Consider the following 144179-nt stretch of genomic DNA (forward strand, 5'->3'; position numbering starts at 1 on the left):
CAGGACAATTAGGAGAACAGAACAAGTGGTGCCCAGCCAGTTCACACAGACCAGGCCACACCATACAAACACACCAAGGTTGATCTAGTGGGGAGGAAATTGAGTTATCAGGGCGTAATGCAGCTCCTTGTGTGTGTAATCAGAGCAGGCTTACAATATAGGACCATTGTAAGGTGGATCCCAGCAAGCTAGCGAACACTTGGGGAAGCTGCCCCTCTCACTAGATTAATGCTGGGGAGAATGCGTGTGTGTGTGTGTGTGGGGGGGGGGGGGGGTTGTGTGTGTCTGTGTGGGTGGTGGTGAGACTTGCGTGGGAGTCGTGGCTGACGGATTGTGGTGGGAATGTGTGCGTGAATATGACAGGAATTTCTTGTTGGTTTTTAAAACTTCATTAGCCTTTAATTGTTGGAGTTTATTGACACAAGTATCAAGAAATATGAAAGACTTGATCATAACAACTTCCACTCCTCGAGGACCTTCTATAAGATTTTGGAGTGTTCCTGTCGGAATTTCTGCACATTCATTCAGACCAACATTAGCGTTATCAGAATACTGCTTGTATTCCTTCACTTTTCTTGCCTTATTTATTGGGACGCACGGATCAAGTAGGCCTAGTCTGCAAAAAAAAAAAGGATTCAAGTATTTTAAAAGAGTACAAGTCATCCAATTTTCTCAATCTTTATTAATAACAGTTCAGGACACTAACAGTTCTTCAGAACGGGAACTAAATTTGGCGATCCGGTCCTCTCTCGCATCTCTCACAAAAAGTCCTCCTGTTTTTCTTAAACTGGCTTTTCGCATCACCGAACCTTTCTCTCCTCGACAATTTTTGAAAAGACATGACTTGGGATTTGCTGACAAGATATATTTTAACTCCCACTTGTGTCACTGCAGAATTACGCTTTGCTAAAAGCTGTCATGAGCCTGAGCTATGCTCGGCAATTAATTATTTTTTAAAAAAACAACAACAACAACACAATACTCCCATGGCAACAACACAACAAAAAGCTTTGAGCCACACTACTATTAAATTTGATGTCAAGTAGAGACCGCAAAATATCATGTGGGCCCCAAATGGCCCCTGGTCCGCATATTTGAGAACGATCTTCTATAACGTGCTATCATCTTTTTTTTTTAAATTTTTTTCCAATTCTTGTCTCTTCGCCTCTACCTCAACACACATGCCAGTCAGACACACACGGTCTTGGCTCGACTCAACTCCTCCCTCCCTTTTTTGCACTTGAGAGAATCACAAGAAGTCAGTGATATGACACAACATCTGTCTGTGTGTACATGTGTGTTTGCGTGTATGTGTGTGTGTGTGTGTGTGAGTGAGTGTGTGTGTGAGAGAGAGAGAGCGAGAGAGAAAGTGAGAGAGTCCACAAGTCCACTCTGAGGGGTTAACCTCATTCTCTTTTCTCTCGCTCTACCTCAATTTCTCCCTCCCTCTGATTGCCTTTTTGTTGCAGCCCCTCACTTTCTCAACATTCGGACCGGGAGAACTGTTGCCGTGCATGCGTGTGCATATATCTACTGTATGCATGCGTGTGGACGCAATAGTTTGGGTGTCCCCTCTCAATGCTGTGGAGCTCCCTGGACTGAACTGTACGAGAATATGGACAGATGGGACCTTCCCGTTGAATGACCGCACCGCACACTGGTAAGGCAACTGGACAAGTGATTCACGTCGAGAGTGTTTAGGGTGTCGACAATTTTAATGCAACAGGCCGCGTAGTGCTTAATGCTCGGTGTCTTCCACTTGGCAGAGCTCAACTGACATCTTTGTTTGGTGAAAGGCGCCTGTGTACACCCATGGCATCTTTCACCCGTCTTCTGCCCCCACCCCCACCCCCCGACCCCCCATTCCTGTCTTGCCTCTCAGCCATCACCTCACCCCACCCCACACTCTCTCCCCGGTCAAAGTTACTCAAGTTACCGGTTTCCTCCTGTTGTTTTGAGCCCTGTGGTTTATGCGCAGTACTCTGAGGGCGCTCCCACGCTCTCCAAAAGAAAAAGAAAGCAAAGGAAAGAACAGTAACTATTTGAGAGCCTCAAAAGTAGTGAGAGAAGAAAAAAAACGGCTCGCCACATGCTCACGTTTAGTACTTCATACCTGGTTTGTCACTTTTTTGTTTATTGTACAAATTGCTTTTTTTCCCTTCTTCTTCTTCTTCTAAAGAGGTATTAGGGTGGCTGAGGTGGTGAGAAAATTGGAAACAGAGCCACCCACAGTGGAAGTGAGTCAGCTCGATATTTAGTGATGTGTTTACTTTGGAAATGGCAGAAATTAGGCGAGCAACGTGGGGGAGGGGAGAAGGGGTTAAAGGGGTCCTAAAATATGTCAGAAGTGAAGAGGAAAACAATGAATTTGCACTAGCATTTGTTCGAAGCAGTGCAAAAATGTTTTGTGTGTGTTTTCCTGGAAGTGTTGCTTACAGTTGGGGATGAAAAAGTGGGAAACGTGTCGAAAAATGATGAGCGGCTCAAGGCTGTTTACAAAGGGAGGGAGCGGATTGTGTCCATCTGGGACAATCCCAGCTCAAAGCTTCTCCACCCTTAGCCCAAAAAAATCTGTCCCCCCCCCTTCTCCCTCACTCTCTTTTTCTCCCTCCCTCGAATCCAGCGTCTCTTCATCAGGTGCAACTGCAAACATTTGGATTGCATCCTGCAAACCTTCACGGACCTCTGCATCAGCACCTGTTGCAAAAAAAAAAAAAAAAAAAAAAAAGCAATAAAATTGATCAGGAAGCGATTGGAACTTTTTTTTTGGCCATTAGACTCACAATGGAAGCATCTCCCCCTGCTCCAGAATTTTAAATAGAAAAAAAAATCCCTAATGTCTCCTTCAACAACAAAGATATGGACAAACTTGAGCAAAGAGTTTAACCGTGACCATCCAGATATCATTTAGCGTCTTATCATCCATTGGTGGGTGCCATACTATTGGCAAATTTTCCTTTATCTAGGCTGCTTGGCTACCTTTCCTCCCTCTCGTCTTCCTCCCTATGTTTTGGCTCTGTCACTGGTGATAAGAGGACAGCGATGGTAGCACTTCCTCTCGCCGCAGGAAGCAGGAAGTGTAGATTTCTACTGCGGCCTATCTGAGCAAACTCTGCGCTGTGTCCACTGGGATCATTATCGCTTGCCCATATGTATGCACACTGAATACCTACACACACACACACACACACACACACACACACACACACACACACATGCACACACAAGGATACCGATGGGAACGTGTGCGTTCTGTGGGTGTTTGCGTCACCTGTCCGCATACAAAAACACGACTATATTACTTACTTTGCTAAGCTGCCGGATGGTAAGCCACCTGGGAACCAGCGAACCCCGTGTCACTTTGACCTCGGGGTTAGCTAGCAGGTCAGAGGATGATTGGCTAATTGTTCCCCTCATCACGGCAACGTTTGGTTATCTCCTGCTATGAGCACGTAGGTCGGGGTTGGCGCTGTTGAGCTTAAAAAAATACAAACAACCATTCATCACGTAATGAATTCCAGTAACACCCCAGGGTGGGAGAGAGGGACAGCAGAGGTCGACAAGATGATGATGTGGGAGAGAGACAAAGGGTGTCTGGGACTTTCTTTTGGTGCACTTCTTGTTCTGTCCACAATTTAGGCTGTAGGGTGAGTAGATTTAAGCAAAGAGGCAAGGCTCACGAAAACTAATGAATAAATACAACTCGAAACACTTTTGTGAAGGGCATTAAAAATAAATAAACAAAGAGCGCTTTTCAATCTCTGATATCTTACCGGGACTACATTTTTTATCATTACACAAATCAACTAATAATTATAATGAAAATGTCCTTTATTTTCCTCTTTGTCAATTATTTTCATACATGAGCTTACAAGGTTTAAACTATTTATTTCAATGTCAGGCCATACGAAAACTAAAATTAAGACTAAAACTAATAAACACTAAACTAAACCAAAGTATTTTTGGGGGAAAAAAAACGTTTAACCATTCAAAACAAAAGAAAAAAATAATTTAAAAATGGATTAAAATGGAAAATATAAAACTATTATAACAAAAAAAGGTTCTCATTACTTTTTGGTGAAATTTTACAAAGTCATGATGAGAATTTAAAAAAAGTCTTTTTATAATGGGCATCACCTAAAATCCGGTTCAAACACGTCTGGTATCTTGCCTCACCAAAATACATATATTTTTCAGCTCAAATAAAAATTTTCAGCAACAGCGGTCGGGAGGACGGCGGGGCGGGGCGGGGGGGGGGGGGGGGGTTGGTTCGCTGTGGGTTCCCCCTTCAGGTGGATGCCCCCTCACCCCCTCTCCTTTTGAAGAGGAGTTATGACAAAATGTATTCAAACATGTCCCTGGGTGCTCTTGTTATAAGTGTTATTTTTGTAGTCTGTGTAATTACCGACACTTGCAGTTGGGGGATCAATCATGATGTGAGTTTTTGATTGGATTACGCTGCTCATTGCCACAAGTGCTGGCTGCTAAAAGCTGAAAGTGATTTAGTGACAATGGTAAAAGGCTGGAGGTTGCATGTTCTTTTTTTTTTTTTTGAGACATTTTGAGAATGTAGAGTCTCATCACTTACTGTATGTACCCACATTCATTCCAACCTATTTACACGTCTGATGTTTTAATCAGCATTTTGAAGCGCATGATTTCACCAGACTTTTATTGACGAGTGAGTGTGGCTTACGACGTCATTTCCTTCGCTTCAACACTAGTTTTTGGTAATGGTGAATTGGAAATGATGAAAATAGCACCGCGGATACAAAGAGAAGGAAGACATACACAAAAGCAAAGCAGACAAACACACCGGTGAGTAAACGAAGCCAAAATAATAAGCTCAAAGGGCTGTCGCTGAATCGCAAGAAAATGAAGAGATTTGAGGCGATTGGGAATCATTGAAGATGTGAGTGCAAACCATGAGCGGGTCATGGGTCAAGAGGGGTGAGGAGGTCAGAGTGGGCTCAGCAGCTCTACTTAGAACAGGATATCCTGCGAGGAAAACCCATCTGTCTCCCTCTTACGCACTCTCGTTCTGCCTCTTAATGTCGCACGGAGGGCACTGCAAAGAGGCGAGGTGTAACCTTTCACTGCCAGCACCAAAGAAAACACAAGCTGAGAAACTCTGCTTTCATCAATCATCGATGACAGAAACCGATAGAAGTGATGTGCGCCCGGTGTCACTTTCTGCAGCGGGTCGAGGTGGCCGTGCCGTACTTCTATCGTGTCCAGCGCTGCGGCTCGTAACAGAAAATCACTTGAGCGGCCAAGATAAATTTCCTCGCTGAGACAACAAAGTGACCGTATCTTATCTTGGTCAGGCAGACTGTGTGCTCACTCTGTCGCATCCCACTTGTGGTGGAAAATTACAATCATCCGGTTGTGCTTTTCGAACAAGAAAGTTTCCATTACATTACATAAAATACAAAACATCAATAATACTCTTTGCATTAGTCTCAGAAAGTTCGTTAATCAGGACTACATATTTTAGTTTATTTAAAATGATTAGTGATTCAACTGTGGAATGAAATAACCCCCCCCCCCCCCCCCCCCCCCCCCCCGGCCACTCACTGCAGTTATTGATTCAAACAGTCTCATGGACTTACATTTTCTGTACACAAATTATTTTCACTGCTGTATGAGGCAGGTGGGTTTAGGCCCGATAAATTCTGCTTAGCAACAAGTGACAAGTGATGTGATGTGGTAAAAAGAAAATTTGAGCAATTTGGTCCATTTATGTTAAATAATTAAGTTAAATAATGCATGAAAGAGTTGTTGTCTCTACACTTACAATTAAAAAAATATGAAGATGTCAGACAGCAAGACAGACGCAATGAAACAATAAATTAATAACAAAAACAAAAGAAAGCATCAAAACAGTAAAACTAAAAATCAAGTCTCATGCTGACTCAAAATCCAAAGAATAAAAATTAATTTCAAGACGAGTTTGAAAGATGGGCAGCGAGGAGGCCTGGTGAATGTTCAGTGGGAGGTCATTCCAGAGAGAGGGACCAGCAAGGGAACAGGCTCGATCCCCTCGACTTAGTTCTGGGTACCTCTAATGATGTCTGGTCCACAGACCTGTGGCACGGGCAAGGTACGTCGGGGCGGAAGAGCTCAGAGGGGTAAGGTGGGACGAAGCCATTTAAGTAGTAGGACAGAAAAAAATTCAGCACAATTCAGAGTAGGAATTTTGTGCTCCCTGTTACGAGTACCAGTCAAGAGGCGAGCAGCGGCATTCTGGACCAAATAGAGATGCTCTATGGAGGATTGGCTGACTCCAAAGTACAAGGCATTGCAATAATCCAGCCGGGATGTGACAAAGGCATGAATTACTGTTTTAAAGTGCTCCTGGGGAAGGAGAGTCTTTACTTTAGCCAGCTAAGATGCATTTAACAACAGGACCAATTTGCCAGTCCAATTTAAAATCACTGTGCCGGTTTAAAACGCAAGTTCGAGACTGTTGGCTTAAAATAAAGAGCCAGGAGGCCAAAGTCCGCAGAATTGGATGTCCAAGGGCCACTGGGATCAAACACCATTGCTTCTGTTTTCTTTTAATTGAAATTCAAGAATTTTAGTGCCATTCAGGTCTTGATTTCCACCAGACAGGATAAAAGTGGCCTCAATGAGAAAGTGTCTTATTTGCAGAGATCTGACAGTCATCCGCATCAGCCTTGTAGTCTCCTTGAGTAGGTGATGGTTGCCGATGAAAACGTGCTTTACTGTTGGGTTTTTTTTCCAGCTGATTGTTTACAGGAATGCAAAGAGAGCGATGAACTGGCGGTGAGGGATGGCCGACAAGAGTGGAGAGTTATATTTGGCCTGCATGGGTTTTTATTATACACAGACATACTCAAGACATACAGACCTTTTTCGGCTTGTGCATTGACACTGTGAGACTTCCAACTTGTTTTGTGTGTGTGTGCGTGTCTGCGTGTGTGTTTGTGCTTGTGCGAGCGCTTGATATCCTCGGGATAGTTTTGTGGTCGCTATGGTTTGTGAACAACTTGCCCGCAACTCCAAACATCCTGAGGTTGTTGTGGGTCGTTCGCCTGTCATGACGCTTGGTTGACCTCACTTACTCTCAGATTAAAGAGGTTGTAAATCATTCACCCCCCCACCTCCCTCCCCTCCTATACCTCGTTAGGTGTTGCCCCGTTTTCGCTTCTGTGGAATTTGCATGTTGTGTTCCAGTGTGGCTTGTGTCCGGGTGCCTCCTCTCACACACCAAAATGAATGTCAATTGTCGCCTTGAGTTGAAATGAATCAATGCTTGTCCATAGGGGTGTTCACATGGCACACATTTGCATCGGTGCTGCACCGACGTATTTTGTTGAGATATACTGTATCGTACACCAGTGTAAATTTTGGGGGAGCGTTCACATGTAAAAAGCCGCTGACTAACGAGAAGCGTGTTAACCCCGGTGCAGCCCCACTTGCGTTCACTCAGCAGTTTCTGCGGCTGTGCAATACGAAAAATAAATAAAACTTGCAAACATTCGTAAACTGACAGTGAAACTCCCCTACAACAAAATCATGTTTGCAGCAAGACATTTTTCACAACAGGGGATTCTTCACTGTAGCAAATTTGATCTCAGATGTAAACACACACACATGCACACACAAACGTATGTGTACTCTTTATTTTTATTCCAATAGTGCATAAGTATGAGCATACACTTATTTGACACTTCATATAGTCAGTGTAGAAAGAAAAAAGGGAACGAAGCAGAGGATGTCGTTATTGGATTAGACTTGTATTAGATTGTAGTGAATCTCATCGCGAGGAAAGAGCAGAGAAAAAGATTTCGTATAATGCAACAGGGTTTTTTGTTGTTGTATGGGGGGCAGGAAAGTAGGAATGGTGTTAATGCATGAAGATCTTTTCACACTAGTTTTATTTTCGCCCATGTAGGTTTTGTTGTAGTGGAGTTTCACTGTACTTCCTTTTGCCCACTTTGTTTGTGACATATGGAAAAACCATGGTTTATACTTCTCCAGACAAATCAATGCTGTGGTCTATCAGACACCGTAAAAGGATGAGAGAGAGAAAGGAAAGATACCCGTATGTAATCAGCTCTTCTCACACCGTCACGAGTCTACCCCTATAGCGTTCACAAGTCCCATTTTATATCAGCGCTGCCCCGCAAACTAGCATTTACGCCGGAATAAATTTTTAAACCACCTCCTGATTTGCTCCGGTTTAAGCTTTTTTCAGGGGCTACACCGGTATGACTTTATACATGTGAACGCTCCACGGGGGGCAGCCCAGGTACTAAACCGGAGTAAAAGTTGCCGTGTGAACACTCTTCATGTCTGTGTGGACAGAGGTTAGTGAAGATTTGAAACGGTTGAGCTACGGTGGAACCTGTCGAGAACACGATCTGCTCCGGGATGAATTTCTTCTTTGGATTGGTTTGCTAAATTCACACTTTTTCTGTGAGCAATTATGGTTGCCATCTGTCCTTTTTTATGTCTTACTAAGACGCCACAAAGAAAGGAAGAAGAAACTGCAAAATAGTTTATCCCGTCGATGCCCTCAAACACTTGTGAGATGAGGCATATTTTACAATGATAAAATTCCAACTGGGATGGCTGTAGTGGCATTTGATTTAAGCCGTTCCACATTATTCATCATCATATCTGTTTCAAGTTTTAGGAATTCGGGTAACGCAAAAAATATGGATGACATCTGCTTATCATGTGACATCCTGCTGTCTGCTCAGTGTCTTCCCTTTAACGGCTTTCCCGTTAAATGGAGCATGAAGGAGTTTTTGTTGGGTATTGCAGGTGTGATGTTTTCAGCGCACCATAAAACAAGAATGGAGAAAACTGTTCAGGGTGCTTCAAGATGTTCTGACCACACCCTCATAAATGCCTTGTCGTAGCACAAAACGAAACAGATTTTCAGACATCTGATAGCCTCGTTGTTTCTTGTCTTCTCTATCAACGACAACAAAAATATCTCCGGACTTCCTTCTTCTCATCTTATTTCCACCTTCCTCCTCTTTGTTTCTTTTGTATTATCTTGCCCTGCATGCACTCTTTCTCTCCCCCTCCATTCGGTCTTTTACTTTTTCTTCTCATGCAGCATTCTTTACATTCCTGTTGGCTTCTTAAGGGGAAGGACCCCGCTGGCAGGCCAAGGCCAAACATTATTATAGTGCTCTCAACAGCCCTCTGCCCCCCCCCCCCACTCTTCATTTCTTTCTTCCACCCTCTAACCCTACACTCATCGGTACATATCAATGCTTCGACTATCTCTGTCTCCACTTTACAATCTCGCCCCTACGCAACAGGCATTGTAATTGTATTTCGCGGATAGAGGCAGTTTTGGTACAAAAGGCTTACTTTGTTTCGTGAAACAAAAAATGGAAATTAGACTCATCCGCTTTACTTTGCCTGCTGCATGAAACTAGATATGAACCTCATTAGGTTATTGGCTTTATTTAAAAAAAAAAAAAAAAAAAAGGAACACTGATAGGTTCTTGCGGGGGCTCGTCACAAGGGATTGCACCTGTCATCTAATCTCATTATACACATATGAGTGTACATCTCTGTAATTGGCCTGAAGTTGTTTCAAGGCTCACTTCTTCAATAAAAGGTTTGTTGGAATAGGTTGGAGTGTCAAAAAAGTCTTAATAGTGACTATTAAGTGAAAAGATGACAACGTCCTGCCCCAAAGTGGGCCAATAGAATGATCAGTGCTGGTTCACTTAAATATTAAATCAATGCATGTGCATGGGGAACGAAAGACGAATTTTGACACTTACTCCTTACTCTGTGACTTCAGCCAGATTCTGCCAAATGTTTACAGTCTGTACATGAATGTTTAACTCCCAGCTCCATGCCGAGGTTTTTAATCATACTTAAGAAAGTGCTTCGTCTGTAAAGCACATTAATAAAATAGATGTTTGCGGAAAATATTAACTTCGTTGCAGTGTGTGTACATGTGCACTTGTGTGTGTGTGTGTGTGTGTGTGTGTGTGTATATCCCGCTCTCCCTGTGGGCGGTTGCTTGCTGCACTACTTTTCTGTCACCATGTGGTTTTGTTATTTTCAGCATGAAACCGGATGTGATTCAGACTTCATGGCAGATTGTGTAATTGAATGGACCCAGCGTGCACACATGCACACTTACGTACATTGCGACACACACCCACGCAGGGATGTGTTCTGAGAAACGTTCTTTGGATTCCCCCACTGATGCACAGTGACACCCGAAGGCAGGGTGAGCGGGATGCCCCCCCCCCCTCGTGAGGTAGACATAGGCACGCCACTTGGTTTCAATGTTGCTCGGCTCCGTCGCTTGATGACCTGGATAGCCTACGCTCAGGTCGGAAAATCACATGCCATAACTTTGTGGAGACAAACAACAGTTTAAAGTGTGTGTGTGGGGGGGCGGGGGGGGGGGGGGCATTGAGAAGTGTGCGTGAAACTCACAAAAATTGCACCGACTGACTGAAAAACAAAAACTGTGAATTCTGACATGATGAAAGGAGGAAAAAAACAAGCGATGACGATACAAAAAATATATTATTAAGACGATAAAATGTCTGTATATTTTTAAAAAGAAGAAAAGTGCTCACGCAGTCGGGACCAGCTGAGAACCCAGACTTGACCGTCAACACAAAAAGCTTTAAGTACAAGCTGCCAAGGGGAACCGACTTCCTCTTTTCTTCAGTTTGAGGTGTAGTGGTCTGAGCCCGGTCCATACGTGGCACAGACGCGGTCTTCCGGCACATCACGTGTGAGCGAGCCACATTTCCATCCCAGAACCTTTTCACCGGGAGACAGTAAAGTGCATTAACCCATGCACAAATCATGATAACCTACATCAGGATTTTTTTTTTGTTCATTAGTCTTTAGGTATGAAAAAAATAATAATCCCCTTAGAAGGCCGTGGATAGCAACACACATAAGGGCCCATTGTAGTGGTTGATAAACAACAGTGACGTTAAGATTAATTAATACAAAAGAGAACAACATTTGCATAGTTGTCCACTCTAGTAACCACTGTCCCTGAAAGGGGTAAACGCTTCTGTTCAGTTACAAACTGGAAAAAGACCAGTCATAAACGTGCCTCCATATAGGCAAAATGACAATAATGATGCAAATTTCACTAGTATGTTGCAACACGTTTCCCCGTTCCTCCCAAACAGTTCGGTCTAATCCAGGTGCTGCGATCCAATTGTTTTCACTGGAATCAGCCGGCATCAACAGAGAATGTCTGCAAAAAGAAACCCCAACATAGCCCTTGGATTAGGATCTAAAGACAATGCAGACTGTTATTGATATCCACGCAAATGGGATGAGAAGAACGCATAAGGCGCCATTTTCCCAGACAAAGCTTGCCTTCTTTTTACATGCCAAGAAGAAAGGCCAAAGAATGTGCTCTATTGTTGTCATTTGTTTAATGGGTAGCCTTGCTCTTATTATTGAACGTACAAGCCAATTACATTGTGTCACGCTAATAGGATGTTACTCATATGTAGCTGACACAGCCGTCCCGCATTCACACCATCTAGGAAGGTTTCTCAACGGTTTTGGGCCCTGAGAAAATTCTTAGAAAATGTATGTATGGATGTGACTTCTGAAGCAGAAAACACGCATGGTCACACGTGATCTAAATGACCGGATATGTTGCGCTGATGGTTCCCAAGAGATCGGAGTAGCTTGTGTGTATAATGGCAACATGGAAAAACAAACAAACAAAGATTTGGTTTGGAAAATACTTTTGGCATATGTGGAACTCACTTTTATACAAAATAACAACACTGGTTGGATGTTTGTTTTTATTTACGGTCACTTCCTTGACTTGAGAGTGGTTGGTTTTCGCCACACAGAGGCAAAATCTATACAAAAACATCCTGATTATCTTTATGTGTTTGATTTTGTCAATTCTTGACCATGGACATCAAAAGGCTTGTCAATTTTAGGAGATAATCCTCTAAAATTATACCGTATTTTCTGCTTTTTGGATTATAAAACCCTTAGGATTATTAAGCGCACCTTCCATGAATGGCCTATTTTTAAACTGTTTTCATAGATAAGGCGCACCACTTTATAAGGCGCATAGAATAGAAGCTAAAATAGTGGCTGCAGTTGCGCTATGCATCCACTAGATGGTAATACTCTAAAGGAATACAATATAATACAGCTTTGTATAGAGCCTTCACAACCGCTGCAAGCACTAACAAACCTATGAGAACTGGTCACAAACATGGACATAAAAATGCAAGCGGCAATACGAAACAAGAAATGAGAGACAAAGGTTATGAAGAGAATTGATTCAACAAAAAAGTACACAAAGCATGTTGGCTCACAACTACAAGGGACTAGATATCCTTCGAAGTCTTGCTTGTCTCCTTCTTCCTTCGTTTAGTCAGTGGTTAACTATGCTGTTGGTATTGGTACATCGTCATCTTACAACACTCCCGCCTCAGGTCCCCTTCCGAAACACTCAGCAAGCATTGGCGCGGACCTGAATGTTCCTGCTCGTCTTCACGTTCGTGAGATCGTTTGTGATCATACCTGAGCTTTGACTTAGAGGGCTGGATTCTAGCCCGGGGTGTATTAGAATCTGTCTTGTGATAATCATAGCAGACCACACGACCAAAACTGTTTTACATTTTTTAAAATAATCTTTATGTGTGCATTCTGTCACAGACAAAAGAAGCTTTAAGAAATTTATGTGTATCAGACCTCAGATAACCAAACACCACATAGATAAATGCGGCATATAAAGTTTGTCCCATCTACATTTTCAACAACTGTCACAAAGTATCCTGTATCAGATTATCTCTCAGCATTACGAACCATTGCAAAAAAAGCTGCTTTATTAGGTGACATATAAAGTTTGTTCCCGCATAAATCATGGTGAAACATTGCAGTCATGGCTTGTGCAATAGCGATGACTGGAAGCGGTTGTCAAGTTTATTGCCTATCCTAAAGCGAGCAACTATGAGAAATGCCAACGTTGATTCAAGCTATGTGGAAGATCGGATGGCCAGCAAAATCTGTCAGCCTTGCTCACTAGAATTTGCTGCTACTTTGGACAATGTTTGTCTAGAGCAGGCATGACCAGCTCCGGTTCTTAAGGGCCACTGCCCTGCCTGTTTTCTCTCTCTACCTCTTGCAACACACCCAATTCAAATGATCAACTCATCAGCAAGCTCTGAAGAGGCTTTACAAGGAACCGAAACACACTTGCACCCATTAATACATCTGTGTATATGAAATGCATTTATGTTTGGTGTTAATGTGATGTGATTACAGACAAATGTTAATTCTGAACTGCTCCAGATGAATTACATGGCACAATTTTGGGCCGCTACACTGCATTTGTGTATTGCAGAGGTGTCAGACTATTTTTTGCTGTGGGCCACATTTTAGTTAGTGTTTCCCTTGTGACTGACAGCTTATAAAAAAGTCAATAATAACGGTTTATTCAACGATTGATTAAGTTACTGTAATGAGGGGTTTGGTCACAAGAAAATGCTTACAATATGTGTCCAATTTATTAAATATGAGAATAAAATTTTTTTGGCAGAGCTTTTAGCAAGCATCATGGAATTGGACATTTCTGATTTGCTTTCGCGGGCCACATAAAATGATGTGCTGAACCAGATCTGGCCGCGGGCCTTGAGTTTGACACACTGTATTGTATGCATGCTTTCTATGATGGTGGTCGCGTCATAAGGTAGATTAAATCGTAAAAGTCTCACCGGATGCATGGTACGAAACGCACGGGCCAATTACAGTTTGGGATTTGGAGGTTGATAAGCAGCCCAAATAGAGGTGCTGTTTTCACTGAACGCAATTTCCCACAATACCTTGAGAATGTAAATGAGTCGCTTTCATCCGGCTCCGTTCAAACAAGTGCAACACTGCCGGGTGTGAATTTGACTGGCAGTAGATGGAGCCACAGAGTAGGTTCCATTGATCAACTCAAGCGCTCACTTTGGCCTCGATTTATGTTCATAATGATGATGACAAAAGTAATGAGAAAATGCAGATATGATGTCGCGTGCATCCCATGGGAATGTGTCGTGGGTGAAATCAATGATCCAGGTCCGAGTGAAATCGAGGCTATTTTTGGGAGGGCCCGCCTTGCTCGCTTGCTATTTCTGTCAGCAGAAAGAGCCACGGAGGAGGAGGAGGAGAAGGAGGAGGGGGCGGACTTTCTTTTCACAACTTCGCCGCGACAACTCTTTTCTTCCTCCTCCTTAGCGCCGCCGGAGAGACTGCCGACAAAAGCGCCGCCACCTCCGGTTCACGGTCGCCGCGGCTCACGGATGTACCGACGTTAGCTGGATATTCTTCCCCGAGTTTTGGATACGCGCACGGGTCGACTCTTGTCTTCCAAGGTCTGATGTAAAAACAGCTGGAACTTTGTTCGCCTTCTTTTTTCTTTTGCTTGACGTCGTTGTAGTTTTGGAGTTGCGAACTGTTTTAAAAGCGAGGAGGTGGCACAGGTGTTTTTTTCCTTTGTGAGTGCGTTTCACCCGCAACCGTTTTTAATGAACCGCGTGACACGTTGGTGTATTTGTCGATTTTCAATGATTAGAATTTTTATGTAGTAAAACATACAAAGTCACTTGCCACTTAAAACAACGATGTTTCCAAAAACACAGCATACGAATTTGCTCCGAGAGATGGATTGTTGTTTTGTACACAGCATCAACGTTTCAGAAGTCTACGCTGAAATGTCCTCCGCGTTTTGCCTCCCCATCAGTGGTTAGTTTTGTGTTTTGTGTCCACGTGAGGTACCTTTCCTTCTCTTGGCCAAGCCATACCTGCACAGGCATTGTGTCATTCATTCACACAAATCTGGGGTTTAATATTTGACTTGCATTGGCTACATGCGGATGCATCCACCAAGGTGCATAATGCGGAGTACAATAACACCTCATAAAACTTTTTATCTTCATTTCCTGGCTGCCTGACCGCATTGAAACAACCACAAGCGGCAGGAGTCCAGGGTTACTTTCGCGCAGCACAGAAGGGGGATTCACTGACATTTGAGATAGTTTATCTTCTCGTAGTATTTGCATGTGATTTGCACTTCAATTTGTGTTCTGTGTTTTTTGTTCCCCACAGATGGAATCAGCACCCGAAACGAGCAATCTAAAGATATAAAAAGGGGCAGTCCAGCAAATTTCATTCAGCACCAGGTAGGTTTATGACTGACTGTGATGTTTCACTTGAACTCATTAAAAATGGGCCACACTTGTCAACATTGAAACATCCATGTGGGAAAATGCCACCAATCCGCAATAAGCTCCCTCAGGATGACATTTAAATTTTTTTTTGGAAACATCTCACACATTGGCTACAGTGTTTCTACACGGCTGTGCTGACAGCAATTTTTTTCCAGTATGTCTAATGATGTTCGCAAGTGAGGGAACAGCAGTAAAAACATAGAACAGGTGTTGGCCTATTTGAAAAGATGAATTTCACCTTGTTGTGGTTTTCAGTTGTACGCATTCAGTCTTGTCTGCTATCTGTTGTGAGCGCAATAACATGCGTCAAGCTTAACTGCAAGGTGCAAGATGTTTTTTTTTTAACATGATGCACATCTGTTCCACAACTAACTCTATATAATGTTTTATGTAACCTTTTACAGTTCTTGTCACAAAAGGGTGAAGAGAAGTTAGCGACTATAGTGTAATAAAAGTATCCATCCATACATTATCTGAATCACTGATGAAACAAAAACTACAACTACCACAGACTACACCCTGGAGTAGTAACCGGTCACTCGAAAGGCAAATATAAAACAAAAATAAAGTAAAATTTCTCACCTTTACTCAAATTGCATATAAAATTATACATGATATTTTAATTAATATGTTGTAATGCTCAAAGTGTACAGAGTAGGATCCAGACCCCTTTCTTGTGTCACAGTTCCTTGAGCAGTTTTGTTATTGTTACTTTTCCTCCTTGCAATTACTGGTTATCCTCTGTGGCGCCATCATGTACAATACCATAAGAAAGCCGATCATTTAGATGATTAATGAATTATCATATGATTTGCTGGTGACTGGGGATGGTGTGAAAGTATCGTTTGGCTTCAAACATGCAGTAAGTGACGAGATGGACCCTTGATTGTAATTAAGTAAAAATACAAGTGATATCACCTGATATATGTCAGCTAGGTTAGACTGATAAAAAGGCTGCATTGGTTAGATATTTGTCACTATTAATGTTTACTGCATGGAGAGATTTGTTTTTTCAATTTAAGTTTGAAATATACGACTGTATTTGAAAGCACCTCTAGTCTCGCTAGCTTGACAGATGTCAATGTTTGACCATATCTGTTTGAACTACAAAAAAGGAATGTATTGTAAACGCTAATAGAAATATTTAATCGCAAACATCTGCCTGCTACACACATCTGCCTGCACCGGTGATCCAAGTGATCAGCCGACAACACACACAATACAGCAGTTACCGAGTTTTAAGCTAGCAAGCGTTTGATAGTTGGAGACCCAACCGGCCGCATATCGTGTTTTACCACAGTGGGTACCTAACAGTATTTATAATTCAACACGGAACGCTGGATGACAAACGAGCAGTCTCCGTTGCCTAAAGAGCGTCTCAGTGAATGGGAGCCAGCTGAATGGGAAGCCATTCTTTATCAAGCAAATAGTACTAGTTTAGTTCGGTTGCCATACACGTGGCAAAATACACGTCCAGATTTGGAGAGTTATTATTTATTTCTTTTATACAGGAAGGATTTAACCTGACGCGCATCCCAGATGGATTTATCCGCCTTGTGTGCGCAATCTGACATATGACACATCGGCCCTCCAAGCTCCTTTGCTGTATTTCCCCCCTAAATTACCAGCCGGGATAGTAAATCATGCACTCATGCTAGTGTGACCGGATGACATTTTAACCACCACATACTGTAAAAGTTGGCATCATTTGCGAGAATACTGTATTGGTCGCAGTGTCGAGCCCTTGCTAAAACTTGGTTGAAGACATCTTGCTGACTTGGGTTTCTGTCGCATGTCTCAGGTTAAAATGTTTGGCTGCGCCCCATTGTAAACCAGTTAGCCAGCTGTTTCTTTGTGTATTCTACTCCAAGAGGCACATACATGCCTGTGTGATTGCACTGTGTAAGATCACAATGGACGTCTGGGCTCACAATAGGGGTTGGCTCGTTCTGTGCCAGTCTACGACGACGGCGCTGCATTTGCTGCGCGTGCGTGTGCATGTGTACTCCTGTGGAAAAAGGTGAAGTCATGGCAATGGGTTTACAGCATCTGGTTACATGTGTGCAATCCACACAGTGGAATTGACCCTGGCTCCTTCACCATTGTCTCACAGTTCAATTAATTTTCCTTACAGAGTCCGTTGTTTGAATAGTTAAAAGTCATGAGGTAGCAACAATCTAATCGCATGCAAAAAATGTGACACATCCTTTTATTATGGATCGGCAGTTTAATTCTACATAACGTCCTAAATGTTGGCAAGCAATACACTGTACAGGAGAGTGTTTATTCACATTAAAGAAAGTAATAATAAAGCAATTAAATGTTCAATTTAATGCTTTATTTTTATTTTTTCATTAAATTGAACATTTCATACTTTATTGCTGATGTAACGTTAGCCTTCTTTTAACTGCAATCTAATAAATAAATCAACAGTTCCTCAAGAATTGCACAATCGCATGGCACACATGGGCAAACAACCATTCACAGTCGCATTAGCACCTAGGGACAATTTCGAGCATTCAAACAACCTATCATGCAGGTTTTTTTTGAATGCAGCGGGGGAGGGGACGGACCAGAATACCCGGAGAAAGCCCACAGGAAGAACATGCAAATTCTACATAGGAAGTCCGCAGCTCGGATTCAAACGCATGACTGCTGTACTGTGAGGCGGACGTGCTAGCCAATCACCAAGTCCCCCTCTGAGGACCCCCCCAAACATATATATATATATATTTTTTTTTTTACTCGCACTCTGATTTACAGTACATTTATGCTGCACATCACACAGAGAATCAGAGCACACGCAAGCATGCAAAAAGAGATGTCAGAGTCAAAGGGGTGCACACACTCAACTCAACTGTATTTATTGAGCACTTTGAAACAGCCATCGCTGCATACAAAGTGTTGTACATGGAGCAACTATCATATATACAACAAAAAAGCAAGAGGGACCCCAGAGTAGAAGTTATGTGCTCCCTCTTACGAGTGCCAGTCAAAGGCGAGCAGCAGCATTCTGGACCAGCTGGAGACGCTTAATGGAGGATTGGCTGACTCCAAAGTAAAGTGCATTGCAGTAATCGGGGTGGTATGTGACGAAGGCATGAATTACTGTGGTGTCAGTTCCTTGTTCAAGGGCACCTCGGCAAGAGACAGGAAGCAGACTAGTATGCCAACAGGTAGTTGGCATTTTTCTCCTTCTGTTCACAGTAGGACTCAAACTGCACCATCACGTTCATAAGCCCGAGTCATTATAAGATACGGCTTAGCATTATGATTGCTTGATAGTCTTGAATCCATTCCACACCATTAAGATGTTTACTATACCTGTTCCTCTTATCTATTGTGTTTGATAAATACACATCCGTATTCACTCTAAGACCTGTCAAGTAGCGAGCACGAATCATGACAAAGACAATTATCACGATGATAATGATTATTGTTGTCATTGTTGTTATTATATGACATCCACGTTTAGTAACTCCAACTGTCGATGGGTTAACATGGCTGGTTTCTTTCCCAAATGCATATCCATCCATCCATTTTCCGATCCGCTTTATCCTCACAAGGGTCGCGGGGGGTGCTGGAGCCCATCCCAGCCGTCTTCGGGCAGTAGGTGGGGGACACCCTGAACCGGTTGCCAGCCAATCGCAGTGTTTGAAATGCATATATTGTTGATCAATGCACTGTATATTCTCATACAATTCCCTAGTAAGATTGAACATGCTTTGCAGTCGTATCGGTCCATTCCAGCTAGTGATGCGCAACGTGATAAGCAGTGTCTCATCTGTGTATGCACAAAGGGGATGGCATTGTTCATCTCCCTTTTTGTGAATCTGAGTTTTTCAAATTTCCACTAAGGCAGTTAGCAAAATGTTCCAAAAAAATACGACTTTATGATGGACAATGATGTAAGATCATAATGGTTGACGAATGAGGGCATTCATATTTGGACGTGTTCATTACGCAACATAGTCATGCAAATGTCAAAAAATGGATTTGCAACAAACATTTTCGGAGTTTCAGAACAACCTAATTATGTTCATGTCTTAACTAGCTTTTACATATTCCCACTAAATCTGTCCATCCATCTATCCTTCCACCCATCCTCATTTATCGTAAATTGCACCTTATTTTGTTTCTTATTTCCATTTATTGAGGACCCATTTTCTATTCGACACCCTCATGTACGATTTCCATCCCAAAAGCCCTATGGTAACGGAAATCCGTGAAGTACTCATCTTAATATATATATACATATATTTTTTATATGTATGTATGTATATATATATATATATATATATATATATATATATATATATATATATATATATATTATTACGTGTATAATACAATACTGTATTGAATGAAACCAATGAGTAAACCGTTTTTCAAGCCCAAGCATTAAACCCCCCCCGAAAATATAAATATTTTCTTACAAACAACTGACAGTTTTTAGAAATACCGCATAGAACATTTTGTCGACATTTAGGGTTTTGTAATGGTGAAAATTTTGGCCAGCTTTGCAGCGATGAGGCGCGGAGACTGCTGATGTTAGTCGACAGTCCCTTAGCCAATCAGGAGGCAGAACACAATTGCTGTTAAAAAAAAAACATGAAACGGCAACACTGTGAAAGATGAACCGTGTTGTAGCGACGGATTACCGACCACCACACTTGTGTCAAAGAAAATGCCAAAGTCATTCTATATGTGTGGTCGATTTAATTTTCACCTCGTACACAAAGCATATATGGTACACTCTACGTGCGTACTCGCGTGCAGATGCAACACAATCAGATTTATGTAAGAACCAGTCAGTCCTGTCCCCTGTAATTCCCACAAAGAGACTTAAAATTCTTGCTCCAATCTTGTAACAAAGGAAAATATGACTTAAATCAGTTTACATAATGTGGGCAAATGCGGGTGCTCTTTCTTTCCACGTTTATCTCGCCACTTGTGGATGCGTGTGTTTGCTTCTGGGGCAACCGATAACAACAGGCACAATTGATGAAGCTGTGGTGGTGCTCATGTTTCGTTTTTTTTTTTCACCAGTCTTGGTTTTCAAGCACTTGTGGGGTCAGCTGACAAGTGTATTGTCATCTGAGAATGACTACCACTGAACCAAATGAACTTTTGGACAGTTTTGCTCGGTCTGAGGTTATTTTATCCACGTTTTGTTGATTTCTGCTTTTTGAAGTCATTAAACCTGTTACAGACTTTTTTTTGCCACTTTTGTTGTGATCACAGGGACTTGTTAACCTTTGCTGATCATTTGGCGCCACTTACTCCCTTGGGCCTTGTGTGCACAAAAATCATGTACGACTCGGTCTAGTAATGGCTGTAACACTAGACGGCTATTTTTGACCCACTGAACAAACGGCTCAATTGTGCTGCCCCAAGGTGCATGACATCACTTGATATGCCAGGGGTAATGTGTATTATACTCCCCGAGGGGCCACCGATTCTTGAGTGCGCCAGCATCACATTTGAGTACAGCATTTGGAGCCTGCACGGAATTTCTTAGGTTGGTGCGTCGATCATCCCTCTCATGTGATATGGCTGAATCGTTTTCTATTTGGTTTTGTTAAATCATTGAACTGTGCCAAATAATCAACCGTCATGCGCTTGCTAAACATTGATCAGAAAAAAACCCATGATGCTAATCATTTTTTAATGCAAAATCCATTTTTTAAATCTAAGTCTTCGATTAATTAATGGAATAATCAATAGAATAATCGACTCAAAAACATTTTGATCGTGACAAGCTAATCCATTTCCATTTATTTAAATCGGGTCACCTTACGTTAGCCTTATGAGCTCAATGCTTCCTGCTGTGGTCAGCTGGGTAAACCTTCTGGTTTGTCCTCCGGTTGTACAGACACACAGTGCATGCCAATGACTTTTATGAACCGGACTGTTTTTGATCGCTTTATTTTGACATTGTCTGAGCCTCTGGCAACCACAACAAACATTCATGGACGTCTCACGTCACTGATTGGCTAGTCTTGGAATGGTATTGCTTCATATAGGCGGACTCGTGCGTGCGTGAGATGAATGGTGCCCATGTGATGTTTATGGCTTCAGATGACTTTAAAAAGTGCAGTGTTGTAAGGGAGGGGAGAAACACGATGTTTCGTTCAAGTATGACTGTTTGCATCTGCTTGTTAGTGAGTGAACACGTCAGTTTTTGTCATTGTCTGTGTGTATTCCCACGAATGTCTTGTTTAAATGTCCTGGCAAAATGTTGCATTGTGATGTATGGTGCCAAATGGAATGGCCGGAACATCGTACTCATTCCTGATCACAAATTTCTTAGCCCACCACACTATTAAGGCACAGCACCATACTAACTTTTGGACTGGAACCCCACGTGGAACCAAATCTTTTCAGGTCGTTGCACCAGCACAGGTTTTGTGGGTATCGGTCGGGGGGGGGGGGGGTGCATGAACATATTTGCTGATGTAAAGGTGTCTTAATAGGCATGCTGTTGTTTAATATGGTGTGACGTGTGACAATGACTGGAGAAAAATGTCTACATGAAATATATCAATACTTAATATTTTACTCTAACAAGAAGTTTGTCTGCAACAAAGATTGCATATTTTATATAATTTTAAAAGAAGGCACAAAAATAAACAAAGGCTTTGTTTTTGGGTGAATGTTATTTTCTTCAACTTTTAGTGGTCTGCTCTTCTTGTATGGGGAGGGATTTGTCTCAAACGTATTCACACTAATATATTCACAATTTTCACGTTTTTCAGATTCATAATTATAGCAGTAATTTGCCCTTTTTTTTAATTAATCTTGCGTGTGCATTTATTATGACTTATTTGTAATTGCCGTATTTTCTGCATGGCGTATTTTAAAACTGTTTTCATGTATAGAGGGCCCACCGCATTAAAAGGCACATAGAATAGAAGCTACAATAGTAGCTGTGGTTGCATTATGCATCCAGTAGATGGAGCAATGCTAAACGTACGACAATAGATACAGCTTTATTTGTATAGAGCTTTCACAACCTCTGCAGCTGTAACAAAACATCTTACAGAACATTTAAAATTCTACGTCCAAGAAATCTGAATATTGATCCTTATAGAAGGTGCGTGGGATTGTAAGGCGCACTGTCGGCTTTTGAGGAAATTGAATTCTTTTAGATGCGGAAAATATGGACCGTTAAAATAACCGTTAAAGGTGGAATTCATTTATACTCCAGTTTTAAAACCGAGGCCAGTTTCGTACCGGGGTTCAGTACCGATCCCTATTTATCAGTAATATAATAAAAAATTGTGGAAATGTGAGTAGTTACTTTGTAAGTCCATTTACAATGTGTGCCCATATATTTACTCTTTGCAGCCCTAAAACTTCAGGTTTGGGTTCCTGGTTTAAAAAAACAAAAACAAAAAATAGTTCATCTGGATCCTGTTGAGTTTCACAGAGAGGCGGATAAAAGACAAGCTTGACACGAATCAATAGAACGACCAGAGACAGATGTGCTGATAGATGCATCGAGATATATCCTGTGATCATGCCAAGAGGGCCTACAGACATCATTCAGCACATAACCACATCACTTCATCAAATCAGAACTACTAAGTGGATAATGTGGATGTTTATTGAATTTCAAACAATTTACAAACATTTCCTCACGTTCCAGTATTTATTTTCGTATATATTGGCAGTCTACCTAACAAGTTCAAGGCCTCTGCCCATTGTCCTTTTGAATGCATTATTTGTTTTTTGTTTTTGTCTTTTCTTCAGCAAGAATTACTCTTTCTGTTGCTGAGAAAATTGCTCACCAGAAACAACTGCTGACATTCAGAAGAAGGCTTTACTGAGTTGGTTTGTGAAAGGACCGGTTGAGAACAAAAATCTACCGAGGCAGTTTATGAAAATATAGGTGAACCAAACGGTTTGAATTACCTTTTAAGACTTGGACTCATTGTCTAAGCATTTCATTCAGTGACTAAGATGAATCACTGGATTATTTCCGTGATGCCCTCCCACAGAGTGAAAGCCTTTAATAACCCTTGTGGTGTGCTCCATTCAAGGCCCGTTTTTAAGATGGATGTCAGAAACTGTGCAAAAGAGCTCGTTAACACTAAGTCTCAGCAGAGGAGTCTCCACAAATTCACCGGACTTTGTTAAATATGAGTGCTTTTACATTATTGGTGATTTGAAATATGTTGTTTTACAAATGTTATGGCACAACAGTGTACCATTTCAGTGAACATGTCAATTTTTAATTAGTGGTGGGCGAGTATCTATACCAGAGATGTGTATCGGGCCGATAGCAGCCTTGTAACCATGACAGGCTCAAAAAAATAAAATAAAATATATAAAAAGGGTTATCGCCTAGTTTGAATTATTTTAGATGTTAGATCAGGGAACCCCAGCCATTTACCGTTTTATAGCTCGTATTCTTATCTCTCTTTTGTGCACACTCTCCTAAAGTATTTCCCGAGCTGCAAGCCAATATTACAAAATGCTAAGCAACAGAAAATCAACTGTGATTAGACCAAGGCCTAAAATAGACAAAGGACGACCATAAATGTCAACGCAAGCACAAGTAATATGGAGGGACAACTCATGACATGGAATAACAGCGCTCACATCTCTGCCATCTCTAAGTTGCTGAGAAACTACAGCTAATGCCAACATTGACTCAGACCATCACTGAAATTGGACGTAACGTGTTCACAAATCATGCTAATATCATTCAAATTCAAAGGCTAATGACTTAATTTTCACTCTCTTTTGACCTGCAATAGCACCTGTTTTACTGTGAGTAAATATGTATCGTTGATCATCAGCGCAAAAAGAAATGTGTTGTAAATGTCATCGATCATATAAATCTAATTATCATGCAGTGTACTTTTCCGTTAAACAGCAATGGTCTATTGACTTGAGTGCACCATCTTTAGCACGGCTAGCTTCTAGCGCTAAACACTGGCAACAGGCCCCGTACAATACAGTGTCGGTGTAATTATCTTTTTTAGCACCCTTAATTAGTGATTAAGGACGCTAAGGTCATGGTATTTTCTATTCATTACCACTATATCCGATGTTAAGGGTTGACTCGAGTTAAATCAAACCGGGCCAAGTATGAAGACCAGCCGAATAGCTAACCAGATAAGTCAATTTATACCATTGTGTTTATCAGCTGAAAAGCTGATAGCAATTCTTTGTAGGTACCCATCTCTTCACCACCACCACCTCAAGCTGTCAAAGCATCAGTCACCTTGTCGCCACTTTTTCATGACTTGCCCATTCTAACGCCGCTGACCAGATCAATCATCCTTCCATCCCTCACCCAAAGTGCTTGTCCTGTGTTTGGTTGGAGCATACATTGGAAATGAGGTTTATTTACACCCTGGACGCATGATTGAAATGAATGATATTGGCGACAACATTCCAGTGATAAGACATTTTATTTATAAGCATTTGAATCACGGTTATTAAACATAACATTTGTTTCTTGGACATGTGTACTTTAAGTTGGGCGTGATAAAGGTTGACCATCTGTGCGCTGTCTGTGATTGTGTCCAAAGATAAAGTGGAGTTGTCCTTAGAGTTAGCTGCTGTGTCCAGTGGCTTTATCTGTATTGTGTAATGTGGAGAATGTGTTTGATGTGAAGGAGATCGGCAGAACTGAAGATAGATGAAGTCCAAGAGAAAGATTTGTGGGTAAGATTAAGGCTGCTTTAGTCGGGATTGCTTGGTTGATGCACAGACAAAAAAATAATTTGCAGTTAATAATTAACGGTCACCTGGTTTTCATTTTTAGATAAACAAGATATTATACTTATGTTGAAACTGTGCATAGCACATACTGTAGATAAATCTCTCCCCATAAATGTTGGTCTATGAGACTAAGTGATGTCAGAATCACAGTAGTGACTTTTCTAGTTAAAATAACACACTTGAGTAAACCGTTTTTTGGGGCTTTTTTTTTTTAAATGAGCAGTAGCAACGCAAACTATATCAGGCTGTAAGTTTCGAAGTCACAGTCATTTAGATCTATTAACTTGAGTGCTGCCATCCCTCGTGCTGCTAGCGTCTCGCGCTAAACACTGGCAACAGGCGTCGTACAATACAGTGTCAGCGTAATTGTCTTTTTTAGCGCCCTTAATTAGTTATTGAACATTTCGGGAAAATGTGTCCACATCGGTAGCAACAGTTTGTGATGGTAATAAACAACCCCACCGAACACAGTCACAGAAGATGAGTCAAATCAGGCGTTATGCCGCGACACACTGCTGGGAACAACTGGGAAAAATAAGAGTACTGAGGCATTGATGCCTCTTATATGATTTTATTTTGACGTTTGCTTTTTTACTAAGTTGGCGTTATGTTGCTGTCATGCATAGCATGAACAATTGTTGCTGCGGTCAGCTTGACTTCTTCTTCCTGACACCGTACACTCATATAAGCGGGTACTCGAGACCTAAAAAAATGACTTAAGCAGTTTTTTTTTAAACTAAGGTACTGAAATCCTCCATTTCTGCCCTACTATGTGTTAATATATACAGTTTTGTTACGTGTCATTGGTCTTTGGATTTCTGCTGAAATACAAACAGCAGCCGTGAAAATGTCAGGTCATCAGTGCAATGTGTTGTGTTTCAGACAACAAGCAGAGATGAGGATGTCACCAAGATTGTGAGTGGACCTCTTAGCTGTGTGTGATGTCTAAACAGAAGATAGAGTGTGGGGTGGGGGGGTCATTTGTCAATCGTTGTTACACACCTGGTGGCTCTGACAGAAGCATGCAGTGAGTGTGGTTGTGTACGTGCGTGGTCGCGTCTGGCTTCAGGCAAATTGGCCCATTGAGTCAGGTGGAAGTTGACAGCGACCCGTGGAATGTTTATAGACTGTTGTTATGACGTGTCTTTGTAAAACAGTTGTTGTTACTCATATTAGCATAAGGGACTTTGTGCTCCAGAGTCAAGTGTTGATATTTACGGTATATCAGCTCTTTGTTATTTTGTGTTGTTTCATATTACGGTCTGAAAAAAAATCATCCAGTGAAACAGTTTGTTTAGTTTGTGTAAGCACTATGATTTATTTGGAATGGTAATTTTCGTGTTCATGCTAATGCTAACTCAACACGAGAGGTGTCTAGGTTGGTTCACCAATATTGCATAGGCACCGTAAGGAAATAACAGTTGGCTCTTCTCCTTTTTACAAGATACCACCCAACTAAACATAATCACATCAGCCTACTGGTCGACATCAGATTTGTTTGAATTATCTCCTATAGGAAATAATAGAAATACAAATAGTGAGTTCTACGGTCAAACTTACGCAGCTCCACTTACGCAAATCAAATATTTGGCAACTCTTGTGAAGTCTTTTTTTTTTCTTGGAACTGAGTGCCCCAGCTTAAAGAGCATGTGACCTTCACTTCCACTACGAGACTATTCATAGAGATCCTGTGTTGCACAAGACTTGTTAAGCAACTATGTGTGTGACTATGGGTTTTTTTCAGCTCTTTGCACTTTTTCAGTAAATACTCTGAGCTCTGACTGTATTCATCTTTTGCCTTGGTAGACAGATGACGCTTGAGGGAAAACATGTTTTGGTCAGTCAAGGGAAAAGGGAGCATTGTGAATTATGTCTTTCTTTATTTTAAAGCATGAGCGCCTACTGCGGTTCGGTGTAGACATTTTTGATAATTGATCAACAGGTGGTCTTTGGTAAAGCATCTGCCTGCAAATTTTAAAAGGTGCACATATAACATTGCAAAACCAGCAGCTGTCAGGTAAAATAACCCACCTTGGGTGTCTTCTTTCTGATTCTTACATGGGCTCTTAGGAATGTTGCCAACCTAAACCTATTTATTGAAGCTCAGTTCTGCAAGCAGTTCTCGCCACAATTGAGGTTTCTGTTGCTTTGTGGAATTGTTGAAAATACTTGTGTTTTGGGATATGGGTTGCAATCATTCTGGGTCACTTATTAAATACTTTAATCTTTGTAATAAAGGCACTGATATTTTATGAATCCTTTATGTTGTCCCACCAATTTGTAACAATGGCAATCAAAGTAAAGTATCGTGCCCACATAACTCACAATGCCATCAAGGCATCCGTTTTCCTTTTTCTTTGAAATCATTTTATTAGTCTGTAACTCCAAATGTGGCTACCCAATTTTGACCTTAATTCATTACTCCGATTAGGTTCACTGAAATTACACATCCATTGTCAATCAGATCTTCAATAACATCCGTTCATTATTTGGGACTTTGCATTGTTAAAATTAACTGCATAAAGGCCAAGGCCTCCATATAAAATGGAAGTTTGTCTTTTTTTTAAACATATTTCCTCTCCCTCTGCTATGACATACCAGAACTGGGTTCATTTTTACCATCTCAAACAGGGATGAAATATAATGGGGAAAATAAGGTGAATGAGTGACCCAATTACAAATTTAAAAAAAAAATAGGTAGGATTAGGAGCCGTAGCTCAGAATATTATTTTGTAATAATAATAATGTAGCCCTGCGATTGGCTGGCAACCGATTCAGGGTGTCCCCCGCCTACTGCCCGGAGACGGCTGGGATAGGCTCCAGCACCCCCCGCGACCCTAGTGAGGATCAAGCGGTTAGGAAGATGAATAATAATGTATTTATTTTCACCTTTATTTGCCAGCAAAAATGTCTGATACAAGCACTCGTTGTTGGCAGCAAACTCAACTCACTGCGTGACAAGCACCAGTTTGGCACCAATTTTCTTCAGAAGTTAAACTTCAAGCTATTCATTGACTCTGACAGTTTGTTGTCATATTTGCATAACCGCGAGCACAAGGCTAACGCACAATGTAAAATGCCAGAGATGGGCTAACAAGTGTATGTGGTGACAAATGAATATTTGAATACACACACATTTTTTATCAGATGACTATCACTGCAGCTTACTGAAGCGCTTAGTGGTGAAACTCTTCTTTATTCTTGTCTCAATGACTATATTAAACTTTCCCCTGGGAGGCCAAGGCGTGCACATCAGATGCTCAAGGGCACAGTGGCAGCAACATGACAACACCAGCTGGGGCATAGAAAGGGGAGGAAATGTGCATCTAAACTCAGCTCTCAAACAGGAAGCCGCCCGGGTGCTCTCATTGTTGTGTTTTTATAGACTTGACTTCCTGCTCGCCCCCTCCCCCCACCGCCCCGTTACCGTGGTTGCCATGCCAGTTGTTAATGGGATGGATTGTAAAGATTATGGAGCGTGCATAGCCTGATCTGTGTTTACTGACCAAAGTATGACACATGAGGTTATCATCAAATAATTATCTTGCTTCTCTCGACATTTATAGTTTTCGTTTTGATGCCCAAATCTCTCTCTCTCTCTCTCTCTCTCTTTCCACTTAAATTTTGAATGGCATTTGAAGGCGATAAGCTGTCACGATATTGTGATGATGAAACATTTTTTGAGCAAGACGAAGGAAGAGAAGGAGTTAAGAAAAAAGAGGATGTGGCAGTCTGTAAAAGATGACTAAAGGGGAGTGTGGAGTGTAATTTTAGAGTCAGCTGTGAGTATGACACCCATGCTGCTGTTACTTTACTAGACAAACACACTGTGACTTTATTACAGGGGTCCTCGAAATTCTGGAATATGCATGAATTTAAACTCTTGAAAAATACGGCCGAACCCCAAAAGTTATTATCACACAATTTTGAAATCAACCACAATTTTGGGGGAAAAAATATGCCTCCGAAGTTGCACGAACACATGACATTCTTGCTGAAGTGTATTTTACACAATTAAAAGTATTTACTTTTATTAAAATAATTTAATTTAATTATTTACCAATATTAAACCTTGTTTAAGAAACATGATGCCGAATGAATGAAAAATGCCGACTACAAACTGAAAAATAAACCTTACTGCCAAATTGGAAGCTGTACGTATTTATGTTCCGACTGCTTTGTGAGACACAAGATTGACCATGATGAGTCAAAGCTGCCAATGTGGCTAAGACCAGCTGCACACCAAGTGAAGTGATTGACCTACCGGTACTCCCAATCCCAAACTCGTTGCAACAACAAAAAATATCGTGACTCTCGGTGTTCTGATCCAAAACAATATTTTGAAGTGCCACCGAGGGAAAAATCGGAAATCCCGACTCTGAGAAGATGTGACAATATTTCCAATGTATGATGGAATGTATGTGCGCATTACCATGGACGCACCGTGCCCATTTGGTTGTGTTCGATCGCATCATTCTGTGTTCAGTTGGCATAAAGGGACCACAGGACTAATGAATGCTCACGAATCTGACGTGTAAAATCTTTGGGTCTAGTTACTGACATTTGTGCCGCATGTCAGTCAGTTGTCTTTTCAGAAGCTTGAATGGAAAATCCAGACTCCCGTCATGTCTGAAATATCGTATATATTGTGCACATATATTGGGTTTTACAACAATACTTAATTAACAATAATGACGTTTTTTTTAAGTGTTTGAATTTCATCTTGTCAATATATGTAGTCAATTCTAGTATATTCATGTGTGCTTGTGCACTGCTGTCGGTCTCCTGGCATTTAGAGAAGCTTCCCTGCATTGTCAGGATGTCCCATTTTGATGACCCCGCCCCCCTCCGTTTCTTTTATGACATAATTACAAAAAAAAATAGATTTAATACTAATTGATCAAACCTGGTTGAAACGAATTTTCCAAGCCTTTGGTTATATTGGCCAATATTACCATATTGTAAACGATTACACCAATTGGTTTATTTCACCACACAGTTTTATTATCTGCCTGGTTGTTTATTGACTTGGTAGAGAATGGATATCTGTCATACAGTTTGCGATATTGTGCCTTTTTCAGTGTGTGCTCATAGACAAGATCGGCAAACCCGAAGCTTGTCACATTTCTTGTCTTTTGACAGGTTGTCCTGTCACTTTACCTTTTGTCTTTCTTGTCTTTCCATTTTGTTGTGTTTATTTCTCAATTGTGCTGTGAGAGAGGCCGTGCATTGTCCTTGTCTTACCTGTTGAACCAGTCAAAAACATTACACACCACAAGTTTATGGCAAAAGGCTTGGGACGAAACTGAGCCAGAATGCTGGGTAGTCATTGCATAATGAGCACGTACGCAGACAGTGCTGTAATATATCATGAATGAATGCTGTCTGATTCAGTTTCCATTAAAAAAATCCATAAAAAAAGATGTCAAATTATATTCTTAATTGTCCTTAATTTTCAGGGAAAGCTTCTAAAATCAATAAAAATCCTTAAACATGTATTTTTATTTGAAAATACATTAACGTTTTATATTTTCTAAATTTAATTTTTTCTTAGTGTACTTTATTTAAGAATGCAAGTTTTTTTTCGTTTTCCTACCTGTAAGGTAGAAAAATTAAAATTTGTCATACAGTATATCAAATAAAGGTTTAGCTGATTGCACCTAAAAAAAGTGCCCTTCCTTTGGCAGCAAGGATTTGAACACCAGCTCAGTGATATGTGGCTTTCTGTTCAGCCCGCATATTGCTGAGAGGGCATTAAATCTACTGTGAATCCCCTGTTGAATGGAGAAAATGTCCTTAAAAAAGGGCAAAATTAGCCCTCACAAGTCCTTAAAAGGTCCATAAATAAAAAGCAAGTGGAAGAGTGCGAACCCTGTAATTGCATTCATTCCCAGCAAATACCTGCACACCATATTTATCACCCCCCCCCCCCCCCCCCTTTGGTTTCTTGACGGGCATCAACTGGGGCACATTCAACCATCAACATTTCAAAATAATTTGTTTTTGTTTTGTTTTTTCTAAGTCGGCAAAATATACTTGGGGAAATGACAGAAAGATTGCGTCACAATCTTTTTAGATTTATATTCATGGACTTCCACTAAGGTTAAAAAAAAAGGGTGACAAACAATCCGTCAAGATTTGTATTCTACTCTTTAATTATGCAGTAATGGCAACCTGAGCACTGCACCCTTTTTGACACATTTGAGCTGCTTTGCTGCATTTTTTGGAAAAGTACTGGTCCGTGAAAATGATGGTAGTGAGTCATTTGCCAGCAAAAAAATTTTTATTCGGTATTGGAAGCGGTAGTTGGGTCAAACAAGTGTTCCTATCGCTTGCTAAAATCTAATGTTAGCTTATCTGTCTCTTGGTTTTGTGAGGACCAATGAAGTTAGAAATTGTATGCATCCCGTGGGGTCCAAACTATGCTGTATGCCATTCTATTTTTGTCAACATCATCAACAAAATAATCCATTAATTCAGTTTAATAATCCTTGTAGTTGCTGCCACACTGGTGGTGTTTATGTCACCACGAAATTACGCTGTTGTCAGGCACTCTTTTTTATTTTTTTTTATTTTTCCTTTCTTCTAAAAAGGCCAACTGGGTCAAAATCCAGGCTTCAAACTAAAATCAAGACGAATTGTCAAATGATGTAGTTCAAATCTAAATCAAGTCAAGTCATTCTCGATTTTGGCAAGCAAATCGAGTCCCAACTCGAGTCGAATCCCCATCTATGGGTCGCAAACAGTTTTGAGAACATTAATATTGTTGTCTTTGCGGCCTTGAACGAACCTTGAAGAAAAAAAAAGAACATTCGCCACAGGCACACACATTTGCGAACCTTCGCCGCACAGTGAGATCCAGCCTTAAGCAAGTTGCCAGACCATTTTAGCAGCCATTTCTGATGTTATAAAAGTGGTATTTGACAGTTGAGCAGGGTGTGGTTTTAGCGCGCTCAGTCGACTCACCCACTGCATTTGAGAACGGACACGATGGTATTGTTCTTCATGTTCTTGAAACCACATTTGACATACTTAATTCTTATTTTTGTTGGCAACACTCTGCGGTGTGTCAAATGTGCAACACATTTGTGTGCTTCACAAGGACTTTTTTCTTTTTCTTTTCTTTTTTTTTTTTTTTAAGAAAAACAGTCAAATTGACTGAACTGTCTTGATTTTGTGGACAATCACAACCACTCTGCCAACTCCATGGAATAATTTGTGGCTATTTGTTTCATTTTGTTTCGTTACCCTCCCAAAGTTGAAGGCTTTGTAGAGGTCATCCTTCCTTGCTGACACAACACGTTCTATTGTCAGGATTACAATGCTATTTAAATGCAATCAACACAATAGACTGTAAGCGAATATCATCTTTAAGCAGATATCCAAACATTTTAGCTTCAAATGCCTGGTTGAGAAAATGACAGTGGGGAATAATAAGTGTGGTTGCACAGGGTCACTGACAGAATAATTACACAGTTTTTTCGAGGCTTAAAGTACTGTTTCCTGCATGGGGAAGTATGTTATTATCAGTTATTTTACAAGCCAAAGGACATTGTGTATCCACTCACTGGGAAGCCTGGCTGCCAAGTGGTTAAAAAGACTATTTCTCCACTTGAGGATCCAGTGCATGTATTGAGTGCGGTTTTGGTTCATAGTAACTGAAGGACCTTCTATTAGAAATTACAGTACGATAATGGACCAAATCCTATTGTAAAGTCTTAAAGATCACTTTTTTTCTTTAAAACAATTTCCAAGTGTCAAATAACTTTCACATCTGTGAAATGCGTTGTAAAATACACCATATGTATTGTATTGCTGAAAGTACCGTATTTTTCGCACTATAAGGCACTTTGGAGTATAAGGTGCACCGGCCTATTTTAAAACTGTTTTCAGATATAGGGTGCACCGCATTTGTAACGTGCATAGATGCTACAGGCTTCAGTTGCTACTGGCTGCAGTTGCATTATGCATTCACTAGATGGAGCTACGCTAAAGGAATACAATACAATACCATACAGTTTTATTTATATAGCACTTTCACAACTGCTGCAGCTGTAACAAAGCACTTTATAGAACATTTAAAATACAATGTCCAGAAATCAGAATATTGATCCATTTATTAGGCGCATCGGATTATAAGGCGCACTGGCGGCTTTTGAGAAAATGGAATACTTTTAGGTGTGCCTTAGGGTGCGGAAAATACGGCAGTCTGTTTTAGGGAACGTTGCCTCCACTCCACATCCGAGAGGTGAACAACCTTTTCATACCCCATTATTGCACCCACCTGTTCCCAGGTGTGCCTGTTCTTCTGTGGGATGTGCCAAGCAGGGGACATTAGTCACTTTGCATCGCTGCCCTCGTTCCATTCCGTGTTCCTGCTGCCGTAGATATGAATCTACTTGACAATTGGAATATCTGATGATAGCGACATGAGGCTAACCCCAATTCATGCCATTTTTTGATTTTGAGAGACTTTTCCTACTGATGTGTGCCAATCACATTTTCTTTTCGCATCATCCCTACATCCTGTACTCGCCAGTGTTGTTCCGGTGGTAAGTCTTTCGATCTGAAGTGTGGAGCAGATGTGTGTCAGCAACAAAAATACACAAAGAAAACAAAATACAACAAAAAACAAATAAACTGTATATTCATTACCCTTCACAAATGTGCAAGTGAAAAATTTACTTTGAATGAGTCTTAGTTCTGGTTGCTTCCATCTCATGTGAGAATTTATCCGGCATGACAAATCTCCAATAATCGTTATACAAATACAAAAAACAGTCACACTCTCAGAAACCGCAAAGTTGATGTGTCTTCTCAGGATTTATCTGTTGTGAGTCTTCTTGCGTGTGTAGGCACGTTTTGTTTTGTTTTTCCTTGCAGACACAAAAGATCAACTGTTAGTAAATGTTAGACCGGGGTGTATTTATAACCACTGGGAGTCAGGGAGAAATACTGGTATTCCCACTTGTAACGCTGTGTTCTTTTTCATCTAAGCCTATTCTCCTCCTTCCCAGTGATGATAACTGCCCTATTTCTCATTAGGCATTACCATGAGGTGTGTGTGTGTGTGTGTAAGACAAACAGTCTTTCATTCCAATCCTGGCCTGTATTCAGGCTGTGTACCTTGACACCTCCTCTGATGAAGGATTGACACTGCAGCACTCACTGTGTCACATGACTGCAAAGCGCTACTTTAGATTCTGTTCTAATCTACCATGGCAATGAGTGGTATTTACTTCACACACTGCAGGTTGACATTTCACGACCAACCGCAGCAGCACATCGATGATGTCACAATGAATTTCTTCAAGGCGTGTGTGTATGTGTCTTTGCGCAACCCCCACCCCCATCCAGTATTTTCCCAAGCTGTTCCCTTCCTGGATCCTGTTTTCAGTGCCAGCCAAATGAGGCAATCGTTCCCATTGACTCAACCCTGTAATGCAAATATGCCCAACAGCATGCAAAGAACATGGAAATATGTGTGAGTCGACGTCAGGGCCAGACAGCCAAAGGAGTGAAAAAGGGTTTTAGAAATGACACCGATGAGACGTTGCACTCTTTAAAGTCAGCAGACATTTTAAATTACAGTGCCTCGCAGAGTCAGTCTTTTGATTTTCTAAATTTAAGTCTAGCGTGTAATGCTATGTTTTGGCAGCGGTTTTGTGCAATTAAAGTTGTGCTTTCAGGGAATTTTGAATGGGACTGTGAAGCTTTATATTTGACGCAGATGGTGCTCGAAAAAACTAATGTTTGCATAAATAACTTTTTGTTGCCACGAGGATTGATATTCAAATGACAGTGGTTTTATTATCCGATCCGAAGTCGTATGTTTTGTACAAATGTGGTAGGGGCATCTTCTCATCTCAGCAAAATTAAAGGCTTAAAAACTGGGCTCAGATAATATACACAATGTGTAATAATGTCCTGTTTTTACCGCCATCTGTTTGTTTCTTTGCTTTGTTTGTGAGTGAATTCAATTAATTTACTGGTAACTTGGTGGAGCAGTGGAAACAACAGTTCTGTTGCCAATGTGATTGATGTCATTGTTGTTAAGGTCCACTTAAGGATGGAGCGAACAAAGTGTGAAAGATACTATGAATTGTTGCGTCTCCTTTCCTGCCTTGCAGATTCCTGTGTGTTGTGCGTCACTTTGTTTCCCATGGATCTCAGGGTGGGAGAGCGGGGGATGCGCCCTGGCTCCGACACGGCACTCCTTACGCCACTGCACCCGCCGTTGCTTCTCAGCCCTTTTCCCCAACAGTCCCGCACGTCCTTCTCCCAACAGCAGCTTCAACAGCACATACGGGTACAAAGAATCAATGCTTTCTTTCATACCTATTGTAAAACTTTTTTGGGGGTGGGGGGTGAATTTATACCAAATTTCCGTAAATAGCGGCCCCTTCTCGAATGGGCGCTGTGTGTCAATTACTCCAGATATAAATTCATTTGCTATGTTAATCAAAAGTATGGAGTAATCTGCACACTCTAAGGGAGGATGATAAAATGATGAAACTTAAGTCCTATAAACGTGTTTGTAGTAGGCGTTTAACCGATGAATTGATGAGTCGACTATTCGAAAGCTACATTTAAAGCTTGAGATATCATCATGGTTTGTGCATCTTGTCTTTGAAATCAACTTTCAACCCGCCTGTTTGCCACCATTGCCCGACCTCGGAGTTTGATACGTCTGAGTGTTCCATACATCTGCGCGGATTCATGAAACCAAAAATAGGCCGGTTGTGAGTGAGCATTGTGGTTTGTCGCGCCAGCTAGGATGATCGTTTCCTCGCTTTTCGATCTTTCCTCCACCGGGATTGGTGATGAGGAACGGTAGTCAGAGCCCATCTTTGTCGCCTAAATGGTTTGTCCACGAGAACTTTATTCCGATTACAACACAGCACGCTTTACAACACTGTGTTATAACAGTTTTCACAGTACTACAACTGTCGTGGACAACAAAAAGTCTTTGTTAACACCTAGTTTACACAAATACAGGCCTCGCTCCCGATAGAAACTCCGCAAAATCTATGGTTGAATGAATAAAAATCCACTTGTAAGGAAATATGGTATTGTCATTTTAAAATGTTGTATTCTATCTTTATTTCAGTTCATTGAAATATTTTGGAAATTATTTATTTCATTCCAAAACAGCACCATGTTTATTTTAAAAGTAAAATGCAAATGTTTGAACGTTTAGTTTAATATGGAGCAGCGCAGACGTGAACAGGAACACCACGAGAAGCAACAAGAATTGCAGCAGCTCAAAAACAAGGACAAGAGTCAACAAAGTGAGTCTGTTCAAAAGCTATACACAAGCAGACACTCACACACATTTTATCGAACCATTTTCCTCTTTTTCACAAGGCTGTTTGCTTTTAGTTAAATATAACCTGACTGGTGGAGCTACAACAGCGGAGTTAAATATAGCTTTGAATATTGGCACAAGTCATTGGGTCAATATTGACTTAAACACCTTCTGTCACCTCTTTGTACACACATGCACCAATATACACACACAACACTAGTGTGACCTAAGCATGCATCAGACTTTGGGGCAACATATTCACGAAAAGTTGATACAGAATTATTAGGAGCCATTTTACATATTTAACTAATAACCATTTCTAAGGAATATTATGAAGCATCTTCTGTTTTGTTTCATGAAAATGTCTGACTTTTTTTTTCTGATGCATTTTTGTTTGGTTGAACGAACAGGTGCAGTGGCCAGTTCACTGGTTAAACAAAAACTCCAGGAAGTCATCTTGAAGAAGCAGAAGCAAGCGGCACTGGAAAGAACAAATTCCAACACTTTGACTTCTACGCCAGTGACATACAGGTGACTCAAGATACATACACAAGTTGGCAGTGCAGTATCTGCGTAATGCATTTACTCTATACAGTATATTCAAATTCATGATTATTATTATTATTTTTTTGCTTTGGCTTTGCTGCAAATCAAACTGATCTACAGATATTTAAAATAATCCTCATTTATAATTGGAGACATGCTAGGAACGTTATGTCTTAGGGCTGTCACTAAATGAATCTTTTTGGAATTGATTATCCGATCCTATTATTCCATTGATTATCACCACATTGAGTGATAAAACACTTCAGTTTGCCAAGCCGATGTATATTAAGACTATACTCACTTAAAAATAAACAATATTTTCTTATAAATGGCCAAGTGCCCCTCGCTGCCATTTCGGCTGCGCCAATGGCCAGCTGGCAGTGGACATTAAGAAAACCTTTATTAGTCTCGCAATGGAGAAATTCCAGATTCACAGCAGCAAAGTTATGAAAGGAAGAGTAGAACAACAAAAAAATGAAGACTTAAATAAATTTAAAATGAAATATCCTCCCGTGAATGTCACACTGGCCTGTTCTTTATTTTTCCTTAACTGTTCCCAAAATAATCACCTTACACTCGCACTCGATCACTGCTTAGCGGTGTATTGGTAGAACAAGCTATGCTAAGCTAGCTTGAGAAACTAAAACATGCAATGTGACAAGTTTAACCGGTCACAATAATTAAGCGGAAGGCGCTTTGCTCCCATTAACTAGTGATGGGACGTGCTGTGACGAGACTTGTTCAATACTAGTTTGCTTTCAAATCATCAAAGCTGAGTTTTTATTCCCTCTAGTTAGTTGGCGCCTGCCTTGTCATCACATGTAAATGTTCCCGTTTTCAAGCACCAATGGCGCTTTGTAGCAGTTACATACAACTACATTTTGTTCATTTTTAATTTAAAACGGCCTCAAACCTTGGGCATCTTTTAAATTTTGGAGTATTGCTCAGTGGGACCGTCCATCTGCAACAAACATTCGTGCGTGGTCAAATGTTGGTTCCTGGTGTCATAAATGGGTTTTAAAATAAGCAATTATAGTTTTCAGTCATTTCTGTGTCGGGCAATTTTTGCGGTCGATTTAGCCAAATTAGTCGGGGGGGGTGGTGTTTGCTTCTCTTTCTCCCAGCCCTAGTATCTCTTTTAGCAGTAGATCTTCATCAAAAAAAATTGTGTACTGTTTTTTTATGTCCCTAAATTGTAAAAATCACGACTTATTCTGGACCGCATAACACAAACACAAACTCATTGTCAGTTTGTCACATTTTGTCGACTTCCATTACGGATAACCCACCTCAAGGTCAAATGGTTTAATTTGGATTTGTGCTGTGTGTTCTCAGTAAACTGGGTCCGGACCAGAATGTTTCCTCCCACCCCCCGGTTTTATCTCCTTCGCTGCCTTCTCCAGAGGGTTCAGAAGGGACACGTCTACGCAGGGCAGGTAAAATACACAGTAACTCAGGATGTTGTTATCATGTCAGTGGATTCTGAAGGTTTGATATATAAAATCTATCAATTGGAACGAAGGGCAGCACAGATGACTTGTGCTTGCCATCTGCCTCCCAGTTCTGAGGTTTGAGGTTGAAATTTCAGCTAAGGCCTTCATGTGTGGGGTTTGTATTTTCACACTCTGCTTGAATGGCTTTTCTTCCGGGTAGTCCAGCTTCTTCCCACACTCCAACAATATGCATCTGAGGTCATTCCAAGACTGTAAATTGTCCATAGATGTGAATGTGAGTGTGAGTGGTCGCTTTCCAATGCAGTATGAGCCCTACAGTTGACTGGTAATCATTCCAGCGTGTACCCTGCCTAATGCGCAAAGTCAGCTGGAATAGATTCAGGCTTCCCTGCGACAACAATGAGGACATGCGTTACAAAAAATGAATGGATATTTAAAGTAAACTTGACTCAGTAACTATATTGACAAGGGAGTGAAAGTAAATGGACCTTATTAAAAAACAAATACGACTGCCAGAAAGTTATGAAAATCACTCTATCAGCAAGTGATTTTCTACTCGTTGCACCATTTTGTAGAAATGCTCAATAAATTATTTTGGAAAAGAAGCCAGCGATCTGTGATTGGATTGTGTTTGTGTCGCATCAGTGCAGCATCTTTATGTGACACGACTGTATCAATGAATGACCTCAAGTAAATCTCATCACTTATTTATTTATTTATTTATTATTAAGCATCTGAGCCCAATTTAAAAGTGAAACACAAGCTGAAGAAACATCTCAACACCCGCCAGAGCCCGCTCACCCGCAAAGAGAGCGCACCGCCCACCATCAGACACCGAGTACCTGATACACTGGGTAAATCCTCGATTTGACATCAAAACAAACTTTTCCAATGCCATGATTCCAAATGAGTCTGACTTTTTTTTTCTCCCCATGTGGGGTCTCGGCAGACTCATCTCCCAGCAGCAGCAGCACTCCAGTCTCTGGCTGTAGCTCCCCCAATGACAGTCTTCCCAGTGAAAATGGGATAGTGCCATCTGCAGGTGGCCTCTCGCATGAGGTGAACAAATGGACACAGACAGATATTATAGACACACAGTTAAGGAGACAGAGAGCTCATTATTCTTACATCATTTGTAAATCAACTCGAAAACAGCGTATGTTATTTACTTGGGATGCCCCGGTCAAATCACGTGATTGGGAATCGGGGCCAATGTCCTGATTTTCGCCGGATACGTATTGGATGAAAATGATCCGTTGTATTAATTTTCTGAACATTTAAAGGCCACAAAGCTACAAAATAAGTAATATTTTGCCAACTTGAATCATAATAGTTTATTTTTAACAACGTTACCTTTTTTTTTAAGTAGTTGTATAGTGGCAGGCCTGTGCATGAGTGTTTAGTGCATTGACCTCACAGTGGAGACGTCGTGGGTTCGATCCTGGCTCCTCCCTCCCTGTGTGGAGTTTGCATGTTCTCCCCATGCCTGTGTGGGTTTTCTACGGGTACTGCGGTTTCCTCCCACATTCCAAAAATATGCTAAATTGTTCGTCTGCGTGTGCACTGCAATCGGCTGGTCCACCGGGGTGGCTCCAGCACCACCCTGCGACCCTCTTGAGGATGAAGCGGATCAGAAAATGGGTGGATGGATGGATAGTTGTGTCGTTAGTGGCGCGCGCGCGCACGTACACACACACACACACACACACACACACACACACACACACAGAGCTGTCCTGCAGGCAGACACAGAGTGGTGGGTTTTTCTTCAAAGATTATTATTATGTATTTATTTATTTTTGGGAGGAAAGGCAAGTTAAAGGCACTGCTAAATAAGTCTGTCTTGCCTGAGAAAAAGAAGCCTCCTCACTCTACGCCTTTGTCAAAGAGTCTCGAGAGCGACAGACAGGTTGGCAGTTGTGACACATGCAAGGGAAGTCACTTCAAACACAAGTTCAAATAGGAGTGTAAATATACGAGCGTAAATATCTGGTTGTTCCCCACTGGTTTGTTTTAATGAGGTCATAAATCAATCGTGCTGTTTCTAGATTAGGGAGATCACACATGTACCCAACAACTGAAGTGTGCTCTTCATTTTAGCCAAATGATGTCAATGTGTTGTTTACCACAGAACAAATCAAATGCAGTCATACTAAGAATTCCCTCATTCTGTGTTAAAGTTCAACCAAATTGATGCCATATGTGTCCCGTCGCAATAACATGAAAATATTTTTTGTAGATACGGCAGATAAATAGAGTATTGTGTTTAACGTTAACATTCAGTTAGTGTCAATGTCATGGTTTCTGTTTTTGCTCATTTTATGCTCACAAGCAACAAAGAGTTTTTGTGTAACTGAGATGGCCCAATACGCATTTTCAGTATCATCAAATTTAGTGCTGAAAAAATGTAGAACTTTTGAGTTGCTTTTGAGAGTTGGTCTGAGAGGAATGGTCCATTTAATATAAATATATCTAACCTATATACACTTGGATGTTTATGCAATGTTTATATGCATATTTCTATGTTAATTTGAGAAAAATTGGATGCATGCTCTTTTTTTTTCATAACACACATTGGGGCTCTCGATCGACAGAAAAAAACCTAAAACTCGGATGCCAAAAAAACATGACTGCGATATCCCAATTATTAAAACTGTATTTTATTTTTAATGGGATGCAGTCCCTTTCTTCTTCAATTCTTGTGAGAACGGGCCAACTGAAAAGCCCTATAATGCCTTATTTTGGAAAGTGGTTCACTAAACCACTACATCAATGCCTGATGAATCGATCACACTTTTGACCTCCTCCGGAAAGTGTAATTTGTCTTATGTCATGGAAAACTACGCAGGTTTCAAATAAGCAGACGTATTATAAGAAAAGTCAACCCCTGTGCTTCAAGTGTGGCCAGACACTGAGTAATGACATGATTGATGCAGAGGCACAAAAGCCTGCTGGAGTGCCGTGTGTGTCAGCTGTTTATACATAATTGATTTAATCACAGAAAAGTCAAAAACATTGCAACCGGTGTCACACCTGCTGCGTTTGTGTGATTCATGCAATTTAATGTGTTTAATTATGTCCTTACATTGCTCGAAAGCTACACTTTACGAAGGGCAATTTACAACAAAAAATTGTGAGTTACATTCACGACTATTTGAGTTCTGTTTCCCTAACTGTCATTTTCTGCTTTAAATGTTGGCATTTATGTTCCTTTGCATGTGTGTTGTTGTTTTTTCGGGGGGGGGGGGGAGAAGAGAGAATAACCCACCATATTTGGCATTTACAGGCACAGAAGCTGCTGCTCAGAGATGGCACTCTGGCAAACTTTACTATCCAGAGTCCTTCCACTCTGCCCACCATTACGCTGGGACTACCAGCCAATGCCAGGGTAAGCTTGGCACTCAAACAAATAATATTTATCACATCTCCGATACCGGAAGGCCACAAATGTATTGGCAAATGGATCTTGTCGTTATTTCTTCAGCACACATCGTCTTTCATTGTACTTCAAAAATCTAGAAACTATAGCACTCTATTTTTATGACACTTCGTCATCATTGATTGTATTTAAATTCTGGAGAATTGTAGAAGAGGTATCAGTTGTCAATTTTATACATTCAGTAGGACTGCAAAAGTCAAGTGCCATCATCAGATTTGTTTGTTTGTTTGTTTATGTGTTGTGTTTATTGTTTTACTTCATGTTAACTGTTTTGTTAAGCGCTTTATAAATCAGGATGTATGTATGTGTCTAAATCTACGTGTAAGAAATTAACATAACGCAACACATATTTCGATTATACAGGTTGAAGGTGATTTGTCCTCCCTGAAGTTTGCTCGAGGGCCCTTGGTCACAGCCGGGGCCCCGCAGGTCTTGTTGCCGCTGAGTAGAGAGGATCAAGCGGGGCAGCTGAGCTCACAACTTCCCGTGATCATCCTGGAGCCGTCTGGACTAATGCACGCTCCCCTGGTCACTGGTAAGACACACAGAGTTACCGTATTTATTACCGTACTATAAGGTGTAACTAAAAGCATTCAATTTTCCCAAAAGCCGACAGTGCGCCCAATAATCCGATGCGCCTTGTGTATGGCGTTACACAGTCTCTTTGTATTCCCCAATGAGTTGTTTTCCTGTCAGTGTTTCTCTGCCATCTAGTGGTGATTATTAGCAGGAACCAATTCTAACCTAAAAGGGTTTTTGCCCGAAATTGACATGTGCATTCGCCAACACACACTCCAACAGACAACTACTTTGTGAGCTCTGCGCAGCCATTATGAAACAAAGATAAACCAAGAGCAGAGTTAACTACTGAATAAATGACGGAAGGAGACAAGCAAGACGTTTAAGGATATTTAGCCCCTTGTGCATGTGAGCCCATAAGGTTTGTGTGTTTGTCTGCCCTTTTGTTGAATAAATTGTCTTCATAACTTTTGCCTTTCATTGTTTTGTTATGCCATTTGTATTTATTTATTTCGTGTCCGTGTATGTGAGCAGTTGTCATGGCTTTATTAGTTGTGAAGGCTCCATATAAATAAAGCTGTGTTGTATTGTATTGTATTCCCTTTGGCGTAGCTCCATCTAGTGGATGCATAGCACAACCGCAGCCATTATTGTGGCTTCAAAATCAAAACATTTCTCCTCCCGTAATACATAGTGACACCCCTTGCCGTCTGTCTCAAACCAGTTCCAGGACTCGACTCGGTCCCGCTGCAGTTTTCCTCCCACTTGGATCAGCTGTCTCTGGGTGGCGCACAGGCCCACAAGCCCCTGAGTAGAACACGTTCAGAACCTCTCCCGCAGAGCCCCAGGATGCTTCACTCACAACTCCTTCAACAGCACCACAACACGCAACTACTAGAGCGATTAAAACAGCAGACTCACCTTGGCAAGGTAGGCAGGCTCTTGACACTTTTTGGAACTGTCGCTGTATTGAACATTGATCCCAAATAGTGGAATCACATTAAAGGTAGTTTACGTGAAGCGTTGTAGGTCAGTTTAGTCTTTCGTCAACAAACTAAGAACATGAAATCGGTATAGTCAACCAAAATGGGGGGCATCCAATATGTGATTATTACAAATGGCACTGCTTGCTTGAGAAAATGTAGCCTTTTTCTCTTCTTCTTCCGTTCCCAAAGGTGATGATTGTCTTGGCAACAATGTGTTTAGCGTCACCCAATGGCCGATAGGTATTTGAGACAAGGGTGCCAAATAACGGCTTCAAACATAGCATAACAAACTTTACGGAACCAAACCTCAGCTAGTTTGACGGTGCAACTTTGGAGAAGTGAATTAATTGTGGTTTGAAGAAAGCTGATCTATGTTGCAATGGTAGGAGCCGCCGCGTTAATTCATAAACGTGTCGGGGCACCTGCATTTATTGCCAAATGTCCATCTTGGATCCCAATTGAATTATGGTTGCGTGCGAAATCTCCTTTTAGCTGTCACATTCCAACCATGAGCACAATGAATTTGAACCCACACTTATATTTAACAACTCCTTAACTATTTGAACCTGTTCAATGATGCACTCAGTTAATGTGCTGCCAAATTCACAATCATGTGATTCAACACTAAATCATATGACACTTTTTTTTCTTCATGATTTCCATTTACAAACAAAAGATAACTAATTTCACTAGTTTGTTTCAGTTTATTGTGCGTGTGTGTGTGGATACAAAGCTCATGTCCAAGTCCAGTGAGAAGCCCAGACTGCATCAGATCCCTTCAGAGGACATGGACTCAGAGGACGGCGGGGGAACGTCGCCATCAGAGCCAGCCTACCAGAGCAGACTGAGGTCAGATTCTCTGAGGGAGGCTGAGCCAGCAACATCCAGTAGTCAAGAACAGATCAACCTACAGCATGCACTCATACTCAACCAGGTAGGCGTGCTGAATTTCTCATATCACAAGTTAGGAAACAGGACAAATAAAATACACCGCGGCTACTCCGAAGCAGCTATTCAGCCGACTACTGTCCTCTAGATGGCATGATTAGCCACCTCCGGATGGTTTAGATTCACCAGTGTCAGTGGAACTGGGTTTAATTTGGAACCAATATTAATTATAATAATTTTAAAAGGTTGATGTCATCTTTCAAAGCAACAATTTAAGTCAGTACATTTGATTGAATCAACCATGACAGTCAGGAGTCGAACTTTTACCATTTTAAAACTTTTGAAGAAATCACTGTTAATCTTTGGAAGTCAAGTACAGTTTGTTTGTGAACGCTAAAGTCGCTGTATGAAAACTTAAAAGCAATATAACTGTAAGGTACGATAAGTCACATTTCGTTACATTTTGGCAAATCCATTTTAGATTGATCATTGTCATCACCCTTTGTTTTGGTCTTATCGTCATGGATACCCTTGTGAAAAGGAGAGCACTCAACAAAACAAAACTCAAAAGTACAAGCTGAGCGGCTCAGGAAGTCTCAAATTGCTTTGTCGAAATCTTGTTTTGTTTGCATTCTTGCTTTTTATCTGACTTCTAGACGATCTTTTTTTTTAACTACTCTTATTTGTGAACAGTTAAAGAGTTCCAATGGTCCCCAGTATTCCTGATTTTCTTCTTTTTGTCCTTCTCATCTCCGATATATCTTGTCATGGCTTGACCTCTTTTCTGTTTTCTAGTCATTACTGTGGGAACAGCAGAAGCAGCTGCAGCAGTTGCATCGACAGATGGAGACCCTGGCGGTCCCGATGCTACGTAACGGTGGAGGCAGCGCGATCTGCGGCCCGTTGGGTGTGCATCGGCCCCTCTCTCGTGCGCAGTCCTCCCCGGCCTCCACATCTCTTGCTTTGTCCGAAAAACCTCTGAGCCTGAGCGGGCAGGAGACCAGCAGCAAATCACGATTCACCACTGGTCAGTGCCACATTTGGGCTTCCCTTTGTGCGAGTGTGCCTGCTCTTTAACTTGAGTTTCAACCAAAGCCTCATTGAACATTGGAAACTAATGAGAGAGATTCGCTGATCACTGCGACGGTCTTTTGGGAAATCATCTGAGGTTATTTTGCCTGTGCAGGCCTGGTGTATGATTCTCAGATGCTGAAGCACCAGTGTGCCTGTGGAGACAACAGCAGTCACCCAGAGCATGCTGGGAGAATACAGAGCATCTGGTCCCGACTACAGGAGAGGGGCCTGAGGGGGCAGTGTGAGGTACGACACAAGACGCACACAATTGGTCCTTTTTTTTTTTTTTAGGTTCTACACTAAAGGCTGTCAGATTGACAATCAACCAGTTTGTTTTCCCCCAGAGATTGAGTAATATATCAAAGCATGCACGTGTCCAAGTCCAGTTATTATTCTACAGAGCCTCTCAAATAGTTCAAGCACCAAATTAGCTTTCTTAAATCCGATGAGCCACCCTCCTTTTGTTGTCGCAGAGCATTCGTGGTCGTAAGGCAACTTTGGAAGAGCTGCAGTCCGTCCATACAGAGCGCCATGTTTTGCTCTACGGCACCAACCCGCTCAACAGGCTCAAACTGGACAACCGCAAACTGGCAGGTGCGTTACAACTTACACATATGTCTCGTGCTTTTCTGCACTACTTTTCTTCATTAAAACTCATTCAGTACCAGCCAATTCTAGACCAAGTCTGAAAAGACGTTTAAAAACGTCTTTGGGAGTGAATGAGTTAATGTTGGAGGAGAGCTGTTGTCGCATTGCAGTCGATTTTGGGTGAGAGCAACACCCCGAACTGGTCGGCAACCAATTTGCCGGACTCGGATAGATGAACAACCTTTCACACTCACACTGCCGGAAAATTGAGAGTCTTCAGTTAATCTAAGAAACATGTTTCCGGAATACTGTATGGGAGTTTACCCCTAGAAAACACACAGAAGCATGGAGAGAACATCCGCAACATCTGCAATTTCTTACTGCATATACCTAAAAAATGGATGATAACATTTGACTGATGTAAAGTGTTTGTTCTTTAGGAATTCTCTCTCAAAGGATGTTTGTCATGTTACCATGTGGAGGTGTCGGGGTAAGTTTCAAACACAGTTGCACTCAAATTGGACGTTCTCTGCGTTCATACAAAAAACAAAACATTCTGTTACCAAAAGGCTGCTTTTTAGGACTGGAACAAATGTTTGCTTGGCAACCCCTGATCGCTACGAAACAAAGTAACATATCTCAGACTCAGGAATGAGCAAGTACAGATTGTTTCTAATCTTCAGCCAGGTGGACAGTAATGCTATTTTTTCATGAAAGACCAAACAAATGAATCTTGCCTTGAAATAAAATACAAATAGTTGCTTTCAATGGGGTCCTTTCAAGGGCAACAAATGATGACCTCCGATTTTGAACGGTAGGTAGTCAGGTCGAAACTTTTGTAAAGTGATCTCCATTTCAGGAACGATTCACCTCTTCAGCCACTTGGTACTGTCGACAGCCGACTGTCTCTACGAAACTTATAGGCACATTTTCATCTGTTTTCAAGGATGGCGCTTGACCTCCAAGGTTCCACTCTCCAGTCTTTATTCTGACAGAATAATTTGCTCCTTAAGAAAAAAATTCGAGAAATAAAGGGTGTAAAGAAGCCTGATGGATAGTCATGCATGAGCATTTGTTATGTTCTTGTCATTCGTGCTCCAGGTTGACAACGACACCATCTGGAATGAGTCGCACACGTCCACGGCGTCACGCATGGCCGCCGGCAGTGTTGTCGAGCTGGCTGTAAGAGTGGCCAAGGGTGAGCTCAAGGTGAGAATGTGTTTTTTGTTGTTGTTATTATAATTATTATGCAAAGGAGCTGAATTTATAGAGTGCATTTCACACACAAGGGAACCCACCACGCTTCACATTTTACAATTCAACATTTCAAAGCATTTTCAAACAAAAGAGTTGAAAACATCTTCAAAACAAATATGTTTGGAGGATGCGGCAATGTTTTCATGACTTATTAGTTTATTTTATGACTCCAATGTCAAGATTTCATTCCATTTCAGTGCTCTCATGATGTAAATGCAGCCAAGGGCCAGAAAGAATGCGATCATCAAAAACTTTTTGTAGGTTTTATCAGTGGAAGCCAGTTTTCTCCACAAGGGGGAGAAAAGTGTGGCATATAAAAGTAAAAAAACTGTCTTGCACAACATATTGAGAAGCATGTGCTGTTTGTATGTTTTTAAGAATTCACTTAACAATTATTGTACTCATAGTAAGCGGAGGGTTGGGGGGGCACTGCAATTTATCATCATATTCAAGCCCCTCTTATTTTGCTATGTAATATAAATAATATATCTCCATGAGCGGCAAAGGCTTGGGAGCGTTTGTTTCTTCATCAGCATTCATTCAAGGATGCCAACACTTATGGCAGACATTTTCAAACAGTTAGTTAAACATGGAAAGATGTATTGTACATTGGGATGTTGTGTCGAAAGTTTTATATGATTGATGTAAAGATACTCCGAAGTACTGAGATATATTAAAAATGAAATAAATATACATGGGGTAGGAAGTAAGCAAGCAAGCAAATGTCTCATTCAGAAAATACCTTTTTCAATTCCGAATGGAAAATAATTTTGGAAGAAAGAATTTATAAACACTTATGACATACATTACCTTATACTCTTTTTTTTGAGTGACAAGCTGATTCATACTTTCTTTTCCAAACAGAATGGATTTGCCGTTGTCAGACCACCGGGTCACCATGCAGACCCCTCCAACCCAATGTGAGTTTGTGTGTCTTTTAATTCCTTGTTGTTCAGACAAACATCATAAAGAGCTTTTCCATTCTGTTGTCCTCAACGTAACCAAAGCCGTCAATCGGTCTTTGCAGGGGTTTCTGCTACTTTAATTCAGTGGCGATTGCTGCCAAACAACTTCAACAGAAGCTCAGTGTCAGCAAAATCCTCATTGTTGATTGGGTAAGGCTTGCTTTATTGACCACTTCCTGGATTAATAGTAATGTTAAACATCTTCTATATTGCCAGGATGTTCACCACGGTAATGGGACCCAGGAAATTTTCTACAGTGACCCAAGCGTCCTCTACATATCGCTTCATCGCTATGATCATGGTAACTTCTTTCCTGGCAGCGGATCACCCACTGAGGTAGATGTCATATCTTGGCTGAATGTACAAGAATGCTTTCAATTCTGACGATATATATATATATATATATATATATATTTTTGCTTCAGGTCGGCTTAGGTGCTGGGGAGGGCTTCAATGTGAATGTGGCATGGACAGGAGGACTGGACCCTCCCATGGGGGATGCAGAGTACCTTGCAGCATTCAGGTAGAATACCGACTGTGGCTTCTCTCGAAGACGACAATACATACGTACACCAGAAAAGAGATTGGGATTATAAGGCGCACCTTGAATGATGAATGGCCTATTTTAAAACTTTTCATATATATGGCACACGGCATTATAAGGCGCATAGAATAGAAGCTTCAATTGTGGTTGCGGTTGCATTATGCAGCCCCTCATCAGCGGTGTCAAACATGCGGCCCGGGGGATCATTTAAAAGTGAAAAAATGCATTAAAGACACAGAATTAATATTTTAAATAAAATGCAATTCGTGGATTATCCGCTAGGTGGCACACTGTTTTGGTCACAGCAGAAGACAACATTGGTTTGATCAGGGAAGAAAACAGCAGTCTCAGTCTGTCACTGAGATAAACCCAATGCAGCAAATGATGTGAAAGCTCCAATCAATGCTTCTTGATTGGTGATTCATAGCACAGTATGCTATAATGTTAATGGTTCGGCCCACTTGACATCTACAGAGTCCGTATGTTGCCCACAATGTGAAATGAGTTTGACACCCCTGCACTAGATGGAGTGACGCTACAGTGCACTCCGCTTAATAGAACACCGGTTAATAGAGTAATCTGCTTAATAGAGCACAAGGCTCTGGAACGGATTTGCCTAATGCAATTTCCTATAAAGATACTCCGCTTAGTAGAACAGATCTCCGCTTAATAGAACAGGCCGTAAGCAATGAACATTGTAAACTAGTGGTTTTCGAAGTGTAGCTATCGCGATACTGTACCACTATCGCGAGAAAACGCGGCAGTTCTAGCCGTATACAGTAACAGGTAGCACGCGTCACTCCACACATAGACACACGCACGTCACAATGGCTTCAACTTCATTCAAGAGACGAGGGCTATAAGAAGGACATACTCAGACGATACGATGCATTGCCGGATTCTCAGAAGGTACGCCCGCGGTTTCCAGGACTTCCCTCTTATCCAGCGCATTGAGAGGGAAGTCAACCGCAAAATTACGGACTCCTGTTTCCAGACAAAAGTAACGAAATTTTTCTCGTGATTTGAGATGTTTGACTGAAGTTGATTAAAGTTGTTGTTTTGTTGTTTGATTAAAGATATGGACGTCCACAGTCGAAATATCTCTTCTAACTCGTCAGCAGGGTTTTTCTGCGTGCATAACTTGGTCGTCGACGTGTCTGAAGGTGTACCTAATAAAGTGTCTCCGGTTAATAGAAATTCCGCTTAGTAGAACAGAAGCGCTTCGGCCCAATGGTGTTCTATTAAGCGGAGTGCACTGTATAGGGAATACAATACAATACAGCTTTATTTCTAAAGAGCCTTCACAAAGTGCTGCAGCTGTAACAAAGTGCTTTGCAGAACATTTGAAATAGTTCGTTAAAAAATCTGAATATTGATCCATATAGAAGGTGCATCAGATTTTAGATTGAGAAAATTGAGGCTTTTAGGTGCGCCTAATAGTGCGGAAAATACGGTACTTGCTCAGAACAAAATGGTCAAACTAAATCAAAATGCACACACACTGACTGTTAGAACATAAAGCATCTACAACAGCCTTGTTTTTGTTAGCATGTCAACTCTGAAGGGATAGAGATATAGTGATCAGTCTCCATCTCACACTATTCACTTTCCAGGAAGCAAACATGCTTTTAAGGACTGAACGCTCACTTTCACAATACTCTGACGTACTGTGTGCATATATTGATAATCCTTGTCATTTGCACAGAATGCCTCAGCCACTTCCTTTCTCTAATAACTTTCTGGCACGAAATGTTCCCCCAGGTTGTGTGGGCTCTTACTTCCTGCTGGTTGGCTGGATAATTGTCATTTGTGGGTGGTTGGCAATAAACTTAAACTAGGAGGTTTTTCTGGTGGTCTGATGCACCAAACCTCAAGGAAGCCTAGCTAGCTGGCTTCTTTCCTCCACTATTTCAATCCTTCTTGTCTCTCGCTCTCTCTCTCTCACACACACATACACACACAGTATATCAGGGTCTAGTTATGTACTTTGCTGAACTGGGTTCCTCAATCACCCCCATTCACCGAAGCGGGCACTCAGTACTGTCTCGAACCATCAAGCGATCACACGTTGAAATACCGGAAGTGTATCAATTGTGTGTGTGAATGCCAAAAAGAAGTATTCTTGCCATGCAATAGGCAGACAGAAACTCCATCGATGCATGAAACCTGAATAACTACACATATCTTTTCGAGACAATGTCAGCTTTCAATCAATCTATAAAAACTGACATATATCAAGAAGAATGATTGTGGTGATATCACTCGTCTGTTTTACATAATTACAATCAACAGTCCATCTGGTCATTTACGTTGCCTAATTAAATAACTAGCCTTCCATCCGCCATTTTAGTGGTACGAATAATCAGTGAGATTTTATACAGCTGGAGGGCTTGAAAAATTAGCAACAAATGTTCTGGTGCCCTCGGGCTTTTGTACAGTGCCGCCTATGCAGGTTTGTCAAATTATTATCCTGTTAAAAATGGTAAAAGTTTTCTTTTGTTGTTCGGAAGTATTTAAAAATGTTCTTATTTTTTATTTGATCAAAATTATTCTACTTAGTGTGTTTGTTTTTGTTGGGTTTTTTTTTATTAGAGAATGGGAAAACACTATCTCTGGGTGCTCTCAATTTAGGCTATGAGCTCATGTTGACCATCTGCATGCAGTCATGACAGCAGCATGTGTGTGTGCGCACGCGCGCGTGCGCGTGTGCGTATACATATAAAGAAGATGAGGTGGGGGGGAGTCTCCAACGTCCCGGGGCAGAATAATGAAGGTAAATGGATCCCAGATGGACTGTTTTCCTCTCTTTCTCCACGTTGTCAATGACGTGAGGAGAGTGACAGGCTTCTAATAGGAAACAGACTCGCTCGTTCCGGCTTTGAACTTTGCCGACGGCGCTGAGCTCAAGTCGTGTCTCGCCAACAGCCTTCCACTCTTCCCAAAATGTTCAGTACAATGGAAACCTTCAACAAGGGCCTCCTGTATTTACTTCTTGGTAATCATGGACCTGTTGATTCAGTGATATCAATATATCGATGCGATCACAAGTATCAACTGGGAAACGACTCATAAAGATACTGTGTTCAGAAATTAACTCCTCCCAAGTGCGCTTTGCTGCACTTATATTGTTTTGAAACTCACAATGTTGTTGGAATGTCCTGTTGTTAAGTTGTTTTGATTGCACCACTACGGAGTGCAGGGTCTGGCCACTTTGACTTTATAGCATCAAGCAGGAAAAATGGAGGTTGTACAAGCAAGATGTGAGGGTTGTAGGCTGGCATCCAACTGGCATCCAACTGTGAATCTGCCGCTCTTCCTGAACACCAACCTAGCACTGTAATGGTGAAAAACATCCAATTATCCATTTTCCGATCCGCTTATCCTCACTAGGGTCGCGAAGGGTGCTGGAGCCTATCCCAGCTGTCGTTGAGCAGTAGGCGGGGGACACCCTGAATTGGTTGCCAGCCAATCGCAGAGCACACATTGACAAACAACCATTCACACAAGGGACAATTTAGAGTGCTAACCAGCCACCGAAGTAAAAACATACTTCCATCCATCCATTTTCAACACCGCATACCCTGAACTTGCTCATATGCAAAGAGCTTGTATAGACACAGAGCCTTTTTCACATGTTGCTGCATAATAGTGCCTTGACTTGAGACAATGTAATATTTTGCCTCAAGATTTGTGTAATGGCGGACTGGTGGTCCAGTGGTTAGCGCGTCGACCTCACAGTGCAGAGGTACAGGGTGCAGCCTCCCTGTGTGGATTTTTTATGTTCTCCCCGGGCCTGCGTGAGTTTTCTCCGGGTACTCCGGTTTCCTCCCACATTCCAAAAACATGCATGGCAGGCTGATTGAAAACTCAAAATTGTCCCTAGGTGTCAGTGTGAGCCCGGATGGTTGTTGGTCTCTGTGTGCCCTGCGATTGGCTGGCAACCCATTCAGAGTGTCCACCGCCTACTGCCCAAAGACAGCTGGGATAGGCTCCAGCATCCCCGCAACCCTTGTGAGGATAAAGCGGATCAGAAAATGGATGGATGGATGGATGGATGGATTTGTGTCATGCGCTGCTCAACTGTACGATAGCTAATCGACTCTCAACTGCTGACAAACGGACTTTGCGTGACTTTTTCAACTGCAGGACTGTGTTGATGCCCATCGCCCAAGAGTTTGCCCCAGATGTCGTTCTCGTCTCCGCCGGGTTTGATGCTGCCGAGGGCAACCCCGCACCTCTTGGGGGGTACAAGGTGTCTGCCAAATGTAAGCAAAGCCTCTCAACACGTGCTCAGTCCTTTTTTTTTTCTTTTTTTTTTCAAGCAACACTATTTTCTGAACAACCAGTAACTTTCATTCCTGGCCCCTTGCATACTTTGAGAGATTTTAATAGATTAATATGCCTCCTGTCAAGTTCAGCCTTAAAAGCATCTCTGATGTGACCATAATTACAGTGACTGCTTTTGGCGTCGCGCAGCGGGGAGGTCAAAATATATACTTGTCTTAAATAAATGTTGGGAAGTGTAGTCAAGCTTACGTCAAGACATCGAGGCAAACGTCACTTCGGTTTGGTCACTGTGTCTCATCGTTATTTTGCGTGTGCTGCGTCTGCCAGGTTTCAGCTTCCTGACTCGCCAGCTGATGTCCCTAGCAGGGGGCCGTCTGGTTTTGTCCCTCGAGGGAGGTCATGACCTCACAGCCATCTGCGATGCATCTGAAGCCTGTGTCGGTGCCCTTCTTGGTGCACAGGTGAGGCATGCTGGGTAATGGTGTTCTTTTTTTTTTTTTTTTTTTTGAAAAATATCTCCCCCCCCCCTCCATCATACGACCGCTTTACCCTTAAACTGAAATGTCCATGACGTTTGTGTCTAAACTGGATTCATAAATGTGCGTCTAAACAGGTTCCTGATGTGTTTGTTCTTCATTCGTGTCCTCTTTGTTCTGTAGGACCAACTATCCGAAGAGGTCCTGCTCCAGAAACCAAATGCTAACGCCATCTGCTCCCTGCAGACGGTCATACAAATTCAAAGTGAGAAATCCTATTTAATCCTATTTAAAATGACACATTGTGTATTCAACCAAACCATACCTTACAAAATCTTGCTAGCAAAATGTCTACACGCAATGCGCAATGCCACAGACGCTTCTGAATAGCATGTTTTGCGGTGTTACATAGTTAAGGAAAGGATATTTGACCACAAGCTTGTGTGTCATCAGACAATTCTACAATTCTCTGAGTCATATATTCTTTATCCTCTGCACCCCCGACAATCCTTACTGAGTCACCCAGTTGTGAAACACTTCTTTGTTTATTAAAAATGTCTTTTGTACACTTCCCTTTGGTGGTCAAGACGTGTACCACTGTAATCATGTCCGTTTCAGTCAGCATCCACTGCATGATTTCTTCATTTCTGTGTGTGTGTGTTAGGTCAGTACTGGCAGAGTGTGAAGGCATCCAGTAGCTCTTTGGGTCTGTCTTACCTGGCTGCTCAGAGACGAGACTGCGAGGAATCGGATGCTGTCACTGCTCTGGCCTCCCTTTCTGTGGGAGTTCTTTCCAACAAGAGGTATTGGGCTCACAACTTCTCAACATCTCGCAACCATCTTTCAGGCAGTACATGTCAAACATGTACACCACACACTTAACTGCTTTGGGAAGGAACTAACACAGTGAGAAAAAAGAACCGAGACGCCGATTTACAAGATGCACACTGATAAACAAGAGATTCTCAGTTACTTAACTTTTTTTTTTTAACTGCCCCGATGTAAGCGAGGATAAGAGCATAGTTGTGTGCAAACCATGACTTGGCTCATCACCGAAGCACATCAAGCCTCTGCTATCACCATCATGCAAACATGTTGCAAGGAGCAGACAACCGGCTCACCTTACGGTCAACCATTGTGGTACGAGCAAGACCGGTGACTGCATTTTCAATAGCTGGCTGGAAGAGGAGGCCAAATTCTCTTGCAAAGAGAGTTGTGTGTCTGTTTCAACACGTTTTCGGCACAGATAATGGGAAACACAGTGAAGAGAAACGCATTGCTTTGATGCTAGCATTGTTTAAAATGACATCTTCATGTGTGTCAGCAGCGATCGTGTTTTGGACAACTGCAGGATTTACCATAAATGGCAATGATGGCTGTTTAAGTTCACCTACTTTGTCTGTTCGTCACACACTAAATTCAAATGGGACATTTTTTAAAAACCGATTTTATTTAAATTAAAAATGGATTCCCACCACTTCTGGTTCTCATATAGCACTGCTATTGTTCACCCATGTGGAGAACAAACAGGCCATCCTTTTTTTTTAATTGTCCTTTGACACCGTTGACTAATTGCACTGTATAAAAGTGGCACACCACATACTAGAAACAAATAGCCGGTGCATATGTGTGTTAAAGAGGAAAAACCTGCTCATCGTCTCTGTAGGAGCCTAGTTGTAGGACACAGAAGATGAGGGTTATCAGTTATTCCTACGCTGGCCAGATTTTCAGGTCAAGTGAATTTGTAGTTTCTTCAGTTGTGAATTTTCAGTGGTACCTTGACTTACAAGTGCAGCAACGTAAGACTTTTCCAAGTCTAATGTTTTGTAAAGTGTGGTACGAGTGCCACGAGCGGTACATAGGCTCCTTCTAGTGATACGCAAAACAACAACATGTCCAAGCTAACAAAGTAGCTTTTTTTTAAGTCCAATTAAATACACTTGTTAAGTATTTTTCATTTATATTGAACTTCTAAGGAAAATACATACCGCATGCGTTTGATCCTTTGCGTTTACAGTATTTAGTTAACATCTGTGTGCAGTGTCGAATGTGGAGAATGAATGTCAGCAAGCCTCAGCTATATCTCCACTAGAAGGCAGCAGAGAACAACACAACCGTCTAATGTCACGTCTTACTCATTTGGAATACGGATAAAATGAGCTACAAGCTCAGTCACAGAATAAATTTATTTCATAAGTCAGTGTACCAATTTAGTTTAGTTCGACTATAAACATCCACAATTGTCCCAAACAAAAAAATCAATTCTGCTTGAAATGAATACAAAAGTGTGGTTGGAATGCCCACTTCAACCTGAGTAGTAACACCATGAATGTTGAAAATTAGATGATGGCGGGAGGCTCTATCTTTGAAATCTGGTTAAAAAAAATGGCTAAAAAAATAAAAGGAAAAAAAAACGCCGTGAAATTATAATAAAACGGTATGACCCGATTATTTCTCAAAATATCTCCTAGACCATTTCTCTTGGTCAGCTTTCTTGCTTCACACAGCCAAATTGGGTTGACCTTATCAACTTCCGATGGTCAAGAATAAGAATCGGAATAGGAAAACCTTTATTCGTCTCACATTTGAGACATTCCCAATTTACAGCAGCAAAGTTATGAAAGGAAGAAAGTAGAAGAACCAAAAGTATAGGAGGTGCTGTAAAGGCAGCCACTCTCGCGGCGCCATCTTGAAGTCATAATAACATATCAAAATAATACAACACAACACATAAAACGCAGACAGTCATTCAATCTTAACCACTTTTCTGCATACTGTTTGTTGTTTGAAGCAGTTCTAGATGAAATGGCTTTTGAGTCTTCTAAGCGAGCAGTTGTCTTCCTCTGCAGATGTTTTTTTATGTGAATCATGAGTTATTCACACACGCACACACAAACACAAAACTCCTTCATATATGCCACATAAAGACAGTTTACAGCGAGTGAAAAGGGAATTTCCAAGGATGAAGAATAGTCATTTGGATCAGCACCACATCTGACACATTTACAGATACCCAACTCCTTGTCATGAAAACTCGAGGGATGATTCACTGATAAATTTAAGACACTGTCAAAAAAATACAATTTGCAGTATATATGTCAGGAAGTGAGGGGGCGGGGGGAATACTGGATCCACACCTTTGCATCTCTCCCAGCAAATGGCTTCTTTCATTTGTTCTTGCTTGACGTAGCTCACAAAGTAACGGGAAAGGCCTCCTTGGCAGGCCTCGTCAGTCAGAGTTTAAGCGGGGTGCGGGGGGAAAAAAAAAAAGGCTGACCTCCAGTTTTTTGTCTTTCTCGCAGCCTTCCAGATGAGCCAATGGAACATGACACCGACTCCATGTGACCAAATCTTCTCACTCAACTCACCTTCAGGAACTAGGCTGGCCCCACTTGTGTAGCACTGGATCTCCAGCACCGCTCATGAGCATGACAGTGAGCGGGGGCGGGGGGTGTCAAATGACCATCCATCCATCCATCCATTCATCCGTTTTGCCTAATAGCCACGCAGACGCACAAACGTGGTAAAAGCACCTCAATGCTGAGAACCCACTCGGCGGTAACCTCATGAGACCTCACCAAAGAGCAATACAAGATGTTTTTTATGAACTTGACTGACAATGAATTGTGCCTTTTTGTACAGCACAACAGCTCTGTGAACACACACGCACCCATACGCAGCATTCACGTTTCTCCTTCAAAGCACTATGTCAAAGACGCGACGTGCCTCAAGTTTGCCTTAACGTTCAGACCGAGGGCTGCATCCATCGGAGGACTTTGCATTCCTCCCTCTTTGTGCCACTTCAACACCCCCCAAAATGCTTTTTTTGTGAAGCGCACGGCGAAAGCATTGAATGACTAACATCGGGGGCCATTGCGTGTACACGCGCGAAAGAACGACGACAGAAGAGAAAAAAAAATAATTGGGAAATGTTGAGTTTTAATCATGTCGTGACAGCAGGTTAACCACTATGAGATCATGATTTTGTCGAAAGAAAAAGGGCAAAAAGTCCTTGTCGCTTGATTGCACTGTTCATTCCTTAATGTGAAGTGTAAGAAATTTCACCGCCTGGGTAAAAACAATGCGCCAACTCTCTAAAAAGATGTTTTGAAATGCTACGTGCATTTATCTTTCACTCGCAACGTCTTATGACCTCCGATTATCGCCCACGGACCCAAATACTGTTGAACTCAAAATCCCATGAAGTCAAGCAGTATTTGCTTTGATTCAATGTAGCACTGTTTTGATTTTTATTTTTGAAGAGCGTTTCTCATTCCACTGTGCCACCAGAAGTGGACCATTTGAATCAGTCATCAATAATCTTGCACGTGACACCCAAGTAGAACTGCGTGAACGCTTTTGGAAAGAAGTGTGTCATAGGAACGACAATAGGGACCAGAATGTATAGGAGCGATGGGTATTTTTTGGGGGGGCTACATTTCCCATGGTGAGAATTAAGTATTTATTAAATGTTATTTTTATTGGCTAACAACCCTCTGTTCATTTCTATTGCCATTGTTTTTTTGGGCAGATGAACGCTCACCCGAGGGAGTTCCCGTAGTTCACCGGTGCATCTGCCGGTTGCAATTTTTTCACTCAATTTTCACCTCGTCTATGTTCGGATCTGGTGATTTCACAATGACAGAATAGTGAACAACCTCTTTGTTAATTTTGCCCCGTCCACTTTTTCCTTTCGAAGCCTGTGGATATGGTGAGGTAGATGTACCTGGTAGACTGATGTCCACATTTATATTTAAATCTTGATTTCAGAAAATAACACCATATAGTCCTTTCAAGTATTCTAACTCGTTTTGTCCGATGTAGCTCAGTTCAAGCTCAGAACAGAAGGTAGTCGTGTTGTGTACAAAAAAAAAAGCAATGCACTGTATAAATCGGACATTATTTTTTTGAATGCATGTTTTGAAAATCTCTAACCTCTTAACGAGCGTAACCACTCCGGCCATCATTATGACAAAGTGTTGTCTTTTGTGGAGAGATTGGCATCTTTGCAAAATACAGTGTGGAAAGTAAGTACATTAGAAAAACCCCTGGTAGTATTCTCTTTTTTTTTTCTTCTTCATGGAAGATATCAATCACTTCTAAACTTGACAAACATCTGTACGTTGCTAATGTACATATATTTTGTCTTCATTTATTTACATATTTATTCAGTGCCGAGATATCGGATCAGGACTATGGAGCGGCAGATCCTCAAAATCAGGTGACTCAGACTCTGGTGCAAATTTTTATATATATATATATATATATATATATATATATATATATATATATATATATATATATATATATATATATAAAAGTATGAATGATCGAGACATCCCGTGTGTGTGTGTATTATAGACACTCTCTCTGCAAAAATCAGCACCAAATAGTGACAACACAAGTGAACAACAAAACAAACAATTATTATCCAATATCAAGATATCCAATTCTATGCATATTTCAAAAATTGTGTCACACAAATCATGCAGTGTGAATCCAGACCGAGTCAGGGCTCGGGGAGCCATTTTCCTACCAGGGCTCATTTCAGTCTGCCGAATTAATGGGAAAAAAACATGTTTATTATTCTTATACGGTATATTATGAGCATTTGTTGGTTCAGTTCATCTGAGGTTTTATTTGTTTTTACAGTTCGACTTTGGGATAAAATGCTCTCACGGGCTCTAAATTCCACAGCCCTGCTTTAAACCAATGACTGTTTGTGTACCTATTCCACAGCATGTGGTGTCCTTGAAGTAAATGTGTGTGTGTGTGTGTACTGTAATTGCAGTACTGTTGTGTGATCTGTTATAAAAGTCCCAGTGGCTGTTTAGTTGTCTTATGCAGAGGTCAAAATAGCCCCCCCCCTTCTTAACTGCCTCTTTTGCTGATGTCATGTGTACCCTTCTTTTTAAGAAATACACTGTAAATAGAATCTTCAAGACCAAAATACACATCATCTGTGTGCCTTGTTGCATTCAGTAGGTATATGCGTATTGGTAACTCTTAACTAACTGGACTTGCAGTAATACTGTCGAAATGGATTTTATGCTCTTCTTTCCTAATGACTTATACTGTATGTGTCGTGTTTTTCATCCGATTTCTTACCATTTGTATGTATAGAAAGATTTTCTATTTTATACTTTTGTCTTTTCCTCTTGATTAAAAAGAAATACTTTTGGAAAACAAATTTATCATATCTGCTTTTGTTCACAGAAGATGGAGCTGCATCAAAAAATTATCAAGTGATATGAAACACAACCCGCCCCTCCCACCTCTGTTTTCGGCCATAATCCATTCCAGAAGGCTGTTCGAAAACCAATTTGTCCGAAAACCGAAACCACGCTCTTAAAAAAAATCTTTATTGAACACGTCTGCTCACAATGGAACGCTACACGAGGAAGCGTCACTTGCTCGTGTACCCGAGGAAGCGTCACTTACTTGTGTAAGGAAGCCGAGAAGAGTCAAGTGGTGCATTCAAGTGCGCTCAGTTTGGTCGAGAACCGATTTTCAGTCGTAATCCGAGGCATAGAAAATACAAAATTTTGGGTTGAAAACCAATTTGGTCGAGAACAGAGACGTTCGAAAACCGAGGTTTGACTGTATTTGCCAAATTACCTATTAGGTAGTTGCTGTGTGTTAGATTGTTTCATTCTCAAGGGGTTTTAGCCAGTCATTTGTAGTTTTGTGGGAGAAAGTCAAATAACGCGCAAGCACGGGGACAAGATGCAAACCCCACATGGGAAGGATTCAAACCGAAACCTCAGAACTGTGAAGCCACATGCTAGTCCACCTCCAGCTGACCCCTATGCAAAAATTATTTCTAATGCCAATTAGAGGTAGGTTGTTTTTCACCTTAACCAGCGAGCATTTGATAAATCATTCAAAGATATCAATTCTGCTGACTTAGTTTTGGCCATATAGAGCCCGTGAAAGTTACAGAGTGCCCGGGTGTCTTTTAAGTCTCCAAACGGGCTGTAAATACCCCCATCGCTTTTAATTGCGCTTTAAAACGCGCTCTTTTGGCAGCATGAAGTGTTCCTGACTGACCAAGCGGAGGAAGGCGTGCAGACCTCATTAAACGGAAAGGGGAGAGACTGTGAGACAGCGTTTAACAAGAAGCTGGAGACAAAGAGGGTGGGGTGCCTGAATTAAAGGCGAGTTGCAACATCATCACGGCGGGAACAAAATAAGCCAAGGACATTTTTAGATCAACTTTATTGTCAGGACACTTGGATTTTGAATTCCGTCCAGTACGTGCTGATGTGCCAGCATGAAGCAAAATTTCTCGTTAACCCTTTCATGCACCCTGTAACCCGATAACACGCGAAGCTGTCCACTATACTAACCGCTGTCCCTGAAAGGGTTGGAAATCTAGATTTAGCTGCACGTTCTCCAGTTTTTTGTAGGGTCCATGTTTGCGATAATAATCAGCCAGTCACCTCATCCTTGAAATTGGCAATCCGAAGTCCACATGACAAGCATGGTAGACGTGGTGCGGCAACAAACGATTCCTTTTGTGAGCAGCTGGAATGACAGAAAGGCAACTCGGGTTAATGCTTTAAACACCCCTTTTCATTAAATCAGTAATAATTGAAATGTTTGAAATTTTAAACAGACAAAAAAAATCTGGGAAAAAAAAAAATTCTGTGAAGCTTAAAAAAATAATCATAATTTTCATTAGAATGTCAAACTATAATGCAGCCATGAGTGAGATAAGAAGCAAATCTGTGCAGGGATAAAAAATAATATTGTATTTGCTTTATTCCTGGGCTCCCCTACAGGTGGAAAATAGAAATGCAAAGACATCTGCAAAATGTTTTTTTTTTTTTAATTTGAAAAAGTGCAAATTAGGATAAATAGTTGAGCAGGGGTCTAAACTCGAGACAATGGTACAAAGAGGCTTTCTGTTAAGTGGTCCTAAATTTTATGATGCTTTCTTTGACGTGAACATTGTGAGATCATCGATGTGAGCCAATATTAAGAAGTATTATGGCTGGTTCATCTAGAAAGATTGATGATCACTGGTCAAGAACCTGCAGTTTTTAAACTGACTTTTTGTTATACTTTTGTGCATTTTTCACAAGGAAAATCAGGAAAATCCACATTTGGGACATTGGGATGTGCGCATTGAGAAAAGTGGAAGGTGAGGCTGGTGAGGGGTTGGGGGGGGGGTTACACCTATGTACGTGTGCTACATAAATCAGCTCTCACCTCCTCCATCACTCCCATTGGGCTTTAGGAGCCCAGCAGGAGAACCCCCGCATGGGCTTTGATGGCACCACATATGATTCATCCCTTTTTCTAAAGCCGTTTGTTTTCATTAGTCTTCGCCGTCAGCTCGCCGCGACTCTATCGCACTTTTTTTTTTTGTGCAACGCAAGCACATTGAGGGCCAAACGAGGGGAAAGAATTTCTGAGTGGTTGCGAGGGTTTCTTTGGCACAAGAACAAACGAAGGAGGTCGGTTTGAGAAGAAACCGAAAACTGGCAGGCAGCAATGGGTGTTTTTTTTTCTACTTGTTGATAATAAGCAAAAAAAAAAATAAAAAAGGGACATGAAGCCTTTATACTAACTTTAGTTGCATGTCTTTGCCTGTCTGACTGACAGGTGAGCAGTCCGGGCTTCAGCCCAAGTCATTCGGGAACTCTGAACAGGATCAACTTTAAAAAAAGGAAATAAAGGACGGCCATTTAACCCCGTTGCGCAAAACATAAGGATGCATACCTACGTGGATGTTGGTGGCGATTGTTGTGATGCTCAGGATGATGCTGAAGATGTAGAATATGGGAGGCAACTTCAGTTCGGTGCTCAGGGTTAGTCATGAGGAGACATTATTTCGAGGTTGACCTTGTTTAAAAAATACGTGGTCACGTTCTCAGAAAGATTGGAATTTGAGATCCTCGTTTCAAGGCAACAACAAAAGCAAAAGTCCCCGAGAGACGACTCACTGGCTGAAAAACGAACAAATGAGTTTGTAGCTTTGAAAGCCAGATGTTCCAAGGAAATGTTCTCCTTAAGAGTCACAGTTTTTGCCTCATCAGTGAGCCAAACCAACGATGTAACCTGAGACTCGTGCGTCAAAACGGGCGACTCATTCTCAATCAAGTGAGAACATAGTTTTGTTAAAGACGAGGCTAGTGACTGGCAGACATGGTGGACCAGGCCCCCTCCATCCTCCAGACAGAAAAAGCATAACTTAGCCTCTCGTGGGCCAGGTAGTTACAGCCGCTCAGCTTTGAATCGATCTCGTCGCTCTGCAGAACCTGGCACAGGAAGTCGATGTAGCGGGACGCCAGTTTCAGGGTCTGAATTTTGCTCAGTTTGTCCGAAGGGAGCGTTGGGATTATTTTACGTAACGATGCGAAGGCTTCGTTCAGGGATTGCGTCCGCTGGCGCTCTCGGATGTTGGCGATCACGCGCTGGCCATGTGGATCCTCGAGGGGCGACAACCCTCCAGGACTTGGACCAGAAATCGGAGAAAGGGACGGCCCTGAAGAAGAAGGCAAATGTTCAGGACTCCTTTTGAGCTTTTTCAGTCCATTCGGAGAATCGATCCGGACGTCGTCTCCGAGCTTGTCGTCGATTGATGTGACTGTGGTGGCGTCGCCCGTCTCGGGTGAACCTCTGTGGCGTTTCCGCCTGCGGAATCCAGGTGTTGCTACGAGGACTGGACAGGCGTTTGAAGGTGGTTTTCCGATGTTCTCCTCACTGGAAAACTCCGCACCCACCGGATGATCTGCGCTGGTCTGTTCCTCGTCTCTCATACTTAACGGTTCCTTCCTTTTGGGATGGTTCCAAGTCCTGTTGCTTTCGTCTATTCTTCTCAGATCGATCTTCAGGAACTGCTGAGTCGTCTTCGTCACAAAAGGGAGAAAACTCCAGCCTTCAACTAGGCTTTACCGCCATGCTTCTTCATCCACACAACTGCGAGGCAGCCAGTAATCACCACATTGGTCATCATGTCCCGCTGCTCCTCGAGCTGCATGTGATTCAGAACAGAAACTTGAATCGGACTTAAAAGGGAGGGGACCTCGAAAGCGTTCGGCGGTCCGCCCATCTGAATCACTGATTGGTGCGCAAGTCTATTTTTTTTTTTTTAAACGCGCGGTACATCAGGAACCCTAAACTATGGGGGCACGGTGATCAAAGGAACAAGGTGTCACGTACAGCCAACCAAATCAAACCTCAATGACGTTTGCTCCTCGCCACGGAAGCTTCCCCAAGTATATTGGTTCCAGATTTCCTCCTAAACATGTCGTCGTCACACCACTATCCCCTCTCGCCCCCCAACCCCCCCCGCCCCCACCACATACTTGCTTTCCCCCCTCCCCTGCTTCAACACCGGATAGGTCATTCTATTTTTCTATCAAGTATACCCGTTCTATGATGTTTTTGTACATGTAACATTCCAGGAGGATGGAGTAACGGTAGTAAATAAGTCTTGAGCGTGCTTGGTAGAAGCAACAAGGCAAACACAATGGTGTGTTTTATTCTAGTTGGCTCTCGTTTCTAATCGTAGGCCTGGAGGGAGGAAGGAGTTGGCGTTCGCCCCGCACCGCACCACCGAGGTCCAATCAGACACTTAAGAAAAGAAAGACCTTGTGTTGCTTTCATCCAGAACCGGCCTGTGAAACCTGTCCAACATGAACTTTGCTGTCCAAAACTCTGGGTGACGGGCGTACGCAACCCACCGAACACACCCCCACAAAAGAAAAGTCCGATTGGATTTTTCGCACATCATCACCAGGAAAGCTTGTTCCCCGCAATGAAAGCACTTTGCTTTTGGATGCGCACGCTTCTCGTGACTAAATGGAAAAACTCCTATCGAAGATCCCTCCTCAGTGTGAGTCAAGCCCAAAATGGCGCGAGTCCACCACAAGAGAAGAAGCCGCTTTTGTCAGACCACAGATGTCACGCAAATAGCTTCTTTTTTTTTTTTGTCAGTAAAGGACTTATCTTGAATCTAAATCTAATATGTCTAATATGAAATATAGTCATAGAAGTACAAAAGAGTGTATTTGTCAAATATTCATTAATAGAAGAAACTGACCAAAAGTACAAAAAAATATATATGTTTACTTATAATTTTGTATGATCAGTTCTTGGTTAGTTTGCATGGTGGCGGATAGCGCATCCGCCTCACGATTGAAGGATTATGGGGTTCAATCCAATTACAATCACCTGGGTTGGAATGGATGGCTATGGTCGTAGAATATCCATCCATCCATTTTCTGAACCGCTTTCTCTTCACAAAGGTCGTGGGACATGCTGGAGCCTATCCCAGCTGTCTTCAGGTAGTAGGCACGGGGACACCTTGAATCGGTTGCCAGCTAATCGCAGGGCACACAGAGACCAACAACCATCCACGCCCATACACACACCTAGTGAATTTACCAAATTGTCACTAGGTGTGCTAAATTGAATTTAGAGTGTTCAATCAGCCTGCTATGCATGTTTTTGGAATGTGGGGGGAAACTGGAGTACCCGGAGAAAACCCACGAAGGCACATGCAAACTCCACACAGGGAGGCCGGAGCCGGGATTGAACCGGAGAGAGAACGACGCGGTAACCAAAACGTGACCTCCACTTTGAATGATATTTTTTTTCTGCCCATGTAGGTTTACCTGCTTTTAGATTTATGTACTGTGCTATTGTTTTTAGGCGGCCCGGTAGTCCAGTGGTTAGCACGTCGGCTTCACAGTGCAGAGGTACCGGGTTCAATTCCAGCTCCGGCCTCCCTGTGTGGAGTTTGCATGTTCTCCCCGGGCCTGCGTGGGTTTTCTCCGGGTGCTCCGGTTTCCTCCCACATTCCAAAAACATGTGTGGCGGCTGATTGAACACTCTAAATTGTCCCTAGGTGGGAGTGTGAGTGCGAAAGGTTGTTCGTTTCTGTGTGCCCTGCGATTGGCTGGCAACCGATTCAGGGTGTCCCCCGCCTACTGCCCGAAGACAGCTGGGATAGGCTCCAGCACCCCCCGCGACCCTAGTGAGGATCAAGTGGCTCGGAAAATGAATGAATGAATATTGTTTTTATGTTGTTATATATTAGTTGCCAATACCCGACCTCACATTTTAAACTAACTAACTTCGAGCGTATATCTTTCATCACAAACCAAAAAGCCGAACTAAGTTTTGTCTAACTTGTCTAAAATGCTGCTGTCGACAACAAAGAGCACATTGTTGGTTTTAACTTTACTGCACTTTGCTCCTTGTGAAATTTACAACTGAATTGCAAATCATTGTGACTGATTGATGCCCCCTCACGTGTGCTATGCAGCAGAAATGGTCGGCACATGCATGGAAACAATTTGAGAAATCCCACCTATTTGCAGCAGCTCGCTAGTCACAAACCCAAAAATAACCAACTGAAGTTTTTGTGTGTGTGTGTGTGTGTGTGTGTGTGTGTGTGTGTGTGTGTGTGTGTGTATGTGTGTGCGCGTGCGTGTGCGTACGTACTTTTACTATAACACTCTAAGATCTCATAAGATGGTGACAAAGCCCAAGCTAATTCGACCATATCCGTCAGTGTCAAGGAAGTACATTGAAGCGATACATTTTGGTCGACAAATTGAAAATACAAACAAATACCTCAATATGTGTTCAACGTGAAATGAATATTTTCATGTAATATATTTTCATATCACTAAAGGCCCGAGGATTAGCACCTCAAATTCGAGAGGGCAGTAAGTATTGGACATATCGGTTCTCTATTGATGCCTTCTGGTTGTCATATTTTGGACAATGATGAGCTTAGCTCAAGAAGAATGTACTCAGGCATAAATGAACTCATTTAGGTCAATGGTTGACAGTTTTGAAATTCAGGGGAAGTGAAGCCAAATTCGAGTTCAGATTCATGCTTGCTAGATTCACCCTGCCCTCCCAGGTTCTACTAGGCAAACAATCTTGGCCTGGCACCACTCTTTATAATCTATAATCTATAATCTTTCCATCCGCTGAATCATCACTATCGCCATCTGTGTGGTTAAAAAAAAACAAAAAAAAACAACCATCCAAAGACAAAGAAAAGGCTGCTTGACTCATCGGAATCAAATTCTAAGTGTTGTGAAACACGCCATGATATAAGCACAATGCATCGGGAAATGCATTGACGCAAAATTTTGAGGAAGCAGTGAAGCCAGGTTGAACGTGTCCCGCATTTTCCGCTTTCAATTTTCTCAAAAGCCGACAGTGAGCCTTATAATCCGATGCACCTTCTATATGGATCAATCTTCTGATTTCTTGGATGTAGTATTTTAAATGTTCTGTAAAGCGCTTTGTTACAGCTGCAGCTAAATCAGGGGTGATCAACCTTTAACGGTGGCCCATGATCTGCATCACCAAAAGTTGTTAGAGGTCAGCAGTCTGCAGTTTCAGCTTGCGAGCACAGCTGTTGCACTCTATCTTTTATTGTTATTATTATTCTCATTCAGAGTTAGTTTTGTGTCCAATTCGCCGAGGGTACTGTCAAAGAATGGGAACCTGGAGGGCCGAGAGAAGCAAACGGTACAAGTGAGCTACGATAGTTAACACGCTGCAAAAGTGCGTCCCATGCCTCCACGTCAGGTCTCAACGAATGTTTGCAGTGATTTTATTTTCACAAACTCATAAACTCTTGTGTCTACTTTATTTTTCAGTTTCGTTCATTTTAGAGGCCATAATGGCTGTTGCTCATTATGGCATGCACGTGTAACTACGTGTGTAAGTACGTGCGTATGCATGCGTGAGCAGTAACGGGTCGATCGTGGGAGGTTGGTTGATTGAAAAGTAGATCTTGGGCACTCCTGATCTAAATAAAGCTGTATTGTATTGTATTACCGGTATATTGTATTGTATTGTGGGCGGCCCGGTAGTCCAGTGGTTAGCACGTCGGCTTCACAGTGCAGAGGTACCGGGTTCGACTCCAGCTCCGGCCTCCCTGTGTGGAGTTTGCATATTCTTCCCGGGCCTGCGTGGGTTTTCTCCGGGTGCTCCGGTTTCCTCCCACATTCCAAAAATATGCATGGCAGGCTGATTGAACACCCTAAATTGTCCCTATGTGTGAGTGTGAGCGTGGATGGTTGTTCGTCTATGTGTGCCCTGTGATTGGCTGGCAACCGATTCAGGGTGTCCCCCGCCTACTGCCCGGAGACGGCTGGGATAGGCTCCAGCACCCCCCGCGACCCTAGTGAGGATCAAGCGGTACGGAAGATGAATGAATGAATGAATGAATGTATTGTATTGTATTCCCTTTAGCGTAGCTCCATCTAGTGGATGCGTAGCACAACCACAGCCATTAGTGTAGCTTCTATTCATTGAAGGTTTCCCCTTATACTCTGAAGCCCCTTGTAGTGAGGAAAATACGATTTTAGCAAATTCTGCAAACCAAGTTTTTTTGTTCGTTTTTTTATTTTTCTTCTTTCATTTTCTTAATTTTGAAATGCACTGATTTGAGTGTGGAAACGTTACGTTTGATTCTACTCAATTTCATTGTGTGCTTGATTGGGTAATTGTTTATGTTTTGTCACCTCGGTTCAGGAGTGGTTCAACAATATGCAGATCCAAGGATCTAAAGGTTTTATTTTTATTTTTTCTTGCGTAAGATCGATTTGATCATGTGATAAACTGGAATTCAAAACTAGAATGTCAACATTCTGCATTGTCACCTGTCTCGTCTGTGACCAAGATGCTTACCTCAACTGTGCGTTTGTGTCTTATGTAACACTTGCCAGTCTGCTGTTTTTTTCACATTTCATTTTTATTTAATACAAAGTAGCCTAGGTGTGGGAGAATATAGCCCACTGGCCTTCAATTGAGCCCACCGAGCATTTACATGAGCAAAGTCTAATTAGCATCAATTTAGCCATTTGGTTTTACTCTTTTTTTATCAATCTATTTCCTGATGTGATTTCATTTCAAGTCTTTCATCTTGAATGATTAAAATAAAGGTGATGATATTATTTCACGATTAAAGCAACTCATTTTAAATACTGTTACCAGATATACACAGCTGCCCATTAAAAATAATAATAATCCTGCCTTGGAGCATAAAACCTTGCCCACATTCGCTGTATGTATTTTTTGGGTGGTTAAGTGCATGGGATTCCATGTTTATTTTTGGTTTTGGATTAAAATGTGTGTCTCACACAATAAGATTTGAACTCTATGATGGAACTATAATGTTGTTTTTAATGCCCCCATTACAGTTCTTACTTTTTAGATAGATTCATGTAGGAATATGAATTGTTTACCAACCATGTGTGTTCGGTTCATCAATAACTCTTTTTGTTAATCTTCTGATTGACAGTTAATCTCACGATGGTGCGCACTGCGTCTTGCCCAACGGCAACAGGATAGGATGAACTCCAGATCACCCGTGACTCTCATGAGGACAAACGCGATAGCCATGAGTCGGATCAGGATTGCAGCTATCCGACTCTTCTTCACTGATTATTTTACATCACAGTTCTGATGCATCTGTCGATCTGTAGTGTCATTTTTTTTTTTTGGTTCAAATTTCCCGACTGTGTTTGCTGTATTTTTAGCACGAGGCCATGTCTTTGGCTTGTGTAGCCTTCCCTGAAACGGATCTCAACAGAGACCACCTCCTCACACGGGCCACGTCAACTTGTTTGTGAAAAAAAAAGAAAAGAAAAAAGATTGCTTTCACACTTTGACCAAAACAAACAATCAGTGCAATTAATCAGAGTTCATATTAACTGAACCTAACCTGACAAGTGTGATTGCATCAGACAGGTCAGAAAGACACGATTGCCTTGTCTAACTGTTGGGACCCTCGTCAATATCACGTCCTTGACCTATTAGTTATTTTAACGTCATATGACGCTAACTGTTCCCTATTTTTATTAGTAACATTTTCCGCTGTCACCTGATCTGACAGTGACTGCTGACAGGCACCAAGGGTTTCTCCGTACCATGTTTACCCTCAACATGAGTCATCTGGTCCGTGTGATTCAAATGTTTGTACTAAAGCAGGTTCCCGCATTTACTGCGCGCCCAATTCTGAGCAACGCGTCAACTTTTGCCAGTGTTGAACTCCAAAAGCATTCGCCTAATATGACATTTTTGAGAAGAATAACCTTCCTGATCAATAACAATCCAAGAAGAAAACTCATCCCAGAACAATCAGTAAAAATAATTTGCGTGTGTGATGTATGTACCACCTCTGAGCTGTTTCAGAGGAGTCAGAAAGAGTACAATTTGTGTCAAAGGATCCTAGATCTTTTCTTTTTTTCTCATATTTTTACCAGAAACAACCCTCATAGTGCATTTGTATTTCCTGTAGCACGAGAAAGGAATGTTGTTCTTCTTGGTGCGCATGTGCATGCGCTCTCCTATCAAATGAAAACAAAGAGTGACTGACTTTCTCATTTTCTTGTTGGACTTACTTGCAGCCTTACCTGTATTTCAGTCCGTTGCTGATCGCGAGAGTCTCGGTGGCTTTTAAAAAGACAACCGAGCATATATGAGCAATTATTAGTAACAGACAGGGTCCCACTCCTTGCATCATGAGTTTTTCCATGCGAGAGGAGCTCAGTTGTCCGATCTGCCTTCAGCTCTACTTGGACCCCGTGGTTCTCCCCTGCGGCCACAACTACTGCCAGGTTTGCATCATGCAGACCATCGACAACGCCGATAAGACCCTGCAATGTCCAGAATGTCGCCTGCAGTTTCCGGGTGTTCAATCCCTGCAGAAGAACTTCAAACTAAGTAGCATCATCAAGGGCTACATAGCATCCACATCAACGTTGGACGCTAAAGTGGAGAACCAGCCGAAGACGGACGAGCTGTACGAGTATCCCGTGGTCGCGGAGTCACAGACGAGGAAGGAGTGTGACATCCACCATTGTCCCTTGGTGTACTTTTGCTCCACCGACATGGCCTTGCTGTGTTCCAAGTGTTTCATGGAGGGCCTACACCACAACCATGACCTTCTCACCTTCAGCGTTGCAGAGGGGGAGATGAGACATGCCCTCGATGTCCGCAACAAGGTAGGGCTCTTGTGTTCACGTTTGTCACGTTGTTACATTCCCGATTAATTGGGTCAGCAATCCAGACTGCTTTCCTCACTCAAAGTCACAATTAATGTGTATTTATTTTGTTATGATTGACTATGAGCCCACTTCATCATTAAATATTAATTGTTTGGTTCATCATCATTGAGCTGCTCATGAAAGGTAAATTTGACATGTAAAGTTGTTTTTAAAAAAAATCTCCCAGATATTAATTTAAGAGGCAGTTTATATAATCACCATTCAAAGGTCATCTAAAAACGATTTGTTCCAATGAATGAATAACAAATAACAGACAGACGGGTGGCATAATAGTCACCATGTGGACTGATTCCGGCCACTCATACCAAAAACATGCACGTTCGGCTCAATTGCCTATAGCTGTGAAAGTGAATTTGTGGATTGTCTCATTTGCTCTGTATATCCACTGTATTTGACTAAAAATCAGTCAAATTAATAAGTAGTCCCTCAAGTTAACATACACTGCGAACAGAGCACTATAAACTAATTGAAACATTTACTGTTGTTATAACAATGCCATTATTTAGTAATTACAATTATATGTAGCACTGACACTTCAGGATGTGGAGAGGGACAATTTAACCTTAATCCATAGATAGAAATTTCTGAAGTTAGAGGGGATTTGGACATGTGGAAAAACTGCAGTGTCACTGGTAAATTTTACTCCTTACTGGTACTTTTCTCAGACAGTCAAGCTATCAGTATGTGATGAAACGATTTTATGAGGGATCAGTGACGCAATTTAATCATAGGTTCATTTGTGTTCCTAAACGTGCATGTGCAGGTGGTTTCCAGCAGGCTAAAGATGACTGACTTCCTGGTCGAGAAGGTGAAGGAGCAGCAGGGTCTTTCGGAAGCTGTTGGAGACAAATTGGTTAAAAAGGCTGTCACAACGGTGGAAGTCATGGCAAGGCTGGTCGAAGGGTAAGCAGACAAAAAATAAGAAAAAGAAAAAAGATAAACCACACTTAGTAAACAAAATAACATTTTTGCATTGGTATTTTGTAGTATAATTCTATGCGTTTAAAAAGTTTTGGAAAGCCTGCCCAACGGGACAGGGAAAAAATGCGGATCACGCTTGACTAGAACTGATAACAAAATCGCCCGAATTCATTTTGTGAAAGTTTGTGACTTTGTCAAATGAATGGAATTGGCCTACTTACTGATTTGTGATCTGGGTCAAGTGCATACAGGTAGACAAGGTGGACAACCTGTTTTTCAAAGTTTCAGATCTTATACAACACTGGGGTTGACATTTAGCCCATACGGGTCACATTGTGACATTGTGAATTGTTTTTTTTGTTTGTTTAGTTTTAATCAACCACGCAAGTAGGCTGATCATTTTTAGATATATTTTCCCTCGCACCTCAGCTTTTTATAGAATACTACTCATAATAAATGCAAATACTAATAATAATTATAACAAAAATAATGAGAAATATTAAGATTAAGATATCCTTTATTTGTCCCGCAATGGGGAAATTTACATGGTATGGTCATATATCTACTAATATTTATCAAGTAAGGGTTAGGTTCCAAAAGTTGTAAATTACATTGTGGTAAAATCCATGGGAGGCTTATTAGCACATCAGCCTAACAGTACAGTGGGTAAGGGTTCAAATCTGGGCTACGGCCTTCCTGTGTGGAGTTAGTATGTTCTCCTCGTGCTTGCGTGGGTTTTCTCTGGGTATTCCGGTTTCCTCCCACGTTCCAAAAGCATGCAGGGTAGGTTAATTGAACATTGTGGTTGTGAGTGTGAATGGTTGTTTTTCTCTTTGTCCCCTGCGATTGGCTGCCAATGACTTCAATCAATGTCAATGACTAAGTCAGCATGACTTAGATTTGCTCTTGATTTTACTGCTTGGTGCTTTCTACCGCCTTATTACTTATTACTTATTACTGATTTGTCTTACTGTTTATTGTATATGTTAAATCGCTCCATGTACAGCACTTTGTATGCAGCGATGGCTGTTTGAAAGTGCTCTATAAATACTGTTGACTTGACTTGACTTGTTGACTTCAGGGTATAGCCTCCAAGTCAACCGGGATAAGGTCCAGCAACCCCCTGACCCATGTGAGGATGAGTGGCTCAGTTAATGAATGGATGGATGATAAAAATCTGTATTATGCATGTTTTTATTGGTATAACGCTAACCAAAATCCAAAAACTCAAAATATCTCCAAAATCTGATAGACATGCATTTAAATGAGATGTGTTATACTGAAATTTTCGAAAACAGTGTCGAAAATACATTCATGCACATATAAAGCCAGATAAAGCTGATTAAAATTTGCAGTTCTCTAGTGTTTGTATTACATCTAGAATTTTAAGTTACCAAATATGAGTTCCTTGCTTTGGACTAATCAGAATAATGCATCAGAAAAATAGGATGACAACCCCTTTGGGGCTTGGGTTCGATCTGTTATTTGACCACTGTGCCATTTCAAACCTGACGTGGTTTAATCCGAACAGTTATTTAAACACAGATATCACAAGCAGATTTTCCCTTTGTGTCTTCAAACTTGAATAGCAAGATTAGGGAGTGACGGTTACAGATAAAAATTCAGGCCTGTTAATGTACCATGCAGTCGTTGGAATCATACGTTGTTTGTCTGCATTTTGTTTCAGTGAGGTAACATCTTTTTTTTTTTTACCCATGATGACACCTGTCAGCACTGTAGATATGTCTATGACTGAATCAAAAGGAAAGAAACAATACAGTAATTCCATAGCTGGTCTCAGCGGAGGGAAAGTTCGCCTCCGAGGTCAAACTTACAACACTGGAATAAACAAAAATGTTTAATTTAGGATGGGGAGATGTTGACGGTTTGATTAGTGATCGGAAAACCTACCCAGGGCCTGCTACAGGATATGCAGGGATATGAGGTGCAAACTCCCTCAAATGCCTTGTCACTTCAACTCAAATCAACACAAGCTGCCCTAAACTCTTTGCCCCCTCTGCTACATATGACTCCCCCCCCATGCAGTAATCATTATTTACAGTATGCAAATTAAGGAGCCAACAAGGAGCCATAGAAATCTACCCTGACTGAGGCAGGCTTAGCCGAAGCTGTAAAACCTGCACCAAATTTTCCGCACGATAAGGCACACTATGCGCCTTATAATGCGGTTTGCCCTATCGATGAAAACAGTTTTAAAATAGGCCAATCATTGAAGGTTTGCCTCATACTCCGAAAGACCTGATGGTGTGGAAAATACAGTTCTCGCAATTTCACAACAAAAATGTGAAAGATATGTTTTGATATTTTATCAGGTTGTTGTTTTTAGGTTCGTATTTATTTGAGATGCATTGACCATCCAACGAGATAATAATGCTATGTTTGCAAAATGTATTCATTCACTAAAATTGAACTTTCCTCTGCTGTTAACTTTGATGGTAGATTAAGACTGGATTTTGTAAAAATACAATCTAACCCTTTCAGGGACAGCAGTGACGAAAGTGGACAGTTAATCGTGTTATCAGGTTACAGGGTGTATGAAAGGATTAAATCTCATAAGATTTATTTTATATCGACAAATGTGAATTCCTGACTGTGGCATTTTGACTTTTTGAGGGAGGGGAGGGGGGCAAAATAGGCAACTTCTTTCATTCCTATGGAATTTAGGGGTACACATTGACATTCTGTGTGATTGACGTTTGAATTTTGAGATGTTCCTTCGAAAACATTCTCTCGTGTAAGGGATCCCGGGACTCAAATAGTTTGAGGTGTGCTCCTCGTTGGCCCAAGGGCCAGACCAACAAAAGGGCCAGTGGAGCTTTTTACCGAACCGACTCGCAAATTAACTAAGGCACCTCCAACATTAACAACTTGATGTGTGATTTGGAAACAAACCTGTAAATTTAGGACGCAAGCACAGCATTCTATCAACGTGTGTTCCCTGGCTGGCACTCGATCAGTTTCGCTTCATTTGGGTGGTGTGTTCAGGTACCGTGAGAGATTGCAGCAGCTGCTGGACGAGGAGCAAAGCCAGCGTCGAAACACCTGGCAGGCAGGCGTGGGCGCGCTGGAGGAGCAACAGAAACTGCTCATGGATGCCCAGCAAAGTGCAACCGAGGCCCTCAACATGACAGACTCATGCAGCTTCATAGACCGGTATATTAACACTTTTTAGTTATTTTTAATTAGATTAAATTACTGCATTTGCTTTGCCATAGATAATGTGGATTCAGTTTCTGCTAAATGACAGTTGGAATGTTCTGTATAGCTGTCTGAGCCCTATGATTGACTGGCAATCAGCCATGGTTGTAGCTTATCTTTGACATGGAGTCCGCAGCGCCCTGCGAGCATGGACGGCATCAATAAGATATACAAAATGGAGAGATTGTGAAATCATTTTATTGATCGAAATCTTATTTCAACATACAGTTCATTTTCTAAAAAAGATTGGTTGGAAGCGCATTGACCTCACAGTGCAGAGGGTTCATTTCCATCTCCGGCCTCCCTGTGTGGAGTTTGCATGTTCTCCCCGGACCTGCGTGGGTTTTCTCCGGGTACTCTGGTTTCCTCCCACATTCCAAAAAAATGCCTGGCAGGCTGATTGAGCACTCGGAATTGTCCCTAAGTGTGAGCGCGGGTGGTTGTTCGTCTCTGTATGCCCTGTGATTGGCTGGCAACCGGTTCAGGGTGTCCCCCACCTACTGCCCGAAGATGGCTTGGATAGGCTCCATCACCCCCCACGAGCCTTGTGAGGATAAGCGTATCGGAAAATGGATTGATGTGGGTTGGTTGGTTCTTTAGAGTGTTGATGATGAAATAAAAGAGCTCTAATAAGCAATTTTCCACCCATTCTTTCTAGGTTTGTACTGATCGAAGAGAAGGTAAGGAAGGCTGCCACAGTCTCACTTTCCTGCAACATCCCGACGAAGGCTCCACTCATCACCAAGCAAATGCAGGAAGGCCTCAGGAGCGAGGCCTTCCGAGCCGAAATCAGCCGCCTTGCCGAGTTTCTTTGCATCCTCTTCAATCCTCTCGAGCTCACCTTCAACTCGTGCACGGCCCACCCCAACTTGCAACTGAGCAGCGATCTGCGCACGGTCAAGTACAGCGACACCAGGCAGACGCACGTCGAGCACCAGGAGCGCTTTACCAGTGCTCCGCAGGTCATGTGCAACCAGGGCTTTTCCAGTGGCGAGCATGTTTGGGTGGTGGAGATGGGCCCCGAGAGCATGTGGTCTCTGGGGGTGTGTTACAAGACCATCCCGCGGCGCGGCGACCACAGCCGACTGGGTCACAACTCAGTGTCCTGGCGGCTCCAGTGGAAAAATGGCAAACTGACAGTGTGCAAGTCTTCGTCAAACGTAGTCTTGCGCGAAATGAAGCACCAGCCCGTGAAGATTGAGGTGGCGCTGGACTATGAGGGAGGCACATTGATGTTCCATAACATTAAAGGCCAAAGGGAGCATCTCTACACTTTCAAGGTTGCTTTTAAAGATACCGTTTACCCAGCGTTCAGTATCCAGTCCAACACACCAGGCTCTTGGATCACACTCCAGTGTGGCTTGTGAGCATATCTTCTTGTGTTTCATAAGCTGAGTGTAAATTTATTTTAATAGTGCCAAAATCAGGGATGGAAAACTTATATGTAGAAGAGGGACACAATTTTTCACCAGGGCTACTGGGGGTGGGTTCACATAAAACCACACATTTATGACAAACATTCTTTTTTAAATACGGACAAAATATGTGCTGCGACCACCACCATTTCCACCCGTTTTCCATGGAAAATGTATATTGAATGTTCATCAGCATTTTTGGAATGTTTTGGGTTTGTAACCCCCCACAGCCCCGTTCCCCCATTTTTTTTTTGGAGCGGGGGGGTTAATCAAGGGGCCACCAGTTGCTCATACATGGCCTAAAACAATCTTTGATGTTTGCAATTTATATTCACTAGTTTGATTAAATACTCATATTGCAAAAATAGTCATACTGTAAATACCGTAGTGTGTCACTGATGGTGTAGTCCAGGTGTGCCCAAACCTTTTGGATCGAAGATCTACTTTTCGATCAACTAACATCCCGGGATCTACCCTTACCGGCACGCGCACACACGCGGGCACGCCATGATGAGAAACAGCCTGAAACGGAGGCATGCCACGCGCTTTTGCAGCCTGTTAACTATCGTAGCTCACACATACCGTTTTAAAGTGCTTTCCTGAGCCCTCCAAGATTCCTATTCTTTGCTCGTGCCCTCGGTAAATTGTACACGAAGCAAACTCTGAATGAGAATCATGACGATAAAAGATAGAGCGCAACAGCTCTGATCACAAGCTGCAATTGCAAACTGCTGAGCGCTAACAACTTCCGGTGATGTAATCACACGCCACTGTAAATTTAAGATTTACCTGCTTTATTTTATTTTTTAAATGTTTTTTGTGTGAAATTGAGACTGATGATTAGTGTGCAGTGTATATTAACACACAAAATATATTACTAACATGGTCAAAGACACACAAATGGTTGTTTGGTTTTTTTCTCCTCGACACTCCTCGGATCTACTTGGGACCTGTCTTAGATCTACCGGTAGATCAGGATCTACCTAATGGGCACCCCTGGTGTAGTCAGTGGTACACTCGCCTGACTTGAATGTAGGTGTGAATGGTTGTTTTTTTTTTAAATCTATGCGTACAGTATGTGCCCTGCAACTGACGAGTGTCCAGTTTAAGGTGTCGTCCACCTTTTGCCCGAAGTCAGCTGGTACAGGCTCCAGCACCCTCTCGCAAACCTTTCCAGGATAAGCGGTGTAGAAAATGGATGGATGAATACTGTCGTGCAACTACTGTTATGTGTCTCAACAGTAAAGGAAATACAATATTGATTAATTTACCAAAGTAACATAAGAGCATCACTATAATTGAGCAGTCTAATCCAATCGTAGTTTGTTTACCAAGACATTATTCAGGATCATGAGTAACTGTATTGATGAATGTCATTGACTGTCACTGTATTTTTTTTGTCATTTTCATATGTGTGTATTGTTGATTGCTATCTCATAGTAAGAGCCGTAGTCTCAGTAATGTTTATTGTGTTTTACATTGAAGTGTGAACGTGATTTTTCATTTTATATACAAATAAATGATAATGATATGGATGTGTCCGGTATTATCACTAATTATTATATAAGACTGCATACTCTCATAAAAAAGACATTACACGCAGTTTTAATGAAATTACATGAGTCTGAGAGTTTGCTTTTACGACTTTATTAATAGGATCCTGAGTTGTAAAAGCTCAGGCTGCCATGTAAGTGTGAACGACTATTTGTTTTTAACAATATGAAACAGTGTACAATTTATATTTCGATAAACTATTACACGCACTAACTGTTTAAAATGTAAAATCTCAAGCCCTCATTTATTGTCTTGTACGGTCTAACTTGCAAAGGGGGATGACACGAGCATCTGGCAACCCGAACCCATCTGTCATTGAGCAGTAGCTACACGATTATCAAAGTTACAACGCAATAACAGCGATTACTGCATGACATAATTATAGAATAAGTACAAACGCCATTTAGTCAGTGTCACTCCACGCAGCATGGGCTCAGGAGAAAGTCGGACGAGAAAAGTGTCTTTTGGTGTGGACGACGAGGACAGAGTCAGGATCCTGCGCGGAGTCAAGGTAATGCTAATTCAGCTAGCATTTGTTGAGAAGCTATGCTAACTTCACTCATATCGCCACAGGACTCTCCAATAACCGCTATTTTGCTAAAACACTGAATCTGGACAACTGTGAGCTCGTTCAAACTGACCGTTCTTAAAACGAGTGTTCAACTGAGCAAGAACGACGTGGAGAGGATGCAGAAGGATGCAAGGACAAGTTGTCGGACTAGCTATATTTCTCCGCAGCAGAAGAGCCCGACTTCCCTTAGAATATGCAGCATTTTGGAGTATTGTCTCTCCTGTTGAAATTAAATGATTAATTTCCGGTGAGACGTTAATTTCATAGTAATTCATGTTCATCTGATGAATTCGGTGTCGTTTTCCGCTGAGGATTTTACTTCTCTTGTATGTTAAAGAAAAAATAAATGTTTTCATTGAGTAACATTTTATTCTAAAAATGTTGTTACCAAACGGTCCCCTAACCGCAGAACCAAAATGTTGACTAGCTGCGTTACAACTTGTCATGAGTACTTAACTGTTTTAAATTTAGTCACCCGTCCACTTTCTTTAGTTGTTAAAACCATCGATGGAAATAAACGGCCACACATGGAACGTCGTTTGGTGCAGCTGTTGGGCTCCTGATAGCGATGCCTTCAAGTGTCATGAAGTGTCGAAATTTTGTAAACCCGACCGCAGACGTAAATGACAACTATGGAAAGAGTAGGTTGATGTGCGCGTTTACAATACAATACATATATGAGCGCTGTTTACGAGACCAGCACTATTAAAGAGATCTTTTTTTATGACAAATGCGTTTATATAACTCAAAATTTCCCGTGACAAATATTAGGAAAGTTATAACTCTTTGAACCGGTTGAAAATGCACCACTTTATGGCCATCCTCTTAATGCAAAGTCAATCAGGTTGAGATTTGTGATGTGACCATTTGTGTTGAAATCAGTTTCATACAGAAGTAACTTTCTGTTACTTTTATTGTAAAACCATTGAAACAAAGAAACAGGCACCACGTAATACTATCATGCCAATTATTTCTAATTTGTTAAGTAATTCCAGTGACTGCACAAAACAAAAAGTAAATATCAGATCAACAAAAATCATCATAATTTAAAAACTACAACGAATATTACATTGAACTTTCAACACAAAATCATCAAGAAGCCACCTTTTAGTAACCAAATATACTCTAATGGAAAACTCAACTTCATAAACGGAGCACAACAACCACTCGTACATGCATACTAAGTGTTGTACATTGAGTAAAACTATAAAACAACAAAGACAGTAAAAACAATGAATTAATAACAGAAAAAAATAGTAAAATGTCTCGGGGGGAGGGGGGGGTCTAACCAAATTGTCATTTTACATGAAACTGCACATTCTAATGTTGTTAGTCTTGGAAATAGTGAGTCACTGGTTTTCGTGGTTTTTAGTGGAGCTGCAGACAGAGGCACACTTACACATGTAAAGACAAAGAAGAGCTTCAGTGATCCAATGAAGAACCTTTGCTCCCAGATTATTTGCAAAATATGCACAATTTACTTTCAATAACACACTGGAACTTTTAAAGCCAAAGTATTTTTTTTTCTCATCCATTCCTGGATGAAACTGTCACCATTGCCATTGTATAAAGTCCACAGGTAGTGTTTAAAAAAAAACGTTTTCTACCTATTAACTGCCATAAAAATAAAGAGGTTTACACTTTCTAATTTTGTGTTTGCGAAGTGGGGGGGGGACCCAAAAACATTTTGAGTTTTTTGTCTTGTTAAACACTCTTTCCACCCTTTGGTCTAGCTTTCAGAAGATGTTCTCCAGAGGATGAAAGGTGTGGCCAATATTCCCCCAGAGCGTGCACAGAGAGACACAGGTATTCTTGCATCCAACTTGAGCTTGAATTGTTTCCATCTGCTTGACGTACTGTGGCACACTGTGTCCCGAGTTGGAACGCCTTGAACGCACCTCGGCACGCCATTTTCGGTGCACTCTGACTAACCGAACGGAACATTTGAACAATGCTCCTGAGTTTCCAAACGATAGAAGTGAAGCAAGCTGCGTGTGCCAGGAGCGTAAAGCCGAACATGTCCTCGAGCTAGGCAACCCCCAAAATCCCTGTTCCCTCATCCAAAGTCTAAAGTGATCACACTGAAAGTTTGTCAGCCATCAACCTTCTCTATTGACTGACTGGTTACTTCAGGTGCGTCTTTCAGCACCAGCTCCAACACCCGACCACAGCAGAATCCACAGCAAGCCCAGTTAAGCACCCAGTCCAGCACCGGCAAAACAACTGCTAAAGTCAAGAAAGAGGAGCAGAGGTTAGTATCAAATTATTGATTTGTCTATTATTCCTGACTGTTGTTTTTGGAGCTCTTGATGTCAATGTCTAAGTAAAATGTGGGCAAGATGATGACCTTGTCGTTAGCATGTTTGTCTAAAATATTTAATGTTTGATGTTAAGATCTCTGCTCCTCACACATCCCAAAGCATGAATCTTAAGTCTGACGCACACCGAGCTATGCGACTGAAACCGACAAAAACTGTCATGCAGTTCGTGGGCTTTGGCACAGAGTTTTCATGAGTGGCCCACGTTCAACCAAAAGTGTTGCAAAGATTCAAAATTCGATTGGCTGTTGAATGGCATTGCAACATCACAGATGTCATAAGTGAGTTAAAAATGCTCATGACCTTTCACACAAAGTGTCCGATATGCTCTACATGGTTAAAGCCCGTAACACATATCCAATCTTGCCAGTGATCGTCAAAATTAGTTTTGGGTTAACCATTATCAATTCACAAAAGTGGTAAAATTGACGGACAGAAAAACTTGAGTGCATCAACTACCACAAAAATGAGTAACTATATATATTGAAGGAGCGGCCCGGTAGTCCAGTGGTTAGCACGTCGGCTTCACAGTGCAGAGGTGCCGGGTTCGATTCCAGCTCCGGCCTCCCTGTGTGGAGTTTGCATGTTCTCCCCGGGCCTGCGTGGGTTTTCTCCGGGTACTCCGGTTTCCTCCCACATTCCAAAAACATGCGTGGCAGGCTGATTGAACACTCTAAATTGTCCCTAGGTGTGAGTGTGAGCGTGGATGGTTGTTCGTCTTTGTGTGCCCTGCGATTGGCTGGCAACCAATTCAGGGTGTCCCCCGCCTACTGCCCGGAGACAGCTGGGATAGGCTCCAGCACCCCCCGCTACCCTAGTGAGGATCAAGCGGCTCGGAAGATGAATGAACGAATGAATGAATATTGAAGGATAATTTTAAGTTGCGTAAAATGGTGGACACATAGTAGCAAAGCAGTAATGACAAAGTATCTCTCACAATAATGTAATATTTACTGATGGTGGGACTCCATTAAAAAATAATAATCACATTTTTTTTACACCTTTGAAATGAATCAATCTCAATAATTATAATCACTCACTGTTTTTGTTTTAAAAAGCAAACATTTTTTTAAATTTAATGAATTTTAGTGGATGACTGAATAAAATAATACACAGATATGAATATTTTTAATTGTTGAAAAATTAATTTGATTGCATTTAAATAAGTAAAAAATAGTAAAACGCAACTTCTCTAGTTGTGTAGTGTCATTTTAGGACTTTTTAAAAAGATATTCGAACAATATTTCCATTAAATGGATCCTGCATGGGAGTTGAAAAGTTGGATCACCGTTTGGTGTCACAAAGTTGTGTTTTTAATTTTAGATATTGATTTTCTTTTAACCAGCCGATAGAAATAGCGTACATTATTTATTTTGTTATTTATTTATTTTGTTTTATAGTTAGTTATTTTATCTTGAAGTCTTGCACATTATGACTCGCAGTATCTCATCCGAGTGATGGTCTGTGCTGCCCTCTGGAGGTAACCAATATTGGAGGCCTTGCAATTGCGGCTCGAATGCCTTGGAAATCAGATTTTGTCGGGAGCCAGAGGGCAATAAAAGCCTGATTATTCATGTGTGTGTTTTCCAGGACTGATCGGCAACAAAGCAAACTGAGGGAGGAATTGGCCCAGCTTAGAGAGGCGCAGACGATTAAGGAAATGACTCGGGATAGACAACAGACACGCCAGGAGGCTGAGAAGACCAAACAGTTGGTACATGAACACGCACGCATGCACACATTTTATTATTATTATTTTTTGTTTTAGTTTTTTTGGTACTTGTCTACCATTCCCCTTTTTGTGACTACTGAATTGAGCCCTTTTTTAAAACAGTTTACCTTGAAAGAATTATTACAATCCCTTTGCATTGCCATGATGAAATTAGTTATCTCACTACATACTGTTCTTGTGTATATTTGGAGTGTGTGTCAATGGCACATTTAGATGATTATTAATTATTATATTGATTGGTTTTAAATGTTTTGGTCCTTTTCAGTGACGTCCATCTCATTTAGACACCAAAGTATCACTGACCGATGTAAACACCCAAGCAAGTACTAATCCTCAGTTTGGTTTAGCTCGGGTCGGTTTATATTAAATGCGTTATTAATATTATTTTTTAAATTGATGTTGATATTTCCATACTGGTCAGCTTTGTGAATTTTCTAATTATTCATTTAATATTTTTCTTAGCTAACAGCACGTGCTTTTTGTGTCTGAAAGCTATGGCTTTTTTTTTTTTGGCACCATGTTGGGAAAGGATCGCACCATGAAATGCTATTCGTGCGGATGATATGAAAAAGAAAACGCGTAACAAGATGCCACCATTTATTGTTGTTATTAATTGGTAGAATTTTCTTTGTGTGTTTTAATTCTTTGAGTATTCTGTTCATTTATGGATATGACTGCTAATGTCGTTCTGATCTTTTTTCCTGGTACGGATTTCTTTTGAATCAGATTGAAGAGATTTTGTTTTATTCCATACAGTATATCATTCCATTCACATCCTCTTTCTACCCCCTCACTCTCATTTTCAACAACTTGTGGAAACACCAGTCTTCACTCCTACCATCTGCAACCCACTCCACTGTTTTCTTCCATTCTGCTACTGTTCTCACTCCTCCTTACCCTTTACTGTATCCCTGCTGGTCTTTCACCCTTTCCATCCCAACCGATCACCTCATGCCTCCTGCCCCCGGCGACTGCATTATCAGCACAGTGCAAGTGTTAAATTACAAGCCGAGAGTTTCCTGGAATAGGAGATAGGAGTGGTGTGGCGGTGGATTGGTCGGACGGAGAGAGGAGGGCTTGTTTTACACGCCAGCCGTGGCCTCTTTCATGTGACTCTTCTCCTCGTGCACCTGCTTCCCTCCCGCCCTTTGATAAGGCATGCTGTAGTAGTGGCTGCCTTATCTTCACTCCAGCACTCTCCCGCTGTTAATAGAAAGTCACTAGAGGGACATAGTGAGCACAACAAATGTTCCAACAAGACTGGACGCGCCGATGCCAAAGGCGCCTTGTAATTACACTCTCCTGTGCTATGAATACTTATATGCACATGCAAGCCAAGTGTGTGGCAGCTTTGCGCTCATTCGTGCGGAACTCAAATGAGATTATTTTCCTATTATCGCGTCAGCGAACGTAATGGCTCAACATTCACCCGCTCTGAATGCCCGAGCAGGTGAAGATGCATTGCGTTTGACCTTTTTGTTTACTTTTTTTTTTGAAGGTGTCATTTTAATTTAACGGTCAATTATGAACACACCCTGACATTATTAATGTTTGATATTTATTACAGGGGCATTTGTGGATTTTTTGGAATTGAGTTTTGGGCAATCATAATAAATTGGTGATTACTTGACCTTCATGTAAACTACGATTTGAATGAAAACGTGGTGCTGTTGTATATTCTGGTACATTTGCATCAAAATGATGCTGACTGGTTGGGCACCCCTTATTTAGAGTCTTCATTTAGTCTTATGTGCATCGAATGTGGGAGGAAGAATTGTGGCATAACTCGTCCGGCGCTGCCTTCCAGTCTTAGTAAAGCTGCGTTCGCCATCGCTCCCACAGCCATTCGCAACTTCACTTTGGCCGTGTCTTGTCTATTACCATGGCAACCGAGCACAACGGTAAAAGCCGGCTTCACGCGCCCCGATGTGGATATCGTTACCGTGCTGGTCCCTCTTCTTCTCTACCGTGTGGTTCGCCAGGTTGTCGAAATTTACCGGCACCTCGTCCATGTTGGTATTGTGGTTGGAGACAGAACATTACACTTTTTACTGCAGTAGAAGTGGAGGGTGGCCAGCATTTCCTTGTAAATCTGCCAGATGTTGCTGCGCCCCGGTCATCCTCACCTGGACGGGTAGATGCGCCGTTTCATAAAACTAAAGCACCAAGCACCGTAGTTTAGTTGATCTTGAATTCTCTCGCGGCTGCTCGATTCCCATGGTCCTCCGCATAACTGATAGCTTGGGGGTGCTTCGTAAGTGTGTTTTCAGGATGTTGTTTTGCACAATGTATGTACCGGCACCAGGGCGGCTTGGTAGTCCAGTGTTTAGCACGTCGGCTTCACAGTGCAGATGTACCGGGTTCGATTCCAGCTCCGGCCTCCCTGTGTGGAGTTTGCATGTTCTCCCCAGGCCTGCGTGGGTTTTCTCCGGGTGCTCCGGTTTCCTCCCACATTCCAAAAACATGCGTGGCAGGCTGATTGAACACTCTAAATTGTCCCTAGCTGTGAGTGTGAGCGCGGATGGTTGTTCGTCTCTGTATGCCCTGCGATTGGCTGGCAACCGATTCAGGGTGTCCCCCGCCTACTGCCCGAAGACAGCTGGGATAGACTCCAGCACCCCCCGCGACCCTAGTGTGGATCAAGCGGCTCGGAAAATGAATGAATGAATGAATGAATGAATGAATGTACCGGCACCCAATTGGGGTGGGGGGAGGCTTTAGTTTCGTCTTTCACGCTGCACTTTAACATTGGAGAAAATGTAAGACTTTTATGTGCGTCTTGTGGTCGTGAAAATACGGTAGTTTAATTCTTTGATCCTGCTCACAGCTGAATAAAAAAAAAAGTTTTCCTTGGTAATTTTAGCAACTTTTTTTCCAGTTACCCGAAGAACAAATGAGAAGGCGTGTTTTATATAGGGAAGGAATAACATTTGGGTGACATTTTTCTTAAGCACTCAAACATGGCTAATATAATCCTTCATGAACAGGAGTCAAACTGTGCAGGGAAACCTGATTGGATTTGGAATCTGACACCTTAAATTGTCCTTCAACGTGACTATGATATTTAGTTGGAAGTGGACCCAGTTTTGGTCTGGTAAAATCTTCAACAGCCTCCTGTATTGACTCCCAACTCATGTCAACTGTTATCTTGAATAAATATTGCTGTCTATTTCTTAGCAGGGCTTAAGCTGAAGAACATACTCATCAAGGTTGCATCATTAGATTCAATGTATGTGACGCATCATCTACAAATCAAAACTGTTTCTTAAGAATAAACTGAATGGGAAATGAGTTCAAATCATGGCAATGCCAGTAATAAATTTAGTGTATCCCACCATCAAAATTGGGAACAAATAAACACTCTTGAAATGTGAATATTTTGGAATTATGAATGATTATTTTTGCCTCCTATATGTTGTTTTTGTAGCTGATTGGATACTTATTAAACGTAAGAAAGCATGATGCAGGAATGGATTACAGATTTTGTTATTAAATTGGTCTCAACACGTCAACATCATTCATTCCTTTTTTCGATGGGAAAATAGATCTCGGCACTTCGTTGTAGGTGACACTAGATGGCAACCATCCTTATAATACAATACAATACATCCTGATTTATCCAGTGCTTTCACAACAGCTGCAGCTGTAACAAAGCGCTTTACAAAACCTTGACAGATTACTCATTTTGTCCGTGACAGTGACAACGTCTCTCCTCAACTAAGGTGGTCTTGTGGTTCGCAAAAAAGCTTCATCCCTTTCTGTATGTAGTTTGTAGTCTCCCTGTGCTTATATGGCCTCTCATCGGTCCCTCCTCTCCCAGTCCAAAAGCATGCATGTTCAATTCTTTTGTCTGAAGGACTAAATGGTTATTAATCTCCACGCGTCGGCTCGTTGACTAATCTGACACATTGTCAGCGAGGGCAGCCTCCCATCCCCTACTCGCCTCCGACACACACACACTTGACCCTGAGCAGGATGGGCCAAGTGGATTTATGCGCGGTCGTATGGATGGCTGTCTTCTGCTCTTTCTTCTTGTCCGACATGCGGAAAATTACATTAAATCACATTAAATACAAAGCGCGGTATGCTCTCCACGGACAAATTTTTGCTAATCCCTGTGATAATCTAAAGTACTACGAGGCATCTATGAAAAAAGCTGTATGGAGAAGGTCCCCTTCAAACCTGAAAATGTTGGGGCCCTTTACTCATGATCAGGGGGGCAAAATCTGTCGACACATTCTAAAAATCTTAATTGAAATTTACCGAAGCGCTTTGATTTCAGCGATTCACTCAAAAGTTTGTGCAAGAAAATAAAGGTCAGCGGACCATTGTTTTTGTCCGGATTATTTTCATTTGTTTGTTAAAGATAATTCCGAATGCTTAAAACAATGCCTGATTTTTTTTTCTAATTACTTTTTTAATGTAAGTTATTTTAGTTTCTTTCATTAACAGAAGGGCACCAACACCGTTGACCCTGCGGGTGTTTGTGTGTCTGTGTGGGTATGAGTCATACATGTTTTAATTGGCTAATATGCAAATGTCTTCTGATATAATTACATTCCAAACAATTGTGTATTGCAGCCTCCCATCACTCGCCATTTATCTTAGAGCACCTTGCCTCTTCGGAATCTTGTTTTGCTTTTTCCAATCGCCAATTATTTGTTTCACTGCTGAAATGTTTAGCAATGTTTGCCATGGCATGTCCACTTGTAACATCTAACATGACATATAGAGGGTCAGAAGGGAAAAAGCAGGCATCTGTTTTATTGCAGTGGCTGCACCTGGTGATGAATTGGGACACGACACCTCTTAGATCGGAGGCTTCCTTTTCAAGGAAGATGGTATTTGCACTTTCACTCGTGTCCATCAATCTGTTAGTGAAGCTGCAGTGGTAAATTGATCCAGATGTTTCCTTTGATTGGACTCACCTACCTACCTTGTTTACATTTAATGACGCGTCGTCAGCTGGAGCTCCGGCAGCGTCTGAGTCGGGGAGCACGTTCAGACTTTGGTAATGGGTGTGAAAGAAACAGCTGTGTCCACGCTTGGAGAAAAGCGAGCTGATGCAGATGGGGACAAGCTTCATTACCATGCTACAGATTAGCTGGTGAATGGCCTCATGTTTTATCATGTACTCCTTCGACTGCTAATTTAGTCAGCTCTATTGCATCTCTGTGATGTTAAGCAATTTAAGTGAATAAAAACAAGTTAAATGTGGATGTTCTCTTCAATTTCAATTGAAGGAAAGGGTTATTGTTGAATGAACATGCTTGCGTATGCTTAGAATTTTCCCTTCCACTTATCTATTATTTATAAATATGAGTATTATTTATCTCGGCACGATGCTTACAATCAGGGAGGACATCAATCGATGCGATTTATCCATTTTGTATTTATATTGCACTTAATTGAACTTAATTTGTTTGTTTTTTCTTCTTTCTTCTTTCTACCAACATTCTTGCTGCTGGAGGCTCCAAGAGCAGATGGAAAGAGGGAAAAATTAAATTAGATAAATATTCATCTTTTTTCTTTCCCGGGGCTTGATCGATATCCGGGGCGAGTGAGGGAAAAAAAAATTGATTTTCATGACTTCTCTTACTTGAGAGGTGCTCAAATTTTTCAAAAATAAATGAATAATACACAGTAGTGGTGCGCACGAAATACGTGTATTCAATATAAAGTATTAATTTGTCCGAAGATAGGGATTTGGGCGCTACTGTTCAATCGTGGTAATTGATTACATCTTTGTATCACCTTCTGTGCGCTAGGACAGAAAAGGCCAAATTTTACGCCCAACTGACCTCACTTTTTTCCACTGTTCTTAGTGGAGAATGCTTGTTGCACACTATTTTGAAGCCTGCATACTTATAAGCTGCGGGTAGTGCTACTTCAGGAGTTGGACCGGGCTCATTTCACCAATCGAGTGGAAATCGGAAGATTTTTGGGGGGGGATTTTATTTTTTTGTCTTTATTATAAAGCGATTCATTGCTGAGATGGACTGCAAGCGAACTAACTCTAACCAAAGGCATGCATTACTCTTGAGAGTGGCTGTGTGCTGAAAGGGAGAGTGCGCTCCGCTCATTACCTCATTGAATCCCCTTTTCACTGGAGCAAATGCCACGATGCCAGCGGTTTTACTGGATTTTGACTGATTTGCAAGGCCCACAGATTATTGTTTTCTATTGGGATGTAAACTTGCCATCTACCAAAAGAAACATTAAACTCTTTCTTTTTTTCAGCCCAAAAATAGTTTCTTTCTATCTTTTTACATTCTCTAGCAATCAACATAGTACATTATTTACAATGCAGACAAGATTGATCATCATTGCGTCAGAGGCCGCGTCAGACGTTTCTCCACACTATGGCACAAAAAAAAAAAGAGAAAAACGTATAAATAGGGTGGGTGGGATGCCTTTGCGGGTTTTCAAGACATATTTATATGTCATGTGGAGTGAATGAATAAATTCACGAATGCAGCCCGCATTAGTCCAATGTGTCCCGAGTCTCCAGCTTTGTTTTTTGAGAGGCTGAAGAGGGGGCTAAACAGATTCCTGACATGGCTATAGCCCCTCCTGGCTCTGATGTAGCGTCGTGCAAATGAGAGGAGAATTTAAAGAGATAGAGGAGCAATGGGGGGGAAAATGGGAGTGCCGGAGAGATAACCGAGGCTATAGTGGAGGGGAAAACGGTGAACAAAGGAGCAGACAGGAGAGGAAGAGGCTGAGGTGCTGATAAGTCAACACCTGTAACGGTAATTGTAATCTGTTGGAAGTGATATGGTTCTGCACGTTAAGATATTAGGTTGGCAGTGGGGGATCCATGCGTGTAGATTGGTAGCTCTCTCTCTACCGTGCACCCTACGCCAGATACTAAGTGATGATCTAACTAGGTTAGCCTGTGGCATTATGATGATGCATTGTTCTATGAATTGCTCAGTGATAGATGCAGGGAGAGCAAATTCTGGATTTTTTACACTTTTTTCCCCCTAATATTTAATGTAACGATGATTGTCTTTTAACAGGATAGTCGTCTGATCCATGTAAGTCTGACAATTGATTTTCCTAAATAAATTCTCTTTAATTAATGCAGAGAAATCATGATTTCAGTTTATTGAATGCAGTGGAATAGGAATTTGACATCCAAGGTAGATTTTGGTTGTGCCGCTACCTGAAAACTGCACTTACTGAAAAAGAAGACCTTAATTATCCCTAAAAATAACACTAGTGCTTAAAAACAAAATGCATATGTCTCAAAAGAGATGGAAAATACTCTTGCTATTAAATATTTGTTTTGTAAAACTGAAATTGATTATATTCCATTTTGTTAAGTGCAGATAAGTATGCAATTACTGTTAAAATGTTTCATTCATTATCCATATACACATTATGTAGGATATGAAAAAATATTTCTGCCATTTTTCCTTGTGGGGACCTCAACACACCCCAAAATTCAAATTTTTTTGTTGAGTGTCCCAAACACGGCCCCACAAAGTCACCCAGTAGCCCCCCTAAAAATTTAGAAACATGTTTTCCTTGACATCATTGACGCTTTAACAAGCTAGCAGAGGTTATGACTCCATTATTGTTGTCTCAGCAATAATTTAGAATAATTAAGATGCCGCAAATGTTCTGAGTACCAGACATGATTTTTTTTTTTTTATTGGGACAATTTGTACTCATATTTTAAAGTGTTTTATCTACTGGGGGAGGGAGCAGTCATTGTATAATGGGCCAAACTGTTAATGGCAAACAAGAGGAGCTGTAAAAGAAAAGAAATCCTAATAGCCCAGATTGTTGTTGTTTTTTCACTGTGTAGCTGCCTGGTCGTAATTACCAGTCCAGTTATTATTAAGTGCTTATTTATTGTCCAGCTGGAAGCTATGTGTTAAATAAACCCAGCGGAGTAAATACTGAGACGGGGACAACTGGGAAAAAGGCGAACAGTCTGCTGCTTTTATCAGATGGTAACACTATACACCCACACACACAAACACTGGGAGGGAGGCAGTCATATTTAATTTGACTAATATACCAATGCAAGTTTTGAATTAATTGCACATGTGTCGTGTGGAAGGTCCATTAGACTTATGGTCACCAGATTTTCTGGATTCTGAGCTTGTCAAAATCGTACTTATAGAAGAGGGATATTTTTGACAGGGCTTTTGCATCACTTCACTCGACTTCCCGGTTAAGGTCGTTGCAATGAGCAGAAACTGAAACATCATATATTTTTGCCTGGAAAGGCTGAATTTCGAAATCCATGACCGTAGGGGGACAAATTGTTACATTACAATTGATACACATTGTGCTGTGTTACTCCTAAGCATGTAGGTTAATTTGTATTTTGCAATGTCAGTGTAGTTTTAGCGATATTCAAGCTTGATCACAGTCAAATCATCCCCATGTAGTTTGTCGAGATCCTTTACATCTCATGAAAACAAAATGGGGTCCCATTTGTGTGTGTGTGCGTGTGTGCACGTGCACGCGTGTGTGTGTTTGTGCACGCGTGTGTGTGTGTGTGTGTGCGTGTGTGTATGTGTGTGCGTGCGCATGCGCGCTTGTGTGTTGAGTCTTGCCTGGCTGCCTCTTATCTGCCATAGACTTGCAGACCCCTGCAGGGACAACAGGGGAGTCGTATGATTCACTCTCATTTTCCTGTCTGGCTGCAAATTAAATCTGGAACAACACAGTAGGCATACAGATAGGAAGAGTGTGCTTACTTTTATTTAAAGGCGCTGGCTTGTAACTCTAACTTCCCAAGCATAAACTCCGTCGTTAATATTGAACTGACACATGAACTCTACTCACTGTGTATACTCGATGATGCTTGACTGTGGAAGCATAAGCCTCGTCTTTTTTTTTTGCCTCATTTTGTTCATACTACACCTCTGATTTGATTTGGTGTTCACCAGCCCTGATAATTATGATGTATCTTCTTCCTTGTGTGTCTGTGTGCATTTCTGTAGACTTGCCCTGATGCTTCACACTGTGACAATAGTTGTACCTTAAGAAAGTCGGAGCATCCACATGCCATATCGTTTTGATAGGTTTGATCGAGTATTACTGTTCTTTCCAGGCATACAACTGTGTTGTATGTGTGCCAACCGTGTTGGCCCGAATATAAGACGGCCCTGATTATAAGACCATCCCCTCTTTTTCAAGACTCAAGTTTGAAAAAAGACTTTTTGAACACCAAATTAATTTTTATACAGAGAAAATAATTACAGTGCATCTGAAACAAATGATTATAACAATATATTTGAGAGAAAAGGCATGTTATTTTGCCTCATTCAAATCTAAAGTGCAATCACATTCGTAAATGAATGGCTTCTGTTTTTTTAAATGGAAATTACATTATAACTTCTCAGCTGCCGGTTAACTTGGCCAATCTTTGACCCACTTTTCTCCAGATTGTTGCTACGTTTCTCCATTTTCTGTTATCTCTTCTATTATTTTCTTCTCTTTTCTTTCTTACCACCATTTTTTATTTTTCTTCTTTGTGCTACCGCTATTTTTATTTTTATTCTTCGTGGCAGGGTTCACTTTCACTTTAGCCTGGGCAGTCAAGTTCAGCATTCGCTTCATTGATATCTGGCGCCATCTAGCGTCGTCAATGGGTATAACGTCTAGACCCCGAATATAAGACGACCCCCACTTTTTATTTCTTATTTCTTTGTCTTATTTCAATGCAAAAACCATCGTCTTATATCCGGGCCAATACAGTACTGGTGTTGTTACTGCTTAACCATTAAAGGTGTGTTGTGTTGCTAAAATGAATCTTATAAATGTACTTCTTTCAGTATGACGTGTAGGTTTAAACTTATTTTGATGCAGTGGTTACTTGTACCATACGGCTGCTGCAAATGATTATTTTAATCATCAAGTAAGCTCTCCATACATGTGCAAACATGTAGGTTTCCTGCGCCTTTACTGAACCCTTCATGAAAGGAAAATATGTTGGGTGAATAGAACGGACACACACAGTTTGTGTGTCAAGCTATTTGAGTGAGCATGCAATTTAGTGCCCGCTATTTGTGATCTTGGGTCTTTAGGCCCTTATTGTGTCTTTCTGGCAGCTGACAAATTGATTCTACAAAGTGTGAGAGTCAGCAGTGTTTCTCCTTATTGTTAGAAAGTACGATGGCTGCATCTCAACAATCAGCTATGGGTCACAATGCGGAACACATGGATCATTTCAGAGGCATTTTCTGTTCTTTTTGCTGGTCAATTGAAATTTCACTCAAATGGTATTTCACCATATTTTTTTGTCCAGTTTCATAATTTCAAACTAATATTCATTCATGTTGAGTCTTTGGGTTTGTTCAAACTGGTTGTGTGTGTGTGTGTGTGTGTGTGTGTGTGTATGTACATGTGTGTGTGTGTGTATTCTCATTCAGGCTCAAGAGCTCCAGAAGAAAGAGTTACGACTGAAGGCGCTGGATGCATTCTACAAGGAGCAAATAGCACTAATAGAGAAGCGGGTGAGTAAACATAAGATAAGACAAGAAAACCTTTATTTGTCATCTCAAAGAGAGAAATTCCCAATTTACAGCAGCTAAATTATGAAAGGGAGAAAGCAGAAGACAAAAAGCAGATAAATATAAAATATAAATATAAGCATATTAAAAATGGGTGAGTCCAGGTTTTTCAGGTCAGGACTGTCTATTCAATAGCCTGACAGCAGTCGGCAGGAACGAGCGGTGGTACCTCTCCTTGTTGCAGCGCGGGTGTATCGGTCTCTGGCTGAAGGAGCTGCCCACTGCTGTCAGGGTGGCCTGGAGGGTGTGGGAGGGTCTGTCCATCATAGCTGTTAGCTTAGCTAGCATCCTGCTGTTGCCCACCTCCTCCAGAGTGTCCAGGGAGCAGCCCAAGACACGAACTGGACATACAGACATCGATGTTTCAGAGGCTTCACTTTTACACAAACTAATACTCGCCCAAAATAAAAACTGGCATGTTTCTGCGAACGTGATTGATAAGAGATTTTAGCAACAGTCGGCCACTGCAGGGAGTCATTTTATTTGTGTTCGTTCCCTTTCAACTGTCTGACATTTGCCAGGCTGGAAAAAAAAGGTGTATTCTCATTGAAGTCTCAGCCTCACCGGGTGCCAACCAATAAGAACCTTTGCATGGCCTTTTGTTGGCAAGCAATTCCTCCAGGTCCCACACGAAAACGTCCTTTCATAACATAAAAAGAAAAAGTCTTTACAGCCCTGTTCAAATGTCACATTTTTGTGATGTAAAACATGAAATCAAGATACAGTTTCCACCATTAATGTATACATTAACCCGAACAACTCAATTAAAAACTATGCTACACGTTTATGGGCAACAACAATATCAAAAAAGGACAATAACGCCATTGCATAAATATAAACACCCGCAAATTAATACATATTTATGCACTATAAGGTGCTTCGGATTATAAGGCGTAACTTCAATGATTTCATGGATAGAGCACACTGCTTTATAAGGTGCATAGAATAGAATGGAATAGAATAGTGGAAGTGGTTGTGCTATGCATCCACTAGATCAGGGGTGTCAAACTAATTTCACATGGTGGGCCACATACGGCCTCGGTAGATGTCAAGTGGGCCGGACCATTAAAATGATACCATACTTTGCTATAAATAACCAAAACAATGTCTTTCCTTTGTTTTGGTATAAAGAAGCACAAGAACATTAGGAAAATGTTGACATTTAATGAACATATCTTTTACAAAACATTTCATGAAGCACCTTACATTTCCTTCGACAATTTACTTTTATCATTCACATATATGCATTGCAACTGATCCCACTGATTGTACAAACTTTAACAAGTAATTGGTATTGAAAAATATAGTAATGCACTTCAAGATTAAATGAGATTTGTAAAGAAAAGATGTTTTAAACCATGTACACGTGCTTATAAAATCTAAATGTAATCCCTGCTTACACCTTACAAACTAAGGAGAGTGCTATTAAATGTGTAAATGTGAGAGTGCAAATGATAGCATCTGCTGTCATGGGTCTGTCTCAGTGACGGACTGAGGCTGTTGTTGTCTTCTCTGATCAAAACAGTGTCTACTCAATGAATTGCACCTTATTAAAAATATTAATTCTGTGTCCTTTATGCATTTTCTTTTCACTTTAAATTATCCTGCGGGCCTGATTGAATCTCCTTGCGGGCCGGTTCCGGCCCACAGGCCGTACGTTTGACACCCATACACTAGACACTGCTAACCTATAGGGAATACAATACAATACAGCTTTATTGATATATAGAGCCTTCACAACCGCTGCAGCTGCAACAAAAACCATGAGAACCAGTCACAAAATCGGACATGAAACGTATAAATACAAATAGCATTCCAAAACAATAAATGAAAGACGATAGTTATGAAGACAATTGCTTCAACAAAAAGGCACACAAACCTTGTGGGCTCACATCCACAAGGGGCTAAATATTCTTAGAAGTCTTGCTTGTCTCCTTCTTCTGTTTAGTCAGTAGTCAACTATGCTTTTGGTATTGTCTTCATTTCATAATGGCTGCACAGAGCTCACAAAGTAGTTGGCTGTTTGAGTGTGCGTTGGTAAATGCACCTGTCAATTAGTCTCTGGCAGAACACTTTTACTAACCACCGGACCACCGGGCCCGCCTTCCACAAAGAAGTTTGAACACAAACTTTGAGTTTCATTTCACACAAAGAAATTTGAATTTCATATCAAAAGATGAATATTGGACACAACTTCAGAATGACAACTTTTATTTCATGCTAGCAACATATGATAAACACCTCTAGACTGAGCCAGTCATGAGGTCCTTGGGGGCTGCTTGGTGCCTTCAGCCACCCCATCGGTGACTTCTCTCCTGTTGGATTAGATCGATTCTAAAATTTGCCTGCACTCTCCCAAAGGAGAAGGATGTCTTTGGCGCGTTATCCTGGTGTCAGATGTGTGATTACTTACAAAAGTCTCATTAGCAACAGGTTTGGTATACAGAGCCCCTAGAAGACTGGCAGGCTGGCATACAGGCGGTACAAGCTGTGTTTGCTGTTGGGCCTCGCATGTTTGTTGATAGACCTCTCGGCGGGTGCGGCCGTGAAGGACAGAAAGATGGAGAGAGCGAGCCGCGTCTCTGCATTTTTTTCCCATCCTTTGTATAATCAGGTGCGCGGCATGCCCACTGTACAAACGTGTGAATTTCTGTGCTCGTCTGCGGGGCTCGGTGTGCTTGCTTTACTGCTCCGAAATCTCGCTGTGGGTTTTCGTCTGTTTGACTTTCCAAAATATTCTCATGACAGGAGTTTAGCTACACTAAATTAAAGAAATGTCAGCCTATCGCAGCTTTGCCTATATTAACATTATCTTACTACTTGTGTTTGTGTCGTTGCACAGTTTGGGATACATTTCTAAATATTAAAGATTCCATGAGTTTTGCCCTTTTCTTTTTTTTGTATCTTTCCCCTACAATTCTTTCAAGAGTTTTCTCTCTTTTTTTGTTTTTTTGCCACGTTGCTTCCCTCTCAGCTGGTGTAAATTATTATTGTTTATTGTTTAAATATTTGAAGAGAATGCTGGGTGTGTGCAAGGCCTAAGCTATGTAGATCAGCAGAAAAGAGGCTCCAGTTGTTGTGGGTTAGCACTGTTTAGTTTGGTTTTTTTTTTCCACATGACCACTGCCCAATTCTCCATTATTTACTGAAAGATCGAAAAAAAAAAATCATTCATTTCTTACATATTTCTTACATTGATTAAAATGTAAGAAACTCATGACTGATTTACCATTTTACTGGTACTTTCAAAAAAAAAACAACATTTCATTTACCCATAAAGTGACCGGAAAGAAATAACATGACAAGAAAAATGTCAGACCATTTTATTGTGCCGCAAAGTTTATCCAAGCACTCCTCACAAACGCTAAATACCTCTGTTAGCACAGATTCTAATTCTAAAAAAAATCCCATAAAAGGTGTCATGGCCAGACAATATTACAAACTAATAGCAATCTTGCAACAATACAATAGCAACAATAGCAATCTTGGATCAACACAGTCGCGGCACAATCCTCTTTCCCCAGATCGCCAACCAGCGTATCGTTAAAATGATTTTGAAGTTGCCGCCACAAAGTTCAAGGAATGCTCTGTGTTGTATTTCTCGTAATATATAGTTAAAAATGCAGAGGCTCTCCCATAACCCCCAATTGGCAATAATAAAACTTTTAATAACAACTTTTAACAACAATTAAGTTGACCTGACCTTGTGAAGTCAAGTGTTTTCTGTGCTTTTCGGTGTGTAGAATTTGGAGATTTATGAACACAGCAAGGAGCAATTCCACCAAGCGGCATCAAAGACAGAATCAACCGTGAGGTAAGATGCGCGCTCGCTCAGGCACACACAGGCACACGCGCACACACACACACACACACACACACACACACACACACACACACACACACACACACACACACGCACGCACACGCACACGCACACGCACACGCACACATTTACTACACACAGCAGACTAATAAGCAGTGAGAGACAAGGATCTGTTCTTTTCCTCATTTTGTAACCGGTTAAATGCTCACATTCTCCAGAGCAAACCCGACTAATATGATAAGTGTTTTTAATTGGCAACTTTAATTAAGCCGAGTTAAACAATACGCTCAGTCCCTGTGGTCAGCGTGTCTCACAGTGAGCCTTTAATGAGCCACAGCCTGGGAAACGCTCACTAATTCGAAATGCTTGCAGTCACAGAAGAGGCCAGGCTCATGCTTGCTGGAAAAGTTTTCTGTCAGAACACTAACACTGCTTTCGAATAACCTATCACCGTGACTACCGAAGAACAAAATTAAATGTGAGTAATTGGAAGAAAATAATTTCCTCATCGTTGGAGAATCTTGAATGTTAAACACAATCAAATCAAATACATTGGTTCACTTTTGCTCGTTGATTAGCTTCATCTATCTATTTTATTTGTCCTCGCTATTGTTAGGTTACACCAGAGACTGGTTGACAGCCAATCTCTCTCTTTTTTATTTACATTTTTTTGTGACACAACATATAGGCCGGAGCCCGGATTCGAACACACAACGTTTTAACAGTGAGGCGCATATGCTAACATGTCTGCTTCTGTGCCGTCACATACCTGGCCTGTCAAAAATGGCATGTTTCCTTTTCGTTTTACATTAGTGGTTTTGCGAAATACAGTATTTGAAAAACAGGACATGTACCATAACTGAAACTCTTGCAAGTCACTGGTATTGGTTCTGGATTTTCAACTGAGAAATGCGGTTTGGAACTGATAAGAGGAAATTATTAATCAGTCACAAAACTATTGAAAAACAGCCTTTGTGTCGCCGTGATTTGTGTCTCACCATTTTCTTAATTTGCAGCGCTTTCATTCTTCGTTTACGTTTCCCTTTGTCTCTCTTAAGCCCTTCGGTGTAGTCCACAAGTCTGAGGCCCCTGTGTTCTGTCCGCCTCCACATAACCGCCAGAGATTAAAAATAACGGGCAAGGCTGTTAATTAAGTATCTAATCTTACTGTTTATACGTTTGGCAGATCTGTCAGAGACATTACAGTGCATACACAAAGCCAAAATCACCACCTTGATGGCTTGCCAGGATGTCAGTGAATTATGCATTAAGTTGGTACAAGTCTTCATTTTAAGTCATCTAATGCGCATGTGATTTTTGCTTGTACACACGTGGGGAACATTATGTTCATTTAAAAAAAAAACAGTCCTCATAGAAATAACTTGAATGTGACAAAAGTAAGAATAAAAAAAAAAAGAAATTAACCACTGAAAATCAATTGCTTCTGAATTGTGGTTCAACTGGTTTATTAAAAGAAAACCACTCATGAAGCAGGCCTAGTTAAAATGAGAGTGGGTACCCCCTTGAAATCATTGAAAATCATAAAAATAATTCCAAAGAGGGCGGCCCGGTAGTCTAGTGGTTAGCACGTCGGCTTCACAGTGCAGAGGTACCGGGTTCGATTCCAGCTCCGGCCTCCCTGTGTGGAGCTTGCATGTTCTCCCCGGGCCTGCGTGGGTTTTCTCCGGGTGCTCCGGTTTCCTCCCACATTCCAAAAACATGTGTGGCAGGCTGATTGGACACTCTAAATTGTCCCTAGGTGTGAGTGTGAGTGCGAATGGTTGTTTGTTTCTGTGTGCCCTGCGATTGGCTGGCAACCGATTCAGGGTGTCCCCCGCCTACTGCCCGAAGACAGCTGGGATAGGCTCCAGCACCCCCCGCGACCCTAGTGAGGATCATGCGGCTTGGAATATGAATGAATGAATAATTCCAACGGTCTTACAATTATGTATTGTTACGCCCCCAGTGGAATGTATGGGAATAACGTGCACCTTCAAATAGTAAAACTGCAAAGACAAGATGCAAAGATTCTGAGACGTTTTCCAAATAAAGCCAAGCGGAATCTTTTGAGAGTGAGCAACTGATGGCTTCGCACTGATTGTCATTTTAGATAATAGCAACCGTAATTCAGTGTGGTTAATGGGCCGCCTTGTTAGTCGATAGCGCAAGCTACAGAATTTGTTAGGATGATCAACACCCCTCCCTCATTAGTACACTTACAAGTTAAAATAACATCAGCGGTAATTGGCTTGAAAAGCCCATCAATGCCAGAAGGAAGAAATGATGAAGGACACCTGAGCCAAGCTTCATGCCACGTCTAAGACGGAGCCTTTGGACAGCCTTCAGGTTGTTGTAGCTTGTCGACAGAGCTTTACCGCCTCTGTGGCTTGAGTCATTTTATCTTCAGGCGCTATTATTAATAAGCTCCCTCTGCTATCGGGAGACTTTGGCTCCGCCGATGAAGGCCATTTATTTCAAATTAAAGGACAGCTACTTATCTTGGGCAGCTTCATCCCTTGCAAGAGATAAAGATGGTGCTTTGGTTTTCTTCCTTTTTTTTTTTGGTGTGAAAAGTGAGAGGAAAAGTAAGAAAACTCAAAAAGCCAAAGCTTAAATGGAACAATAGCTCTCAGATAGGCCATCATCACTCCAAACGTGGAGAATAACACCGACTGACCCTTCCTTTGTCACGTCTCATCTTTTATCTCGGTTCCTTCTGTCTTCATTTTCCTCCCCGCTCGCAATATTGTTCATACGTTGATGAACTCGAGCTGTTGTTTCGGCCGATGATGACGTACGTCGCGCACATGGACACGGATGTACTGCAATTAAAATGCGCGGGTCATAGCCTCCGCTGGGTATGAAAACTAAATTAAATTTGCCGTTAAAAGCTCTTCACAGAATCGCCACGCGTATGCGCTAATTGGATGCGTTTGCATGCCGGACGATGTGTTCCTGCGTGTGTATTTTTGTCTTCTAAGAACTTAAACAGTATTCGCGTGTGGTGTGTAACTCCTGTAGGCGTATGTAACTTGTTGGTCTCCGCTTCAATCAGTCCGTCTCCATTAGAATGATGCACGCAGCCACCAAATCTGTCATAGTTAACAATCACACAGATAGACAGGCTAAAACCAATTATCATACAACCCACATAGCTAATTAAGCGTGGCTAATTCAATCTCTCCGTGAACACTTTTCTGCTCTATTTGATCAGAATGATCCTTTCCTCTCAATTAAATGTGTTTCAGCGCTAATTGCATCATTTGCCGTGAAGCGCAAACTGGAGCGTCCGCACCAACAGTTGCTGAAAGTGGATTGCCGTGGGCGTGAACGACATTTTTATTTTCACCTTTGTTCGACCTCAATCATCGACTTGCTAGGGACAGTTTTAGAGTGTTCAATCAGCCTGCCGCGCATGTTTTTGAAATGTGGGAGGAAACCAGAGTACCCGGAGAAAACCCACGCAGGGGAGAACATCCAAACTACACACAGGGAGGCTCGAGATGGAATTGAACCCGGTACCTCTTTACTGTGAGGTCGACATGCTAAACACCGGATCACCAGGTCACCCTGCCCAGAACATACTGTACAACACAAAATAACTAAAAAGTGTAATGAGTTAAACGAAACATTGAAGTTGATGTCATGCGAAGACTGGGGCTTATTTTGCTGTCGGAGTTTAACCCATCATGGAAAACCACCACTAAATAATAATATTCATCTTCCTAACCGCTTGATCCTCACTAGGGTCGCGGGGAGTGCTGGAGCCTATCCCAGCCGTCTGCGGGCAGTAGGCGGGGGACACCCTGAATCGGTTGCCAGCCAATCGCAGGGCACACAGAGACGAACAACCATCCGCGCTCACACTCATACCTAGGGACAATTTAGAGTGTTCAATCAGCCTGCCATGCATATTTTTGGAATGTGGGAGGAAACCGGAGCACCCGGAGAAAACCCACGCAGGCCCGGGGAGAACATGCAAGCTCAACACAGGGAGGCCGGAGCTGGAATCGAAACCGGTACCTCTGCACTGTGAAGCCGACGTGCTAACCACTGGACTACCGGGCCGCCTTAAATAATAATATATTTGCTATTTTCTTGTGAACAAAATTCTATTCTTTTGGATGAAAACAGCCTGCTTATCTTCCTTTTTGTGTCTGTTGTAGGTCTCGGAATACCGGCGCTGTATGTCCCGGCCTGCAGGCTCAGGTTTTATCTTGCTACAAGGTGAATGGACAACAAACTCTAAGATGTTCAGACCTGGCCAAAGAATACATGCGATGCATAAATGCGGCAAAGAGGGTAAGCACGTCCTTGAACGTCCTAGCGTTTAGGATGAAATGCCACAGTTGTCTGATTGTACATTCAGCCAAACTTCCACTGAAAATCTACAACAATTATTCTCTGACATCAATTCATTTCTCAAGTTACTGGATGATGAGATTACCTTGTTTCCAAATATATCTGGTACTTTTTTCATTCCATTGAAATGTGGCTTCCTAACTTACATGACATCACTCTTGCTTGAGTGAATATGTTAAGAGAAAGAGACTAGAAGAATGTTGCTCTTTTTGGTTGTTTTTTTTTTGCAATGCACACATTTGAGGTATTTGACTTTGAATGTGTCCAAACCTATCCTGGCCTTTGTGTTTGCCACTCTGTATCTGCTCAGCAACATAAATGTGGGCACTCAAGTCAACTTATGTGAGGGCTGCTGAAGCCCCCCCCCCCCCACAGAAAAAAGAAAATACAATTCATTCAATCTTCTTAAGAGTTCAGAACAGAAATGGTTGTTTAGATTGCCGACCAGGTCCTCACGCTCATCTCTACTTTCCATACTCCTCAGCATGTCTAGCTGAGTCACGATATCTGTTTTATTTTATTTTATTTATTTTTTTAATTGGCTTTTCTCATTGCCAACCTTTCTTTTTACAGCAGTTTGTGAAAAGGACATGAATAGGACTGGGTGACGGGATATATTTTCCTTCAACTCGATGTGACTTCAGAATTAGGTTTCGCCAAAATCTGTCATGAGCCTGAGAAATCCATCCATCAATCCGTAATTGATTAAAAAAAGACAAACCACACACACATAATGCCAGGTCACCTACTCAGCACCCACCCCCACAAGTTTGAGACCCCTGTTGTAGACCAAATTATTTGGCCACCCGATCACCCCCAGGGATAGGAATGCAGAAGATGGTATATTTATTTTCTTTTCGCCGTGTTTGAAACTCCCACATATACTGTCAGTATACAGGTAGTTTTTTGGGGTTTTTTATTTATTGATTTATTTATTTTTGATCAGCTTCACAGCAGGTTAGTGGACAAGCCTGCACATTACAGCGGTTTTCCTGCACGGTGACATTTGAACCCGTTGAAAGTGGTGTTTATACGCGCGGTATATACTGTATACCAAATGACACAGACCCCGCAGAGACAAATGAGACAGACAACAAATGAGACAGACAACTTCTGCTAGCAATTATCCTCAGGGAGGCTGAGTCCGACATGAAACGGTGATATAACTCAAACGCCGTGTCTGGACACTCAGCGGGACGCTCCTGGCATTTATCTGCAGCTTTACATGTAAACGAATGCACCACACTTTGAGTTGCACAGTCCGATGATGTTCTCGAGTCTTTTAGGGCCAATCTCATCACATCAGATGTGCTGTAGATCAATGTCAGTGGCTTGGCTTGAACCGTGGAAGGAAGAAAGAACAGACAGGCCCGCTCAATGTGAGAAGCTCGGAGGAGATATTAAAGAGTTGGTGTGCTTAATGAGGTTAAATCTTTTATGCACCCTGTAACCTGAAAACAAGATAAACTGTCCACTGTCGTAACCGCTGTCCTTTGAAAGGTTAAGAAAAGGCACAAGAAAATACCTGGCTTCAGCTAAAAAATGAGAAGGATACTGAATGCAATAAAAAATATTTGTTTTCGCACAAAAAGAATACTATTGATTTTAATTACAATTGTATTGTAATTAATCAGTAATCTAGTCAAAGATTCTCTTCCATTAATTAGTTGTCCAAGCAATGAAACATTGAGCTCTTTGAGCATCATGGCATGGGATGATTGCAAAAACGACAATCATTTACTTTTGTTAAAGTGTCTTTCGCTTGGGATATGCTGAATGAATGCAGTCTTTTCACTCAACTATCGCTATATCCAGCAATGGTCTGCTTGTTAGTCAAAGAATGACTTTGCAATTGGAAAGAAATTCTATGAAATCTTATTATTGGGTAAGATACTGCGGGGGTATAGAAAGTGTTTTTTATGAGATGTTCTATGTGTAAAACTTTGATTTCTTGCTGTGTGAAAACCAGAGGAAACCGAAAAAGTTAAAATACTTCACTCTAGCGCAGACAGATCCACTTTCAAAGCAAACACCATGCATGCTGAGTTTTCCCGAACATCCACTCCATGAATCTAAATAGTTCTTTAAATATTCTTTTATATTCATCCCTCCCACTCCCCTTTTGCGCACAAGTCATGCTGTTACTGAGATCACATGAGCATGGCTCCTGTGCCTGTCGAAAATGAGGCAATCAAATGAAAAGTTGAAGAAGACAAAATGTGATTGAGCTAAGGGCCCAACAGATATGTAGAAATGTACTGAAAACGGTTTGGGAAAAGAACAAAGTGATTTACACCGAGAGAGAAATACGTATGTTTGTGAGATGTCAAAACCAGGATCAATTAAAATGAAGAAAGTGTTAAAATAGAGAATGCCAAGAAATTGAGGGAGGAAATGGTGCATATGAGAGAAAATGATACTGAGTAAGTGGCTGACAGATGGGGGCATAAGTGCTCGGCAGAATGAGAAAATTCAACATTGACGTGACAGCTGCCAAAATGTGCAGATAAAGGATCCTGGAATAGAGTCCCATGTTCAAACACAGGAATATAAGAAAGTGAGATTGGAATGTAAGTGCAAAGTAAATATTGTGATAAAAATTGATTTATTATTTGAATCATCGAACCTTCAATTTGGCTGCTGTAAATTGCAATTTTTTCCATTGTGGGACAAATTAACATTTTCTTATCTTATCTTATGTATATATAATATGTAATATTCATTCCTGTGTGCAAAAGACAATGTCTTAATTTTAGTAAGGTAAAATACACAGCCATTGCCATAAAGGCAAATTGTCCAATACAAAGATGCTAAAGATGAAATGGAAAAAAAATGAATCTGAAATGTGAAGTCCCGTATTTTCTGCACTATAAAGCTCACCCAAAAGCATTCAATTTTCTCAAAAGCCGACAGCGTGCCTTACAGTCCGATGCGCCTTACTTACTGATTTTTCGGACGTAGCATTTGAAATGTTCTGTAAGGGATTTGTCGCAGCTGCAGCGGTTGTGAAAGCTCCATATAAATACAACTGTATTGTATTGTATTGTATTGTATTGTATTGTATTCCCTTTAGCGTAGCTCCATCTAGTGGATGCATAATGCAACCACAGCCACTCTTGTAGCTTCTGTTCTAAAATAGGCCAGTCATTGAAGGTGCGCCTTATACTCCGAAGCGCCTCATAGTGCAGGAAAATACGGTATTTACTATTTTTGATATACCGCTCAGTGAGCTTCTATTCTCTGCGTCCTATATATGACAACTCAACTGTGTTACTAGTAAAAAATAAAAATAAATGTTCGTCTGAAGCCCTGCAAAATCACACAAATGTGTTCTGACATGCCACAACCCGTCCTCTTCTTCCAAATATGAAATATGCCTGCCTTCATCATTTGAAGCCCCTGTTGTGACACATACGGTCGTCATTCTTTTTTCATTTTCCATTCTCTTTATCAGCCAGCCATCTTCCTGTCCCCATCCTCCATTATCACTTCACTTTTTCTTCCTCTTTTCTCTCCGCCCTTTTGTTGCTCTGCCGCGTGCTATCAAAAAGTCAAGTCTTTTATCGAGCTCGTGGCCTTCAGACACCTCGTGGCTTCCAGCCAAGGAAAAGAAAAAAATAACAAGTTCAGGGGTGGAAAGACATAGACGGTGAGGCACTGAAAATTACCTCCGCGGTGAGGCATTTTCGTACACAGGGTGAACCCTGACCTTACCAGCACTGGTTTTAACCTCTTTTCGACACCGTCTGATAGAGGACCCAGATAGTCATTCAACATCTGCTTGTAGTGTGTTCCATAGAACGCCTCGTCGCACAAATTTAACACTAATTTCAGTCTGGATTTTGCCTCCTCCACCTTCACACATAGGAATCGGTATTGTGGAACTCGAGGCCCCCAGCTGGGATAAGAGAGGGTAACAGTGGGGGGGTTTTCACTGTTCTTTGTCGCATCCAAGCCACGGTATTATCAAAGCAGTCCATTTTATACCCACCGTCCTTTTTCCAAGTCCTTTTGTCACACATTCCGTCTGCCTCTTTTGTGATTGCACCCCGATTCGTGTAGTCCCAGAGAGATCAATTTCCTTTTCTTCTCTCGTCTTTCGTCAATAAATAAACAAAATGCCATTGCATTATTTTTGCCTTTTGTAGCTCTTCTGAAGACTTTTATCTGGAACTTTCAAATTGGTTGTGTCGTGCTTTCCAATAGTTGTCTAGCATCTACAAGAAGTTGGTTCATATCTACGTTGTCCTTAAAATTTTCTGATTGATTTTTGGGGGTTGTTTTGTCAAGTGAAATAGTCGTCTGTTTCGCCATTGAAGTGACTTTAAAAAAAGTTTGTGTTTGAGTTGTACATCCAAGTTTTTGAACTGTTAAATACAATCAAATTGAGGCTTTCCTTTTGTCTAGCAACCTGAAATTGTCTAGTACCTTTCAGCAAAATGGGTTTTTTTTCCCCCCAGGCTTTATCTCATAGCTAAACAATGTGTCAGTGCATTTAAGGTCACGTGATTTATCTTAAGTATGCAACCTTTGCCATTCATGATTGCTTGAGACCAATGAGACACCATGGAGCTCTGTTTTCATGACCGGTGCAAATCTTGTGCATCGCGTGATCTATATTTGCGCGGACATGCGAACTCCACACAGGAAAGCCGTAGTCCAGGGGTGCCCATTACATTGATCGCGATCGACCAGTAGATCAAGGACTGCTCCCAAGTCGATCCGAGGTGGAGAGGAAAAAAACAAACACATTTGTGTCTCTGTGCATGTTAGTAATATATTTTTTGTGTTAATGCACACTGCACCCTAATTATTCTACCAGTCTCACTTTCACAAATAGCATTTTAAAAAGAAACTAAAATAAAGCAGGTCATCTTTAACCTCCGGTGACTTGAAGTTGTTCGCGTGGTAACGGGTCGATCGCGGGAGGTTGGTTGGTCGAAAAGTAGATCTTCGGTCAAAAAAGTTTGGGCACCCCTTCCGGAGTCGGAATCGAACCCTGCACCTTTGCACTGTGAGGCCAGGACAATGCAAAGCAATTTAGTGTCTGGAATATACAGTATAAATGTGATTGTAGATTTTAATTTTCTTCATATGATGCAAAGGCATTTTTATGCAGTGCAATTGTATAGATTGTTGTGATGATTAATTTTTTTTCTTCTCTTTTATCTTATTTTTCTTTTTTCCCCTCTTTCACCTTATTCTCAATGAGTATTTCTTTCATTTTTTCCATTTAGAACTACCTGGTCAACCATGGATGAAGAAGGAGAATTTCCGACAAAGGCTTTGACAATACTTCTGAGAGCATCACCTTCGATCGTGATTTTGTGTTCAATTCCAAGAGATAGACGGTGCCCTTGGCAAGCCTTGTTGTTGAAATGTTTTTTTTTCTTGTATGCTATTCATCTGCAGTACCAACCATTGAAATGATGCGATGATTCTACACTGCTATGTTTTCCACAGGAAAAAAAGAGTTAGCGGGTTCAAGGTCTGGCTCAATACACTTTCAAATCCATCTTTTATGAGACCATTAGAGGCTGTTTGGCCGATTTAAATGGTAAAGATTCATCCAAGGCTCTTTCGTGCGTGCATGAATGTCAACTTGAGTTTGCGTCCAGATTTCTGCTGCTTGTCTAGCGGTAAAAAAAGATGAATGTATGGGGACTGCGCATAGCATTACTTTTTCGATGGTGCACTTTCAAGAGTGGTGGTTTTTCTTTTTCGCGCATAGTTTTGCGGTCTCATCGCCGTGACTTTAGTACAAAAAAAGTCTGTATTGTGTTATTTGATTCCATTAAACTATCTGCGGTTTATTTGGCCTTGTCTGTATTCATTTGGTGAACAGAATCCATCATTGTCCGGCTGAAAAGCCGTCACAGTACAATGAGACCAAAGCGCCACTTCAATGTCACATACTGTCATTGTCAATATTTTGGCATTTCTCATTTGAAATTATGGCGTTACAATTTTTTTAATTTTGTGAGCTGCCTTATAACATTTATTCAAACTTAGAAGGTGTGAATAGTTTTAATTTTTTTGATAGGCGAGCACATGCACTGCCAAGGTTGATCCATCATGTCATTTTGAATATTATTGTGTGTCATACATCTTAAAGGTGAACCCAGTCCATTTAAGAACTCAGGTTAACTTGAGATTTGTTTGCATATGCTGGGACACTGTGACTTGCTAAGAAGAATTAGAACAGAAGAAGAATGTTAACATTAATTTATTTCAACTTAATTAACATGGTATTTCATGACGGTCGTCGGGCAGTAGGCGGAGGACACCCTCCGGTTGCTAGCCAATCGCAGGGCACACACAGACGAACAACCACCTGCGCTCACAGTCACACCTAGGGACAATTTAGAGTGTTCCATTAACCTGCCATGCATGTTTTTGGAATGTGGGAGGAAAGCGGAGTACCCGGGAAAAAAACACGCCTGCGCGGGGAGAACATGCTAACTCCACACAGGAAGGCCAGAGCCGAAATCGAACCCTGCAACTCTGCACTGTGAGGCTGTCACGCTAACCAGCCAAACACCGGGCCCCCCTAATTACTTTACTTGTGACATAAAAAATATTTCATCTGGCATTTTCTGAAGTGATTTCACACTGTTTACTTTTGGATTTTTAAAATGTAGAAATGCCTTTCATAATTTTAATGCCTTGTAATAATTGAGTTAAAAATATCATCAAATGAGTTTGTCACTTGTGAAAGATTTTAATGACCAATACTTTGTCGCGGGGGAAATGATCTTTATAATAATATAATACGGTATTTGGAGTTTAATGATTCGATCATAAATGTTTAAGTGGGTCAACTAGGAAAATAGTAATCATTTGAGAAGGGTTAGAGTATTGTTTGCACCGGCTGCCACTGATAGGAAACTGATGAAATAAAATCAGTCGGTATTTTATAGATGGCGCCATGATGATGTCCTCTCCATATGCGCTCTTTCCAGGCAGTTAACACCTGTAAGAACATGCCCGCTATGAAGAGGTGAGCACTTGTTTGACTTCACCACACGCATTTCACTCAAGTGGTGGCTTTTTCCTTCCTCTGCAGTTGGTTACGGTTTGCCCTGGCTGTAGTAATTGGTTTGCAGTGTCAAGTGAGGCTGGTGCCGCTCATTTACGAACGGACGTCCGGACATTTCTTAATGAAAGAATTCAGCGCGGCCTTGGGTGGCAGAGTCCAGACGTGCGGATGTTCCTATGGTAACGGTGTCAAGTGAGTGCTGCGGCGAGAGAGATGAAGGAAGATGATGTTGCATGCATTCAAATGCATTCCTCGCTTTCATATGCAATTACCGCAGGAACTGAGGCTGCGGATGTTATTTTAATTTTTTTCAGTTTTTCCAGACCTAAGCCTTCCAGAGACTCGGATATAGAAATAGTCATTAATTTTGTACCTTATTTTCTTGTAGTATAAGTCACAGGTTTTTTTTTCATAGTTTGGCCCGGGGTGCGACTTATACTCTGGAGCGACTTATGTGTGCAATGGTTAACACATTGTCCACATCACATGTTATTTTCACATTAAACCACAAGATGGTGCTTTCGGCCTCTGTTGATACTTTCCACATTGGCGGTAACTGAGAAAAACTACTGACGATGTCTCTGATATAAGCGACGTAGAAGAGGAAGTGCTGCATCTTCTACCTCCGGAGTTGGCGGACACCGAGCATGAAGATTTCATTGGATTTCGTGATTTGTAGTGACGCTGATGGTTTGGTAAATTTCTTAGCGTGTTCTTTGTGCTGTAGTTGTCAATGTTTTTAGTTTAACATAAGTTTGATGTTTAATTGCCTTTCAAGATGACATTTATGTTTTTGGTGTTGGATTTGATCAAATAAATTTCCCCCCAAAATGCGACTTATACTCCAGTGCCACTTATAAGTTTTTTTTCCTTCTTAACCCTATAATGCCGTTCGTATTATATTTGATACATGCAGTTTCATTATGTAACTCATTCTTTATCGTACATTAAACCATCTGTATCAAATTTGATACTGCAGGTTTAAACATTTTCAGTTTTTGATGCAATCTACATTATGCTTATAAATGTGATACAACAAATATCTAAAACAAAATAATATGGCAAAAATATTTTAGTGGATTCTATAATAAGGGTTAATGAACATCTCAGTTCCCAAAAATCTTATTTTTCTGGCTATTCCTTGATGGGTCAGGCATTAAAGAGTTAATTATGCATTTTTTTGGCTGTTGCGATTTATAATCCGGAGCGACGTATAATCCGAAAAATACGGTAGTATTTCACTCAGCAGACTTGATTTGCACGTGATGTGGGTTCTGTTCACACTGATGGTGTGAACGGCTTTCAGTCCCTGTATGTGTCTAACCAGTGCAGGGTGCGATCTGTTTTTTTCCCGATGTCGGTCGCCGAATCTTCACCTCCCAGCAAAACCCAAACATGATAAATGAAATTGAAAATCTTCAAATATGACATTCAAAGTAACTTGTGGATTTCAGAAACTTGGTGAAGGACAGTTCGACATGGTCGCAACAGGCTCTCAGGATCAAAGCCATAATTGATGGGTTGATAGACAAACCACTTTCCCACCCGGGTTATGCCACACTTTAATGGTGAATAAAGTGAGGGCACAGTTGGATGCGGGCATATTTTTACATAATAAAGGGCACAGACTTGGTTTAAAATTCTCTTTTGTGTTGCTACATTATATCTGAATTGCTTATATCTCACAAATTAGAATGGTGGAAAAAGAATGGAGTTAGGTTTCCTGGGCTGAAAAAATTAATGTGATTTTTTTTTTTTTTCAACTTACACTGAAAAATAACCTTTCATACATCAGCGAACTGACTTATTTTCTTACTCGGCCACAATATACTGAGCAGCAAGGACAGTGAAAATGAAAAGAAAAAAAACAGAAAACCTATCAAAGCATGTTTTTGTACAGCTTGTCCTCATTTGTGTCTCGGGTGAGCTGGAACAAGAATTTGACTATGGACAACAGCGTCTTAAAAAATCCAAAGCCCCCCTTTTCGCATAGCGATCTACTACGCCAGGGGTCCCCAACCCCCAGGCCGTGGACCGGTACCGGTCCGTGGGTCATTTGACACCAGGCCGCACAGAAAGCATAAATAATTTACATTTCTTCAGTTTCATTCATTTCAGAATCTGAAAGGTGTTTTATTTAGAAAATTTACCGGATTCTCTGTTAGATCAGTTGACAGTATGTCAGTCTTGACGCAGGTCAAGGCGCGCTTCTCGGTCACGCCATAGGTTACCGCTGAAATGAAACCCGGGAGCTAGCAAAATGAGTAAAAAAACAAACGTCTTTGGAAAGTTTCTTCGGGAAGGGGAAAAGGAGACAGAAGACGACTCCAAAGAAAAAGAAAAGCTACATTTAATTTACAATATCCGGAGTCCTACTTAAAATACGGATTTATCTCAAAGGGAGATTCCCACACATCAAGACCACTCTGCATAATATGCGGCGATGGTGAGTCGCATTTTTCATGCGCTTTGTATCTTATTTTGAAAGCAGGTTTAAATGTTGTCATCCAGACCAAAGAATGTTGCGGCCAGATAGGACGTTCCTTTGATTTGTGTTTATTATTATGTTTTGAAAATAACATAATTTTCATTCATCTTACGAACCGCTTGATCCTTACGAGGGTCGCGGGGGGGTGCTGGAGCCTATCACAGCTGTCTCCGGGCAGTAGGCGGGGGACACCCTGAACTGATTGCCAGCCAATCGCAGAGTGCATGTACACGAACAACCATCCGCGCTTACACTCACACCTAGGGACAATTTAGAGTGTTCAATCAGCCTGCCACGCATGTTTTTGGAATGTGGGAGGAAACCGGAGCACCCGGAGAAAACCCACGCAGGCCCGGTGAGAACATGCAAACTCCACACCGGGAGGCCGCAGCTGGAATCGAACCCGGTACCTCTGCACTGTGAAGCCGACGTGTTAACCACTGGACTACCGGCCCACCCATAATTTTCATGCATGTCATATTATATTATTTTGTTTGTATTTATCTGTCACACCTGCAAGGCCGGTCCCTGAAAATATTATTTGACATTAAACCGGTCCGTGGGTCAAAAAAGGTTGGGGGCCACTGCACTACGCTACTGCTCCAACACTAGTCACTTTTGTGTGTGTGCGCTCTGAGCGGAAAAGCCGCACACTCTCCTCATTCCGTAACCCTGATTAAAGACTTCCACCTTTCTAATGCCATTAGAAGGGATGAGAAAAAGAGAGGTGTTTTAGGGAATGGACAGCCTGCTTAACCTCCACCGTTGTGCAGCAAGAGAGCAATTTAATCCCTGTGTCGGAGGCCGGATTAGTGCTTCGTTTAATCACCACTGGCACTTTTCTTTGGACCTTACTGTCATTTTTTACACCCCTCCCTATCTCCCTACTCATCCCTCCTTTCATCATCTGTTCTTCTTTCTGTAATGCTTCTTCTGGTACGCACTGGCCTAATGCTCTATAATGCGGTGGCTTCCCTTCATCTGTCTATAGTCATTATTCTTTCTTCAGGAAAAGACGCTCTTATTGTGAAGGTATCTGTTAAGATGAAATTGTGCTGCGGTCTGGACAATGCAGGGGACAGACATTTTCCATGCCCGCATATTGTCAGTGATGATGCAGAATTGAATTCAGAATTGTATAATAATGTCGTAGTGGAGGCCTTGAGGGTATTGCAGAAGCATATCTACTGTTAAAGTTCGCAAAACATTTCAGATTCAAGCACCCTAGCAGGTGAATCAATTCCACTTTGCTCCTCTTAGAAAAACGACGTTGCAAAGATGTCACCATCTCTCTGTGTATTCGCAGATAAACTCAAGGCCCGGGGGCCAGATCTGGCCCGCCACATTATTTGATGTGGCCCGTGAAAGCAAATCAAATATGTTGACTTCGATGATGCTCACTCAAGTTTTTACCAACATTTCAAATTCTCGTCGGTTATATATAAGAGAGCTATTGTACGTTTTCTTGTTACCAAAACAACCCATTACAGTAACTTCAACAATAGTTGAATAAACCAACTATTTATCATGTTTGGGTTTTGCTGGGAGGTGGAGATTCGGCGACTGACATTGGGAAAAAACAGATCGCACCCTGCACTGGTTAGACACATACAGGGACTGAAAGCCGTTCACACCATCAGTGTGAACAGAACCCACATCACGTGCAAATCAAGTCTGCTGAGTGAAATACTACCGTATTTTTCAGATTATACGTTGCTCCGGATTATAAATCGCACAAGCCAGAAAAATGCATAATTAACCCTTTGATGCCTGACCCATCAAGGAATAGCCAGAAAAATCAGATTTTTGGGAACTGAGATGTTCATTAACCCTTATTATAGAATCCACAAAAATATTTTTGCCATATTATTTTGTTTTAGATATTTGTTGTATCACATTTATAAGCATAATGTAGATTGCATCAAAAACTGAAAATGTTTAAACCTGCAGTATATAAAATTTGATACAGATGGTTTAATGTACGATAAAGAATGAGTTACATAATGAAACTGCATGTATCAAATATAATGCGAACGGCATTATAGGGATAAGATGGAAAAAAAACGTATAAGTCGCACTGGAATATAAGTCGCATTTTGGGGGGAAATTTATTTGATCAAATCCAACACCAAAAACATAAATGTCATCTTGAAAGGCAATTAACCATAAAACTTATGTTAAACTTATGTTAAACAAAAAACATAGACAACTACAGCACAAAGAATATGCTAACAAATTTAAATCAGGCCACTTGGCCTGATTTACAAAATACATAACTACAGTTTGGAAATTTGAATTTTTATTTTTTATGATTTTTTGGGGCGGGCAGGGTGTACGCTGTCTCAATTTGATGACCTTAAATTAATTTACATTCTGATCTACTAGGTCAGTGGAGTCTTAACATGTTTTTATTCCCCTCCCATTGGCCACATAGAGAAAAATCGAAGCCCCATCTTCACCTTTAACGCTTTCATGCACCAATAATGATTACCTGATAACATGATAAGCTGTCCACTGTAGTGACCGTCATCCCTGAAAGTCTGCAGGATTTACATTTGCACGCGAAAAACAATCGATCAGATTAGGTAAATATATGCTTCGCCTCACTTCTCGGAGCCTTCAAAAGAGGTTGTTGTCTACTGACTGATTTGGCATCTGTGCTTTTAGCTCAGTGGTCAGCGCTCTCGATTTCCATACCGGACTCGCAACTCGTGTTGGTGATTAGTTGACCGGCATCTTTTGTGGTGGCCCTCAAGTGTTGTCGTGTGATACGGGCATTACTTGCACTCGAGAGGTTCTATACTCTCGCTCTTGGACCGTGATGTTGCTGATCAATACAAGGCGAGCCTTGTCCTTTGGTTAATGAGGGTGTAAAAATGCGTCGGGAGAGGTCAAACCAGATACGGTAGATGAAGGAGCTGCTGTCCACTTCTCGCCGCCTCACGGCCATGCCTCAGAAGTTCCTCTCTATTTTGTTTTGATGCTTTATGACAGTTGCTGCGGATTTTATATTTTTCAAGGCGACACCATTCTTGTCTGACACCTGCTATGGAGGCTAACAAATGCTCAATGTCAACAACTCCTTTGAAATGTCCATCATCATGTGTTTGGTTCCAGTGGGCCTGGCCACGTCCTTGACTCGTGCAATATTTCTGGAGAGTGAGCGACCCGGCGTGCACTTCATCCGACAATGTCTTCGCAGCGTTGTGTGTTCGGGAAAACACACACACCGGGTTTTATGTTGAAGATATTGACGAGCTCGGAGGGGCTCTCGGCAGTCTTTGACATCCGTCGCTGAAGCGACCGCTAGAACGCTAAATCGTCTTTCTTCTGAGAGAAAAGACATCGATGAAGGCGACTCCTCGGAGACAACAAAAAAGGTGAAACATAAAATGAAAAAATCGAGAGTGTGAAAAGTGGAAATTGTCTCTACAACTGTTTTGATTGATATTTCTTCTTTCAAACTGTAAACATGTCACATGTAGCTAGCATTACAACGAGCAAGCTGCATTTGAAAGCCTTCACATGAAACACATTGCCGCCTGTGGAAAGAGCGTGTTCATGATTGAATATACAGTTATCTTATTTTGTGTCCATATCCCAGGGCTTCATTGTCTTCATCTTGTACAGTGCGCCACATAATTTTTTCTTCAATGAATGCCTTCCACGTACACTCAAGTCTATCGTCGCTGATTTTCAAGCGAAAGGTTGGGCGCACTTTGGACCGTTGGGCAGAAACTGAGTATTTCCAAATTTGGTCAGTTACATTTTATTCATGCAGTTGTTTATTTACTTATTTATGACAGATTTATTCGATTTCTCAATTTACACATGGGTCTATTACATACAAGTTATGGATCAATCATACCAGAGGTATGTCTCTCCAATGTTTGTGGAATCTGCTCAGATTTGCGCCAGGTCAAATCAATTAACTCACAAGCTATACAGGCTTTGCCTTTTCCAAAAACTGCAACAATGCTTCAATGAGCCCATGAGAGCTGATCTGTGGTCAGCTTAGTGTTGACCAATGTGAGCTATGAAGCAGTGCCAATCACCACACCCCACCCACCCCTCTGTGGCTCCAATTTAAAATTTCTTTTCTTCTTTTTTTTTTTTGACATGTTGACAGGGAACTATGCTAATAGGATTTCAGGTGAACAGAAGTTGTTCTGTTATGTTCTACGGTGCTCGATATGATGGATGCAGGCTAGGCTTAATGCTTAGCACATCCGCCTCACAATTTGGTGGTCTGGGGTTTGAATCTCATGTGATCTTCATGCTGGTGAGCTCTTTTGACACTAATGAGGACAAACACAGCAAGGGGGCCAATGTATGGCAATAATCACACCTTCCCACAGCCTGCTTGGAGGCACTGTAAGAGAAAGTGTCATATACGGAAACTTGCATGTTCATGCTGTTGTGATTGCATTATCAGCTTGAATTTTTGTGTTGGAGAGCACAGCGCACTCTGCTAAATGCCGAGGAATATGTTTTGGAATGTATGTATTCTCATGACTTAGTTGTATTTATTATTTGTTTTATTATATTTCATTTTCATGAATGTGCCAATGTGCATTTTGCCCGTGGATGATAGCAATGAGACACATACATTATACTGCGTAGTAAGAAATATCTAATAACATTGACTCATACTAATCAACTTTAGTGTGCCGCGTATCTTGTAAAAGACATATTTTATACATTTCGTATTTCAACAAGCCTACCGGGTCACATTAGTAGAGGATTAGTTGACTATAGCCACTGTTCACCTGCAAATAAAAAATGCATTATTAACAATGAGCCAGAGGCAAAACATCAATTTATTTTCGAGCAGCCAGTTGGAGGCTGAAACTGCCCCCTGGACATCATTATTTATCCAACCATAGCAACACTGCATTTTTTTTATACAGCTCCATCCACAGGTTTGGAGCCAAACTCAACTTAATGATGCATGGCACAAGTCCTAGTTTGGCTCCCACTCCGGTCCAGTGATTGACACGCACGTACTTGACACCAAGAGTCCCGCATGTCATCCTCCAACGAGCAGAGGTTGCATGCAAATCGGAAAAACTGTGCAGATGTTTTTTTTTTGTTTTTTTTAGCTTGAAGGCAGATGCAAATTGTGTGACCGCCATAATGTCCAAACGTACATGGACAAATAAGCCATAAGGCGATAGTAATGAGGATCATCCTTTTTTTTTTTTAATATAATGGAAGTGGACCATGACATTGAACACAACGGATTCCAGGATCCCATTGGACTTCAGAATATGTTCCTAGGACACCATCATAACTATCATTTTAACATTCTTAATTGTGATAAAGCTGTTCAAATGAGTCATGGTAGGTGAATGACCAAAAACTGCAAATGTGAATGACTTTGCAGATGCATATCATTGTTTTGCCATCTTGACATTTACCCATCAAGCGTCAAGCAAGTAATACAGAAAGTAAAACGACCTGGGGTCCATGTTTGTCCGTATAGATGTCAGTGAATTATCTAAATTTGACTGCACGCATGAGCCGCCATAGGGAGTGAATAAAACGGAGTTAGCAGAATTATATATATATTTTTAATAACGCTTTAAAGAATTTAAATTACTCTCCAAAACAATGCTAGAACTTGGACGGCCCTAATATATATATATATATATATATATATATATATATGTGTGTGTGTGTGTGTGTGTGTGTGTGTGTGTGTGTGTGTGTGTGTGTGTGAGTGTGTGTGTGTTATGTAAAATAAACAAACATTAACAAAATGCAGCAATCAGGAAAGTTCATCAAAATGTTAGCGAAACCATGAATGCATCTTTGAGACATTCAAGCTCATAAACATGACAGGTCTTAGTGAAAGACAACAGAGGGCAGCCTTGCACTCACTCTTCACCTCTGAGGAGAAAATGTGCATTGAAGAAAGCATTATTGCAGATTTCATATCAGAGTCCAACCCTAAAAACTAGAAAAAAAAATATTGCAGCACACTGATGCCCAACCTGACGACCACACTCCTGCCACTTAAGTGTCAATGTGTATACGACACAATACACACATGGATGGCTGCCGGATGGAAGTGCTTTCAACTCCCATCCGGCTATTAAAGTGAACCCTGAGTCCTCAAACCAAGTAACTACTAATGGAGCCTTGATTGGCAGGTAGAGACATGGAGGCCAGACATGTGACTCACTCAACCTGTGTGTGTGTGTGTGTGTGTGTGTGTGTGTGTGTACGCATGTATCAGTGTCTGATCTGTCAGTGTCTGTGGCAAGAGTTGGAGAGGGAACAAAATGAGAACGGGCAGACAAACTGCGAACGGGATTGTGCATTATCGTAACGCATTTTTCACAGCCCCGCTTTGTTCAGCGGAGAGATCGGTGCTGTTGAACGGTCTGCGGCTGGATGGATGGAGGTCTTGAGGAGCCGACGATGAGAAGAAAGGAGCTGATGCGGATTTGGAGCTGGGAGTCGCGGCTTGGAGTTTGAAGCGGATTACGTGGGACAGGAGAAGTGAACTAATCTCTTTTCGTCAATGGATGCTACAGCTTTGTGTTTGCTTTCAAAACTTAGCTTGTAGCAGACGTGTGCACATTTTCAGCATGACGAAAATGTGCTTTGATCTCTCTGATCCACTGGAGAAAGGACACTTTGATCCTCTCCTCTTTCCTCTCCTCTTTCATCTAGAACTGCTTCAGACAACAAAGTGTATGCAGAAAATTGGTGAAGATTGAACGACTGTCTGTGTCCTATGTGTTGTCTTGTGTTATTTTTGTTATTTTGACTTCAAAATGGCGCCGCGAGAGTGGCTGCCTTTCCAGCAGCTCTTTTATTTTGTTGTTCTACTTCTTACTTTCATAACTTTGCTGCTGTGAAATGGGAATTTCTCCATTGTGAGACTAATAAAGGTTTTTCTTATCTTATCTTAACACGAAGGTGCGATCCACATCTGTTCTAATTAAATGTGCTGCATTCAAAGAACCCGCGATCAACAACAAGAGCTCTATTTATAGCTGTTGGACTGCAGCAGATTACAATCGGGACTGATTTGTCATAACATAAAATCTGCAGCTTGAAGGTCATGCCCTAATCGATGATGTCACAGCAGGTGAAAGGAGGGGGGGGGGGGAGTTGTTTTAGCCACAGGAAAGAGGCCGTCTTTTGGTTCACTGCTGATTCACCAGGTGACATTTAAACCAAAGTTGACCGGAAGGAAAACAAGAGGATTCGTCATGCGTTGAACTCAAGAAAGGTCAGCAAAAAGAAGCGCTCTGTTGCTCATGTTCGGTGAGAGATTACAGACGCTATCTTGTAAATTGTTCACAACATTTCTCACCGATGATGACAATGATAAACTCCACGATGGGAATTGAAATGTCATGCTACTTACAGAGGACGGCTTTTTTTTGTTTAGCTTGGGTTGGTGTTGAGTTTGCCAGATTGCTAAGGTTAAAGAACTCTAAGTTTCTCCGGTTTTACTTTTCCTAGCACACTTCTGTGACATCACAAGGAAAAACTTTTTTTTCCCCTTTTTTTTTTTGGGTCCTGCCCCGCTGCAGGTTTCCTGCACAAGGTTGAGCATCACCCTGGTCCAAAATGAAGGCATTGTTCCAGAAAGAGAAAGCTGGCTTTGCGAAGAGGATTACATTTTAGTTTTGAGCTGTGGGATTCCATTTCTTCTGGCTTATGGGCTGGTCACCGAACTGCATCACTACGCTTTTAGGATTGTTTCCGAAGAAGAATTGGGCGGGGGTGGGGAGGAAGATAAATCAAAAGAAATATATAATGGAGAATTCAACACAAGCAGAAAAGAAGTACAACTTCTGAAGAAAAAGAACCTCGTAGTACAAGATAAATATGCAATTAAAATAAGGAATGCCGTTTCTTTGATTGGCAATACATGAAGTAAGTAACATTGAATTGATTTCTTGTTCTTATCTTTGTTTTTTAAAATACTATGGAAATGATTGTGAGATTCTCTCCGTGCAACGGTTTGAATGGCTGAAGGCTCGAACTGGTAACGGCCTTCTTTCGACAGCAAACTTGTTGAGACTGAATAAAGGGTTCATCTGCTGGTTGCATCGTAGCATCCATTACCTCAAGACATGATTCATCAGCAATCAAGTAACACATAACAGATTTTTGAATGATGAAATAATCCATTATTGTGCCCGTCCCTTTTTTTTAAAGCCATAAGTGGTGTTCTGTCTTTAAATTAAATACATGAAAAATGTTGTTATTGCATCACATTCTGAAGATTAGATTCCAATTTATTTTTGCTAGCGTTATGACACAGCTTCTACAATTCAAGGAGAGCTGGACAAAATGTCACCTTATTGGACATCACCAGAATAATAAATCAGGAAGCACGAAAATAGCACAAACGCTTGTGTCAAGGCACATCTTGAATCGACGCGAGCAGTGGGCAGTTTTCCAAAAATACTTGATGAAATATTCCAGAATAATCACGCTGTCAAATGATACTGGGGTATATGGTGGGCGTTTGACTGGCTGGCCGGTTGGCCGGTCGGCTCGAGTGCTGCTTTATTCATCCTCTTCCCTCTCCAACCTGTCAGCAGTTTGACTGGGGCTGCTTCAGGTACTGTACTCTGCTGACACTGATGGTTGCGCCATGCACGTCCCAGCCACTCAGGCTGAAAACACAAGCTGGCATTTTCCTGGAGCTGGATGGGAGACGGGGGAGACGGAGCTCTTCCCACTTTTGACAGGGTGCCTCACTGCCTTACTGAGCACACAAGCAGTGGCCGTAAAAATTGTGAGGGACTAACAGTGCTTCTGAAAGAGTTAGAACGACATTTCCGCATTTATGTTGCCTTCAAAGTCCTTAGCCTTAACTTTCACAATGAAAACTTGAACTGTCCGCACCTGGACAAATAATGAAACATTTCATTCATTTCCAAATGGAATCAGGCGAAAAGGGATTTCAGTAAGGCTCTTTAGTTACATTCCAATCATTCAAAACAATAAGTTTGGAGTACCTGTGGAAATGTGGCAGCCCAGAATATGAAGAAAATAGTGAGTCGAGACAATCCAAGTACCGTATTTTCTGCACTATAAAGCACTTTGAATTGTAAGGCGCACCTTCAATGAATGGCCTATTTTAAAAATGTTTTCATATACAGTATATAGGGCGCATAGAATAGAAGCTCACCGAGCGAGCCTTATATAAAAAATAGTAAATATCGTATTTTTCTGCACTATAGGCGCTACGGAGTATAAGGCGCACCTTCAATGACTGGCCTATTTTATAACTGTTTTCATATCATATCTTAAAACTCATCTGTTCCGCAATGCTTTTAACACTTTTTAATCTCTTTTCCCCATTTTTGCTGTTGTTGCTTGTTGATCTAAATGTGCATTTGTAAATTATGTATTCTTATTATTATTATATGTAGGTGTATTATTATTATTATTATTATTATTATTATTATTACATATAGGGCGCACCGCATTACAGGAATTCAAGTACCTAGGCTCAACAGTGCAGAGCAGCGGAGACTGTGAAAGGGAAGTGAAGAATAGAGTGCAGGCAGGATGGAACAGCTGGAGAAAAGTGTCAGGAGTGATTTGTGATACAAGAGTGTCAGCTAAGGTGATGGGAAAATTTTACAAAACAGTTATGAGACCAGCCGGGATGTATGGTCTAGAGACACTAGCTATAGGCAAAAGACAGGAGACAGAGTTAGAGGTGGCTGAGTTAAAGATGCGTGAGGGAAGACATGCAGGTAGTTGGATTAGAGTAGAGGATGCAGATAACAGGGAAAGATGGAAATTAGTGACTCACTGTGGCAACTCCTGAAAAGGGACAAGCCGAAAGGAGAAGAAGAAGAAGTGTGCACCGCGTTATAAGGCACATTGAATAGAAGCTACAAAAGCGGCTGTGGTTGCATTATGCGCCCACTAGATGGAGCTACGCAAAAGGAATACAATACAATACAGCTTTATTTATATCGAGCCTTCACAACCGCTGCAGCTGTTATTTAAAAAAAAGCCTGCTAATAATCACCATAGATGGCATCAAAACAACTCAACGGGGAATATAAAGAGACTAGGACATCATATATAAGGCACATCGGATTTTCGGGGGCAGTGTCGGCTTTTGGGAAAATTCAATGCTTTAAGGTGCGTCTTGTAGTAAAATAGGGTCCATTGTATTCACACTCGTGCAGGTCGCAAATCTATCACAAAGCCACCAAATTATACTTGACAGTCCGTATAGCTGATCTGTAGCATGTGATGTGGGCAAGGCATTTTGGCGTGCTAACTTCTGTCGGTGAATAATGCAAATACATTTGCTTGTGAGAGTCAGGAATGAAGAATGGAGCAACTGATCGCTGGTTGTGGGTCGATCTCATTCTCTTGGAACTGTAAAATATTGAGACAAAACTCATTGAGTCGTTTACTTCATGACCCAGGGGGTGATACTGGATGCCATTTACACTAAAGTTCAACAGGGACTTTTTCCAGGATCAAAGCAACAACGAAAAAGGGCACCGGCCTCCCCCAGGGCATTTCCCACCCACATTGAACAAGGCTTGAGATAAAGCTTTGAGCGCTCTGCTTTCGTGAACAGAAAAATACTTCATCCCTGATATCGAGTCTGTTCTTTGTCATGGAAAGAGTTTGATGAAAAAATGATCAATGCCAGCATGCTTTTATCGTATCCTCTGGACTCAACTCAATCTTCCAACAAGTTATTTAGCTTCCCACCAAATCCTCTTTTCCGCCACCTTCATGTTCATCTCCTCTCCAGCCAAATGTCCTCACCTCACCCTCAAGTTTTCTCAATCTTTTCACTTCCTTTCGTCTCTCCCACATTCTTCCTCTTGCACTCTTCTCTATCTCTCTCTCTCTCTCTCTCTCTCTCTCTCTCTCTCTCGTGTTAATCGCGGCTTGTCTTTCTCGCCATGGGGGAAATCTCCATCATAACTCTTCTCTTCATCTGGAATTAATGTGGAGTGTCGCTGAAGGGTTGGGAGAATCGAAGGGTGGTTATTGTGGGTGTACTATGTGGCCAAAGAGGGGCAAATGCTACCCGTTTCCTGGATTGCTGGACCTACGATTCTGTTGAAACGTGAGGGATTTTGTTTGAGAAAGAATTCCTAGGGTAGGGTGGTCACAAGAAAGAGGCCTTACTCTTCAATGAGGTGGCAAAATATTGCGATACATGAAAACTCTTCTGGTGGCTTTTATCAAGACAGAAGACAGCACATTTGACAGAGTCAGCAAGCAGCAGAGTCAGGGCAGATGTGTAAAGGTGGATGAGCTCAGAGAGGTAAGCTTGTAATGAAAATGTGAAAATCAATAGAAGTATCTGAAATTGATCTCTAAAATGAGTGAGGAGTGAAGACAGGTTATGTGTTATGTGTTCCCTCCTACGAGCTCCGGTTAGGAGGCAAGCAGCAGTATTTTGGACCAACTGGAGACACTTGAGGGAGGACTGTCTGACTCCATAATAAAATGCATTCCAGTAATCCAGCCGAGATGTAACGAAAACATGCATTAATATTTAAAAAGGAAGGGCTTTCTTTCTCTTAGCCAGCTGCCTAAGACGAAAGAACCTGAATGAAACCGCACGACTTCGCCGGTCCAATTAAAAAATCACTGTCCAGTTTAACCCTTTCATGCACCCTGTAACCTGATAACATGACAAACTGTCCACTGTAGAAACTAATGTCCCTGAAAGGATTAAAACTGACAGACACCATGGGGCCCAGGTACGTACACTTCTGTTTTCTTTTCGGGCAGGTCTGGACATGACACTGGGGCATTGTTTTACTTATTCGTCCTCTTGAGGCTGATCTTCCTTGGTTTAGTGGCATTAGGAGTCATGGCGGTTTGAACTCGCAACAATACATGCATGTTCTTCCAGAGATTTCAAATTGTAGAACTTTGGACGTTCCACTGTACTACTTGCTCATTTCCTCAGGTCCCAATCGTCATTTGCGTCCGTCATACTCCTTCCCCACCTACCACCAAGCATACTCCCATCTTCCCCTCGTCTTGCTCATGTGGAAAAAGGGCAAGCCTGTCACAGTGCCTTAGCCACAATGCATTGTTTTCTCTGAGGCGTAGGCTGGGTCAGCTGACCCTGACGGTGCACTCACTGTCAGGAGGAAAAGTCCTCAAACAAAGATCTAACAATGGGCGACATGATAGCGTTGGAGAGTTCTGAATGTTTGTGTTCATTTTTCATACTCAAACGACAATCATTCAGTAAATGTAGAGAGACACAAAAGTTCAATAGCTGCGAAATAGATATTGAGCTTTTGGATGAAATTTCAGCACGACCTTAAAATGAACTTAATTTAACATTCTCCAAAATTTTTGAATGCACATGTCCAATGTTTTACTCTTCATCGATTGTTAGAGATAAAAACAATTTATAATTGAACCAGGATATTTATTGATAGATTCAGCTGTGACTGTAGCCTTTCACCTCCATGTTGGCGAAGAGCAAGTTGCGCAAGAAGCGCAAAAAGAAATTTATTGGAAAGTTTCGAGAGGGTCAAGTATAAAGGTGCATTTTATATTCACAGAAAAAATATTCTACCCAAAAGCCGAATATCCATAACTTTTTTTGCGGGGGAGGAACGTGCTTCTTAACTTTGTGACATCATGAAGAAAATGATCCGTTATGAAAATGAGACGGCAAGTGTAACTGTTCAGTTTGCAGTCGATCCAGTGCAGCGGGCCACAGCGCAAATCAAGCTTGTCCTTGTTAAATTGCATAAGAAGCTGAATGCCTTTCGGCTAAATTAAGTCCCTCTGTTGCGCTGCAGCTGACTGACCCAATCCTTCCCCGCCTTGTTCACACTCAAATCCTCAGACTTTCTTTCTGTGCTCTCCTTAAGGCACTTTCGAGCCCAAATGTCTTTTCCCCTCCCTTCTGGAACAATATGTACTCGCAACGAGCCAAGCAGGGGTTGTCTTGGCCCGCCTGCTTGCCGTGATAGTAAAGGGCTTTAAGGAAAACACAGTTTGAGGAAGGAGAATTGAATTTCATACTTGGACGCGTCGACACTACATGTGGTTCTCTTTAATAAAGACAGGAGAGCGAGGGAGCGGAGCCACTCGGGCAGCGGAAGATATGCTGAGGCTTTTCTCGTTGCAGCTCCCACACTTGCTTCCTTAAGCTTAGCCGTGTGCCTGTTGTTCCATGGACGTAGGCGGGGCTCGTCAATGGGGGCAATTCCGCACCTTTTTGAGATAACGCTGACTGTTCAACCGATTCCAAACATGCCTCTCTCATTTATTTCCCCTGTACCTGTCTGATATCCTCGCAGTCGTCTTAAAATGACTCCAGCTTTTACAAGCACACTTTGCAAAGTTAGCTCTACTTTGGAGCGATGCAAAAACCTTTCGTTTGGTTTACAACCGAATAACCTCCACTTTTATTCACCCCAGTCGGAGTTTACCAAAATGTCAGTGTCAATCACATGAAATGCAGCTTGCATATTAGACAGAATTAGACTGCAACAAAAAAAAAATCATGCAATATGCGATATGGGTTGGATATTGCAAGATTCATACATCTGCAATTTAACATGTTCCTAAAATGATGACACATTTTTATTAGATAATGACAAGAATTTAAACAAACTTACAATTACAAAGTTTTCACTGGTCATGTGTGTGTGTGTTTGTGTGTGTGTCTCACACAGTTGTTCACCGAGAGGTGAACCGCGTCCCAGCTTGTGAATGACCGCGCTTCCGTCAGGGAAGCTCCGTTTATACCTCATCTTGGCACCCTCTCGTTCGCAGTTCGGCTGTTTTTCTTTTTTTGCCAGCTGTATCAGTTTTTGGAATGTGTTAGAAACATAGAATTTGAATTCAATGATTCTTTGCCAAAACCAATAAAATCGATCAGTCTGAATATTAAATCTCTCGTGTTTGTCGCATATTTAATTCAAGATAGTTTGAACATGTTTTGCAAATCATTTTATCCTGTTTTTAATTGAACACAACGTACCAACGTCATTGGAATTGGGTTCGTACACACCAAGCGATTCATTTAGTTTGACTGCTTCTAAAGTGAATTTTGTCAAAAGAACTTGAGCGTTTTCCCTTCCTCGCGACAGAGACAGACTAAAAGAGATTTTGAAAGATAGAACGAGCGGCAAAAACGGCAGGTGTCGACAAATTGCAAATGCTCCTCTCGCAGCTTTGACTGACAGAGCAATCATCTCGCTGGCGCATCTTGAGGCGACGCCTGGCTGACTGTTGTTAATTGAAATGTAATTGGAGGAGAGTGTGTTGCCGGGACGGCCGTGATCCGCACATCTTATCCACGTCAGAGCAATTAATAACACATTCACTCCTCTTCTTGTCTCTCCACTTCCATCTGCATTGATATTTCCGGTGGGCATGAGGAATTAAAATGGAGGAAGAACTAATGAAAAAGGGATTATTCCAAAAAAAGGAAGCCCGGGGCAAAAGCGTAGAAGTGGGAAAAATGATTTATTCCTCTGGGGTGATTTTGTGGAATAGGATTGGTAGAAATCGAATGGTGCTTTGTCTTTCATTTGCCACACAGGGAAGATATAAGCTTGAGCATTACCGTCATAGAAATACCTGTTAGCTCATATGAAAGCAGAAGGATGCCTGACAAAAATCAATATCCTCTTGACAGTGACGCCAGTGTCACGTTTGAAAGTAACACGTTACCGTAGTTTATCCTTTTTTTCCTTTTTTTTTTAAAGCAACGACTAATCTAACGTGCTATTAACTGCAGTTACTTTTGCAAATGACTGCCACCACCACATACCAATCATGATCAAATGACAGTGCCATTAACTGCCTTTTGAGTGCAGCACTGAGTGACATTTGACAACACTTGAATCAGAATCACACATGTTGCGATGACAGTTTTCCCTCACGCGTGTATGTAAATCAGAACTAACTACCATATTTTCCGCACCATAAGGTGCACCCAAAATCATTACATTTTCTCAAAAGCCGACAGTGCGCCTTATAGTCCGATGCACCTTATACAGAGGGATCAATATTCCGATTTCTTGGACGACGTATTTTAAATGTTGTGTTCTTTGTTACAGCTGCAGCGGTTGGGAAAGCGCTATATAAATAAAGCTGTATTATATTGTATTCCCTTTGGCGTAGCTCCATCTAGTGGATGCATCTCGCAAGCCCAGCCACTGTTGTAGCTTCTATTCTATGCACCCTATAAAGCGGTGCGTCCTGTATATGAAAATAGGCCATTCATTGAAGGTGCGCCTTACACTCCAAAGTGCTTTATCGTGCCGAAAATATGGACAAATAATAAAATACAGTAGCCCGGTTCCTAGATAAAGACACACAGCAAATTATGGAACACATAAGAAAGGGGAACAACAGTGATGACAGCTTGAAGTGACGCATTCTGGGACTTGACAATTTGCATCGGTATGCAAGGTGTCTCGTTTCGACCACGTGAAAATTAACACTGGAGAAAGTAGAGAGATTTGCATTTTCAAGCTGCCAATACCTTCCGTATTTTGAGTTTGTGTCCGCTACATATAATATTATCTGAGAGCTAGCCAGACACGTCGGTGGAAATTCTGCTGCCATGTAATGAAAGATATCCATTGCTTATTTCAAAACGTCAAGTGTCAAGCTAATCATCAGACATTATTAAACGTCAATGTTGCACAGTGAAGCATTCCTGCAGGCGTAAAACTTGCAATTAAGAATGCACAGCAGATGGAAAGAGTGAGTTTAATCACTGTAAATGGCTGAAGCAAATCCATGAGTTTGAGGTTTGGCCCAGACAAGAACGCACACGTGCATGCAAACACATAAACACACAATACGAAAAATCTGAACAGTCCTCAAAATGGAGGAACATGTCATTTATATTGTTTTTATTTGCAAAAAAGATATCATTCCTGGCGTGTAATATATATAAAATATATCCATACATCCATTTCCTCATCCACTTTATCCTCACAAGGGTCTCAGGGTGTGCTGGAGCCTATCGCAGCTGTCTTCGGGCATTTGGCGGGGGACACCCTGAACCGGTTGCCAGCCAATCGCAGGGCACACAGAGACGAACAACCATCCGCACTCACACTCACACCTAGAGACAATTTGGAGTTTTTCAATCAGGCTGCCATGCATGTTTTTGGAATGTGGGTGGAAACCGGAGTACCCGGAGAAAACCCACACAGGCGCGGGGAGAACATGAAAACTCCACACAGGCAGCAGTCGGAGCTGGAATCTACCTCTGCACTGTGAGGTTGACTCGCTAGCCACTGAATCAGCGGGCAACCCTCTAAAATTCATTCATTCATCTTCCAAGCCGCTTGATCCTCACTAGGGGCGCGGGGGGTGCTGGAGCCTATCCCAGCTGTCTTCGGGCAGTAGGCGGGGGACACCCTGAATCAGTTGCCAGCCAATCGCAGGGCACACAGAAACGAACAACCATTCGCACTCACACTCACACCTAGGGACAATTTAGAGTGTTCAATCAGCCTGCCACGCATGTTTTTGGAATGTGGGAGGAAACCGGAGCACCCGGAGAAAACCCACGCAGGCCCAGGGAGAACATGCAAACTCCACACAGGGAGGCCGGAGCTGGAATCGAACCCGGTACCTCTGCACTGTGAATCCGACGTGCTAACCACTGGACTACCGGGCCGCACCCTCTAAAATATAAAATATAATTATTTATATATAATATATGAAAATATAAAATATCATTAGTGGCGTGAATATCGTCATTCCCCAATGACAGCAGCTTTCACTTTATAAGATCAAATAAAACGAGATACAATCTGCCTTGTCCGCCCCACAATTGGGATATTGGCTTTTTTTTGGTTGCAATTTTATATCCCACTCTTGTTTTTGTGACCTACAGAACAGGCCAGCCCAACTTAGTGATTAAAAAAAAAACTCTGTTATTCAAAACAAGATAATGGAGATCTGTTCACTCGAATATCACCAAACTGACCAACAAATGTTTTGTGTTCAACCTTGAGCATCTGTGTCTGTGACACAGTGTCCTTGAGCAAGATACTGAACCCCCTTGTTGCGCCTTCCTCTGCGTCATCATCGGATGAAATACTGATGGCAGTTTACCGCCTGACTCACCGGACAGACGATGCCCACCTCTGTTCATCTCCACAACTCCTCTGCTAGCCTGTGTAAGTCACAGACTGATCACTTGAACGAAGTTGATTTTAGTGAGTAGAAACACACCAAACATAAAAACCGAAACGGTACGTTGAACTTCATACAGTCCGCTGTTTTTAACTGCACGTTTGTTTGAATTCACGTTCTATGATTTCCCAAGCGTACCAGTTAATTTCTTCTGCTCGATGCTTTCCTTCATTCCTCTCCCTCTCTTGAAGTCTCCCACCTCCATCACATCTCCTGCCTTGTACCCCTTCTTTCTCTTTGATTCTGTTTACCTTCAATTTTCTTTCATTCCTTTTCCTCTGTCCCTCCCTCCCTCCTTCCCTCATTCTTTTTTCAATAAATCTGTTTTTCATCCATCCATCTATCCATCCACTATCAACACCTCTTAGCCGAAAGAGGGTCGCGGGGAGTTGCTGGAGCCTATCCCAGCTGATTTGAAGGCAGACCACACCTCGGACTGGCTGCCAGTCAGTCGCAGGGCAACATATCGAGACGAGCAACCATTCACACCCACATCGTCACCGACTGAGGAAGCGATCCCACGCCGCCTGTACACAAGTCAGGTGAATGTACCACTACACCATCAGCGACTTCTGCTTTTCATTAAAGCCCCAATCTTGTTCTCTGTGTGTCCATGTATTCCATCTCCGTCACCAGAGATCCCTCCCACCTCCGAATCACCCTCCATCCTTCCCTCCATCTTTGGGTCTTGCCAGGTATTTATGCCTCCTTGATGCATGCTATTACAGCATCCCTATTACAGCATCACTTTGCATTTAGATAACTATCGCCTTGCCACCCCAAAATTGGTCCAGGGCAAGTGAGGGAGGAACAAGGGGGAGTTTTGAGAAAGAAAGTACAAAAGAAAGACAGAAAGAAGAAAGAAAGAGGGAGACGAGGGGGAGGAGAAGGAGGGGTGATATCAAAGTTCATCCGAATCCTTTCCCGGGAAATAATTGCAGATGCTGAGCCTTGACGCGCAAAAAAAAAATTCAGCTGAAATACACACCAGCAATTTCGCTCCAGGCAATTACGATCAACAGCATCTTTTTTTTTCTTCGCAGTCACATTTTCATTGAACTCCTCCATTTCTACCCCACCCCTAGCTGGGCCATCGACATCTTTAGCACCGCAATGACACATTCATTAATAAACCAGTTGTACCATAACAACACCTATTCCCCTAAAATAGTGGCGTCACCTCAAATAAATTATACGCCTCAACTGGGTGACAAGTGAGTAATATTCCCAGCAATTTCATTTGTACAGTCTATCTGATGTCAAATATTGTGTTACTATATTTCAATGCTGTATTTGATATAGTGGCGCAATTCCTTGGTAGTCCAGTTGATTAAATAAACACTGGACATCAAACTTTAGGATGTCATATGGGACCACTACCATATCTAAGTTTGACTTTTTAGTTTAAAATGGCTTACGTCAAATTCCAGGACTCCTCTTTCGTCCCTGACCAATGGAATCCTGGCTGTTTTCTTTTTTGGCTTTGGTCAATTAAGTCCATCTGCTTTGCCCCTTGCCACCTAGCTAGCGCTACGTCAACGTGTCGTCTCAGGTCTGACATCCAAGTGTCCAAACTCCCATCACAGACAAATATTTCCATACACTGGCCAACATTTTCTGGTGGTGTGCTCGAACGTAATGTGATATGGAGTCCTCGCGTACATACATCACACTGAAACGGGAGTGCCAAACATTCCTCTGTGACAATACACATGCAATATGTTATGACTTGTTCTGATTTGAATCAGAAAATTCTGATTCAGCGTTTGTTTTTAAAAGCCAATTCATAACTTACGAAAGAGAGAGCGAGACATCTCTTCCCACACACTCGCAGTTCAGTACCCGCACATTCACTTATTCGTGGAATGTATTTCTATAACTTTTGTTAATTTTTTTTCTCCATAATTCGATTTGATTTTAGGGTGGTGTTTTGGAGCCAATGTCTCTTTTTCTGGCGAAATTTTGGGCCGTTTGGGACTCTTTTGTTTGAGTTTACTGTATAGTTTGTGCTTTCAGGTGTTGATGTACTGTTGTTTTTGTGAGCATAAAAACACCACAACTACAAAAATGCACACTTCTACTTAAACACACAAACGTTCAAAAGCCCACAGCTTGCTGTAGAATTAGGAGTTTTCCCCTGTGGATCATTAAGGGCCGAGCTGTAATTACGGATGCATCCAGAGGAGATACAGGCTGAGATCTTGAGAGAAGACAGGTCTTTCATTCATTTGGGGGCCTGCGCGCACGGACCTTTGTTATATGTGTGACAAAGATCAAGCAGGTATGAGGGAAGAGCTCAGACAACTGGTTGTCCTTTAAGCTGTGACACAAAAATAACATAGTTGGCCGTCTTGGTTCTCTTTGAATCATCCGCCCCTGCTTTTTTTTTTTTTTATATCTTCCCATCATCGTCGCTTTTTCAGTAATGGTGGGTGGGTGCAGTTTCTGTCATAGTGGGCTTCGATGTTGCAAAGATCCCTCTTTTGTCACTGAGCCCAAAAAAAGATAGGTCGAGCTTTCCATTAGGTTTGATGAAAAATGCTCTGTTCGAGTCTTGGAGATTTTGAATTACAGTTTGGCGTCATCAGGCGTTTGTGGCATGGAATGAATGCTGTTGATTAAGAATATGCCACAGGTTGGTAGTTAAATACAGTACAAGTGACTGGATTAAACTCTCAAATCATGACCAAAATGATGATGACATGATTATTTCTGTATCACAATAGGATTTAAAAAAAAATGAAAGATGCACATTCACAAACCATTGCAACCTTAATTTGCTTCCCAAAAATATCAAATCAGTAGACCCATCTCATTTTTTAAAATAATAAATATCTTTAATATACAGTGTATATATATATATATATATATATATATATATGGCGGCTGGATAGCTCAGTTGGTAAGGCATCGGTTTGGCATACGGGAGTCGGTGGTTCGAATCCCGCTTGCGGCAAAAAATGAGCACATAACACCATCCAGTGTGGGTCCTTGGGCAAGATCCTTCACGCTAATGCCTACCTCATACAATGATGAGAGACAATAAAACGAATGACATGCCGGCTCAGACGTCGCCCGGCCAAACAAGGTCTGCGTCAGGTGCTGGGGAACCAGAGCACCTTGATGAAAAATGGGCTACTGGAACAAAGCGGAGATGGGCGAGAGGCGATAACATGGCTCTGTTGGAATGCTACTACTCAAGCAACCCTAGTCAGAGGGGTTACATGCAGAGAATGTGGGCTGAATGGTTACTTCGAAACCCACAGTCACGGTTGACCACGAAACAACTAGTAGCTCAGTGTTCCAACATCCACAAACGGCAACTGCTGTCACAACTTGAGATTGATGAGGTACAACGCAGGTTCCATGGCAAAGGGCCCCAGGCTGCCAGATCAGAGGAGGACGTCATACAAGAGATTGGGAGGCAAGCCCCAATGAATGCAGATGATGAGATTGGGCGGCCAGCCCCAATGAATGAAATGCTGAGCGAGGCAGCAACTGACCTGAAAGCTAAGATCATGGCGAGAATGAAAGCTGGGCAACCTAGAAACCGATTACAACGGCTATGTGAAGTACCATCTGAAAGTCTCATAGAAAGTGTGAATGCAGCACTGAGGGCGATCCCTACCGTAACGATCACAGAAACCAATGAGCTGATATACGCTTCAGCATCAGTGATCCTGGAGACTCTGGGCTATAAGAGCAACCATGGAAGCCATGAGATACGTTACCCACCATGGAAAAGACGGTTGGAGGCTAAGATCAAGGCGGCCCGTAAAGATGTGAGTCAATTGACAGAGGCCCAGAGAGGTGTGATGAAAAGGCCGATACCCGAGAGGTACATCCAGATGACCATACCTGAAGCACTCGAAACTGCCAAACAAAGGCTCCAAGCCTTGTCCAGTCGCCTAAAGCGGTACACGAAAGAGAATGAGGCCAGACGAATAAACAGGCTGTTCGCAACACAACCTGCGAAAGTGTACGCTCAGTGGCAAGGTCCTAACAACAGAGCCGACCCACCAAGACTAGAAACTGAAAGGTACTGGAAAGGCATATGGGAGAAGGAGGTTGCACATAACAGCAGTGCACAATGGCTGGTGACCCTGAGAGAGGAGCACAGCAACCTCCCTGAACAGAACCCAGTTACCATAACAGTGGCAGACATACAGGAAAGAGTCTCAGATATGAAGAACTGGACAGCACCAGGCCCGGACATGGTCCACACCTACTGGCTAAAGAAACTCACAGCACTCCATGAGCACCTAGCAGTACAAATGAACCAGCTGCTGAGGGATGGGACTCACCCAGAATGGCTAACCGAAGGGCGAACGATCCTGATCATGAAGGATCCCTCAAAGGGTGCAGTTCCATCCAACTATCGGCCAATAACCTGTCTCTCCACAACATGGAAGCTCATGTCAGGCATCATTGCGGCTAAGATAAGTGGACACATGGATCAATACATGAGCGAAGCACAGAAGGGCATTGGTAGAGATACTAGAGGAGCCAAACATCAACTCCTGGTTGACAGAACAGTCGCACACGACTGCAGGTCCCGACGTACCAACCTGTGCACAGCTTGGATTGATTACAAGAAAGCCTATGACTCGATGCCACATACATGGATCACTGAATGCTTGGAGTTGTATAAGGTGAACAGGACTCTAAGAGCCTTCGTTGCGAACTCGATGAGGATGTGGAAAACCACACTTGAAGCCAATGGCAAGCCACTTACCCAAGTGTCCATCAAATGTGACATATACCAAGGTGATGCACTCTCCCCACTGCTGTTCTGCATAGGACTGAACCCCCTAAGCCAAGTAATCACCAAGACAGGCTATGGATACCGCCTCAGAAATGGAGCTACAATCAGTCACCTCCTCTACATGGATGACATAAAGCTGTATGCTAAGAGCGAAAGGGACATAGATTCCCTGATCCACACAACCAGGATCTACAGCAGCGACATCGGGATGTCATTCGGGCTTGAGAAATGTAGTCGGATGGTGACTCAGAGAGGAAAGGTAGTCCGCACTGAAGGGGTCTCACTCCCAGAAGGAACAATAGCAGACATTGAGGACAGCTACAAGTACCTTGGTATACCACAAGCCAATGGCAACCTCGAACTGGCAACAAGGAAAGCGGCTACGGCCAAATACCTCCAGCGAGTGAGGCAAGTCCTAAGAAGCCAGCTCAATGGCAAGAATAAGACCCGGGCAATAAACAGCTATGCCCTGCCAGTGATCAGATACCCTGCAGGAATAATAAGGTGGCCAAAGGAAGAGATTCAGACCACGGACGTTAAGACCCGAAAGCTCCTAACCATGCATGGAGGGTTCCATCCCAAATCCAGCACCCTGAGACTGTACGCAAGCTGAAAGGAAGGAGGCCGGGGACTAGTGAGTGTGAGAGCCACTGTCCAGGATGAAACATCCAAGCTCCATGAATACATCAAGGAGAAGGCTCCAACGGATGACGTACTCAGAGAATGTCTCAGACAATGGGGAACAGAAGATGAGGCGCTGGAAGAGGGACCATCATGGGAGGACAAGCCCCTACACGGGATGTACCACCGGACCATAACTGAAGTGGCTGATCTCAAGAAGTCCTATCAGTGGCTAGAGAGGGCTGGCCTGAAGGACAGCACAGAGGCACTCATCCTGGCTGCTCAGGAACAGGCATTGAGCACCAGAGCCATCGAGGCCCAGATATACCACACCAGACAAGACCCAAGGTGTAGGTTGTGCAAAGAGGCACCTGAGACGATCCAACACATAACTGCAGGGTGTAAGATGCTGGCAGGGAAAGCCTACATGGAACGCCATAACCAGGTTGCTGGCATAGTCTACCGAAACATCTGTGCGGAGTATGGACTGGAAACCCCAAGGTCAAAATGGGAAACACCTCCGAAGGTGGTGGAGAATGACAGAGCGAAGATCCTGTGGGACTTCCAGATCCAGACTGACAAGATGGTAATGGCGAACCAACCAGATATCGTGATCATAGATAAAGGGCAGAGGAAAGCCGTTGTAGTGGATGTAGCGGTCCCAAGTGATGGAAACATCAGGAAGAAGGAACATGAGAAACTCGAGAAATACCAAGGGCTCAGAGAGGAGGTGGAGAGAGCCTGGAAGGTAAAGGTGACAGTCGTGCCTGTGGTGGTCGGAGCACTCGGGGCAGTGACCCCCAAACTAGATGAGTGGTTGCAACAGATCCCTGGAACAACATCGGACATCTCAGTCCAGAAATGTGCAGTGCTGGGAACAGCAAGGATACTGCGCAGAACCCTCAAGCTTCCTGGCCTCTGGTAGAGGACCCGAGCTGAATGAGGGACGGACACCACCCAAGTGGTGAGACGAGGATTTTTTTTTTTTTTTAATATATATGCAGTATATACACATACTGGATATATAAGCAACATTAGTGTCAGGGTTCAGATTCACGCTTGATTCCCCAAAAGTGATAAAAAGTGAGCAATAGCAACTTTACATATGTCACATAATGCCTTAAAATGATCATATTTGACTGAAAGGGCTGTGGGTGGAAATAATTCTCATGTTTTTTTTTTCTTTGGCGGAAGTCTGACATTTTCCTCGCCTGTAGGTGACTCAGGCCACATTATCTGTTAGGCAACCTTCATACAGTAAATGAGCTTGATTTTCGTCTTGTAACAGTTTTACACAACTTAAGATTGCTTGTTTTCAAAATGATATGTGCAAGGTTTTCTTCTTCTTTCAGGCTGGTTTGTTTGATCTTCTGCTGGTCAACTTTTCATATGTTAATGGTTATACTGAAACTCTGTTTTTCATGTGCTTACACTTTTTTTGAACAATCTGAAAGATGTTGCGCCAAGCAAAGTAGATCACATGGTGTTGACGAATATGATGGATTAAAATAGGCAAGCCAATTAACCTTTGAAATTTTATCATAGGTCACCCAAGTCCTTTACGAATAAATTGTCCGAACCACTAAATTCAACTTGTAAAGGTCACATGACCAAACTCATAAGCAGGGAGGCCGTGATCGGTTATTACCCTGAGCCTTTGTGCAGTGTGATGTCATTTTCAGTCGCCAGCAAGTGGCAAAATGGCCACCCCTTGAGATGGATAAAAACAAGTGGACTTTGCTGTTCAAGTCATATTCCACCAACACAGTTTTAATTAGAATGCCCCGTTTAGACTAGTGAGGCCATAATGTTGCAAAGAACATTTTGGAGTTGACTTCTCCTGTTTATAATGTTCTCCAACCCTCTCCGCAAAGAAGATAAATAGCATCACGATTTGCCGCTAGCATGCTTGTTTTAGCCTCCATCCGCAAATGAAATCATACAATACCAAGCAAAGGAATACATTGTTTCTCCCCAAATTGTGAAAATGTAATTGTATAATACAGAATATACATATATGTAACATCTTATACATTACATCAATTATTTGATGCGTTGCAAGTGTGAATAATTTTTGTTTCTTCATTAAATAGATTTGGTTAGAGAAAATAAATTACGTATATTGAAAAGCTTGTCTTATGATGCCCGCAGTGAATATTACAACACAATGTTGAACCGTATTGCCTGTAGAACATACAGTATTAACAAGCCGTTATTGTACTGGGACTTCCCTTAAGGAATGAGCTTGATAGAGAGTGAGCAGCGGGGCCCTAAGACTCTGACTTACCGGAACAAGCTCTTCTCTGTGTATTTTATTCTTTATTATTTTTCGAGGGTGGAAAGGTTGGCAGCTATGAGATATTACCTGCAGTGTCACATGAAAAAAAATCCCTGTCTACTCTTCTGTGAATGATTAAGATGACGCAACCGCAAACGCCCCATTGCTCACAATCAGGGATTAAATGGAGTTATTCTTATTATTGAAGTTTCAAGGTGCTGCTTGTAATTAATAAAACAGAGCACATCTATTGGAGCCGTTTTTAAATGAGACGCACGGGTCACGTGCTCGGTAAGGTGAGCAGCAGGGTATCATCCCACTTACCGCATCCTCTGTCTCTCTCCCAAAGTGGGGGGAAAACTGCAGAGTCATCACTAAGTCGGGCTCGGCTGTCAAGATGATATCCACATGGCGGCCTCAAAGGTCATTGCACGATCACAGTATGGGGGAGTTTCATAAATTCAACACAAATGCAACATGAAATGATTGTAATTGTTTGAATAATGTGCAGCGATGCCTTGTTAAACACTCAAGTCGAAAATAATCATTCCACATCATGTAAATGCCGTTGTCCCATCCCTTGTAATTCTTCTAGTGTGCACAACTTAGCCACCAGGGGGCAGTGAATACAGAAATAAAGACACACTAAAGAGTTTTACGACAGTCCCAGTAAAAATACTTATAGTAGACATTTTTCCACAAAGGATAACGAGTATACACATGTTGGTCTCATCATATTGTCTGTCTACATGTGATGATGCACCATTTGTGTTCAAATAAGGCTGTCAAACAATTTTTTTTGTGGGCCACATCATAACTATTGTTTCCTTCAGAGGTCCGTTATTCCTGTGAAACCAATTAAATATATAATCGCCTGATATTACATGAACACAAACTGATGAAGAACTCATTTGACACCAGAAGCCAGGAAAAACTTTGTTCAAATATTATTTTTCAATACGGGGATTGGTCACAAAAAATGCTTACGATATCTCCAATTTTTCATAAATGTAGACAATTTGCAATTTTGGTATTTTAGCAAGAAACATGAAATCCGATTAACATAAATTGCTTTCACGGGCCACGTAAAATGATGTTGTGGGCCAGATCTGGCCCCCTAGACCGCAAGTTGTGACCTCTGGGGGGGGCGGGGGGTGGGGGGGTTATCTGTTGTAGAAACTCCTCAAGACACGGCAGCCCAATCCAGCATGTTGCAGCTTCCAGAGGATGTCTGGCTGTTGGTGGGCCTTCTTCAACAGACAGGAAGCGTTTCGGCTTACAGGTGAGGTTGGAAAGCTGGAACCCAAAGCAGTACAGTACTTGTAACCGGAGACCACTTCCACTGCTGATGTCTGTTAGCACCTGGGTCAGCTGGTGGGCACCGTTCCTCAATACACGCCTGGGGGGGCTGAATCATGTCAGGGCCCGCAGCTTTGCAGGAAAACCTTCTTTGCGGGGTTCTTCTCATGTCTGCGGCGTGTCATCGGGTTGTGGTGGGAGTCAGACGTACTTTGTGGATACTTTAAATGCCTTTCGACATACTCCCAGGGCTAATGGAGATGAAGCAGCGCTGGATTTTCTGAGCATAAGAGTATTTTAGCCTCCGTGATGCTTGCAGCAAGCTCTCTTCTTGCTTCCTTTAGTGCTGATGTTTTTTATGCCCCGAAGGCAGCAGCCCTCGCCTTCACCTCTGCATTCAGCCAGGGCTTTTGATTCAGGTAGACGGTAATGGTCTCATGGTGGAGACGTCATCAGCAAATTTTGAGCTTAAGCCCAGGATGGATGAAAAAGGTATTCCTTCATGTCCACTTCCCCTTCCTGAGTCGTAGCTTCCCTCAATATTCACCAGTTTGTGCACTGAAAGCATCATTGGACCACAACTTGACACTCCTGAGTGTGAGCTCGGACCGTTTCCTCATTGCTTTCTAGGCGGCAGTATTGAGATGTGGGTGGAGAAGCTGATATGAGGGTGGGGTCTGTGTTTCCACCGTGCACGTTTATGTACTCAGCATCCGGCTTGTTTCCCCCCTGCGTTGGTATGGCGACATGCTGGTGAAAACTTGGGGAATGTCCCTCAATTTATGTGGTTAGAATCACCAATCAACAATATCTGCCCGTGAGAGAGGCAGGATACTCTTTGTACTGGTTGATGTATTGACAAAAACGATTCCCACATGCTGATTGAAAAGGCAGACTTCAATGAATCTAACATGAATGTTTTTCACGAGTGGGAAGAAAATATTCCGTGGAGAATCCCGAATTACAAAATGGTGCTCGACCTGGGTATCAACTGTGCTTTGACGCCACTTGGTTGTACGATAGTAAATGACTTATTCCAAAGCAGGAGTGTCAAATTCATTTTCATTGTGAGCCGCGCCAGAGTTTGGGTTTCTCTCAAAGGGCTGTAATGACTGTGGAAAACAAATACACCTTATAATATTATGTACAGTGATCCCTCGCTACTTCGCTGTTTTTTTTATCGCGGGTTCAGTGCATCGTGGATTTTTTCAAACATATTGAAAAAATATATATTTATTTTTTTACATATACATGGAGTACAGTACTGTATATGTTGCTCTATGTGACTCGCTGTTGTTTCGCAGCTTCTCGCGGAGAGTTTGCGGACTTAAAAATTATATATACACTATATATATATTTTACGTGTTTATGTTAATTGGACGCTACTTCACGGATTTTCGTTTCGGATTTCGTTCGGTTTGGTCCCCATCATCCGCGATAAACGAGGGATTACCGTATCCACAATTTCCGTGAACTTTTATTGTTATATTGTAATTGTATTTGAATTTAGAAATCAAAGAAAATAGTGTCAACCAAATTTAAATGAAATGAGGATTTGTTTAAAAAAACGCTTGCAATCATGTCATATTTGCGATTATTTAACATTTTGCAATCGATTTTCTCCAATCTGAAAAGACCTTGCTCCTCTCCCAAAGTCACCTGTGATAGTCTCCAGTTCACCAGCGACCCAAATGTGGGACAAGCGCCATAGAAAATAAACGGACTAGTGATTTACATTTGAATCGTACATTTTAATACCCAATATACGTCTAAACCAGAGTAATGTAACTGGAATGAATCGCACGAGTCCGATGCTGCCGCTTTGAGGCAACATGGAGAGGCGCGACTGACCATGCGCTGTAACACAACTATACCGCCAGGGGGCGCCCATCTCTCTCTGTCTCGCTCTCTCGCGTTCTCTCTTGTGTTTCTCTCTTTCTCTCTCTTTCGCTCTCTCTCTCTCACTGTCTTTCTCGCGCTGGATTATTGAATGTCTGAGCCCAACTGCCTCACTCTCATTCATGTTGGCTGCTGCTCTCATGTGCGCAGGAAGCTGCCGAGCTGAGTTTACGGACCGGAGCTGATTCTGCTGCCGCCTGACATCTCGGCCGGGAATTTAAAGGACTGCACCTCTGTTGCTCCCCATGACATCTTTCACGAGTTTTTCTGAAGGCAGAAATTACAGTTAAGGACTGTTTGAACCAGTAAGTACAAAACTTTTTGTCCACACTTGTTCCATCCATGCACCCATTTAAAGTGTGCACCGCGGTCATTCCGGGTTCTCCGAACCTTGTCTCACTGTTGTGTTTTCTCTCATGTTGTCCGCTTTTCACGAATAGACTGGGTCTGTTGATGAGATTCTCTTTCCATTCCATCAAAACGTGTTCGTTTGTGCGCACACGAGGACGCAGACGATCTTGCAAACCAACCGACACTCCTTTTCCTCACCCGAGCGGTGCTGCTCAAGTTCTTTTAAGGCGGGAGTTGGCTTCAAATCCTGCGTGGTTCCGTCTTGAACGTCCGCGCTTTTATGTGGCCCAATTTGCAACGTTGCGCCATCATAAATATTAAAATGTGTCCATAATTCAGGTGTCACACTTACAACGATTTCCACAAAGGTTTCACACTCTGCTGTAAAGTCTCGTCTCTCCACGCATCCACCCACTGGCCACAGCATTAGGGACACCTGCACTGTATCATCGTCCAACACAAGCGCTGAAAAAAAAGAGGAGGAAAAAAAAAGCTTATGCTTAAATAATAATGCTCACGTCTGACATTGGCACTGGTAGGTGGTAAACGATTGAATAACCTCAATGGTGTTTCTAATCTACTGCACTAATCTAATCTACTCACAAGGTAGCCAAAATATTATGCCTCTGACTCTCTGAAGTGCGATGCAGTGCAGTAACTTTAACTGGCGGATATGGTTCATAGGGTTCTATAGCTCACTGGTGTCAAACATAAGGCTCGCGGGCCGGATCTATCCTGCCATATTATTTTGAAATGCAGGGGCAATGATGTCTTATGATGGGGGTGGGGGGGGGGTTATTATGAGGGTTCTTGCTTCTGGTTCTGGGTTCATGTCAGCAAACAAATACACCACAGCTCAGCTTCTGGATAGCTTACGTCACCAGCTGTTTTAATTGGAATATAAATAAATCTGTACCCGGTCTCATAAAAGATGACATTTTTTGGGCGGGTAGGTTGGGGTAGTTTGTTCCCTCACTCCACCAAATGTGAACCATAAAAGCAATTTGCATAGGTAACTGTAATTGTTGGTGTGCTCTTATATTGCACACTGAGGTGAATTGTAACAAAGAGATGGCTCATGTGAAAACAAGTTTGACACCGGTACCTAATGTTATGAGCTATGTGCAAATGCAACGGGTGGGCACATGTGAAAGAACTAAATAGAAGTGGCGTCACTTTTTTTTTTTTTGTTAAATTGGAAAGTGAAGGTGAGACAAGTTGGCTGAGCAGTGCCAAGCCTGCCCCATGGTATGAATATGTGTGCGCTCCTGAAGCTCATCGCATTCTTTGTCATCATTCTTTGCATGTATAGGCGCTTGCAAAGGTACACCGAACATCACTTGGACATGTAAAGTTGAGTGTTGCATAGTGACATCGTGATGCTGATAGTCCGCCGTTATACTTGCAGTGGCGAGCTCAAAGTGAGTCAGGATCTGACTCTGACGTTGCGTCTGCTTCTGGCAGCCTGTAACCTAATTACCTAATTTAGTCCCGCGGTCTTTATTATTAATTTGATCCCACTCCTTTGTAGAAGTGTGTGTGTGCTTGGTACTTTCACAGTTGAGCCTTTATTTCAAGAAGAGGATACAGTCTCTGGTCCCCAAATCACACAATCAAAGTACGATGCTTTGTGGAAGCCTAATTTATGTGTTTTATACAGCATGTGGCAAAGGCTTTGGTGCTCTTGTCATGGAAGGTTGGTCAAAAACATTACGTCTTAGAATACCCAAACGTCTGCGATTGGCTGGCAACCGATTCAGGGTGTCCCCCGCCTACTGCCCGAAGACAGCTGGGATAGGCTCCAGCACCCCCCGCGACCCTAGTGAGCATCAAGCGGCTCGGAAGATGAATGAATGAATACACAAACGTAACATCTTTGTAAACATGACCAAATTATGGCAAAAGCTGCAGTATTTGTGTGCAAATTGTAACTGCTTCAGTGTGGCATGTTTGTGGACGGTTACATTGACAATGAATTAGACTTCCACCAAATTATAGTCAGAGATGGCTTTCTCTCCCCGTGAATTTATTTTTGATGCCGATTTAAAATAATATATATATGTATATATATATATATATATATATATATATATATATATATATATATATATTTATTTATTTTAGTATGCCAATTTTTTGAGGTGTCTCAATTTTTTTTAAAGTTCACCTCTAAATCCTTGTGCAAGACAAATATTACCATGCGTTATTATTCATAGCTCTGACGTTTTGGGAAAAAAAATCCACCTGTTGCTGACCCTAACCCTTTATTTATCAATATTACTTTATTATGATTATTATTAAAAGTAGTAGTAGTATGAAAACCTGATGTGCTCTAGAAAAACAAACGAGGGCAGATTCAGAATCAGCACCAACCCCCCCCCCCAAAAAAAAGAAAACATCCATAATAGTTGTCTTGCATCTCTAATTAAAAGACACGCTAAACATTTCTTGAACAATGTTTTTTTTCAAGACCCTAGGAAGACCTCTGAATGTGCTGAACTCCTCCATCTGTGCCAGTGCCATTGCAAGAATTTAATTTGTTGTGGATGTTATGGGCACATGTTATGGGAAACACCTACTTTTCTTTATAGAGGGTTTTCTTTATAAAGTAAATTTTGGAATACCATTTCCATTCAGTTTCTTTGACTGCCCTGACAATGACTGAACAACTGCACGGTTCAATGTTGTCCGGTCACTACCTCGCCTTGCAGGAACCTGCCTTGTTTTGACCAAAGCACCAACTGCTTCAGCTTTGCTGTGTCTGTTGAAGGAGGTGGGAGGGGTGGGGGGGGCAGTGCTTTCCGCTAACAGTCCACCACGCACCCTGCGGTCTTTGTGTGCAGAGCGTCTTCATACTTGAAGTGCCTGCAGCGTGTCGGATGGCATTGTCGCACCCCCATAAAGTAGCGCTGGCGTGCGCTCCTTGCAGCGGGATGTCATAGATACGACGTTTTCAGATTTAAATGCGGTTCGGGCCGCCGCGGTGGCAGCTTGCTCACCACGTGCTTCTACTTGTGAGCTGAGACGTAAACCATCACGGCATGGCAACACACCAGTTAAGGTCCAAATTACAACAAGATGTCAGGAAGTCATTGCTGGAATCAAAACTTTTATCAGCCCCTCTAAGTTGGCCTAGTCATCCATTTAAATACAGGCTAAGGAGATTGAACAGGGCGGTCTTTGTTTCAGATGTCAGCGGTGGAGTAAAAATGAGGACACCGTTGCAGACTTATCATTTTCGGGCCCGATTAGTTATACAACATGCTTTTCAATTAAAAACTAAGTAAATGTGTTCATGTTCATGGATATTCTTTTAAAAAACTGCTTCAAAAATGGAAGTTGATGCAAAACACCTGCCCATTATTATTTATATAGACCTTTTATATAAACGCCATTCTGCCAACTACCTACAACAACAAAGTCACTCTAAAACAATGGTCAAGTCCTCTGCTGGGACCCTATTTTAATTATATATTTAATTAAATATTTAATCATACAATTTAATTATAATGCAGTAAAAAGGAATCGAGGGAGTTAGGTCGGTCAATAACTACTTAGATTTGCGCACATAGACATGAAGGAAGATATTTCACAAACGCACACAACAAAAGTGATAAAGAGTCAAAAGTCGATACAAAAATAGAAAAATATCAAATGACATTATCTTGTCAATGTCATTCGGCTTCAAAATACAGTGCATGGGAAAAGCAAAGCATGCACAGTGCTACATCGTCATTTACATCCGATGGCATCCGTCACTGACGCGGTGCCGTCGGTCACGTGGTGATCCACCAATGATGAAACGGGATTTCCTTGGAACCTTGTCAAAGTCATCATCGGAAAATGTGAACGTTGGCAGCGATGTGTGAAGACAGCGTTGTCGGTTGACAATCATCTGTTTCCTAATAATTGTGACATATTAACATGATCAGTGTCTTCTCATAAATGATCTTTAATCATACCATAATGTCATTAAAGTGAAGCAAAATGCGTTTTTCCTGAAGTGTGTATCAACCTGAAGTACTGTGGCTCTCACTTTCAAATATTGTGGTGACCCCTGTCCTTTCTTCCTTGGTTGTATTTTTTTTTTAAATCTTTCCCCGGTGACAGTAACTACAAATCTCTACTTTAATGTGAAATAAACAGGAAGCAAAAGTGAGGGTCAAACGAAGTAGAAAGTGAGCGTGAAGGAGCTTTTTAAAGTTCTCGCTATCATTTTGCCGGGAAGGTCAAGCACATCAAACAGAGTGGCCGGATTGAAATACTTCCTCTTCTAAAAGGAGATGCTGTGCTCTGATGTGACGGCTAAGCGCAAGACCCCTTTTGCTCACTTCTAAAACACAAACACTTCTTCCCAAGATGAAACTTGTCGAGAAACTTTTTCAGATCAACACTTGCTCTGTAGTCAGATGAACGTTGCGTCAACTGGATGCTGCGTCTCCCGTCCTTACGCGTGAGTGCGTTTGCATCATTTCCTGCTGTTGTTTAGTCAGCGATTAAAATCATTTTAGCATCTTTTTTTTCCCATCTGCAGAGCATACAGCTTGTGCTGTGTAGTCCCAAAGGACCAATTTAGGCCTGCTCTGTGCAGTCTGAACAGTTGAGGCAGCAGAATAATCAGTGCAGTGCCGTCGTCTCTCCATGTGTGTGTGTGTGCGTGTGTGTGGGTGTGTGTGTAAATGCTTGTGCAGTACAGCGATGGTCCCCAACCTTGTTTTCAACCAGGGACCAGTTCATGAGAATATCCATTTTTTGCAAAGACTGACAACCATTCGTCGACAGCAGGGTTGGTGTTGCTGACGTACAGTATATTCCCAAGAAGAAATTAATAAATTGGCATTGGGGACGACGTACTTTCCCAATTAAGAAAAAAAAATGGTTTTGTTTCCCCAAACCCCAAATCGATCAATACAACCCGGTACGGAGCCACAGACGAGTGGCTTTGAACCACATCAGTATACAATAAAAATGTTCATGATGTTTACTGTCCTGCTGCAATGTTAGTCCTTAACATTTCTCAGAAACATGCACACGGAATCGCACAAAAAAAAACCCACACACACACACACGCACACACACGCGCACTAACAAACACACACACACATTTGGCCATCCCATTCAGCCTTCCCAACCTCTTTTGTCATACCGTGAGTAGCTCCTGACTCTTACGCCACTCCAAAGTGTTGCCTTGAAAATAAATAAGTAATATAAAATTTAAAAAAAATACAAATCAAAATAAAGAATAAACCTGACTTTGTTATACCGGTATATAAAACTCTTATAATATTTGTAAATTAAAAAAAACAAACAAAAAATAGAAACCTGAATTTCTCCTTCAAACAGGAATTTCAACTTCAAACCATTCAGGGACAGCGGTTTCGACAGCTTATCATGTTCTCAGGGTACAGGTTATCATTATTGGTGCATGAAAGGGTTAAATATCAGGAAGAAAACACTGAAC

General features: G+C 41.8%; 5 protein-coding genes across 11 annotated transcripts in view; 4 read left to right on the forward strand and 1 right to left on the reverse strand.

The window, feature by feature from the left end:
• The first annotated feature begins 1306 nt into the window (after nucleotides 1–1306).
• On the forward strand, nucleotides 1307–59489 carry hdac7a (histone deacetylase 7a). 3 transcript variants are annotated; one of them, XM_052059730.1, is made up of 26 exons: nucleotides 1307–1660; nucleotides 15109–15182; nucleotides 35099–35277; nucleotides 36169–36259; nucleotides 36687–36807; nucleotides 38158–38258; nucleotides 39008–39130; nucleotides 39226–39335; nucleotides 41563–41664; nucleotides 42079–42250; nucleotides 42959–43164; nucleotides 43954–44154; nucleotides 44904–45135; nucleotides 45295–45428; nucleotides 45656–45776; nucleotides 46211–46260; nucleotides 46872–46979; nucleotides 47892–47947; nucleotides 48055–48142; nucleotides 48209–48328; nucleotides 48418–48515; nucleotides 52683–52801; nucleotides 53151–53284; nucleotides 53483–53564; nucleotides 53964–54205; nucleotides 56602–59489. In XM_052059730.1, the coding sequence occupies exons 3-25, from the start codon at nucleotides 35131–35133 to the stop codon at nucleotides 54179–54181; spliced, it is 2934 nt and encodes a 977-aa protein (XP_051915690.1). In that variant the 5' UTR covers nucleotides 1307–1660; nucleotides 15109–15182; nucleotides 35099–35130; the 3' UTR covers nucleotides 54182–54205; nucleotides 56602–59489. The 3 variants fall into 3 exon arrangements, with proteins under 3 accessions (XP_051915690.1, XP_051915692.1, XP_051915691.1); XM_052059732.1 differs by having other exon boundaries at nucleotides 1310–1660; nucleotides 53964–54102; XM_052059731.1 differs by lacking the exon at nucleotides 1307–1660 and adding an exon at nucleotides 14195–14375.
• Nucleotides 59490–60499: 1010 nt separating this feature from the next.
• LOC127596869 (twist-related protein-like) lies at nucleotides 60500–63314 on the reverse strand. Of its 4 annotated transcripts, none has more exons than XM_052059842.1 (3): nucleotides 62031–63314; nucleotides 61876–61962; nucleotides 60500–60826 (listed from the first exon to the last, which is right to left on the reverse strand). In XM_052059842.1, exon 1 carries the CDS (start codon nucleotides 63064–63066, stop codon nucleotides 62437–62439), a length of 630 nt encoding a protein of 209 aa, XP_051915802.1. In that variant the 5' UTR covers nucleotides 63067–63314; the 3' UTR covers nucleotides 60500–60826; nucleotides 61876–61962; nucleotides 62031–62436. The 4 variants fall into 4 exon arrangements, with proteins under 4 accessions (XP_051915802.1, XP_051915801.1, XP_051915800.1 ...); XM_052059841.1 differs by having other exon boundaries at nucleotides 62027–63314; XM_052059840.1 differs by lacking the exon at nucleotides 61876–61962.
• Nucleotides 63315–69608: 6294 nt separating this feature from the next.
• LOC127596844 (E3 ubiquitin-protein ligase TRIM39-like) lies at nucleotides 69609–76042 on the forward strand. The gene is made up of 4 exons (XM_052059801.1): nucleotides 69609–70290; nucleotides 71117–71256; nucleotides 74281–74448; nucleotides 75152–76042. Exons 1-4 carry the CDS (start codon nucleotides 69808–69810, stop codon nucleotides 75858–75860), a joined length of 1500 nt encoding a protein of 499 aa, XP_051915761.1. The 5' UTR covers nucleotides 69609–69807; the 3' UTR covers nucleotides 75861–76042.
• A 1690-nt stretch (nucleotides 76043–77732) lies between these two features.
• Nucleotides 77733–106619, forward strand: chchd6a (coiled-coil-helix-coiled-coil-helix domain containing 6a). Its single transcript, XM_052059830.1, has 8 exons — nucleotides 77733–77973; nucleotides 79767–79839; nucleotides 80167–80284; nucleotides 81942–82065; nucleotides 92481–92564; nucleotides 96365–96435; nucleotides 100611–100746; nucleotides 106044–106619. The coding sequence occupies exons 1-8, from the start codon at nucleotides 77890–77892 to the stop codon at nucleotides 106065–106067; spliced, it is 714 nt and encodes a 237-aa protein (XP_051915790.1). The 5' UTR covers nucleotides 77733–77889; the 3' UTR covers nucleotides 106068–106619.
• Nucleotides 106620–138447: 31828 nt separating this feature from the next.
• Nucleotides 138448–144179, forward strand: part of LOC127596803 (plexin-A1-like) — a 193560-nt gene continuing 187828 nt past the window's right edge. The window contains exon 1 of one of the 2 annotated variants that reach the window (XM_052059677.1): nucleotides 138448–138672. The gene's annotated coding sequence lies outside the window, so the exon portion shown is untranslated. The remainder of the gene's footprint in view (nucleotides 138673–144179) is intronic. The other variant, XM_052059679.1, reaches the window with a different exon arrangement.

The sequence above is a fragment of the Hippocampus zosterae genome, chromosome 2 (genome assembly GCF_025434085.1).
Source record: "Hippocampus zosterae strain Florida chromosome 2, ASM2543408v3, whole genome shotgun sequence".
In the NCBI taxonomy this organism is placed as follows: domain Eukaryota; kingdom Metazoa; phylum Chordata; class Actinopteri; order Syngnathiformes; family Syngnathidae; genus Hippocampus; species Hippocampus zosterae.

Excerpts from the sequence above, each read along its gene's own strand:
- hdac7a (XM_052059730.1), top strand. The coding sequence starts at position 35,131 with ATGGATCTCAGGGTGGGAGAGCGGGGGATGCGCCCTGGCTCCGACACG. Across the intron at positions 36,260-36,686 it reads CAAGGACAAGAGTCAACAAA|GTGCAGTGGCCAGTTCACTG; the intron begins GTGAGTCTGTTC and ends TTGAACGAACAG. Across the intron at positions 42,251-42,958 it reads GCACGCTCCCCTGGTCACTG|TTCCAGGACTCGACTCGGTC; the intron begins GTAAGACACACA and ends GTCTCAAACCAG.
- LOC127596869 (XM_052059840.1), bottom strand. The coding sequence starts at position 63,066 with ATGAGAGACGAGGAACAGACCAGCGCAGATCATCCGGTGGGTGCGGAG.
- LOC127596844 (XM_052059801.1), top strand. The coding sequence starts at position 69,808 with ATGAGTTTTTCCATGCGAGAGGAGCTCAGTTGTCCGATCTGCCTTCAG. Across the intron at positions 70,291-71,116 it reads CCCTCGATGTCCGCAACAAG|GTGGTTTCCAGCAGGCTAAA; the intron begins GTAGGGCTCTTG and ends GTGCATGTGCAG. Across the intron at positions 71,257-74,280 it reads ATGGCAAGGCTGGTCGAAGG|GTACCGTGAGAGATTGCAGC; the intron begins GTAAGCAGACAA and ends TGGTGTGTTCAG.
- chchd6a (XM_052059830.1), top strand. The coding sequence starts at position 77,890 with ATGGGCTCAGGAGAAAGTCGGACGAGAAAAGTGTCTTTTGGTGTGGAC. Across the intron at positions 79,840-80,166 it reads GCGTGCACAGAGAGACACAG|GTGCGTCTTTCAGCACCAGC; the intron begins GTATTCTTGCAT and ends TGGTTACTTCAG. Across the intron at positions 100,747-106,043 it reads GCATAAATGCGGCAAAGAGG|AACTACCTGGTCAACCATGG; the intron begins GTAAGCACGTCC and ends TTTTCCATTTAG.